This window comes from Polyodon spathula, chromosome 8 (genome assembly GCF_017654505.1).
Source record: "Polyodon spathula isolate WHYD16114869_AA chromosome 8, ASM1765450v1, whole genome shotgun sequence".
Classification (NCBI taxonomy): domain Eukaryota; kingdom Metazoa; phylum Chordata; class Actinopteri; order Acipenseriformes; family Polyodontidae; genus Polyodon; species Polyodon spathula.
In genome coordinates, this window is record NC_054541.1 from 43,682,501 (window position 1) to 43,804,396 (window position 121,896).

Consider the following 121,896-nt stretch of genomic DNA (forward strand, 5'->3'; position numbering starts at 1 on the left):
CAAGAGTAGTGTCCACTGTTGCGTATAAAACAAACATTTATTATGGCATTGCAATCACTCAGGTGAAACGATGTCTTGTCATTTACCTAAACATCAATATTTTTTCAGCAAACCTTTCAGGAAGTATTGTAAGATTTATACATGTATCTCGAAGCAGAATACATAATAATAATAAATAAATATTTTTTTGAAAAAAAAATGAAAAGCATGGTTTCTGAAGTACTTTGTAATGTGCCCCAGAATGTTCTGAAAAAGGACACCAATTCCAAGATGCTACTGTAAAAAATTGATTTTGAATTGATTTTGAATTGCCGAGAAGCACAGATTTGTTAGTCAGAGAACGACAATTGAATGGGGATGAGGGTCATTAAAATACAGGGTTATTCAGACTGGCATTCAGGGCAGGGTTAATTATGTAGATCATTAAGGAGCCATCCTATATTATCATCATTTTCTGAACGAGTACAAAGCATATGTTGGGAGGTTGGGGGTGGGAGTTTCATGGACAGCAAAACACTTGAAATATGCACCTGTCTTCCTGCAGTAGTAATGCAGCTACTAGAGATGTTGTTTTTGTCAGAGATATTCTGCAGTTGATTGAGAAAAAGTATCGACCCATAACAAGGTGGCCTTTACTAGAGAGATGGTGTAATACTGCAGTACCCTTTGGACATTCACCAAGTGCTTTTCTTATTGATATCGGTTTGGCTCTACTGCATAAATCATACTGCTGTTGCCATTAATTACTCTAGGGAATTCTGAAGAAAGATACCATTTTATTTAACAATTTAATTAATATTAACAGTGGTTTTAACAATGTCTTGTTATCCATAATAGTACAAAAGATCTTTGGCAATAGATATCTCCATTCTTTCCCAACAAAGTCGACAGCTTTTAAACTCTCTTGTCTTTTTTTATCCGCTCTTTTTCCCTCTGGACTGAATTCTTTTTTTCAAGTTTGAGGAACAACCGTTCACCTCATAAAAAGATCTCTTTTATTCTTTGGACCTTGGCAATTCATTCCAAACCAAAATACTGTATATAGGGCTGGTTTTACAGACCCCAATTAGAAAAGTTCTTGACCTACCTAATGCTATTTTTGGTAAGGTAGTCCAAGATTAGTGCTAATCAGGCTGTGAAGCCAGTCGATAGAGTATAAGTTTAGAGTTGAAGTTTCTCGAAATGACCCTGTTTTCCCCACTTGATCCACAGATAAGGTAATTGTATGTTTTTAGCCATGAAATGCTTATGTTTGAGTCACAAATATGTTTTCTGAAAGATGCCTGTAGCACGCGTAATTGACATTTTATTTATGATGATGGAATGAATTAAGTCATTTATTTATGTTTTACAGATTAAACAATGTTGTTGCTGTGTGGAGCTCTGAACTCAAAGATTGGCAAAGACTTGCATATGTACTATAAACTATGTGTAAAAATTGTCAGGCTGCTTACGTAGTTATGCTGTATAAGTGACCTCTGTTTTTCTCCCTAATTTAGGCTGTCCAGTTATTCTCTGTCACCGCAGCAATTCCCGTAACACCAGCTCAGGAAAACTAAAGGACGGAAATATATACCCTGCAACAAAATCTATAAAAATAACCTGCTCCCATACCATGTGCTTTAGCCCATAATCACTTTAAGGCCAAAGTTAAAGTTGAATCATATGATTATGATTCCTTGTCTATATATTTATTTATTTATTCCCCAAGAAGTAATTAAATTGTTTTGTTTTAAATTTAACTTTTTAGCTCTAGATATGTAAGTATTTAATGCAGCTTTAAGGCCAATATTATCATTTTGAAATTTGAATTAAAAATAGTATTTGGTGATCCAGTTTTTAAGGAGCCCGAGAATGTGTACTCACTGAAGCCAACACAGCCATTTAAGGTAAAATGAGTTAAATGGTTTGTATAACCACTGTAAAACACATACTGTACAAAAGAGCGCTCACAAGAATGACATGATGCTTCCTTAGTCTATCTCCACTCCACATCTTGTAATTCCAGCTGCAAAGAAATTAAGAAAACTAGCTAATTTAAGTAATTTTACTTTATTTTTTAACTTGTTTAGCATGCTTGTAACAGTAATTCAGTTAGGAGAATGAAACTGAAACTTGCATCCTTCCATGATCAATATAAATAAAGTTAGAACAAAATGAAGTTTTGTTCTATAAATGTTGTTGTTTTTCACGTTATTCTCTATGGAGGAGGGGACACTGCCAGCGTTGATAACACACCTTACTTTTGAAAAAAAGAAGTGTCATTCAAATTCTGTAAGCCAATGAAAGGACTGATTTCAGTCAGGCTTAGCTTCCTGTTTTACCTGGAAGTAGCTGAATCACCAAAGTTAACTCCTCTTTGGGCGCTATATTTACTTATTTATTATTATTATTATTATTATTATTATTATTATTATTATTATTTTGTATTATTTTCTCCAAATTTAGAATATCCAATGATTTTTTTTTTTTTTTTTTGGCTCAGCTCACTGCCTTAGAAAGGGTCTTTAAATCTATGTATTTGAACTTTGAATGTTAGCATATTGACTTAGTTATTTGACTGGATAACCTCTCTTGATATTGAAACTGAAAAGCATATTTTTATAACTAAGCCTCATATTTATTTTCTATCTTGTTCATAGTTATTTTGATACATTTGAAAACACTGAATAATGGAATTGGGAATATCATTTTATAAGTTAGTTTGTCTCTTCTGGAACCTTTCCACCACCCTGTCCCATACCAGTCAAGCTGTTCCTCAGCCAGCATCTCAGCAATGAAGAGGATAGCGATCCAGGGAAAGTGAATGAAACCCGATTCAAACAGATCACAGGATTAACGTAAGCACTATTAATTGTATATGTCTATAGTCTATGAAGTTGATAGGTAGGTGAACGCATCATTTGGGATTTTGTATGAACGTCATCATTTCATTGATGCTCAGTATAGAATATAAACTTCCTTTTAGGAGCAGTGTTCTCATACTCCTTGGCTATGGCTTTCAATTTAAAAAGCCTACGCAATCAAAAACAAACACTAAAAACAGAACAAATGCCTCCAAAGGTACACTTCAGCAGGTTATTGCCTACCATTTAATTTGAATCATTGCCGTGAAAACTAGTTGTGTAACAACTGATCTGAACTTTTCCAAGAACTCAATATTTGGTTGTATGACAGTTTGTTCCTTGTACACACAAGGAGGGGTTTGGTTGGATCAATACAGACATGTACTGCTTTCTTTCTACTCCCCATTTGCTTGTATGCCTCAACACATAACTTAAACAACATTTCAAGGAAAATATGTTGGTGTACAAATACACAATTATAGAGCAGGGAGAATATCCAATTGAACTGCAAAGTACTGGTATCTTTTATACTGAAAACAAATCTGCTATACCTATTTATTTAGTAAGAACATTTATGGGTTTTCTGTAGTGATAATTATTTATAATATAGTTTTAGAAATCTATTTTTGCAAGTGTCAATTTGATTTTCCATACTCTTTATATTAAATAGCCCATAGTTGCAAACAAACAAAAAAATAATCTACGGTAACTTGACAAGCGATATCTTGGCTTATTTTTTATTGTAGCTTGCATTGACATGTCAATGTGAAAGAAAGTAATATTGGATCAAGTGGGTCAGAGCATGGACTTATTTACTTGTCAGTCTTCCATACCATTAAACAATATTAACTGACATTGTTTATTGAACCAGATAGCATTTCAGATTCAGGCTGGTGTGGCGTCTATCAGAAATGTAGAGTTCTACAGTAATTGTTGTGTTCAGAGTGTATAACCTTCATTATTACACTTAGCTACTTTCCAGCCCTTGTTAGCCAGATTAAATTCTACAGCTTCAACAGTTAAAAATGTAATCGTCATTTACTGATCTATATAATCCAGTGGGAGTTGAATGACAACAAATAACCAGAGAACAAAATATGGTTGGCATACTTGCAATTTTACTTGATTTTACTGAATTGGTTTGTTTTCAAATAATCTACAGAAAGGGGACATTCAATTAAATATGTTTCTTCTGTTACTTCAGTATTCAAAAAAGACCAGAAATCCAAGCTTTGGTTTGAACAATAAATTGTAATTACGTTATTTATTCACAAAATACAACTAATGTTTTAAGGATTGCTTTTTTGATAATTGTTTGTAAACATTTGCTTAGATTAAAATAACATACACATCGAAACCTTTCAAAGAAAATGAAACATTCCATAATCTGTAATCTTGATTTAATTGTTTTTGTAATATCAAGTGTTAAAAAGCCCTACTGTACAAAAACAGGGGTTATTTTTTCAGTGGTCACGTGTGTTTGTTAGTTTTTACTTACATTTTTAACAATTTTCTGTTTTTTTTTTGAAGACCTAACAAAAATCTGTGTGTATTTATTGTTTTATGTTGATACAGTCAACTGGCTGCTATTGCACTCCAGTAGTTTTGATGTGTAAAAGCATGCTGAGACCTGCTCAAATCAAAACAGCATCACTGAATCACAAGGCAAAAGTGCACAGCCAAGAAAAATAAAATAAGTTTACACTTCTACAATTTTTGGTGCATTTTTTAAACCTTCCTTAAGATGCGCTTTGACTAAATGCAAATTAAATACTGAAATAAAGAAACAGCTTTAGTAAACAAACGTTACTCAATAAAGTAAATCATTAACAACAAATCTCACAAGCTTCAACAGTACTTTGCAATAAATAAGAAACCGTCTGATGTTACTGACTTTACCTTCCCAGTTTTGCCAGCCTGTTGCAGGAATTTTTAATGCCATCAAGTTGTTGAACCAGAACATTGTCGTCTTTTTTTATTGTCTTTTTTAATTATGCTTTTTCAGCTGACACTGTCTGAAGTCTACAAATCTCCCAGAGCTATCAAAAGTGTAAATGAACTGTCTTGCATGTAATTCAAGTTCAAACAGTGTGATTCATTGAACATATTCTCTTTTGAAAAGAAACGAGTCTGCAGCAGCGTATGAAGCATTCAAAACACTAAGTACTGTTTTCATTACGTTTATTGTAATGCTCTGAATTTTGATATGCATTTTTAATTCCATGTGCAGTTGTCACTGTTGCATTTACAGCCGCATGGTGTTCATGAAGAATCACTGTGGTGTGAAATGCGTAAGATTTTACCTGTCCTGTGCTAATTTAATTAATATGTACTTTACAGTGAATTATCTGCATTTATTTTACAGGTGCTTAGACAATACAGAGTGGGTAAACTCTTAATTACTCGCTTCTACACTGGCGACAAGGTGCAAAGTTTTTAGAGGGTCAACAACTGCCCAAATGCAAAGCTAAATCGTTATTATAACGTTTGCACCCACTTAGAATTCCAGATCCCCGCCTGATTCCATGCTCTTTTCTCATTTGAACACATTTTAATACCATTTAAATGGATTAATGATGGCAAAGTGCTAGTTTGACAGCGGGTGCAGAATGCTTAGTGAAAACCATTTTTACACTGTTAAAGTCCCAACAATCATTTGAGTGGTTTTTCTTCTTCTTCTTCTTCTTCTTCTTCTTCTTCTTGTTTTTACTTTTTGAATCTGGGAGCTGCTGTTACGTTCTAGTTTTCTACCGTTAGACATATGCAGCATTGACTATATAAGTAAATATGTCTTCATATTAAAAATCACAAGCGCCTTCTAGAACACAGCAATGTTATTGGCATCCGGGCGGAGGATGACTCAGCAGCTCCATCTTCCTAGCTGCTCCCAATAGCTGGCATTGTGCTTGTTTCGTCGGTTTCTGGGCGGGGTTTGTGCAACATCAGGGATCCCCTCTGGCTGTACCATCTGTCAATCTCTCTCTCTTCCCTATTTAATCTGTACACTATTTCCTGTTCTTGTCTTTCATTTTGTTTTGGTTCTTTTTGTTATCCAGCTTGCGATTATGTGTGTGGCATGCGATTTCTTTCCTGTCCCACGGGCGCAGTTCTGTGGGGAGCCGAGGGTCCATCCTTTGGGGGGGAGTGAGTCTCACTCTCCTGGCCGGGCCTGGCTATGCCGCCCAGGTTCGTCTTAGGTCAGAGGGGACTCCTGGCCACACCAGTTCTTTCGCAACTCGTGCACTTTAGCCTCAGCGAGGCTCTAATCTATATGCCTTTCTCTTATCCTAACCCTCTCCCCTTTTCCTCCAGGTCCCGCAGGCATCCAGCGGGTGCTCGGCCCTCACTTCGGCTCTCACGCCTGATGAAGGTCGGTTCTACGGACGGGACCTGTCTTGATCTTTTTCTTTTCCAAGTCCGGGTACCTTTCTGTCCCCCTGGAGTAGCTGGGTCTCCCTACCACCAGGCAAGCTGCTGGGACAGGTCCTCCAACAAGGGGGGGGGGGGGGGATTTCCTCTATCCATGTTTTTGTCTCCAACCATACCGGAGACCACTTGTCCCCTACTCTCCACAACCGCTCAAGCAGCTAGCAGACCTCCAAGCAGTAGGGGACCTGTCCTGTCTGTTCGACTTTGTCACTAACACTCTGTAGCCCAAGTCCAACAAGCACTACATTCCCCTTTCGCCTTTGCAGGCGCCCCGTGAAAAATGTTTTGACAACACACTTGACAAAAATATTATGAATAATGATGGATTATGTACATAGTTATATAGCATTATTTATGAAGGTGATGTGAATGCTATATTGTGTCCAATTCAAATAAAACATTTCCAGAAAGTCTAATACCAATTTTCTTACACTTATACTGTAGGCAAAAGTATTTGGTAAGAATTATTTTTAGACATACAGCTTTAATACTGTATGTTAATAACTAAGAGCAAGTTACCTCAAACATGTTTTTAGCACTGAATTAAAATCCCAGTAGAAAGCAGACTTAGTCCCTTAGGAATCCCTAACATCAATTATTAGTGTGGTATTTCTGCTGAATGAACAACAAATATAGAGATTACATGGAAAACTGAATACAGGGCACTCACATTTTTAATAGAGAGCCTCATCTATCAACAAGAGTATATGATATTAAGACATTTTGAAAGGAGACATAAGTGTATTGTTCACTCGGACATAACACTGGAATGAAAGGCACATTGTGGTGGCACATTCCAACAAGCAGGTTTTTACACTGAGTTCATCTAAAGTGTTACAGAACCCCCTTTAGTGTTCACAAGACATACATTACCTTACTGTATTCCGCCCATGTCGCAGCATTTCTTTTTAAACTACTGTACTCCCAATAGTGTTGATATTTTTTTATTCACTCATGTAGATAAACTAGGGATTACTTTTTTTTTAACTTTCACTCATGAACATTCTTCCTAACGTTGCCGTGTGTCCAGTTCGTCAGTTCATGCATGCCTCCATTGTCCAAAAGTGTCCAAACGTTCCTGTTTGGACACTTCTCCCGGACAACGGGGACAGATTTTGTATTTTTCTCAAAACTCTACTGCTAATCCCCCTTATGTCAGAAAACCTTTAATGTCTGCAAAAATCATGTGTATCTAGCAGGGTTTAGGACCCTTATCGTCCCAGAAGCCAGGTTTAGGACCCAGGGACACCCTGTACGTTAAGTCATGTCCGTTCATTGTGTGCAGGCAAGTTAACACGTGTTAGCCATTCCATATTGGGATTGCACCCCCCCCCCCCCCCCCCCCCCCCCATCCCCCCCCCCCCCCCCCCCCCCCCCCCCCCCACCACCACCACTCACTCCAGATTTTGTATTTTCAAAAGTTGACAGGTATGGGAGTTTGATCTAGATACATCTAGATAGATAGATTTTGTATTCTCCTGGCAAACGCTTCCAAGTAGATTCAGAGAAATGTATTGTCCAGTTAATTGTGATCAGGTCATTTAACATTTAAAAACCAACTCCCCTGATTCAGCACAGAATCACAGAACTGTCAAGTCATTATTTTAATAATAAGTTTTAAAATGGTTAAAATTAGAACGACGTACCCTCTGAAGGGAGTATTTGTAAATGTAAATGTCAAGAATTATGAAGAAATATATATATTTTCTGAGATTTACTTAAGTTTATTGGTAAAGGCACTTAGTTATTCTTGAGAGTTATTTGTCCGAAGTAAAGTACCATCATGTTTATTTCGGACATTTACTGCTTTACTTGGTAAATGTTAACATTTAACAGTGAATCTTAATCTTGCCAATATTCTGACTTTTACCGTAACATATAGATCACAAAAGTGGAGTTTTGGAAAGAACACGTTATATTATTATTTTATTATTTATTTGTTTTATCCAAGGCGACTTACAGAGAGTGGGTGTGTGAACAGAATCACTTACAACAACGTCTCACCCAAAAGACAGAGCACAAGAAGGTTAAGTGACTTGCTCAAGGTTACACAGTGAGTCAGTGAGCTAGCTGGTTTTTGAACTGGGGACCTCCTGGTTACAAGCCCTTTTCTTTAACTACTGGACCACACAGCCTCTATATTATAGCAAACATATATCTTAATTGTAGAAAAAGAAATACCTGGTACAGCTATTAGGTATAAGAAAAATTTGCAAACCTTGCTTTTCTAGCATTTGGTTTGTTTGATCTGCTATAATACCAGGGCCAGACGTTGACCTCAGGAGCAGAAGTTGTTACAAATAAAATAAATTAAATATGTTATTTCACTTGATTGGCTTTTGTTTTATGAAATAGAACAGACTAACTTATATTTTCATCCAGTAATGTCATTTTTAAATCAGATTTTTTGTATATGTTCTGGTATGGTGGTATCTGTGACTGTAACTTTTACCTATATTATTGGTCTGTAAAGTGATGCAATATTTTTTTCTCTAAAACAAATGGACTGAAGTCAATACTGCCTTCAGAAGTATAATCAAATCATTACACTTTAAACACACTTTGTTCTATAAATTGACAGGCATATTCTTAATGTGTAGCAAGCTGCACTGACCAGAATTTTTTTATAAATGGCTTATGCCAAAGTTTCCTTAAAACATATTTTGCATCTTAAATGCCATCCATAGTAAACTATACAATAAAACCATCAACTATCATACCGGTACTTTCTGTGTGTTACTTTTAATTTAAATGTTAAAATTATTTATTTTATTATTATTATTATTATTATTATTATTATTATTATTATTATTATCATATATATAATAATAATAATAATAATAGGTTCAGGTTTGTGGTATTTGTTTGAACAGGCAAGTGAGGTGAGGTAAATCACAATGCAATAAAATATGAAAAAACACGGTAAAAAAAATTATATTCATGATAAATCTTAGTAACTTCTGAAGTAATGATAATGCCAGTAAATCACAGTAAACTTTATAAAGATTACTAAAAGAAGCTGAAGTTAAGACTACAAGTCCTTCTCAAAATCTTATTTTAGTAAACTACATATCCTGCTGTGTTTTATGGTTACAGCTAAACTATTTTAATTGGATTGCATTATCTGTTTTTTGTTTCCCTTGTACTCTTCAGCTCACATTAAAACACAGCGCCCTCTATTTCTAACAGGCTCAAGCCACATGAGAGCCTTTTCTGTCTAGTTTGTAACTAAAATGTCTCACAAATTCCATCAGCCCGAGTAACATTTTTTGTGGATTGAGGTCTGAAAACTGAACGTCGAACAAGGAATAGTTTTAACCTTGCAAAAACAGAAACTGATGTAATATATGGTTCTCAATTCTAATACAAAACAGGTTAACACATAAGCACATCATTAGGATACCCAGGGAATGTGGTGTCAGAATGTTTACTGTGAAACCTGTATGATTACATTTTAACAAATAAAAAAGAATGTCAGTGACATACAGTACACCCCCACCATCACTGTAAATACTAAAATACTGACACGTTTACTAACTTGTGTTAGAAAATGTCCTTTTCAAGTGTTATAAGATATGTATACAAATGTGTGACATACAGACCAATGGTTGGACAGAGAAACAGACTAACCCTATGTACCTCAGATTCTGAATAATGCGTGTTGAAAAAAAGATCCCTAGCAAGTTTCATCAAAAACACACGCTCTCTCTCTCTCTCTCTCTCTCTCTCTCTCTCTCTCTCTCTCTCTCTCTCTCTCTCTCTCTCTCTCTCTCTCTCTCTCTCATATATATCATATATCTCTCATATATCAGTTGGGGGTTTTAAAAAGTTCACTTGTCTTTTTATTGCCTGTTATCAGAAAATACATCACCCAGAAAAATGTTAAATGAGCAGAATTTTCAAACTCACAAAACATAATTTACCAGTCATTATACAGTACAAAAATATCACAATGCTTCTTAAAAGATGCATGTAAGAGTCATTTATCCTCTTGTCGAATAATTACGCATGAGAGTCATTGCTTTATTCACTGGGATTTTTCTTCCGGCTGAGCAGTTCGGCAGGCAGAGCTGAGAATAGGAAATCATAAGAGCCCTAATTTTTAAATCCCACACTGGCCACGGACTCGTGCTTCAACGACTTCATCGCTCTCTCTTGGCTCTTTCCCGCCAGAAGTGCAACAGGTTACAGAAACCCATGAGGAATGAAACAGCTTTTCCTAGGGTTTGTAATTTCGTCATTATTTATATTAACCGGGCAGTGATTTATGGGAATTTAAGACAGTGAGTATGGATTGAGAAACAATATTTGAAGTTCTAAATAATAAAATTAAATTTTTTTTTTTTAAAAAACTGTGTGCTGTAATCCAATGATAGCTGTGCTTTAATAATATACTGTACCAACTTGAGCGTCAGTAGTCACATTGAGCACTTGTCTTTCTGACTCATTTTAACTTTTTATTATGTTTATTTTTTAACACAGAAATTAATTGGATTTTGTCAGTGAAAGTACCGATTGATTATTGGGCTATTGGTTACAGCACATTTTAAAGTAGCACAAAAATACAACAAATACTGTACATAAATACTTTTAAAACCCAACATTATTATTATTATTATTATTATTATTATTATAATCCCCTTATATGATCAAAGCATTGTAAAATGTATGACAATATAGCACCCAAAGTGAATCACAGGTATGATAATCGATTTGAATAGCTGACATAGGCTGCGTTAACATGCACGTGAAAATCAACTCTACAGTAATGACTGTGTGACTTTGACACGCAAATACATCGTGAAACAGCAAAGGATGTCCTTTTGGCAACGCAGCTGTGAGGGCAGGGTCAATCGCTTTCTCGCAATAAAAATAGCTGTAAAAGCCCATGTAAACCGGAGCAGGAATCGTGCTTGCGGCTCACGGAATTTCAGCAGTGCAGACTTAATCTCATGTAATCTCCAGCAGAAAGGCATTAGAAAACATACACACACACACACACACACACACACACACACACACACACACACATGTACATTTAAGGACTACTTTAACAATAGAACCGCCGCGTTTATGCTCAAACCTACAACCACTGACTGCAGTCATTATCACTGTACATTTTAAACATAATCAATATTAAAATGAAAGACAAACTATTGGATACAACTCAAAAGTTTTAGTCAAGCACACCATATCAAACATCTGCAAAGCAATTAAACATAAAAGAGTTTATTTTCTAGCATTCAGAAAACGAAAAACAATAATAAAATAAACATTTCAAAAGAAACTAGTGTGGAAACAGGTTTATATCATACAAAACTATAAAAACTAAAGTAGTTTTGAATCTAAAACAAAAGTAACATTTATCTTATCATTTGATTTATCGTGTGTGTGTGTGTGTGTGTGTGTGTGTGTGTGTGTGTGTGTGTGTGTGTGTGTGTGTGTGTGTGTGTGTGTGTGTGTGTGTGTGTCACTTTTAGAAAAGCAGGTAAAGACAAGGCCAGACACCACCAGGCGTGGTATATATCATAAAAACCAACACGGTCCGCCATGGTTTATACCTTGCGTATATTCAAATCGGTCCTTAAAAATTCTGGCATGTTAAAACTCATCACACGACCAAAAATAGATCCAACTATTGAGAGAGGGGTACTGTTGCAGAACGCAGACTTGCACAGCATAGCTCTCACAGGCAGCTCACACAGGGTAGTGCTGTGTGCGTAACTCGTAATAGTCATCATTATATGTTACAGCGAAATCACATGATAAGGTTGATATATTTAGGTACTAAAACTAAGTTTATTTCATAACAATAACCTAACCCTAAACCTATGGTTTCGTGGGGTATTGTCCGTGGATCACCAATTAATTCTCCCAGTGTGTGAACAGGATGGTTTTGTAGGGGTGACGTCAGACCAGAAGAAGGACGAAGAACAACAAAGGTAGGGAGGTGAATCTGTGACGCTACGGCGTCCAGGGTTTTATTGCAAATAATAAACAAAGGTTTAAACAAAACACACAAAACAGGACACAGCACTTGAGGCCAAAATAAAAAGGTAAACAAAACGGACAACACTAAACAAGACGCTGTAGCAACTGTTATCTCAAAACCCCCAAAACTCCTTCTCTCTCCCGTTCTCCACTCACGAACACACAACCCCGAGTGAGTGAAAACATGCAGCTTTTAAATAGCTGTACCGAGACTCGACTGCTAATCAATCATTCGATTGGAGTCTCAGTACAACTGCACGTGAATTAATAAAAGTGCTCACATATTATTTTACCTACACGTGAAGTGCTGTGCAATCCTCGTGCCTAAATACAAAACATACACTTTAAACACTTGTGCTCACAAACCATGTTTATATCCTGTGTATTTTATACATAAACACCAACATTAAACACACTACATACAACAGAAAACACTTATAAACATAAAGGAACAGGACACTGCATCACACAGGGTAATCACTATGTTCGGTGTTCTCCCCCTCCCACGCCTCGTTTATGGTCACGTGGTAGGGGCGTTGACGGTGAATGAAGCGCAACGTAAATTACAAGTTGCGCACGCAGCACTACCCTGTGTGCACTCTCTGTGAGAGTTACGCTGTTCAAGCCTTCGTTCTGCCCCTACTGACCCCGTGACGCTGCTTATTATCAATGTATTTTATTTTTTACAAACGCCTTCAAATTACGTCATCACGCTGTACGTCCTTCCTTTTCACACAACTAAGCAAAATGACGGACAAACCCGAATCTCGACCTACTGGATAATATACAACAAAACAAACTCTCTAAATCTAAAATCTCTAAAACTAAAATCATCATAATAACTTCACTTTCAGTGTTTTCTGGCTTCCTAAAATTCAAACAATGTATACAAATACGACGTTCACAAACTCAACTGATTCCTCCGAGGATTCTAATATGCCACAGTGAGAGTCAGTTCTATAAAAATGTTATATAAAAATGTTTAATGTACTATTTAAAACTAAAGTAATTTGCAATGTACTTCACATGTTTTTAAATGTAATATTTATCATTTCTCATGTTCACTGTATTGTAGTGTTCAGCAGGCAGTAGAAAGGAAGGAGACACACTTGATTCAACTTCAGTTGCTTAAATTACTCAGACACCATTGCTCCCTTTGCTTCGCAGCATCGCTGGAATAGTAACCAGCTTTGAGGACACACACGAGCAATTGGCGGGGCAGTGCCCGTTTATGACGTAGCCCCGCCCCTTTATTCTAATCAGGTACCGGAGCTTACACATATCCCATTGGTCCTCACCCACACACCAGGGCCAATGGGCACAGACAAACAACAGCTAATAATAGGGGCACACAGAAAGCACCACACACGCTGGCTACATTTACACATAGACATAGACTGTCAACCAGCAACTGCAGAGAATAAAGAGGGGTAAAGGAACACAGTACAACGGGAATTACAGATCACTACATTGTTTATTGATTTGTATGTATTTGTTCTATAACGGCTATATTTAAACAAAATATATATAATCATATTTAGTTCACAACCTTGCCTCAATTACTTTCTTGGCTGATTCATAAAACAAATATGGACTGCAGACCTTGGCTCAAAATGGGAAACTAAAGGCCCCTTAGGAAGAACCATAGTTACAGGAAACAATGCCTTCAGCTTGTGGTTGTATAGTCCCCTGTTGATTGATAATTAATATAATACAAAATTCTAATGAATTAAACTTTAAAGAACTGTTGTTTGTTGTTTTTCCATTAATAAATCATTGTGCAAGACTAGATACAATATTTGTTCTAAAGTTTCCATTGAGTCACAGTTTCATTTATATGCACATTCTAGCCAACTGCACATTTAACTGCTTACTTAACCCTTGAATGCAACACCGTCTTTAATAAAGTTGCCATGATTTACAACGTGGTTGCATCAGTGAACTATTTTATTATATAATGGTAAACTATACCATGTGTATTTCCAAGGGCAATACTGAATTGAAGTTACCGTTTTATTACAGTTGTTCATCTGACTTTTCAATTCAACTTCGTTATTTTTATGGTAGAGGGCTGTAATGTATACAGCAAGACCCTTATTTTATTACAGTCCTTTTTTGAAAGGCATCATTGGTTTTTCTGTGTTTAAAACAGTGGTGGCCACTGACTATGGGAGTTTCACCAAAGAACAATAAAAAGAGCAAACACCAGGGATATTCAATATAGTTTACCACACATTTGACTAAAATCACTGGACATTTTGAGAAGTTTCAAAAAGGAATTAGATGTATTTGTTATTTTATATTCAGGCTTAATAATATGCAATGGTACTAAAGATATTGAAGGGCAATTGGATTATAGGTCTATAATCTAATCTAATGTAATCTAATCCAGTCTCATTAAGGGATAATGGCATTGTTGTGATGTGTTACAAGGTAATAATGGAACTCCTGAGTCAATAATGCATTATTTTTCATGAGGGCATTCCGTTATTACCAATATGCCACAGCAATGCCATTATCACTATTAAACTACAACTTTTTAAAGTTATTTATTTATTTACCTTTGTTTGTCTGAAATAATAATTGTATTTCACTTACTGAGTTTTTTTTTTTTTTTAGTTATTGACTAATAACAGGATTACGTAGAACATAATAGCAGAGCAGTGTCCTGTTGTACACTATAATATAATGTTCTAGTTGCCTGCCATACATATATGTAATTTAGGACAGCTCAGTCCAATTATCTTTATTTTACCATCTTGTGCACAGCAGTGTACTACCAGCAAAACAAATAAAAATGCGCTCCAAATGGGCTGATCATGATGGCACTGGCACGTTGGCTGCTGTAGCCTATGTTACATATACCTGTGCCAGTCAAGTAAAAAAAAAAAAACATTTGAAGCTACTTAATCTTTAAATTTACACTAAGAAGTGTCTGTCATACTAATTTCACAATGCAATCCTCCCATGTGAAGTCTGGAAGTGAAAAGTTGCTTCTATGCTCTTTAAATCAACCAACACTTGTCCTCCTTTATCCAATCTGCTTGTATTTTTTTTGAAGGGTTGCTAATTTTTTGATTAAATAAAACGTTTAAAAAATATAAAACAAAGCCTAGACAATGCCCCGTCAATAAGGTACACGTGTGAGAATACATTTTCATAACGAAGTTATGAAATTTCAGTATTGTCCTATTCAATTTGTATTCTTATTAAACCATTTCTTCTTGCTTTCCCGTCAGGCAATTGTTAGACAGCTGTAACTGGTTATAGAATGCGCTCCTGCGAGGACCTTTTATACGTATGTACGTTTGTAGGAACGTAAACAGTGGCTGCAGGATGGTAGTAAGAAAGTATGAAATTCAGTTGCAGAAGAATCTGTTCTTTTATCGTTTTAGTGTATTTAGTCTTTTCTCTTTACGCTGCTTATAACGTCTTTTTCAAGAGAGCAACAGTTTCTCGAGTCCACAGGGTCACTGGTAAGAAAATAACCTCATACCGTACCAATTTTGTCACTAAATGTAATTGTAGTTTGATTCTATCCAAGTCGATGTGTGTGTTTTAATCAACTGACACAGAACAATATTTACACCTTTACAGACTGTCGGTGAATTAATACTCCATTACTAAATTGTACCAACTGTAAGTGTTTCGTAAATTCAAAATAAGCATTACATCAATTGTAAAATGTACAATGACACTGTACAACTGCAAACAGTATTGTTTTACTTTTATTTATGCGTTTGTTTTTAGAATCAGAATAAACAAATTCGAAATGGTCATTACTATTTTGCCGATATAGTCTGTGCATGGCATTTTGTTATGCAACTGGGCAGAACTACTAGTCGCAATTCTTAGTTCACCTTTCTCCCTGCTTTCCCGAATAAATGCGATTGAAGGTGTCCTGACATTATTGTACAGTGTATTATGCATTTCTCTGTATTATAGATTTTCTTGTTACTGCATCTAGTAAAGCGCATTGTGATGGTGGTCCAGTATGAAATGCGCTATATAAAATAGATTGATTGGTTATTGATTATTGAGTGCTACACATTCTGTACAGTTCTGCATTGTCAACGTTGTGCACTGAGATTCGTCCGCTCGAACTCAAGGGTGACATATTCCATAATATGAATGAAATTAAATTACTATATTATGTCATAAGCAGTGAGAAGAATGTGAATGTTGTGTATATTAGTAGTAATATTACATGTTATTTTATGTTTTGGTTCAGTGTTGAAGGATTAAAAAGAACACGTCATAAATCATTGGTTATAGAAAAATAAGTTAAGAAACACTTAATAAAGGTACTGTTTTATTGAATTGGGTATACTTTAAAAATCAAGATCACTTGTTGCACTGTTAAGTTTGCCCAAAGCATATAACCATACTTCTTGCACCCGCCTTTTATCCAGTCCTGGTTTTGTTTATTATTATTATTATTATTATTATTATTATTATTATTATTATTATTATTATTTTATTTTATTTATTTTTTTTTTTTTCAATCATCACGCAGGGGTTTTCACAGTGGGGGAGCACTGTGAAAACTATGTACAGTACAACGTCGCATATCCGACCCCCTGTGGACTGGGGTATAGGCGGATATGTGAAAAAGTCGGATTTGCAATTTGTGACCCTCTGGATCGTAAAAAAATATTGTATTTGACAGTTACGCAGAATTAAGTAAGATTAAAAAATGTGTTTTAAAATATCCTGGTATTTTAAATATAGCCTGATTTTCTGTTTGTTTTGTAGTGAGCACGCTTCAGCCTTTAAAGCTAGGTCATGGAAAAGACCTGGCTCAGTCAGACGAGAGGGGTGACTGGAATCCATGGGAAGAGGATGACAAGTTAGACACTATTGCTTTACAACAGAAGCACAAAGTCAGTGTTAAAGTACAAGAGCGAATTGCCCAAAATAGACCCAAAGTACACAAAGTACAGATCTGGGGAAAGGCTGCTATTGGTAGGTCTATTAAATGTTTTTCATTCTGGCCTTGTTAATTGTGTCTTTTCTTTTACTGTCTTTCTGTGATTTCTTTTGTCTTTTGATTTAAGTTACACACACTCATGGGGTCTATTTTATTAATCTAAAACTGTAGTGAATTAAAATACCACCCTTTAACTGTATATTGAACCTGTTTCTTAAGCCACTTATTAACATTACTAAGTATAACAAAAATACTGTGGAAATAGATTTAAAAATGAAAGGGTGCGTTTAAGATTAAACAGGCAGGTACATCCCAGCCAATCTGTTACTTGCATTAAGAATTAGGGATTTTTCAATCTGTAGTCAGAAAAATGGTCAAGTAAAGACTGCTTTTAAATTGTCATACAGTACGCCTTTACTACTTTAGACATGCAGAACAGATTGTTTTACTTATTGTTTGCCTCTTCTGTAACGCCACTAACTACACTTTTATTAATTCAGTAATCATTTAGCGGACGCTTTTATCCAAAGCCACTTAGAGACTAGGTGGTGAACTATGCATCACAACTGCTGCTGCAGAGTCACTTACAATAGGACCTTGGTTTTACATCTATCCCGAAACACTGGATTACATGCTGGGTGTAAACAGTAAAGACGAACTTAAACTTTTCTTCAAAGGCCTGATCTGTTTTGAACTGCACAGTGACTCTTGTGATGGGATTGAATCATGAGTAAAGTCAGGAACTGTACCTAGAAACTCTGATTGCATTCTCCTCCTCCGTCGTGGAATCAAAGTGTGTTGCTTTCTTATTTCAGTCTTCCTCCCGAGTGGGTGGTCAAAGTGTTGTGTGGGCAAAAAGGAACCTTAAAAAAAAAAAAAAAAAAGGTGCTTGACATGAGCTGCTGATATTCTTCAGTCTTTTTAAGGCCACTTCCTGTTAGGATTATTGGCATATTGATGGATACGAGTTTATTATAAACACAAATACAATAGCCTTTGCACTCGTCGTTTATGATTTTATTTTAACATATCACTGACCCATTTCCTCTGGCTGGTTCCTGGGATTATACAAATGGGTAGAGGGTAATAAGTGTTCTGTAGTTGTCATGATAAAGAACGGAGGGGTGTGGTAAAGGATATTAAAAAAATATGAGAAACCATGGTAAACTATGGTAAATGTAGAGTCGTAACTGTGGGAAAAGCATATGAACACTGTAAATGTACATGTATAAGGGCTGCAGATGGGTGTCATTATTTTGTTTTTATTTTCTGTTTTTTTGGCCTATTATAATCTGACTTAAAAATTCTGATTTTATTAATCTTTTCTAAACTTTATAGCATATTTAATACTTTAACATCTGGGTATCGTTTTTTTATTTTTGGGGTTTATTTGAAGTACTGAGTTTTTGAAATTAAGAACTTCCTTTGGTTGTAATTTTGTCTAAAATTGTGTCTGGTTGAAGTAGTTAGATTTTAAATATTATGGATACCAATTATGTGTTTGATATTCAAAGTGCTATACATGTTATGCTGTTACTGTCTTTTCTTGCGATGTGATTTTATAGGACTTTATCTCTGGGAACATATTCTAGAAGGACAGCTTGAGCCAGCTGATGCAGCAGCACAATGGAGAGAAGGGGAATTGCGTTCAGGGAAATTACATTTCAGGTATTGTTGGTAGTTGTACACTTCCTATTCTGTTTCAGCATTGTACTGTATGCATATTTGCTTATGAAGAGTTTCATAACTACTACACAAAGAGAAGAGCAAATTAAAATCAGCTGAAACGGGTTCCAGAAGTTTGGTTAAAATACATTTAGTTAAATGTATATTTTTCAAAGACGCTCTTTTCTCTGTTCCTCTTTTCTTTGCCTTGTTCAGCCTCATTTCTAATACATTTTGTTGAAGATGAACTCCCTCATCTAACGTGGTACAATTGAAGCCTGACATTGTTACATTGTGATTGGAAAAAATGACAAAAACAACTGTCTTCAGTGTTCCGTTTAGTGATCAGTGGGCTGCTAGCATGATAGCTGTTATCGAATGATGATCCCATGTTATTAACTTTAATATGTAATCAAATTCATTCTCACTGCTCTCCATGTCTTGCAAATAACATTTAAAGGCCTGCAGTATTTTAAAAATGAGTGTCATGTAAACAATACATTACTCAATAGTAAGTAGCAAGTTAGTCATTCTCTTATAAAACAACATGTTATAACCATGATGTTACTGTTCAAGGGCTATTTAGTGTCTCGGTTGAGTTTCACATCTTCAGTTATTAATTATTGTCCAAAGCAAAAGAAAGCTAAGCAATAATTTGCATAAATTTGTGGTCCTGTTAAATAGGGGCAATATGTTCTCCAGCCAGAACACTTTGTTTGTCAACGTCAACAAGAATGTATGATCAGTAAGTTTTGAAGTACTGTACTGAGACTGTCAGTAGTAAAGTACACTGTATGAGAGCTATAGAAGTCAGCAAATCCTGGAGAGCCATAGCATTTCAGCAAGTATTATCTCTGACATTGAAAAATGAAAGGCAATCTGGGTTGTTCAGTTTTCATTGTCTTCAGTTAATGTGCAGTATACAGTAAGTACACTTTTAAAAGTAAGGGCTGAAGCTCTGCACAAAACCAGATTTATTTCTTGGAGCAGCTTTCTTTTTAATTTGTTGTTTCTAAAAGGGGAAAAAAGGTTTCTTAACCTCCTACTGTGACACTCTTGTTAAGATTAATTAAGTGTTCTAATGTAGCCTTTGCTTTAAACTTTGCAAAAAAAGGACCACTAATATCACCACTTGTATACATATCATTACCAAAAGAACACACTGGGCACATAAATAAAATGCATTGGAAACGTTTTGTTCCTCAAAGCATTAGCATGCACTGTATGAGCAGACAAAGTTATTTCTGGGTTTAAGAGCCTCCTGTATGCACATGCGTCACACAAATGGTTATGTTTTTTCAGAGAGTCAGAATCTGTTGATTTAAGGAGTTGAATGTTCATTTGTTTTTGTACATATTTCAAAAATGTTTACTTGTATTTAGAGAACTGCTTATGTGATTTAACTGTGTTACAACAAAGTTCTGGAGAGTATCAGTCTGGGGATAGATGTGATGGATGATCTTCTTTTTTCGTGACACTGTAGTTTTGTCTGAACTCTAAACGTGGCAGGAGAAGCATGTTAATAACATAATTGTTTATTTGGCTTTATTTCTAAAAAAGGCTTATACAGTAGTTGGTGTTAAACATCATTTTGAGCAAAGTACCAGTAAAGCATGATGCAATGGAGACAAACAAAAATGTAGAAAATGATATAATAAGGTATTTGTCCCTGAAGAGAAGTTCATATTGCACTTTATTATTTACAGTACATAAATGTATTTACTGAATGCAAAATCATTGCCCTAATGTGACAAACCTTATTCATCTTGAAAGTCAAAATCTGCATTAATCTAAGCAGTTTTCTTTTTTAATATAATACAGCCTTAAAGTTACTCTAGATCTGTGTGCCTGTGATGCAGGTAGCTACACAGACTGCTGCAGTGGACACTGGACCCCCTATAGCTGTAGTTAGTTGTAATAAAAAGTTCAGCCTGACATGGTAAGTGATGAGAAATTATTACATTACCCTTATATAGTTTATGTGATTGGTGTACAGTTTTTACATACAATCGGTAGATGTTGTAATTTTCAGTAACGTATGGAATTCATTCATGTAATTTAGCCTGTCTTTATGTGTTCTCATTTTGTCCTGCCAATCTGACACTCACAAATCTTATGTGTTCAAAAAGGGTAGTAATTCTAAAAAAAATGTTTTTAAAAATGGAGTAACGACCAACAGTTTTGGGAATGTGGAGAGTGAACAAAATGACCGTTATCCAATCAGTTAACAATTTTATAAGACCTGACAGAAAACCATAGTAATAAAGCTTGGGTCTAGCAGAGGTTGATGAATGTCTGTATGCCAGTTTAGTATAATAATTGTGGCTTAGACTGTGGAAAGCTGTCCAGGTGCTCTTTTTTAAGCTCCAGGAACTGTAACTAATTTAAATTGCATTGTTTACATAGGCCTGTAACCAACATTAATCAGTGTCGAGTAACGATATCCTTAAGTACTGGTACAAGTAAACCATTGTTTTGACCTTGTGAATGTTTAGTGTAGTTAAAAAAATATATTTAGCCCATCCACCCCATTTTAATTGAAAACCGTTTTGATTAAATAAATGGCATTTGATTTTTTATATGACTTTTTTTTTGAAAAGTGAAATTGGTACTCTAAAAACATATAAAGACCATTTACAAACACTGTATATTGATATATTGTTCAAAGTTTAAGTTCAAATGTCCTGTAACCACTAAAGCTTTATTTAGTGAAAAATGTAACAAAAAGTACTAGTGTCAAAAGTTTATATATATTGATTTGATTAATCTATTGAAACAGGACACACTCAGCTTGGCTGGTTAGTTTTTTGTTACAAGATGTTCTTCTCATGCGCACCTCTTCAGTTTATTTAATAAACAGTTTCTCCCACATACACATAGTGTAGACAAAGGAAGGACTAATGTCATCAACTAGATACTATTTTACAGCTGGAAAAGCATTTAGAAAATTCATAGTTACCTTAACTTACCAAGCCCACTCTAAATCCTGATATGAACACCCCTGCCACTGTTCTCAAGCAGAGAGTGTGTTGAATCTTGTGAATGTTTTGTGATGTGGTCTACCGGACACTGGGCTGCTTCGCTTATAGATAAGTGTAATGAAGTATTACAGTGGAAAAAGGAAATTTACTGTTGTCCATTTCTTTAAGGGTTAACCCTCTATACAGTGATCGCCAACCTTTTTTTAGATAGGAACATTACACGCATGATGGGACATACCACATTGTTTTTATTTTTGTAAACAATGAAACTTGTTTAAAATTTTCCTGTTTGCAAATGACATTTCCACTGTGTAGTGCTAACACTAACATGTTTTATCTCACAGTTTTTACACAGGCCCTGCAGTTGTGCCAGGACACATACCTCTGGATACAGATAGTGTCCTTCTGGTGCTGAATGGAAGAGAGGAACAGAAGATCTCTTATGCCACCCAGTGGTTGCAGCACGTACAAACACTAGTGCAGGCACACCAAGTTCTTCACGTGGCAGTGGTGCTCTTGGGTAATGAGCAGTGCAATAACAACTGGATTGAACCATACCTCAGAAAGCATGGAGGATTTGTTGACTTACTTTTCTTGGTCTATGATAGCCCCTGGGTCAATGAAAAAGATGTGTACCAGTGGCCACTTGGAGTGGCAACGTAAGTTTAAAAACAAAGTGGTTTATTTCTCTGGCTTCTGAAGTTTAGCTTTTTTTTTCTTTTTTTGATGAACTGATTTTAAGCGGTACAATTAATTAAAATCGAACAAAACATTTCACATGTACAATGAAATTAATGTGGTCATGTTTGTGTACCTTCATTTTGATCACATAGCAGCAGGTGTTGTGTTAGGTTGAGCAACTAAGAGAATGCAATATTAGGTTACAATGTGTGGATGATTCTGTTAGGGTTTTTGTTTTTTTATGGGTTTTTTTTTTTTTAATTTAGTAATCGGCAATTATTTTTTATTATTTTCTCCTAATTTAGAATGTCCAATTATTATTTAAGCTCAGCTCACCGCTACCACCCCTGCGCTGACTTGGGAGCGGCGAAGATGAACACACGCTGTCCTCCGAAGCGTGTGCCGTCAGCCAACCGCTTCTTTTTACACTGCAGACTTACCTTGCAGCCACCTCGGAGCTACAGCGTTGGAGGACAAAGCAGCTCTAGGCAGCTTACAGGCAAGCCCGTAGGCCCCCCCGCCAGACTACAGGGGTCGCTGGTGCACGATGAGCCGAGGACCCCCTGGCCCCCCCCCCCCCCCCCCCCCCGGGTGGCGCTCGGCCAGTTGTGCGCCACCCTCTGGGAACTCCCATCCACGGTTGGCAATAGAATAGCCTGTGATGTCCAAGCTATATGGGGCATCCTTTACCGGATGCACCACTCGGGAGCCCAGGGTTTTAACCAGTTATTCTATTAGGAGTTGTACTAAAACACTTGTGTCAGACTAAAATGATCAGATGTATAAATATGGAGTCCCTACAAAAAGGGGCAAGTTACAAATAAGAATCTGCTCAAAAAAGTTGTAATCATTTAATCGTTTAAATAAGAAACAGTTGGGATCACGAGAGTTTAGTTTATATAATTATGAATACTGAGATTGTTTCATGTCTTTGTCACAGGTACAGACGGTTTCCAGTTGTAACCCCCAGAAGTGAGATGCTGAATTCAAGAAGACCGTATCTGTGCAATTTCTTGGGAACTGTCTACATGAACTCTTCCAGAGTGACACTAATGGAGGTTTTGAGACGCAAAGAGCTTGACAAGCATTGCATCACTACTGTCAGAGACAAGTATGTCCATTTCTGTTAGTAAAACTAAACTGAAAAGAAAATCAGTGCAAGAGGATTGTATTCATATTTTATTATCCAGACAATCCAATCCAGACTTTCACATAGAACCATAGCCACATAAACATTTTTTCCAACTCTCTTTGGGTGTCGGGGAACCTTAGTGATGATTTACTGTATCTGTAATTTAATGGATGCACAAAAAAGTGACAGTGATATAGATTATTCCATTCCAAGCTTCTGAGTGTGTAGGAAGTGTTAGAGGTTAATCCTTCTTCCCATTTTCAAGTTAACTCTGGTACTGTATATTTCAGGGTATCTGTAATTGTAAATGTGAAATGCAGCTTGCCTATTGAAAATTGAATTCTGGTACCCCACAGACGCTATCTAGCAGCTAATAATAAAAAGTAATGCATCTTCAAAAACTGTTTTAGCTACACGTTTCAGTTATTTAAAAACAGTCACAGACTAGAAACGTCCATTGTGTAGCTTATTTCCTGGGGTTTCACAATCATTTGTATTTTTTTTTTTTCTGCTGCTTGCACAATCAGAGTGATCAAGATGATGGTATACAATCGGTCATCAAAATATTTGCTTTCTCAGTTAAAATGCTTTATGAAAGATGCTACAAAAATACAAGTGGGTTACAAAAAAGTTAATAAAAAAAACATCAGAATCTCTCTTGGGAACATTTAGTGGTATTTTGCCTTTGATTTGATCAATTCTGGATCATCAGACATAACTGTGTCACTTGATTTGCATCACTTGCATCGGTTTATTGTGTTACCTGATCACTGGAAAATGCCTGTGCTGGACTTTGTGCAAAGAGTACTTTTGTGAAATGTTATCATTTAAAAATAATAATTTGTTAGTACAATGTTGCATATCTGACCCTCTGTGGACTGGGGTATAGGCAGATATGTGAAAGAGTCATATTTGCAAACATCTATAGAAAAAGCATTTACACATCCGTAAATAGGTTAGTGAACAAAAACAACAAGCAAACTGCTGTAAACATGGGGACATTTTTTGCTTTAAAAGTAAGCAAACGTAAACAAGATTAATTAGGCTACAACTACACAGTGTTGCTGTGCGGTTTGCTATAAGCCATCTCCACGCAAAGCTTTAAAAAAAAAAAAAAAAAGAATTACAAAACAAACGGTAAATCGTACAGTAACCTGCAACTGATGGCTTCTTTCATAACTGTAGAAGTCCCTGCCTCCCAGGTTCTGTTTTCTTAATATCTCTGTCACTGTACTTTGTGCTCTTTCTAGATATTACCAACAGCGGATAAGTAGCTCGGTTTGAGTATTGCTTCGGCTATTTTAAACAAACAGTCGGTAATCATTTTGTATATGAAGCTTGCTTTGTTTAATTCATATGCATTTAAAAGCTACAACACGCTGCCAACATCTGCAAGCGTGCGCTCCATCATATAAACACATTGCACAAAAAAAAGTTTTCTCGACTGGCGTATTGAAAGATCATTGCTACGTGCAGCTCACTGACCCACGCACACAGCTCGCCTCTCTTAAAGGAGAACGTACCAAAAGGCAGATTGCTATAACGCTTTCTTTCTGTTTCCATTGCGGAAGCTGCATTTGCTGCCAGCGCCGTGATATTTATTTATTTATTTATCAGGGCGGTTGTGTGAAGGTCAGATATGCCACGTTCCACTGTATTTTTTCTAACCCACTTGGATTTCTGTAGCATCTTTCAGAAAAGCCTTTTAATTGAGAAAGTAAATGTTTTGACGACCGATTGTATACCATCATTTTGATCAAATAAAACAGTTGATTCAATAAAGTGGTAGTTTTTTTTTTTTTTTTTTTTTTGGAAGAATAGTTAGTTGGTTAGTTTTTTTTCCCCCATTGTTAATAACATACAAATTTTCAAAGAAGCCCAAGTGATAAAGGCTACAATCAAGTTTGGAATTTTTTTTTTTTTTTTTTTTTGATTAATTAGAAAATCTAGAATTTCTGTTTTTGCAAGCTGAAAAAATGAGGAAAAAAACTGAAAATCTGAACATGTATCACGTGAATTTGTTTTCTTTTTCCAGGTGGCTTCCACGTGAGACAGGAGACAGTTTAAGAAAGTATCAAGAGGCTTTGCTGCAGAGTGATGTCACCCTGTGTCCTGTTGGAGTAAACACAGAATGCTACAGGATTTATGAAGCCTGCTCGTATGGCTCTGTCCCTGTTGTGGAAGATATCATGACCCCTGGGAATTGCGGAAATTCATCTGTAGCCCACAGTGCTCCTTTACAATTGCTAAAAGCAATGGGGGCACCATTTATATTTGTTAAAGACTGGGGAGAACTACCTGCTGTGCTAGAAAAGGAGATACAAATGACATTGCTAGAAAAACATGAAAGAAGAAAAAAACTGGTGGCGTGGTATAGTCGTTTCAAACTGGATCTAAAGGAACAATTAACAGATGCCATAGAAAATACTTTCTTTAAAAGTGGTTGATAGATATGTCTGGATATTAAAAAGCTACCTTTTACTGTAATAATTGGATTACTTGCACTCTATTACAAACGCTATTGAAAAGTTAATCGTTTTTTTCACAGTGCTAATTCTGTTTTTCACCATTCTGTCCTGTTGTACATTTGACAAGGAAGTCTAAAGTTAATGAAAAATGTGCCAATGAACAGAAAGTGCTGCAATTACATTTTCTCTCTCTCTCTCTCTCGCTCTCTCTCTCTCTCTCTCATTTATTATGTTTTGTTTTTGTTTCAGAGTTTTGAAAATCTTTAAAAGCAGGATAAATGCCAAGATATCCTTAAATGAAATAGTGAAATGTAGAGCGTCGTAAACAAAAAATGATTGGTACTGTATTATTCTGTGGATAATAAATGCCTCAAGCAAAAAAGTATATCTTAGCTTGAAGCTTAAGAAGCTAATTGCATTCACCTAGCAGTGCAAATAAACTACAAACACACAAACATATGTAATATAGAAAACATTACCAAGTCCAACCTGTGGTAGCAACACTCGTGAGAAACAACACAGAAGAGGTTTCATCTGCTATTGTATAGACAGCTTGTATACTGTCTATAAAATGGGGTCTAACTGAGAAACAGCACTTTGCATTAAAATGGTGTGTTCTAAATACTCATTGTCTGTTTAGTGCTTTGTGTTCTCAAGATTATCAATGTTTAATACAATATTTCGTCTCATGCTATTAAAACCTTGTGTTAAGATTAAAAATCATTAGACTTGGTTGAAATAAACTGAATTCAATTGTTCTTTGTCCTGCGGGTTATTGAAAAGAAGTTCAGTATTTAAACTGCAGATCAGAATAATTTACACAAAAGAAATGCCAAAAAATGAGGGATACACAAACAACTGTTTTAAAAGTTACAAATTAAAAGTGAATCAAATATGCATATTATATATATAATATATTATATATAGAGATAATATAATATATATATATATATAGTATATTATATTATTAGATTATTATATATTATATATATAACTGCCCATGACGGGCCATGCCTGGGTGATGATATGACGGGCCATGCCTGGGGTGATGATAAGGCCTGAGGTGTCATCGAACATACCAATGATACAGATCATTTTCACAGATCTATTTCACTTAAAATAATCGGATACTACACTTTGATGTAAATACAGTATAATCGTAAATCTCGAAAAACTACTCGCTTCTAAATCTTTTGTAGTCATTTTTGTATTACTTTAGTATAAATACATGTTAATTTGGATTCATATGTTGTTTTTTTCTGACTTTATGTGGACAAAATGACACACATTTGCCCGTTTTCCCATTGGAAATAGTGATATTGTGAAATATCACTGTCCTGGTCACAAAAGCAAAGTTTGTGGGGAATAATAGCCATTTTCTATACTTTTGAGGCATAAGCAATTAGGAAATAACACTTACTACCCAGGAACAAAAAAAAAAAAAAAAAAAAAAAAAAATGTTGTTGCACGGTGTAATGATTGCAGCCACTACAGTATACGATCTTTTCATAGATCTACTGGAGTTCTTGTTTTAGCTCAGCAGAGGGAGCTCTAACACTACTGGATGAATAGTGTGGAACATTTTTGTTTTTGTTTCACTCGTTATTGAATCAAGTTAAAACTTGAGTGTGTGAACAATAACAAAGCATCCTTGGGGGACAATCACAGGGGATTCTTGTATCAGATAGAATTATTTGTAAAAAAAATGAAGGAGTTATTTTTCAGTATCTCGAAACGATAGGTAGTTTTAAAGTCAGGTCAAAGCGAAAAGTGCCTTTAGTTTCTGCTGGAGGAGCTTGTACAACATAGTACGGGGAGACTTAAGAGTGGCTACAGGAGCTGCTCACCTTGTGTCTCCTATAATTCGCCAAGATAAGGAATGCTGAAAAGCAGACTGAATGCCAATTTCACATTTTCCAACCTTAACTGGGTAATATCACCTTTGCACGTATTTTGTTCTCTCTCTCTCTCTCTCTCTCTCTCTCTCTCTCTCTCATATATATATATATATATAATAATATGATATATAATATATATATATATATATATACTATAATATATATATATATAATATATAATCTCACAGGGCCTCTTCTAAAACATGTTCTTGCAGAATTATCAAAGAAGTATATCAGTGCTGTGTAAGATCTTTTTCTTAACTGAAATATACTCCTCTAGTTGACTCAGCACTTACCCCACCCCTCCCCCCCATGAGTAAGAGCATGTTGTTTCTCCTTCCGAAAACGAAAGCGATGTCATAGTGATGTACAGAGTTAACCTATAAATACGTGCATACCATTTGTGTCACAAACCGTGACCAACTACAGGCCAAACAGAATAGATGAATGTTGAGTTTGGTAAGTCGGGTTTTATTTACACCCACAGTTGTGTGATGTAGAAAACACACGCTTACCAGCGTATATGTCCTATTAAAATGCATCAGATCCCAGAAAATCGCGCAAAAACCTTTTGTTTGTTTGTTTGTTTGTTTTGTTTTGAATTCTGAATGCAGGTTGACACCGTCTGAATTAAATTTGAAAGCCTCCTTTTTCTAACGAAGCCAATATGAAAATAACCACTAGGGGTCATCAACGGCACATTAACTGGTTAATTTATCGTCTCATTTTAAACTCCCACCATTAATAATTTTAATCTAATTAAAACACAATTTGGAATTCTGCATTAATTTTGAATCCTTGGCTGACTTCAGTGTAACAGAAATATTGTATTCATTACCTCATAGTATTGCAAGAAACACAAAAGAAAAATACAGTTATATCAATTGGAATCTCATAGTTTATTGGTAGGTACAGTTATGTATGTATGTATGTATGTATGACTAGGAGGTCTTAAAATAAACAAATCCCCTGGGCCAGATGAGATCCTCCCAATAGTACTCAAAGAAATGAAAGAAGTTATTTACAAACCGCTAACCAAGGTCATGCAACAGTCTCTTAACACAGGGGTTGTACCGACAGACTGGAAAATTGCAAACGTAATACCGATCCACAAAAAGGGAAGCAAAACTGAACCAGGTAACTACAGACCAATAAGCCTGACTTCTATTATATGCAAACTATAATAAAATCCAAAATGGAAAATTACCTATATGGTAACAGGGTCCTGGGAGACAGTCAACATGGTTTTAGGAAAGGGAGATCGTGTCTAACTAACCTGCTTGATTTTTTTTTTTTTTTTGAGGATGCAACATCGATAATGGATAATTGCAAAGCATATGACATGGTTAATTTAGATTTCCAGAAAGCTTTTGACCAAGTCCTGCATAAAAGATTAGTTCTCAAACTGAACACAGTTGGGATTCAAGGAAACACATATAGATGGAATAGGGAGTGGTTAACATGTAGAAAACAGAAAGTACTGATTAGAGGAGAAACTTCAGAATGGAGTGTGGTAACCAGTGGAGTACCACAGGGATCAGTATTAGGTCTTCTGCTATTCCTAATCTACATTAATGATTTAGATTCTGGTATAGTAAGCAAACTTGTTAAATTTGCAGATGACACAAAAATAGGAGGAGTGGCAAACACTGTTGTAGCAGCAAAAGCCATTCAAAATGATCTAGCCAAGATTCAGAACTGGGTAGACACATGGCAAATGACATTTAATAGAGAAAAGTGTAAGGTGCTGCACGCAGGAAATAAAAATGTGCATTATAAATATCATATGGGAGATACTGAAATTGAAGAAGGAATCTATGAAAAAGACAGGAGTTTTTGTTGACTCAGAAATGTCTTCATCTAGACAATGTGGGGAAGCTATAAAAAAGGCCAACAAGATGATCAGATATATTGTGAAAAGTGTTGAATTTAAATCAAGGGAAGTAATGTTAAAACTGTACAATGCACTAGTAAGACCGCATCTTGAATATTGTGTTCAGTTCTGGTCACCTCGCTACAAAAAGGATATTGCTGCTCTAGAAAGAGTGCAAAGAAGAGCGACCAGAATTATTCCAGGTTTAAAAGGCATGTCATATGCAGACAGGCTAAAAGAATTGAATCTATTCAGTCTTGAACAAAGAAGACTACGCGGTGACCTAATTCAAGCATTCAAAATTCTAAAAGGTATTGACAGTGTTGACCCAGGGGGCTTTTTTGACCTGAACAAAGAAACAAGGACCAGGTGTCACAGATGAAGATTAAACAAAGAGGCATTCAGAACAGAAAATAGGAGGCACTTTATTACACAGAGAAAAAAGTCTGGAATCAACTCCCCAGTAATGTTGTTGAAGCTGACACCCTGGGATCCTTCAAGAAGCTGCTTGATGAAATTCTGTGATCAATAAGCTACTAACAACCAAATGAGCAAAATGGGCCGAATGGCCTCCTCTCGTTTGTAAACTTTCTTATGTTCCTCTGTATGTGTGTATGCATATGTAATACACTACCACTAGGTGGCAGGCTATACCTTTATGTCTCACGCGACCTGGCTGTATGTTTTTTTTTTTTTTTTTTTAACACATATTTCATATTTACAACAAGAGAAATTAACCTAATACAGACACATATTTTCAATTATGGAAACTAGAAACACACAAAAATATGGCGTCTTACTATAACCCAAACAGTTTTCATTGTGTTGTAAGTTCTGTCACGGCTACAGCACGAACACGTTTAAAATAGCTGTCCATCCAAAACGCATACTGCTAAATTTCGATGGCCCATGCATTCCTCGGCCACTAACACTGAAACCTGTAAACATCATCCGTGTGCCCCCCTGCAGTCTAGATCAGAGCCCGGCTATCCTGCTTCTCAAGATACCAGTGCAGCAGCAGCTTTCAACAGGCACAACAAATCAGGTACTCGTTACCCACTCCACTTTCTCTCCCATCGCACTTTGCGTTAAAAGGGTATAGCTGTTTGTGTTTGGTATACTTTTGTGGGACACCCCCCTGGCTAACGTGAAACACACCCTTACACACCTAGGGATTTCACCATTGGAAATCATTCATAACTGTCTGTCTTGCAAAGAGCTTCTTCATTCCCACTGGTTGGAATTGTCGTCAATCGTCTGAATTTCCGCTCTGTGATTCAGAGAACCCACCCATTTCTAGGACCCTCCAGCTCCAGGCAGCTGTGGTCTGAATCACCGAGACAACGCGACTGTGAAGTGGGGAAACTGAAATAGCACATAGAGGAGCTATACTAAAGCACATTTCCTGGCATTTTGCAAATGGTCAGCGAGTTGTGTGGTTCAATTGGAGTGAACGCGGTTGTTGTCATATTTGTCCGAATCCCTTTAAAGAAGGTCAAAACAATAATTTAAACAAAAGCTTGGATGCTGTTGGTCCGGGGTGCTCTCAGTTCTCAGGCATTGCCTTATATTGGGGTCTGTTGAAAACGGTGCTTTCAGTTCTGTGGCGCTTGCTGTTACTTATTCCGACTCCAGTTTCAGAAAAGAAAAAAAACGATGTGCTGAAACGCTTTGCTTCATAGCATAAAGTTTCCAACGATCAGAATTATTTCTTAAAGGTGATACACTGTGTCATTCCCTTTCTTGTTTTTTTTTTTTTTTGTTTTAGTTTTTGATTTGTCCTACTCATGTAGAATGCAGCGAGCTGTATACTGAACCAACCGAACATTGTCTTCGTTAAACACTGCGAACTTTTTAACTCAAACAAAGATTTTAAAAAAGGATTCCAAAATGTCAACCCCGAGCAGGTTCAAAAAGGATAAAGAAATAATTGCTGAGTACGAAAGTCAAGTAAAAGGTAAGATTGCAAGTTTAATTTTTATCCGGTCGCCTATATACCTTATTTGCTTCGGTCTAAGAAATATTGTACCTGCCTATATATGAACCGGAGACTTGAGTTAACAGCATACAGTGCGATTGCTGATTCAAACCGCTGATTAAATGTACATTTTGATTTAAAAAAAAAGTTATGTATAATTTATTAGGAAAACCATTAGAATTTCTGGCGACAGCGTGAATTGATTTACTCTCTATATGGAATTAAAGCGACACAGACCTGCATACAGGTACTGTAGTTACATTACAATTGTATGCCACGTATTTTTGTCTTCATAAAGTTGGCTTGCATATTGTACTTTCCAAAATAAATTAGGATTTAGCATCTGGAGTGAAGTCTGTTGCTTTGGCTCCATGAATGGCATTTAGTTCAGTCTTATTTCCGTCGGTTGGAGTCAAATGTCAATTGAATCATTTATTAAATATAGCGTCCGTTAGTTTGTTAGTGTGATTCGTTTACGCCTACAACTGTAATTATATTTCATTTCTTGCACAGTCTACAGCCGCGCGTTTAACTTTTTTTTTTTTTTTAATCGATGAGCTCATATTAATACATTAATGGTTTTAGTTTCTTGTTTAAAATTTATGTTTAGAAATTATTCTTGCTATTTACAGAATAACAACAAACCCTACAGACGTTTAATCGCCCGTTAATCTGAATTTGGCCGGAATAATACACATTGAATGCACATTTTAAACTTTTATTATTATTATTATTATTTATTTATATACTCCCCCCTCCTTTTTTATTCTTTTAAGGCGCCCTCTTATATCTGTGGATAGGCATGGTCGTCCGATTTTACCCATCTGGGAACGTTTTTGAAATGTACAAACGAACGCGACTTACTAATAAATAAAAATAAATAAATAAATACGATCAGCCAGTAATGCACGCTGGATATTGATAGTGACCCAATGAGTTTCACCGATTAGTCAGTGTAAATTCTAGTCTGAAAGGCTGCTGTCCTGATTTTAGGATTAAAGGAAAGCTGGTGGATTATGAGCAGACACGGATGTCTGTCCATGTATGGTGTAAAATAAAGCTGTACACAGAAGAAAAGAACAGTCTGGCATAAACTGCTAAACCAACTAGTGTCATATTTTAAAATGGTGGTATGCATCAGGTGATCGTTACACGTTCAGGCATACCAGTATTGTGCATCCATTGTGATTTGAGTGCTGTCAGTGATCATGGCCTGGAAAACCATTACATTGACACAATTTACACAGCATGAAAAAAATCTAGAATAATACTAAAAAAATATGTATTTTTTGTATTCAAAATAAATTGTAAATGGGAATTGATTTATTCTAAAGAACCAAATCTGCAACTGACTTTCAAGAAATGAGTGAATCTTTTTTTTTTTTTTTCTTATTCCAGAACAATAGAGCATTAATTATATTGCTTTGTTTTATACTTAGGATATGGTTTTACATTAGGTCACATCATCCATCAAAGCAATTAGGTTGATTTTTGCTGTCTCAGCTTTCTAACTGAGTGACACATTCCTGGTTCAGCCTGTTTTGGTCTCTTGTAATGCACATGAGAATGAATGGGACAGATTTAAAATTTCTTTCCACTACAGAAGGTTGAGCTTTGTTTATTTATTGTTCTCCTGTATAACCCAGTAAATATCACTGATATTATCTGTTAATATCACCAGTACACTTTACAGAAATGGGATAGGAATGACCACACCACAAAAGGACAACTCCAATAAAGGATTCAACAAATGCTAGCAGTGGCACTGGAACAATTGTTAAAGTGGGGGTGCTGAAAGCCATTGAACAAAACTGTAACCCCTGTATATGATGGAAGCCATGCAAAGCCATGGGGTGCTATCGCACCCCCAGCAGCCCTAGTTCCAGTGCCCGTGAGTGCTAGTACAGTATAACATAGAATTGTTTGCAAACACTTCCTTGGGGTAAAGGGAAGTGTGTCATTTACTGTCTTTACGCTGGGCTCTCAACAGTTGTCCGCTTGCTTTCAAAGTCCCAAACAAACGGAACAGATTTTTAAGTGAGCTACAGAAAGAGCCAGTTGCTGCGCTGTAGTAACCATGGGGATCTGGCTGTTGCCCAATGAGATTCGACTTGCAGTTAGCAGCCTAAGATATCTTCAAGTCATCTCTCTCACTGTGGTACAGTTACAACCCCCACCCACCAACAATGGACTGTTGATTGGAGATAGGAATACATGAACAATCCTCCCTGTGATGACTGAGAATAGTTTTGCAATGACTTTATAATGCACAGTCATTTGTGAGTCATCATCAGAGATATAAGAAGTACACAGGGATGTAGGTTATTAACCTTCACTTGTCTTGCCAAAAAAGGAAAGCAGTGCATGTTCATTTTGTGTCATCAATTAAACTGCATGCCCTAATGTGCTGTACTGCTTAAAACACTTTTTTTTTTGCCTGAAGCCGCCTTGAAAAGAAAAAGTGTCATTCCTCGTGGGTCATTTCAGCTCGGTGGACTGAATTCTGGAGAGGGGTTTCCTCCATCTGTGGTTGATGATACATAAACGCACGTGACTCAGAAAGTTGCGCCAGGGCAGGTGTCGTGAGCATGCTAAAGAAGAGCTGTCTGACGGTGGGGAAAATGCCCATTTTGAAGACCTTTGACTTCATCGTTCCCATGTGTGGGATAACCCAGACAAAAACTTCATTATTTTAAAGCTTTGCAACATAATAATTAGTGGATCTAATGACCCCTATTGGTCCACTTGATATTTTTAATCTAGTTTGTATTTTCTGATTTGACAGCTGTTTTATGTCTTTGCTGGATTTTTTGATATTCAGACTTTATAATGTGACGATCCGTTACTGGAGTAGGATGAACAGGGTGAACTGTGTAAGTGATTTGTTTTTACTGTACTGTAAAGAACAAACAGACCACCTATTGTTTTAGGGGCATTGCTCTGGTTAGCCTTTGTGATGTGCAGAACCAGATTTTTTAAATCAGTGTTCATTTCTCAAACTTTGCCACTTAGGTGGAGTGTCCCATAAATATTTAAGTGTATTTTTTACGTTTATTCTGATGATCAGTTATTAATATGAGCTCTGATGGAGCTACTGGTAGAAAAAAAACCATAAACAATTGTAAAATCCCTTTTTTTGTATAACAGAGCTTAAAGATATTGCCTATAACCACGTCCTCCTGCATGTAGTAGCAGCTTGTTTTGCTCACAGGGGCAAACCGCTTACAAGATGGAGAGGAAGCTTGTAATCCTGCAGCGAAAACGTTCTTTGGGAAATGTAAACAAAGTCAGCCACCAACAAATAATAAAGTTCACAGAAGGCTACGCTATGGATAAATGTATTAAACAGACACCAAGGAAATCTTAGTGTAAAATGTAATGGATTTGTCAGACAGTGTAGCGTGACTACTTTTTATTTTTTCAGGCTATTGTATATTAAGTTAGAATTGCCTTTGCTCAAAGGGTTGTGAACAATGATGTCGTGTTTGATCTGTGCATCAGCTGCAGAGTCACTTACAACAACATCTCATCCAAAAGATAGAACACAAGAAAGTTAAGTGACTTGCTCAGGGTCATACAGTGAGTCATTGAGTGAGCTGGGATTTGAACTGGGGACCTCCTGGTTATAAGCCCTTTTTCTTTGGCCACTGGACCACACACCCTCCTTTAAGTATTTATTTATTTATTACAGGCAGTATTACTTATCACCCTCTTAATCATAAAACATTTACAAATTACTACTGCTGACGTAGGATTATTGTTCCAGTGAGCTGTAAGGCAACTCTGAACACCCAGTTGATAAATTGATTAAGAAAGTAACTCTGAGCTTAATATCTTGGCAGGCTGTGTGACCCAGTGGTTAAAACGGGGTACTTTATTGGAGCCAGTAGTTTTTGGATTGAATCCCAGCTATTCTGCTAATTTTAAAGAGTGTCACAAGAGTGAGTTTGCCTGTTTGCGTTTCAGGAGGACATGTTTGTAAAGCCAAATGCATGCAGGATTTAGTGCTCCAGAAATATGTTGTATCTCTTTTGGAATTTACTGGATGATAGAAGCACTTTTAAAGCATTGCACAATTCCAATGTGGATGTCTGTAAAAAGGACATGGGCACTTTCTATCCATTTTTTAACTTTAAACAATGCCGTCTTGTAATGTTTCACATCTTCTAATGCTACACAACACTGAAGATTAAAGTTGTTCGGAGATGGTCTGCAACTAGACACAAAGTAGGAACATTAACAAGCCTACTTAGGAAAAATAAGAATGTGGCAATAGACACGTTAGTCTCTGCAAAATTCACATTTTATAAACCCTTGTCTTTTAATAACTAAATTGAATTTTAATCCAACACGAAACACACAGCATTGTTTTCTGGAAGGACTTTTGAAATGCTTGGAATAACTTCAAGGTTTTCTTTATTTTTATTATTTTTTAGCTCCTATTCCAGTCGGCTATGTGGATAGTGCTTGATACACTTTTGTTGCATTATTTAGCACAACATTTTGTCATGTTGGGGGGGATAAGCTACAGTATTTAAATGTTTTATTTATAGTTTTACATATGGATGAACATGTTGAGAGGATAGAAGGAGAGACAAATATACTAAAATACAACATTAAAGCTTTTATGCTATAAAATCAAGACCCTACCCATTCCTTGCTAAGTGTCTCAGTATCCCTGAATATATGCATTTCCTCTCAAATACAATATAGGCTACAATATTTACAGTGAGACATCCAACAAGTGTAGTGCAACCCCAAAAAATATCGATTTATCAATTGTAAAAATGAATCATTTCTTATTTTTATCGCACAAAACTGATTTTTGCTATGGTGACCAAGACAAGGTATCACATTGAAGAGGTGTGATTTTATATACTGGCAACAAATGCAGTTCAAACCAGCAGGGGTTGTTGAATATGTAGAAGTGTTAAAAAATGGTAAATACAGTGTTACAAGCCGGTACTTGTAACGTGGCCAATCCTGCTCTGAACACTTATCTGAAATAGGGTGTATATTTAATCGGAGCCAACTCATTAAACTATGCCTTTGATCTGTCGCGTATTCTCATGTAAATAAATGTATGCCATGTGACCCATCTTCACCAGTCTCTCATAAGACTTTGTGCTTGGGTTGACTGGTTCTGAGACCTTTAGCTCAAATGTATCAGTGTAGGGCAAGGGTGTGTATAAAGTGCAATACATTCCATGAAAGCTAAAAGAAAGGGGTGGGCTTTATCAGCATGTAACACTGTCTCAGCTGCTTTCAGCCCCCAGGATTGCAGCTGGGAGTTTCACTAGGCTTTATTTCAGAATTGCTTTGACAGGGACTGCTAATAAAACTTACAATAGCCTTTTTATTGCTGCCCACTGTCAGTGTTTGGAGCAAGTTGGCATATTATATCTAAATTTCCAATTTTTACAAATATAATGAGCAATTCAAATATATATATATATATTTTTTGTTATTATTCTCTGCATGATGTCTTTTCTTCTGTAGTCTAGCTTAGTGAAATCTTGCTCTCCAGGTTTTTATGGAAATTAATCTGCTGTAGGGCTATAATGAAAAACCCTTAGAAGTCTACACAGTAATTCAAAGCATAAAGCAGGAAGTTGCTTATTCGGTGTACCATTTTCAAGCAGCTGACCATGAACACAGGCTTCAGTGCATTTTACTAGTACAAGAAGTGATATTGGGGTAAGGCCCTTATGTCTGCTGTGGTAATAAAGATAAAGACAAAGTGCAAAATGCTATAAGCCTATGATGACATTTCTTGTACAAGCTTGAAGACATTTGCTTTGTTCAATCACTTTCTTTTCAACTTTAAATGTGTGTGTATATATATATATATATATATGTATAATATATATATATATATATATTATATTATATATAATATATATATATATAGATATAGATATATATATATATATATATATATATACACACAATAATTTTGTCTTTAATGCAAGTTTTGTGCTGTTGGGTCACACAATATGTACCTAACAACATTTCATTGTTAAAAAATAAAAGTAAATCAAAACAGAATTACAACTGTTTGAAGCACAACAAATGTAATATTACAAAACAGACTGCAGCTGTGCAGTTCAAAATGTATTTAGGCTTGTTTGCAGAATCCTTAATTAATGATCCAGAATCAGCAGAGCCCAGAATCAACTGACTCATAACACTGAAAAGCCGGTTTAGTGAAACACCTCGTTTTACAACAGAAAATGAGATTAAATGCAATCTTTGCTTGGCCTGTACAGTGATGTACAAAAAAATAAAGCTTTCGCCAAAAGTAAAACAAGAAAGAATAATCCCATCCCAGACAGATGCTCCACACAAAGAGTTAGACATCCAAGTGTAGCAACATGTGTGGCTCTTGTGTGTGATATCCAACCTTGAGTTCTGAAGACATGTTCGAATCTGCTGCTCTTTTGATCAAAATGGAAATTGCAGGCTGATTCACTGATAAAGCATATTGATAATTCACGTGTTTGTCTGCTTGAATAGTGGGCAAATACATTTATTGGTTTGTTATTGTTTTTCTACGACTTAATATACCATTGGTTGTTGAAAGCATTCCTTTTCGGTTATCAGTTATGAACTGAGGGGCAACAAAAGTACTGCGCTTTTTAAATTAATTTCAAGTCCTACTCCATCTGAAAATTTATTAACAAGCCTGAGGCAAAGTTGTCGAATAAAGGCCGGTCATGAGGATCTATTTTTCACGATGAAAGTCATCTCAAGAGTACCTCATCACTTTAGGACCTGTCTCTAAACTGTAATCTGTGTTGATTCATTGAAAAAATAGTATTTCACTCAGCTTTTCTGTTGTCAAAGGTATCCATTAATACCCCATTGTTGAAAAGAGAATAAAACAAACCTGATAAGAAATCATCTGGAGATTAAAATCATGAAATAATAATAAAAAACAACTGTACTAAACAAGCATACAGCATTTCAGATTTCAAATTCTAATGTTCTGCTTTGAATCACTGTGAGATGTAGTGTTAGAGGAATTTTACAAGTCAAGAATGTACAGTCTGCAAACAAATACACACACACACTGTCTGGTGACGCCATCATTTTCGTCTGCTTGTGTGTCAAAAAAAAAAAAAAAATTCCCGTTATACAGTATTTTTGTATTAAAGGCTTATGAGAAAACAGCTGTGTATCACTGAAAATTCCTGTCTGGGGCGAAGACAACTAATTGCCGTGGTTTATCTCTGAGGTATCGTAACATGCTAATAGCTTTATGAGAAGCCCTCGTTACATAATGATTATATGATGTGTGCAATTTCATGGTGGTTGCATGGGATGCAGGGCTTGAAATATTGAGATGTGTGGAGGTGCAAAGCAATCGTAAACTAAGCAATCTGACTGGATTTATTACAGTGGAGCTGAGCAGCAAGACCCCAACTGCCTCTTATTCAGCAGTGTTGCACCAAAGCAAGAAGAAAAGCACTTTGTCTTAATAATGGCCATTATCCACCTTATTTAAGTACACTTTTTGTATTTAGAATCTGTTTATGGTTTTGGTTGCCATTGTTTTCTCCAACTACACAGACTTCACAAATCTAATATTCTGTTTTTCCCGGCTTGTAACTTAATTTTAATTGGGACCACGTAGTATTTGTCAGCATTAACTGTAGGTACCTGCTGTTGCCAGACTGAAGCTAGTAGCCCAAAATCTGCTGCATGAATTAGGCTATAGAATTCCCAATGGCTACAGCTGTGATTTATGAGAAAGTTTGACAGGATGGAAATATCCAAAGCCAATAGACTGGTTCCTTCAGGAAAAATAATATTAAACAGTTTCAAAGACTTGAAATGTGAACTCATGCCAAAGCAGTGCAAGGTGGGACCAGGAATAATATAAAGGTATCCTTGAGAGGTGTCCATCAGTAACATAAAATACAATGCAGTTTCATTGAAACCAAGCAAGTGGCTACCAAAATTTACCCTGCAATAACTTGTACTGATACCCTCAAGAACTCGATAGCCATGTCATTGGAGATCTCCTGCAGGAGATAATAAAGAATGAAATAATAATACAAGTGGAAATATTTTTCTATAAATGCAAAGAGATACAACTGTAGCCCACAGTGGAGAATTTGCTGTGAACAGCAAATTAAACATCTGGTTGGACTTTATGTTCATATGCGAAAGATAATTTTATGTTTTCGTTTTGTGGTCTGCAGTCATGTTGTCATATTGGATGCGGATTTGGTATAGGTCTGTTGATTTACAAGGTCGCTGGTAAAATGTGCAAACTGTCATGCAGGCATCATTAAGTTTTCCTGTCCTGGCTGTTTCCTATTGTTATGGAGATTGAAGGGATCCATTTAAAGTGAATGGCACAACAATTTGCAGTGTTGGATTTAAAACCTCCTATGAAATGAATAAATGCATATCTCCTGCCACTTCTAAAATGTTTTTATGAAAATGTATGACAGCTGGATTTGACATGTTTCCCCCTACATTTCAAGTCCCTTTTCTTTTTTCAGGGATGATACAGTGAAACGAAAAGTTAGAAACACAATATTTATGCATTCCCTTAACATATAAGAATAGACTTTGTTATTGTGCTGGGTTGGTTATTTTCTCAGTTTTGAAAACTGCAAGGAATTGGCAAATTATGACAATTCTTTGGGCATTTATAAGGATATTGGTGCCATAATTGGTGTAATTCTAGGGTTAATATCATGAAGTCCCTTCACACATTTTGAAAGATTGAAGAATAAGTACATGTGTGGTGTTTGAAAAGGAATTATTCAATGTATTTAACAGTAGTGCCCATTTTTAAAGAAGGATTTGGGGGGTAGAAAGTAGGCCTAGTTAATTTTGAAGGTATAGTAAATCTAATTAAGCAGACAAGATCAGAAACTGATGTAATCATTTTAAGATCAGGTTAGGACTCTGCTTCCAAACAGTGTGACATGAAGACTTCCAATGAGGTCGAGGCACTATGCAGGTTTTAGTCTTAAAGAATGATGAAACCTGGCAGGTCTTCTCAATAGAAATAAAAAAAAAAGAAATTGACAGGATTCGAAAGTCGACTGCAACCATTCTCCAGCCCTAGTCACTAAATAGCCATGTATTTCTCAGTTTAATTTATTAACCTTACAAACCAAGGGCTCGCATTACAGGCATTTCTTTGTATTCATATAGATTTTTCTTCTCAAAATGTACTTTGGGCTTCCTGACAAACTCTAAATATCATATTCCATTGCTGCATACGTCATTATCCCTTTAGGAAGAAGGAGGATGAAAAGGAGAGTCCCTTCCTTTCTCCCAGCATCACAAATCTGACTCTCACCTGCACTTAGCTGCGAGTGTCTTGTCTCCACATCAGTAAACACACCTACCTTCTGTTGCAGTGGCTGTGATACCTTTCTAATAAGATGCTCTCTGCTTCGTATGTAATAGAAGCCTCAGTGGTATATTGGTGAGGACCATTGCAGGAACATCTGTGATTGTTTAATAGTTTTGCAGTTTTGTTAAACTGAGCCACGTTTGAGCACTGCACATTTCCTGCTGTGCCTTTCAAACAGTCTCTGAAAGCCCCCTGAAAAGGGAGGCACTTGGGCCATGGAGAACTAAGGACTTGCCTGGCCTGATCCTGATGCTGAACAATGAGGCTGTAACTTGAACAATGAGGCTGCAAGCATCATTGTCGTGACAGTGCAGATGTAGGAACCCAAACTACCTTTTGTTTGAGGCTTTGACTTATTATAGTCCGTCTTTATCTTTGTTGATTTAAAAAGTTTCACCTCAGTTTCAGCCTCTCATTTAATAAAGAGGCCAATTTTATATAGCCACCGATCCTATTACAAGCTATCATAAAAATAAAATGTTTGAAAGAAAGAGGTTCATACCACAGTTCAGTGTTATCAGATTCTCTCCCCTTGTTTTGGTTTGTGACAAACCCTTTTTATTATTATAATAAGCTGGGTAATGATTTGGCTGAATAGACACTGCTACCAGTTCTGTAGTGTTAATGGCATTAGTGAGAAGTGCTGAACCTGCAATAATGACAATGATGAATTATCATGCACACGATGAGAGGATGAAGCCCCATTTTGTTAAGTTTCTGTCACAAACCATCTTTGTCTGCCAAGATTAATGAGGGAGACTTGCACCTTGCTCTTTTAATATGCCTGTTTTGGGAGACTAGCCCTTGATATTTTAGTTCCGAAAATAATCTACAGTTAAGAAATTCACTAAGCTTGAAGCCCTTTTGTTCTTTCCATTTTTGGTGGGATTCTAGTTAAATTAGATTTTGTAAGTGGTGTAAACAACTTAAAATGTAGAAACGTGTTGCTGTACTCCAGTTCTCTTGTGTGTGGCAGAACTCAAAGAAGATTATTTCACTGACTTGTGTTTTTTTATTGGGTTTTTGTTATAGCATTTCTGTTCAGATACTGTATTGTCGAGGGTTTTAGTAAAGTTTATTCACACCTGCTTTGTTGACTTTTCTGAATGATGTGTTTGGATCATAAAAAAAATACCTAAATATTTTGCATCCACTTGGACCATTTATTTGCTTTATTTTCTAAAACAAATGAGTTACTTGCACCTTTACTTTATTTTGAAAGGTTGTATCTTAGAACAACTTGCAGATTTGTAAATATTATTTATCTGTTTTCTGTATTTTATACAAACTAAAGTTCAATTAACACCATGTCTGTTTTTAAACATGATTTATTTTTATTATTTCTTTACAAGGACATATTTAAGGACTACTCTAAAAAAAACTTGCATCCTGGTGTGTAATGTGTTTTTTTGTTTTTTTTAAACAATACTAAATTAGTTATTTTTTGGTATACCACTCTACTGAGCAGTACAATATTTTAAATCTATAAATAAGAAATGTAAAAGGGGTTTGTGTATTCTTAGCTTTCTTACTTTGTGAGGGATGTCTTATTTTCCCATGTGGTACACACCTAATGCATGCGGAATACTAAGTGATTTAGTGTGTCGTTAATGGGATTAATCTTTATAAAAGGAACTGTATGGTAGCATTTTGGATGTTGGGTTTATCTTGGATAATTGACCTCATAATGATGTGTAATATACCCAACAATAGAATGTTATCTGTTGCATATTAAAAACAATGGTTAAACACGCAAATCAGTAAAGGATTTTAGCTTTCATCTACCCCCTAAATCCACATTACATCATGGTTTTAAAACAACCTGTATATCCCATCTTATATTAAGCTTAAGCAGGGGTTCCTAAAGCCTTTTAGGATTTTTTGGGGGGTGGGTGGGGGGATATGCGCAGCCAGGTGTAAACATTAAAAACCTCTTTAAAAATGTAGAAAAGGGGCATTGTACAAAGAAAAAAGACTTCACCGTTTTCATTTATTAGTTAAGGTTGACAACTGGCCCCATAATTCCGGGACCCTAAGTCCGGATTTAAACTGCAGATTAATTAATTTAAATCAACAAGTTAACTGTGTGAGTGGTTTCAATAAATGTGTTTAATTGTTTAATTGCGGTAGTGATTCTATCCAGTGATCATGTATTAAAATTGTATCACTTATATGGTAAACAGTATCAAAATGGTGCAATTCCATAGTTCCATAGAGAATTTTGCATTCACCGCACTCTTTCTCGTGTAACCTTGTGGTTAAGATTAATACCTCTTCCTGCTTCACATAATCCTGCTTCAACCAGACAAATATTGCAAATCAGCAAGCTGTATCAGTCGGACTGATGGAAACGATCCTTACAGGAAGTCATTCCTGACCCCAGATAGGCGTGTGCTTTTGGGAACTAGTTAGCAAAACAATGACATTCCTTTAGCGACAGTTCACGCAATTCACACTCACTTTACATTTTCATTAAAATCTATTAATTTGTCTTTTAGGGTGGTGAGTTGAAAAACCTGGCTTTTTTTAGTGGCCCAGAATTATGGAGTCAGTTGACAACCTTAGTTACAGTCCTCATAACAGAAAACACTAGGATTACTAACAAAACAATTACTAAGAAAACAAAACTTTGATCTCTATACTTAACATTTCCCTTGCGAGTTGGGTCAGTGTTTGTAAACCGTGAAGCACACCTACATCTGTATCCCCGACTCACCAAATCTGAAGCAACACAGTTTTTTATTTTGCTTTTTTTATGTTAATCCCTACTGTCCCACACATCACTTGCAATTTAGAGACTTTCACGTAGATTCTTGCAAGGAAATCTGTGCAAGGCAAAATGCTCTTTGATATTTATTTCTATTATGTATCAACTACGTAATTTTTGGCGGACACTGACGTGGATTTTCGCCTTCAAATTCACGTGCAGCAATGTTCGTTCGAATATTCAGATAATTTTTCCACACTTAAGAAAATAATAATTACTCCATGCTAGTGCTCCAGATAAGGGTTTGGGTCTGGGAGTAACTTATCCTCCAATTTTAACAGAATAAAATGTTTCTTCAGGGGGTAAAGTGCAACATTACTTGAAGTCACGAGTAATCTCGATAAATACTGTATAATCTTTTATGGTATTGTTGTAGGCATTAAACTGCATTTTAACTGCAATGTTGCTTTGAACTCTTGTACAGTCATGCCTGTGTTCTACAAGGTTCTTTATCGGCTCAGCGCATTTTTATCGAGGTATCACACTGATTGCAAATTAATTATGTTACTTATATTTTAACATTAAGCTATTAAACTCGGTGAACATGTTAACTTCAATATGAAGCCGTAGAGATAAATAAAATAAGGAAATGCATTAAGTTATAAAACAGTCTGTTTAATATTATAGTCCCCTTTTTAGTGATTGCCTCTAATGATGGTTCCAGTTGGATTTGTAGCTAGACTGGGGTGTTTACGCTTAAACCTGTGTAGCTTCGAATTTGTCTTATTCTTACTGTGATTGGCTGCAAAGACAACAGGGCTAATGAGAGATTGGATAATGTTTGTTGGGTTGGTTTTTCTTGTGTACAGTTTCCTAGTAATTGAAGACAATGTATTCAGTGGGATGTAGTTGTTAGTGGAAGTTTGGGGGGGGGGGCAGACAAGCTATGCAGCAAAATTGATATGTGTGTTTTACACATTAAATTTAGATTAAGTGTGAATTTCAGATTTGTGAATCAGGTATGCAGCTTATCTGGGCCGCTGCTCCATGCTGTTTTCACATCGCACTGCTAAAGTCTTCTCTCGTTGAGCAACCAATGAGCACTGACATAAAGCGAAATGGGTGGAGATTTGTGACACATACCAAAATGAAATCTGATCTGAATGAAAGCTAATCCAATCAACATGCAGTGATTATACTGACGTTAATGGTGGCCAATAGCAGCTAACAAACACAGAAGCAGTATGAGGAAACAGAATGCAAACAGCACGAACTGTGCTGAATGAAAGCGTATTTGAGAAATGTTGCGCTAGTGGACTGCTTGAGTCGATGGAATGCGTCCACGTTGGATGAACATCAGATGAAATAAGTCCAGGTACAGAGTACCTGCAGAATTTCACCCCTGGGTTTAGGGGTAGAAATATCCAGTACATGGTGAAAAAGTATTACTATATATCTGCTGTACAAGCATGTTAGCAAAGTCATGGAAATTCAGATTATGTTACGCAGAAGAAGTTTGGGAGCATCTTAAACTGCAGTTAAAGGTGTAGAGCCTCAGTATTTTTTTAAAATCTTGTAATAGGATTGTAAAATCCCAGTGGAAAAGAATGCTTTTAATGTCTTTCCTGTAAAATATTATAGTTTATAAATCAACAATGTAAAAAAGAAAAACAAAATGGAGAACTCCTCTATTTTCTACAATTCATTACAGTTTTGCTTCCAGGAATTACAAAGAGCTGTCTTATGACATTCATATCCTCTGCTGGGAATGGCTGTTCACAGTCACGGTGGTATGTGCCTCCAGCTAGGTAATATAATCTAACCCAACCATATGGTTTCTGACGAAGCAGAGAGTAGAGTAAGTTAAGCAGTGATTTAAACAGCTTTAATATTTTAGTGTGAAACTGAACATGACTGTGGATCTCTGCTGCTTGAAGTAGTTTACAGTATTAACACCGTGCTCGCAGAATGTTTTTCTACATAAAATGGAAGCAAGGTCATGCTGTTCCCAACCACCTTGAGCTTGCTGAGTACTTTATTATCCCTTATGCTATAGTGACAGGAATATGTGGTATGATGAAAACGGCACATCCTATTTATGGGAGGGAAAAGGGGTCCTTTGGGGAATTAGCCATGTTATTAAAGTTTGAGGAGAAGAAAGTGGATATGAGTACATCCAGTATTCAGCCAGAGCTTTGGTACTTCTGAGTAATTCATGGAAAGCAGGCATAGGTATTACAGCCCTAGATGCGGCATTGCTGATAAGTTCTTCTCAAGAGCTGTGTGGGTTGTGCTACTGCACTTTACAGTGTCTAATTCTAGGTCACACACCTCATGACATGTGTTCCTGATAGAAGATTTATTGAGACCAGGGTGGCTGTAGTGGTTGTACAATAAGTCCAGCTGAGAGTACTAGCAAAGCACTAAAACACAGGCAGGGTGCGAGTCCTGAAAGTGTAATAGCAGTTGAATGTCATTTTAATGTAGAGACTCATTTTTGGTGGTCACAGACAAGTTATTTAGTATCACAAAACTGTTGGAACTGATATGCATTATTGGAAGTCTCCCAAAACCTAAGAATTACATGGGCACACATAGATTGAACTGTATGCCAAATAAGGGTGAGATTAGCATGTGTTTGTTTGCCTGTTTCATGCATGCTTTGTGGATTATGATTTATGTTTTGCTGCTACAGTGGCTTGCGAAAGTATTGACCCCCCTTGGCATTTTTCCTATTTTGTTGCCTTACAACCTGGAATTAAAATTGATTTTTTGGGGGTTTGTATCATTTGATTTACACAACATGCCTACCACTTTGAAGATGCAAAATATTTTTTATTGTGAAACAAACAAGAAATAAGACAAAAAAACAGAAATGTATCATTTGATTTACACAACATGCCTACCACTTTGAAGATGCAAAATATTTTTTATTGTGAAACAAACAAGAAATAAGACAAAAAAACAGAAAACTTGAGCGTGCATAAGTATTCACCCCCCCCCCAAAGTCAATACTTTGTAGAGCCACCTTTTGCAGCAATTACAGCTGCAAGTCTCTTGGGGTATGTATCTATAAGCTTGGCACATCTAGCCACTGGGATTTTTGCCCATTCTTCAAGGCAAAACTGCTCCAGCTCCTTCAAGTTGGATGGGTTCCGCTGGTGTACAGCATTCTTTAAGTCATACCACAGATTCTCAATTGGATTGAGGTCTGGGCTTTGACTAGGCCATTCCAAGACATTTAAATGTTTCCCCTTAAACCACTCGAGTGTTGCTTTAGCAGTATGCTTAGGGTCACTGTCCTGCTGGAAGGTGAACCTCCGCCCCAGTCTCAAATCTCTGGAAGACTGAAACAGGTTTCCCTCAAGAATTTCCCTGTATTTAGCGCCATCCATCATTCCTTCAATTCTGACCAGTTTCCCAGTCCCTGCCAATGAAAAACATCCCCACAGCATGATGCTGCCACGACCATGCTTCACTGTGGGGATGTTTCTTCTCGGGGTGATGAGAGGTGTTGGGTTTGCGCCAGACATAGCGTTTTCCTTGATGGCCAAAAAGCTCAATTTTAGTCTCATCTGACCAGAGTACCTTCTTCCATATGTTTGGGGAGTCTCCCACATGCCTTTTGGCGAACACCAAACGTGTTTGCTTATTTTTTTCTTTAAGCAATGGCTTTTTTCTGGCCACTCTTCCGTAAGCCCAGCTCTGTGGAGTGTACAGCGTAAAGTGGTCCTATGGACAGATACTCCAATCTACGCTGTGGAGCTTTGCAGCTCCTTCAGGGTTATCTTTGGTCTCTTTGTTGCCTCTCTGATTAATGCCCTCCTTGCCTGGTCCGTGAGTTTTGGTGGGCGGCCCTCTCTTGTCAGGTTTGTTGTGGTGCCATATTCTTTCCATTTTTTAATAATGGCTTTAATGGTGCTCCGTGGGATGTTCAAAGTTTCGGATATTTTTTTATAACCCAACCCTGATCTGTACTTCTCCACAACTTTGTCCCTGACCTGTTTGGAGAGCTCCTTGGTCTTCATGGTGTCGCTTGCTTGGTGGTGCCCCTTGCTTTGTGGTGTTGCAGACTCTAGGGCCTTTCAGAACAGGTGTATATATACTGAGATCATGTGACAGATCATCTGACACTTAGATTGCACACAGGTGGACTTTATTTAACTAATTATGTGACTTCTGAAGGTAATTGGTTGCACCAGATCTTATTTAGAGGCTTAATAGCAAAGGGGGTGAATACATATGCACGTACCACTTTTCTGTTATTTATTTTTTAGAATTTCTTTAAACAAGTTATTTTTTTCATTTCACTTCACCAATTTGGACTATTTTGTGTATGTCCATTACATGAAATCCAAATAAAAATCAATTTTAATTCCAGGTTGTAAGGCAACAAAATAGGAAAAATGCCAAGGGGGTCTTTCGCAAGCCACTGTATTCAGCTGTTAACTTTCAGCTGTTTTAAGTCTTTATGCCATAATGTTAAAGAAATTGCACTTTGGTCTACATTCATTGTAATTGTGCCAACCTTTTTCATTGGAAGGAGACAGATGTAGAGGTGGGTGTTAAAAGCTGACTTTTCACTTCAGGGAGATTTTAAAGAAATTGCTGTAAATTATTACTTTATAGTATAAATAAATAAATAAATAAACATAGACCGGATAAACTGCCTTTCCATATGTATGTAAACCGTACAATACTGGAGTTATATATATAAAAAACACAGTATCTCAACTTTAATGTTCATAGCTTAAGGGCTCTGAATTGATCTTGTGCTTAATTCCAGCAATACCATGCAAGCATTAGATACTGCACACAGTTCGAAAAATTAACCATATGGTAGCCTTTTTTATTGGGCAATATTGAAACTGAATAAATGTTACATTAAAATATTTTCATAGAAATATTTTTCTTTGTTTACTTTCATTTTATTGTAACTTGTTTTTGTTCACTGTAAAACGTTTTGAGATACTGATGTATGGAGGTCTTGTCTCCTCATGTTCGTACACACCCACTGAGCAAAGTCCAGACCAAACTAGCTGGCTCCATTTAGACCTGACAATGTAAAAAACAACTGGACAAAAAAAATCTGAAATCTATCTGCATTTAGACAAGCAAACTGAGCCTTGTGTCACGAAGTGAGAAAAAAAATAACACATTTTTGCAAACGTGTAAGCTAAGTGAAATATAACACCCTGCCTGAACAAAGTTCAAATGTTATGCATGACCATTTAGGGGTGACTCGCAATTCTTTGGATATAGTTTTGGATATCTACCCAAAGTATTGTTGCAGCATTTAGCTCCTTTCTATTTTTTTGGAGGTGTTTCCAAACTCATCTCCACTATTAGATTAATAAAATCCAGTGGCGTTTTTTTTTTTTTTTTTTTTTTTTTTTTATAATAACTAGGTTATGTGTGAACCAATAAGCACTGCCTATAGTGATACTTGTAGAGTGGAAACATGTTTTCTTTAATATTTAAAGTGCAGGTTTATTAAGACGGGGGGGTATACTATGTTAATCAGAAGCCTGGTTGCTAGACAGCCATTCTGCTTTTTTGACTCTTTTGACCTCTTTCTCTGCCTCAGCAAATAACAAAGGGCCTTTCTTTCGATGTGGTTTTGTGTAGCCTTGCTGCCACTCCACTGAGGTCTCACGCTAGTCTTTAAAGGGACTGGTCAATGAGGTGGCAGCTGCAGTGCCTTTTCCCCTTTGTCTTGATCTAGCTCGATTTTACTAATTCCTCAGCCGGGGAACCAGTTTGAACTGAAGGAGGACTGGAGGAAAAATACATAGGAAACACCTTCGAGCTACAGTATGTTGCACGTTTGTGTGCATGATAATATATAACCTGGTGGGTAAGACCAGGTTATATGGTTATATGGTGAATAAGGGCTATACGGAAAGGGTCTGGGTTGGGCAGTGCTCCGTGAGGAACGGTCTTGAAATTGCTTCTGGAAAATAGTCTCCAGTCTGAAGGCGGGGGTGATCCTTGATGTAGTGCCCCCCTTCCCACCAAAATTAAATAATACATAACTGATGTGGTTACCAATGCTTGTATGTATATATCATTTACCAGAGCACAATAAACACTGTTATTAAGAACTGAAGATAATATTAGGTAGCGCAGGGCGCTGTGGGGTTTTCTTATGATGCAATTCAGCCAGTCCCCCCTGGGCAAAATCTAAGAGACAATCAGCTTTACAGGTACATTCATTCATGTATGAGGTGTGAAGAGAGAGGATGCTAGCCATGGATCTGTGTCATACCCTTCCTTATTAATTATTTCCAGTAGCACATGGCAGGCATTTACAGCTGCTTTCATTTCAGTTCATTTTTCATTCAGTGTCTTTTTATTTATTTACCCCTTTTATTTTAGGAACTGCTACTAAAGTGCACTGACATTTTTTTATATTTCAGAAATGACAGCTTATCAGAGCTGTGTGTGGGTTTGTTCACCATTTTAATGACCATACAAATTGTATACATACATTTTTCACAATATACAAAAACGGTGAGAATAAAGTAAGGCTGGTAAAGAGAAAAAATGTAATCACAAAAATGAAGATGGGACTCAAGAATTAGTATAAAAAATTAATTGTGCTGCAGTGTTCTGTGTATGGAATACACAGGATAAGAATTGGGACAATTATTGTTTACTTGGCACCAGTTGTGCAGTTTTGCTTAACCCCTAATGCAAAGGAGTATTTTCAGTGGGCTTTGTTGCACCTTAAGTAGCTCAGTTTTGAGTTCAGGTTTCATTATGGTCATTTCCTAGCAACAACCAAATCCACCCATGGGACTTCAAGGGTTAAAAGAGGAAATGGAAAAGCCAGGAATTGCTTCCTACGGTAAATTGGCAACAGTGAAAAAAGAACTGCAAGAGAAAAAGGTTTTGTTCCTAAGGGGGCGTATAGTATGTGAATAAATAGGAGTATAAAATATATTCTTTTATTATTTCTTAGAATCAGTCCAATAGAGAAAAAACAGAACTTTTTTTTTCTTCTTAATATAGTATGTTTGTCGGTCTACTTAAGTTCCTGTGTAGGTGATTTTTCAGTTTGTACTTCTACTTTCAGCGACTTGTCTTTGGTGGTCTTTACAGAGCAAGCACTTATCCCGTTGTTGCAATGAATGACCCACACGCTTCCGTTATGATGATTAAGAAGCTCTCCCACATCTGCTGAACAATGGCAGTTCTCAGACCTGCAAGCTTGGAATTTGAATTTGTTCTCCGTCCCAATGTCAAGGGTCCTCGGCACACCAGTTTATTTCTGTGTGAGCACCCGTAGATCCCAGTATGTCGAAACATGGGCAATTATACATTATTTCAGCAGCTTGAGGCAGTTGGGCTACTGCTAATTTGAGCCCCTGTAATTTGGTTATTACTTGTCCATGTACTGTGCCGGTGGGAACCCTAAGTAGGTTTTTTGAAAAGAAAGAAAAAAACATACCTTGGAGCTTTGCCACTGGAAATAACAGGACATTGCTTTCTTCAGCTGCCCAGCGCTAACCAAACTATTGACTTCCACCATAATTATGTGTCGTACTTGGGTTTCTTTAATTTCTCATCTTCTGACAAGCCCATGTGCCCTGAAGGGGCAAGCCTGCAGTGTGTCTCTCCCAGCATCACTTATTTGGTTTCATGACAGATGCCTTTTTGAGAAATCAATACCGGTTGGCCAGGACGAGGGGGTAGCATTTGGTAGGAATGTGTGAAATTGGAGAACAAAAACCCCAAGGATGTTGTTTATGGGAAGGGAATACAATACGACAAAAGGCATGAACATAAAATATAAAGGTCAAAAGTGCCCATGTGCAAAGCACCTTGCATGTTCTGTAAATGATGATTTTGCTGTTGCAGAGGCTTTAATATTGTGTCATCCTTCCTGTGTCAGTCATGGTTACTGATACAGTAGTGTATGATTAGGTGCACATGTTACTGGGTCAATAATATACTCATGATAAATATAATAGTGAATGAAAACACTTATATGGTACTCATTAGGTAGCATAAGATCAAAAATCTGTACCTTTTAATTATTATTTTTTTTTGCAAAATTATACCAGATAGCATACAAATAATATTCATATTGCTTCTATATAATCAGAAGTGAATCTGTTTTAATATTTTGTTTTGCAATTACCTGTTGACCTTCTGTTGGCATCTTAACAAGGAACCTGGTTTTAATGCAGTTTAAGGGCTGCTTTTTAGTTTTTTATGTTATATTTTATGTTTTTATTTGCAGTATTCTGTGAGTAGACACTTGGGTGGTTATAGTTTTCATAGGGTGGTGGGCAGGTTGTGGCCTTACTCCTCAGAAGATAACCATTAGGACTGGGGAACTTACTTGACTTTAGTTGATGAGAGAAGCAGGTTTGAGCAGGCTGCTTTGAGCTGTTGATGAGAAGCTACACATTTCAGGGATTGGTTCACACAGGCCAGGAGTTCCTCTTCCCGGGAGGCCAGGCAGATAATTCAGTATATTCAGCGGAAGCAGGTGCAAGCATTGATAAGCTAAGTGAACTCCACTTATGTCACACCCTGTAGAAAGCATTGTTTTTCTAGTTAACATTAATTTGATAAAAGACAACCAGTATATTAACAAAAGTGTGAAAACAGTGGGCCCCATTTTGAAGCAAATACAAAGGCACATTTTCAAGCAAGTAAAAACTACTTAGACCAATACTTGAACTTCTGAAACCTGCAAGTAGACTTTATAAAATGGTTTAATTACACATGTAGCTGTATACAGATAAATAGCACAATTTATATTTAAAAAAAAAAGTGTCATACTGTTCATCTGTTGTGTTTCTGATTGTTTACAAACCTTGACAAGGTTTTATGGGAATTTATAGTACATGTATCAGATCTACACAATTAACAAAGTCTATGGGCCACACAGCTATGTCAGACCAGAACAAACCAGTTTTTTCTCACAACCCGTCTCTTAGGGTTGTTGACTTCAAAGTCTTTTCTGGACTTTGAAATATAGCTACTCGTCTAATCACTGGCCACCCAGCCTTTAGAGTTATTGCACATTGGCAGCTTGTCAGACAGCAGCACTTAATGCGTAGGATTAATCCCATTTTGTCCTGAAACCCTTTTTCATTACTGAAGTTGACCTGTATCCATATTAGTTAATGGGCTATCATGAGGGCAGCTCTTTCAAAGGAATGGAAACCTACAGCTTGACCGTCTGTAAATGATGTGCAGTTTACAGTAGCTGAGGTAGTTGAATCTTCAGAATCCTCAATGTTTATGGCGGAGCAGCCCTCCCACACCTATTGTTAACTTAACTCCTAAGCAGCTCACTATAAAGAGCAGCTGTCTAATAAGGCCACTCTTTGTCAGTCCCTCTGAATTTGGATCAGCTTTCTCGTAACTCCATGTGACTTGGTCCCATATCGATGTTTTTGCTTGCTGGCTGATTCCCTTGGCTTTTATTACTGTATATGGACATCTGCTCCGTAAGGGATAAGAAGGACTATCATCTTTCTATCATCTCAGGCTTGGGGTGGAGTCAAACTAGACACCAAGACTAAGATTCGCAGCATCAATGTTCTAAGCCACTCAGATTTACAAAAGGACAACAGTGTATATGTGGCTACCAAATGGTTCAGGTAATTGTGATTTATCTGACGTGCTACATGCTTCCTGTTCTATTTAAGTTTGGCATTTTAACAAAAAAATAGATAGTTAATGATCAATTAATCTTATTACAACATCAGACAAAGCAGCCCATCATGCAATGATATGCACCATAGAGTATTGTAGTACATACTCTAAAGTAACCGCAATGTATAGTGACTTTAAGCTGCTTTAATAGTTTTAAATACCAAATAAAGAAACTGGATGCTTTTTATTTGGATAAGACTCCTGCTGTTATAAACTCTTGACATACCATTAAACTCATGTAGCCATTAAAGCACACAATACTGTAGTTAACTTTAACAACTTACTCTGAAACTGTTTTGAAAAATGCTCCATTGGAGTATAAAGTAAAATCACAATTTAAACTGACCTAGCTTGACCTCTTCCAAACCAGGGTTTCTACTACGATAAAACGATGAATGAATGCATTGTATACTAATCTCAGTATATAGAAAGAATATTCTTTAGCTTATTAATCTGGGGTGTAGTATATAGAAACTGTCTTTACAGTATGTCATCATATGTTTTAAATCTGTCTGGAGAAGCGCTCATTCAAATGTAATGCAATGTGGCCCGGATATTTTTAATTTACTGCCGTGGTGGGGGATGGGTGTCACAGACTTGCATTTTCCTATAGTGGCATTACCTAATGTAGATACTCACAAAATTGTGAAATATTTGTTTTCTCCCCAATCTAAAGTTACAGAAGGCATTGTAAAACAGCGCTGTGAGTAACGCCTTGCAGAAGTCCAGCTGTGTTGTGTCTTACGTCCTCAGCACAGCTGCCTCACAGCGATAAGGAAGCTGGGAAGCTGGACTTTATTCACTCTGACCTCGCCTTCAAAGAAGCTCTATCCTGCAAACTTCTTTTTTTGTGTGTATCAGGAAGAATTTCCTGTTGAATGCATTGACTGTGGGCTGTGGAAGATTGAAATGACATTGTGTAGTTCACACTGCAGTGCTTGTTTTTGAAGGATGTCCTTTGTTTTTAGAGAGTGGGGGTGGTGGTGGTCACCAGTGTATGGACTGTTTATTTAAAACTTAAAATTTACAGACTGTGGGCCTGGAATAAAATGGAAAAACTAAAATAATAACCACGTGCACATTCGGTAACACGCTCATACTATTTTAGCTTGACAGATAGTTTTTGCATTACTGTATGTCTACTTCCACATTGAGCTACTAATAGCTGATAGCTGTCAAATAAAATACTGCGGGCCTTGTTTTACATTTAGGCAAATTGCCCTTGTAATATTAAGTACATTTGCTAGTACTTTGCTCCACAGAGGAAAATAGGTTACAGACCATTATGTTTTATATTGATTGAGCTGACAATGTTAACTGCCATTTTAGAGTTTGTAAGTCATTCATGTTTGACAGTAGTGTTTAGCCGGAGTCCTGTCCAGACACTTATTAATCACAGTGAGGGGTTTTAAAAACAAAATAATTCATGTATGGATTTGTCCTGATTCTTGTCCCTGAAGAAGTAAACTGAAGCAGAGATCTAAGTCACATAGATTGCAGGACACACACAAGGGTGTGTTTTAATTCTTGAAACAGAAGTGGATCTAAATATCCGCATTCTGTATTAATCGTGCTGGTGTTAACTGAAAACAATATCAAATGCGGTGGACAGACTCAAATCCTGCACACAAACAATTGTACATCCAATAAGTCCACTTAATCAGTATTGTTTGATATAAATCATTTGTAAATAAAATTAATTTTGCATACTGCTAAAGGGTTAATAGTCTGTCTAAGCTGATTGCAGTGCTGGTCACATGTGGACAATGGCAGTCTTATTAGTGTTTCTAATAAATTATTCATTTCATTGTTTTGCAATATATCACATGTGTCTGCTTTAGCTATTGGAATACAGTGAAAACAGTGGGGTCACTGTGTGGTATCAAGTAACAGAATCCTTTTAACATGTCTTATACTTATTTAATACATTTAAAAGGATGTTTTGTACTTGAATGAACTGTAACTGAGAGCTCGACCATCAATGCACAGGATAATAAGTACAGGATATATTGAATATGGTAAATGTAGAAAGAGCTGGCTATCACATACACTTTTATACAGTGCACATCTGAAGAAGTAACCCTTGTCTTTGTCATAGATTTTGCTAATATGATACACTATTCCCTGTTGGCTGGATTGTATGTCGTTTGTTCTGTTACTGCAGCTTAGGTTTATGAATGAATGTGCTGTTCTGATTGTATTGACTTCCTCTGCGGTCAGCGAATATCAAAGAGGCACAAACCACATTTCCTGTTGGTTTCTCCTTGCAGTGACTAAAAAAATTCACGATTTACAGTAAAATAATAGCATATGTTTCATCTACTGTTGTTCTCTATGGTTACAATTAATGGAACAGATTTTAGGATTGGGTTTCTGTAGAACATGTGCTTGGCTGTGGATGCTGTAAAAGTATGCAGATTTTCTACAGGTAGGTCTTATAATGTACTTGGTCCAGGTTTTTTTTGAATGTGGTTTAGTACCAGATTACACTCATCTTTTTAACTAGATCCTGGCTTTTGGTTGTCAGTTTAACACAATTGCAAGACCCCATTTAAAAGTCAGTTATTTTCCAATCACTGGGTGTATGTGGTAGTGATAAATGGTAGGACCTTGGTATTGCTAAATTAATACTGTACAATAAATTTGTCACAAATGTAAAAAAAAAAAATTAAAAAAAAAAAAAAAGCTAGCGATATTATCCACAGTCTACTAATATTTGAAATCGCATTTCTCAAAGATCATTTTTTTACCCTTTTTATTTTATTTTATTTTTTTTAGCTCTAGTTCTCAGCTCAGAATCAAACTAGAGAATGTTCTTAAACAACGGGTCTGTTTGCATTGTGTAAGTGTGTGTAAGATACAGCCCTTGTGTGTGCCCCTAGCCAATGAATATTAAACATTGTTGTATGGTGCTGCACACTTGGCTTGTCACCGTTGTCATGGTGATCTGCTGCCATCGTCTACCTCATTACAATATTGGTGTATGTTACTTGTGTTTATTATGTGGTGTATAGGAACCTTTTTTTTTTTACTTGAGGGGCATTAAAACAATAATGAAACTAAAATTAAATTCAACTTAAGAGAAAAGTTGAGTAACTGCCATTCCAATACTAGTGTATTACCTTGGAGAAACCCAGCAGAACCTTTAGCACACTAAATAATTACAAGCAACGAAAACTGAAAGGTTTCAGAACAAAAGTTTGCACTGTGGTGCTGATACAGTATCACCACAGATGTGGTAAGAGCAATACATTTATCCCAGGGCTTTGAATCTTGAAATGTTCCTGCTTTACAGTATCTATATTGCATACAGTGCCCTCTTCCTGTGTGAAGTATGAAATATATACCCTGTTGAACAGCTGAAGGGTGGCACAGCCTGAACTCATGATTAGATGTGCTTCTCCTCATAAAGACACATTTCTTTGCATTACATTTCCAGGCTTTCGAAATTCAGTTTTTCAATAAGTAGACCAAGGCAAAAATTATCCCTTGGGTGCTGTACAGTATATTAAAGTAAATGAAAAATATAGACATGGACAGCTGGTTCCATATAGATATATATATATATATATATATATATATATATATATATATATATATATATATATATTATATATAAAAAAAATAGTTGGAGAGCTTACAATACTTGCATGCCCTTTAGCCTGTAGCTAATACAGTTAAGCGTGTATCTGTTAGCATGCAATTTCAAGTCTTTTCATAGGATTTGTTTGAGTTGGAGAGCTTACAATTTCAAAGACTTGACCTGAGGTAATAATTGGAAAGGCAGACCATCTGCTCTTCCATATGTGGTCCGTACCAGGCTCACTGAAACCACACCTTGCGGACGCATAAGGAGGACAGTTCAGTTTCATTTTGAATAATAGCATTGTATATCCATATTATTCATACAAGCCTATATCATTTCACACTCATTAAACTACCCACCCAGAGAAGGGTTCTGCTGCAAGTGTCCTCAGCTCTCCATGCCTCTGTAATCACACCCATGGCATAGTTGTGTTAATGCTATTCGACAGTTGTTTTTTGTTGTTGTTGTTTTAAATCAGCAGTAACAGTGACATGTGTGCTGGTTATAGCATTTGATGAGCAAAAGGCAAACAGCGTGTGGGCAGTTTTCTAGGTCATTTCTTCATTCATCAAAGTTAGTGAAAGGTAAGCCGAAGAGTGTCTGTCTGTGCTAGGAAGGGAAACCGACAATGTGTAAAGAACTCTGACGCCGAATGGAAAAAGAAAGGGTGTGTGTTTGAGGTAAGATCCCCTGCTTAGGGGAAGGCTGGCTGTCAGAATGGCCATTTTCACTGTTGCTACGTGTAGATTATGCTATTTTAATGTTACTTCAATATCAAAGGTGCCTCAACCTGCACATTTCTCTGTGGTTAAGTACACTTTTTTTTTTTTTTTAAATTCCACTCAGCAGTGTTGTAAGGTAGCTTTGGCTCAACCACCCACTATTCAGAAAATGCAAATTTATAATTCCACTACCAGTCCATATTTTATATAATGTTGTAATAAAGGTCAGGGCATGTTCAATTAAGATCAGCAAAACATATGTTTCGGTTGGGACCGGTTCACTGTATAGATACTGTGGGAGTGATTGTTCAGTATTTGGTATTGATTTCAGCTACAATAGACCAAGTCATTTTTAAATTCTTAATTTAAAAGGCCCTTACTGCCAGCAAGCTTTAAATTCAATCTCTTCCTTCTCTTAAGATTTCATTTGTATAACACATTAATCAGTCATGTAAAAGTGTCCCCTACAGTAATTCTTCCTTTGTTGTATCCAACCCCTGTACAGCTTTCATAAAGGTGTTTTAGCTTTTTATATTAAGCTTATCCTAATAAGCTGGGGCCGCTCCCTGTTTCTGTTAGTGATTTGTTTGGAGTACTGACTGCATTTCATCAAGAATAAGCTAGAAATATTTTCTCACCAACCACAGAATTATGACATGGAAGTTTTTACACTTGCTATCAGCATGCATTTCATTGTGACAGCATGGTTCCGAGAATAGATCGCTTTAGACAAGCTGGGTTCGAATTTGCAAAAGTCTACTGCAATAAGAAACCATTGAAGACTACTTACAAGCCCCTGAGTTGTTAATTTTGTCAGTAGCTTTGTTGTATTTTTCCTTTAGAAAAGAAAACTGCAAATATCGATTTGGGGAACCAGCCCTTCCCCATGGTCACTTGAGTGACAGTTATAAACACGGTTGACTGTACCATAAATACATAATTAAAATGACAATACTACTGAAGCAAAGATTTTAAATTTTTTTTTTTTTTTTTTTTTTTTTTCTGTGAGAAAGACATCCTCGAACCAAGGGCTAAACTAAGGTCTCTGATTCTCAGCCAAGCTCACTTCCAGACAGAGCCCTATGCCAGTTGGCTGGGACACCAGGTGCTTCATTTTCATCTCTAATGCTGCTGAACATGCTGTTTTTAAACTGTCATCTGATGAAAAATCTCAATTGCGATGCCTATTGATGGGCTAGCCTAGCGTATCCGTTTCAGCAAAAAAAAAAAAAAAAAAAAACAGAGCTGTGTGTTAAGCAGGATTCAATAGAGACCAGGCCTAGTTCAGGTTAGAAATATGGTTTCGACTAGTCGACTAGTCATTTTTATCCCTAGTTGCTATAGTAAACATGTGTGATACTATGCAAATGTACAGTTAATCAGTGGTGAATATTGGAGTTGGATGATTTCGTCATCATTCAAGAGCCTCTGGTTTCTAAACTGCCTAACATCCCACAGAGGGCATGTGCTTGAACTCATTTGTTACGAAATGTATGTTACTTTTTTGTTCTTCTAAGAGTACTTGCGTTGTTCTGCTATTCCATAAAATTCTCCTTGTCTTCTGTGGATACAGCTTTAAATCTGCAGGCCATGGTTGTTTGTTGGTATTTACAGTATTTTGTTGTGTTCATGTACTGGTGGTAGTTTGTTTTAAAAAATTGAGCTTAACAGTTTTATCATCAACCTTTCTTATACACCAGTCTCGCGCCACCACCTAATGTTATTATACAGTGCCCCCCCCCTTCAAAAGGCAGCTCATTATACTGTGGAACGGGTTATAGGAGGTACGGTCATGGATCCCATTTGCCCCGTAATGCAATTACACTAACACTAGTATTCTCATTATAAAGTGGAACACAAACAGCACGGTCTCTTAACTATGGTTCTTGACTACAGGGTGGGGGAGCAATGTACATGGGTCTTGCGCCACCACTGTGTATAATAACAACGTAAAACACCAACGTTTATAGGAAAATTATCATTCATCAATTATACTACTAATAATAATTAATATACTATACGCATTATCTTAGGGTTAAACAGTGATTTGGAGTTGAACCAGATTCAAGTAATAAAAGTGGTTTAAGATTTTAAAGCTGCTTTATACTGATAACTGATATCTCCTTATGCCCCTTAGAAGTAATATTTCTTACAAGCCATTTAAGAAGCAATAAAAAGGTATTTTGTGGACTTTGTCTGTGAATTTGTAACCATTTTTGGTGCTCCTTTGTTGTTGTATCATTGTCATGTTTACTTGTTTTTCTTCTAACCTTGGTTCTGCTGCCAAGTGGCGCTTCAGTGAAGAAGGTGCATGTCGAATCTCTTGAGGGTTACACAGTACAAACACTTCAGCCGAATAATTATTACACAACAAAGCCACAGATGAATATGTAGTGGCTTCATCACATATATTCATGTTGTTTATATTTCCCAGACTGTCTTGAGAAATTGTTCCACTGTCATTGCAATTAGCTGCTGTGATTGATCTTGTTCATAACACGGCAGCCTCTTTGAGTTGTTGTGTGTCAGAAGTCCATCTCCTTGGAGTGATGCCACAGCAACAAGGTCAGGAAGTTAAACTAAAAAGATTTTGAAAAGCTTATTGGGTTCATTAAACTTTAATTATTAGACCACATGGAACTAGCTAAGGAAATGGCAAAATAATGTAGCTTGAAAGAAGACACGATAGGACTGCCAACTCTGTTGCAAGGCTTAATGCGTTACATTTTTAGCAGTCAGGCTTTTTTTCCTATAAAACGTTCTGTAGAGGTACTGTGTTATTGTGTTTTGTTGTTAAACTACTTAAGAGAATAGATGTTCTGACAATTGAGATTTGCAGTCGTTCCTGTGAAAAGGAGGTATTGTTTCAGCACATAATATAGGTTGTGTGTATTAGAAAAGTAAATACAAACAATATATAAATTGTAATGCTCTAGACATGCGTTAACAAGATTTCTCACCCTTTACCTGCCAAACAGTGCTTAAGCCACATAATGTAAACCAATTCAGCAAATGAGATCAAACACTTATGTAGCCTGTAGTTTGTGGATTGATCCCCATCAATGTGATTAAAGGATGGGTGATGTCACAGTTAAGAGCTTCCCAGAAATAAGGGAGAGCAGACTACCAAGTTATTGCCCTGTAACAATTCCAGGTGATGTACTCTACCGCAAAGGGTTTATGTTTTCATTTCTGTTAAATGAAACCATTAGACTTCAACAGGAAGGAAGCTTAGCAATATAATACCTCACTCCAAAACTGTAGTTGAAGCTCCTGTTATTTGTTTTCTTCCCCAGTAGTGCAGCTGGACTACGGTTTCCTGTTGTTTGTGAAGCAGTAGCTATGTGAAAAGAGGAAAAGCTAGTGGCGTTCCACTGTCCAGTGTTAACCATTACCATGTATTGATGTTACTGTAGTAACAGACAATCTCTAGTAAACAGCCTGGTCTCTCTCAAACACACGCACAACAATGCCAAGTAATACGTCCAGAGCCTCAAAGTTCGGTGACTCATTTGTTATGTGAAAGGAAGGACCAGCATATCGTTACTCACTGTATAAAAAAAATACACCCTTGAAGAATTGTATTACTGTTTCAACTAAATGTCACTGGCAGGAACCCTTTCAGTTTAACGAGATGGTGGCAGTTAAACGTATCATGTTATTGTCTTCTTTGAGTTATAGGCACAGAATGATAATTACAATCCAGTCAACCCTATTTTCTAACAACCTTTTAATGTTCATATCCCCTCCATGAAAGCAACCTGTAAACACAATCTCATCTCATTTACCTGATAGTAAGATGAATTCACAGCCCTCTGACCTTTCTTAATGTTTTGTGTAAGCTGTGGTTTAAAACCCTGTCTCTAGCTTAAGGTTACAATATTTCTGATCCTCAAAAAGAGGACACTAAAGGGGGGTTGCTGACTGGCAGTACCAAGATTAATCTTTCATTGTGCAACACGGAAAAACTAAATTTATACTAAAGTGTAAAGTTTATTTCTACTTTAAACATTTTCATTTTTTTTTTTTTTTTTTTTAAAAGAATTATAATGGCCTGCATCAAAAATACATGTAACTTTTTACAGTTAGTACTCTTTTGCTTAGCAATCAAAAAAGTCTTTGCAAGATAACTGTCAAACCTGTGCATTAAACATCTCTGTCCTACCGTGCTTCTTCTTTTCATGCCCATACGTATTTCTGTGCAGAGCGTATCTTTCTCAGCAGTGGTTGAAGTAGCTCAGGATGCTTGCCTGAAGTTGTGCTGTACAAGCTGGATCCCTATCAGTGACTCGCCAGTCAAGCTGTCCCTTTCCTTTGTCCACTGGCTTTGCATCAGTGAAAAAACTCGATCTACATTTGCATTGAGAGAGGGAACAGAAAAGAACTGTGCAATCTTTGACAGTACTGAGTGACATCCAATGTTTTTGGACCTGTTGAAACATTTGCCCATTTTTGGAGTGCTAGCAAGTTCTTGAACTCTTCATCACTTCCACGAATTTCTTGAGCTGGCTGAACTGATCAAAGCACTTACCTAAACAATAAGAAAACATTTTAAGCCTGGAGCTCACTGCAGCTCAGTGTTGATTACATTATCGTCTGTGCCCTGCTGCAGTTTGACATTCAAGCAACATCTACATATTTTAAGTGATGGAAACTGAAACTTTCAAAGACATTTTTTTAAAATACAGTTCTCTTAAATACCAATACAGTACCAGTAGCATTTTAATAGCAAACTGTATTTATCATACGTACTTATATCTCAATTTAAATCTCAGCGGTATTTAAATCTCAGCATTTCCAGAAATATATTTTAAGGGGAATTCTCATATCTCCCATTAAAATCTACATTATGCCACACTCACTCTAGCTTTCAGGGATAAGAAAGAGCACATTTTAACATAGTGATTTTGTTATGGCGACTGAATGAAATAATTCCTGTTTATTTATTTCTTTGACAGATGCCTTTATCCACGGCGAAGTAAAAGTTACAATATGTGTATAATATATAGGCCCATATCATTTGTAGTTATTTATTTATTTTTTTAGTGATGGCCAAAAAACAGAAATATAAAAAAAAAAGTCAGATATGTTTTTAATTGACTACATGCTTTGACAAATACATATTTGCATATGTATTCATGATGCGTGATGCAAATATTTTCAGTACATACAAAAAAGAAGGGTTATCCTGTTTTATCCTGTTTTATCCTGTTTCATTTTACTGTATTTTATAGTATACAGTGCATTTTTTTGAAGTAAAAGTAAAGGATTGAAGAGCACGCTATAACACAATAACCCAAAGAGGTTTTTGCTGATCACGAAATACGCAGTCTCGTCTTTCAGTCTATCAGCTGCTGTAGTTTAAGTTCCTCCATTTAAAAACGTTTGATCAAGCTCCAAGATCCAAGATCCAATTGTGATCCTGCTCTGAAGAAAGATCCAGTTAGTAACAGATTTTGGGCTCAAATTGAGCTCAGGATCAACCCTGACGCTTTTAGTACAACCCAGTACGTCACAGGAGCAAAATCAAATCCAGGATCCAGTACAACCGGCTCCAGTGAACAATGCAGTTGCACACCACCAGTGCAGGTGCGGCGCTATTACATGCCAGGAATTGCAGCTGTGCAAGCATCAGCAGCAGCAAAGGGGCGAGCGGGCGCAATCATGGACATTCGTTCATTTTTCGAAAATCCACCCGGACAAAGATCGGAAGCCCAAAAAAGAGGACATGTCTGGGAAAAACCGAACGTATGGTAACCCTACTCTAGCATCCTCCACATTGGATGCTCTGTAGGTAACTTTCTCCATTGAAATGACTGGGCATGAGCGAATTCTCTCAGTATATATTTTGATGTGCTGTGAGTACCCTAGTTTAGATTGCATTAATATTGCTCTGCTGCCAATGAAATTTTCAGTTAAATAAATTTTCAACTCGATCACAGCAGAAGAAAAGACATAAAGGTACTGTATCGAAGTGGACTTTATATAGAGGGGACCTAGTGTAGGAGATATACAATAGATTAATCAGAGTGGTTACTATAGACAGGTAGTCTATTAAAGTGGCATTTCATATAAATGTAATTGTATACAGTATAAAGAAACATTAGTGTTTCTTATGTTCTTATGAACTTATGTTCTGTTTTCACAGAGTTGAAAAATAGGGAGTGCTGTCTCCAGATCAAGAATATCTAGGAACATGCAAGCAGGCTAGGAATTGCTCTTTCCAGAGCGGCTTTTCAGTGAAGCACCTTAAAACAAGTCAATATGGTTATGTAATGTTAAGCAAAAAAAATTGGAAAACGCTATATTTACTAGAATATTGTGAAGCACACAACTCCTATTTGAAAAAAAAATAAAAAATAATTTATTTATTGAAGACTTTAAATCAAATTGCTGTCCTGTTAATGAGGTGAAGCTTCTTAATGCATATACACTTGGTGCCTGGGTAGCAGATGCAATCATTTCAAAGTGATATTCACTCAATTGGAAAACAGCTGGAAATTGTATTGATTCATCATGTGAAGGTATTTTCCATTTAAGGTAGATGTGGGGAAACTGTTACGGTTTAATGAAATCGTATTGCTGTATGCAATGAGACCTGACAGTGTGTGAAATATAACACCATGCTGGTGTTTCTATGACAACGACTAATATCCTTTTTGAAATTTTCACGCTACCACACCTTTGTATATTTGTAGGTTTGAGATTTGGCTGATAACATTTGATATTTATTTTAAGTTTACGTTAAAATGCAGAATATTTAAATAAAATTTAGTTTGAGAAAGAGGTGATAGACATAATTTATTAAAAGTTCAAAAGTGTATTGTGATGCTGGGTTATTAAAAGAAGATTATTCCTAAAATCTTTGGTTTGGGTTCTTATGATAAATACATGTTGAAATGCTCAACTACCTAGTGGAAATTCTTTAGTAAAATAAACTGTTGAATGAATAATCAAATTGCAGGCACGTTTTGATTGAGAAGGTTGAGGTAATGGAAAGGTTAATGGCATTTTCAACCAGCACTGTTTTGTCATTCTATGGAAGAAAAATGTTCAAAAACACACTGAATTACAACGCCTGTTTCCTTGGCAACCCCAGTAAAACTACATACACACAAGTTGAGCTGCACCGACAGGAAGAAATTCCATTTTTATAGGATTTTATTGGGGGTTGGGGGTACCAAGCCACCCAAAACATTTCACGTAGTGCTTCGCAACCTCATTTGAATTATCTTAAAGCCTGGGTAGTTTCTTGCCTTATTTTTAGGCTTATTTTCTGGTCTTCCTTTAGTGCTGAGCATCTTTTTGTTCTTCACATTTTTTTTAAATTTCTTATTATGGAATATTTCAAATACAGCCACATGGTCTGATTGCGGCTGAACTATTGGAGTGGGTTTGCAGGAACTGCAGTGGGTACCAGGCAGCAGTGCACGGCAGTACAGTTCTGTACATTCAGTAGTACTGTTATTTTTAGGCTGGTCAAGTATGCACAGCCTCTGTAATCTTTAGAATCTCTTTCTATCTGGCACCCAGATAAGAATCAATACTTCTGTTTCTGTTAAAATTGGCATCAATCATACGTGACCCAACAGGTCACACTGAATGTAAAGCAATCGACAAAATCTCCTACAGGTAGCCGCAGAAAAATAAAATGAAACAAATATTTTTGATAGTCTTCTCCAAGTCCTTCTAACCTCTCTTTTTTTTTTTTTTTTTTTTTTTGCTTCAATCAGATTCTATACAGTGTACATGGAACAGCATGAATACAGGGCGTGTGAGGGTCACTGCAGCTCAAGTGAACCAAGGGGGATTGCTTGACCCCTCACATTAATGGCTTAAACGTCAATTCATGATTTTTTGTTGGAATGCCCTGGAAATAAGTCTATGTGGAGAAAAAATGACAATTTATACCATCTATACCCATTAAGTACCATTGTCCTCATTTCGGGACAGGCTACTTTGTCATTTTTTGGAGCATTTTTAACTGGAACCTACCTGTTTTAATTTTCTCTTTAACTGTATTGGTATGACAACTTATTCTAATCTTGTTAACTGCAAACGTTAAATCTAAATGTAATGTATCAAATACAGAAATACAACTAGTGTTATTTGATACAATGTTGGGCATGAGTTACACAGCTCTTATTTAGAACACCTACCCTCCATTGCATGAAGGAGGAAGCACTTCACAAGAATGTGGAATGACTGCTTTAGAATTTTCACACCTGCACATTTAGTTTTTCTTGTTTGACGATTTCCCAAATAATCCCAGACAAACTACCTTGAAAGAAGGTCAATCATATAACTTGTCAAACTTTAACAAATATTTGACCTTACCTGCTTTCAGTTTCAAAAACATCGACACCCTGACCGTTACATAAACATTTGAAACAGTGTGATTTATAACTATCAGTTTTAATGGTGTTGTCATGTGAGCATTGTCAAGGTTATTGTACAGCGCTGTTAGTGTCTCTGTGCTATTTACTAGTTTTTTAGCATTATTAGAAACATGTATTTACAAGGAAGCATTTGAGCCTGCATCGTCGTCTCCAAAAAGACAGAGAAAGCTAATTTTAGAGGAATTATGCCAATACCAAAGTAATGTATAAGATATTGCCTTCGTGGACAGCTCAAAATTGATGTAACAGTTAATGGAGATTGTTTTGATTTTAAATATGCTTTAATTATATCAACATCCCTGGCATAAAACAATCAATTTCCACCCTAATAGCAGTTGAGCTTTGCTGTATTGATACTATATGGCTGCCTCAAAGTTTCCTTGCAGTTTTGATCCCAGTATTCACTCACTGTATTACCAAGGGCATGCTTTAAACCACCTTCAGTGATATTTAATAAAAATGCATCAGTGTGGAATCAGGTTATTATTTCTGTAAACAACTGACAGGTATCAAAAAGCAGATTGCAGCAGGTCTATTACCGTCTGTGAAGACAGTTCTTAAAGCAAGCATTGACTGGCTGTATTCTAAACAAGAACAAGGATGTGCTGGCTGAATTAAGAGAATGTCTATGAAGCATGAATGATCTAACTGAACAATTAATTCCTATCATTATCAGCTTTGTCTTATTATTCTGCTTATCAGCAGATCTTGCTGATGTCCACACAAACCTGAACAAAATGCATAGGGAGGAGCCGTGTAAGGTCTGCTCTGGACCACAGAACATGACAGACTGCAATCATTTAAGAGAATGTTTTCAGGGATAGGTCATTTCAAATCAATATTTGCTGTGAAGAGAATTACTTTAGGTCCTTTGTCAGCCAGATTGCTGTGAAGTGCAGGTGTGACCTTTTAGAGTTACAGTTTTGATGTGAATCATGGCATGTGTTCATTCTCAAGTTACCTGAGGCTACACATTTAATTAGAGATGGATGCAACACAGGTGACATCACAGGTTATGGAATGTATCGCTGTAGTGGGCACGTGCTGCTGCTAGAATGCTAGAAGAACTGTGGTCTATCATTTAATAACTTATAGAACATATCATTTAAATTCTCAACTTAAACAGATTTAGACAAATAACTGAAAATAGCAATACATGTTGCAACTCTCCTTTTGTGTTGTTTATTACCTGGTGTTGGGGCATGTGTGGAATCCATTACTGATATGCAAGTCCAACTGTGAGCTTAAGCAGTTTGTATATATCTCTATATAGTAGAGGTGACAACATACCATCCTTCAAAGCATTCTTCCATTGTAAAAAAAAACAAAAACAAAATCAAAACATCAGGTTTAAAATCAGCACCTGTTAGTTCTGGCATGTATTAAATTCAGCGCTCATTATTTTGCTGTTTGACATGCAAATCAACAAATTATAAAACATTAAAACCACTACATAGTGAAGGGCTCTTTTACACTGAAGTATAGTACAGTACATGGCAATTTACTATCAACATGACCTAACCAAATTTATGAATTATCATATCCACATTTTTACCATGGCTTATCTCTCTTAAGTAGCAATTTGCACCACAATTAATATAAAAAACAGAATCCACCTTAAATGCATTATACATCTCCACATGTCGCTACAACTGTTTAAATAGTATACCTGTCATTTTAATTTTCATTGTTAACTCTGACAGCTTTTTACACTTCTAACTTTGTTTCAAAGCTCTTTTGCAAAAGGCTGCTTCAGTGCACTGATGATGCACTGAAGCAAACAGATGACGGTAATGATTCATGATGTGGTCCGGGGGAAACAAAGCCAGAGCATTTGTTTCTATTTTTTATTTAAATTTTTTATTGCTCTTCTTGCAGTGATTTAGAGGACAGATCTCAAACCCCAGTGCACTAGAGTGGCCAATTTGAAAAGAGCATTGAAACAGATTTTAAAGTTATAAGTGTAAAAAGCTGTAAGATGTTAACAATGAAAAGAAAAATCTCAGGTGTTATTTAAACAGTTGTATTAAGACATGGAGATGTATAATGCTCTATAAACCCCGCTTCTTACTTTTTAATGGAGCCCATCCCCCCCTTTTTTTTTTTTTTTTTTTGAATGACTGGGCTTGAATTTCCAGTATATCATCTTAAAGAAATGACTCAATTGTGGGATTGAAACACTCCCTGTTATTCAAATGGACCTCTACCAGATGGGTAAATTGAAAAGAAATCAATGTGAATTAGTAATTGGAGCCCATTTTAATGTCTTTTAAGAGTAAAGCACTAAAAGATAGACGTCTATAGTGAAGTAGCTTGTGGTGGGGAAGGGGGGGGGGGGCAGCCATTTTATACAAATGTGATCCTTTTGCACTCAGTAACCTGTCCACTAATCATTAAAATAGTGTAATACTGGAAAACTATACGGTATCTGTGAAGATTAAGAAGGTGTTTTCAGTAGGTGTAATTATTAGTAAACCACCACTGACAGTGTTTCCTGGCTGGAGAGACTGTTTGCTGGTGTTTTAACACTGAGCTTCACTAGATGTTAAGAGTATTAATGTTGTTCTTGCTGAAATATCCAAGAGCTTCGTCCTCTTTTTAAATGAAGGACTGGGAGCTCTGCTGTGCCAGTCAGCAGCCTGGGGCCATTCATTGGTTTCTCAGGAGTGTTTTGGCTTCTTGTCAGGCTTGTCTGTATATCAGCAAATTGGAGCATTTTGAATCTCTGTGGAAATACTTCCTGCTGAATGTATTTTTCTGTTTGGTGTCTGAAATTCAGGCAGTACAGTAAGTAAACAAACATACCATGCTGAAAGGCATAAAGCTCCTTGAAGTTTTTTTTTTTTTTTTACGTAAGGCTGTTACCTTACGAACCATGAAAATATATGCGAATATGACGGTTTACTTTAAAATGTTATCAGTATAACAAAAGCACCATTTATAAAAAAAAGCAGGCCTTCCCCCTATTATAATTTTGCGTTGCTTTCTGAGATATAGTGTGAATAAATACCCTGTACTCCTTTAGAAGATTTTATGATTTGGAGGAACTTTGAGGTAAGAAGGTTTCGAAGGGAGATGTCCCTTTGCAACTAAAACTACCTTTATGGAATGGAAACCAATTATAAACTGCAAGGTATGCTTTCTGTTATTTATTATTATTATTTTACAAGTAGCCTCCATGGTCTGTAGTAGTAGGCATCAATGTACTATTTAAGAGTATAAAAAGACATGACTGTGGCACACGGCCACTTGAGTGGAAACTGAACTGAGTTCACTACCTTTAATTGCTCTGTGCTATACTGAGTCAGTACCAGTTCATGTTTAGATATTATTCCCATGACACCATGCATGCCCTGGCTCCATGGCTCACAGATTGACTACTTGAGGGAATTTCGGCAGACCTCTGGGGGTCCCATGTTTTTAAATTGGATTAATCTACACAACAGCATCTTTGTTCTCCGTCGAATCCAGACCACAGCACCTCCACAGACCATGCTGGGCTGTAGGTGGATGTCTGGATAATGTAGAGTTCCTTCTCATAGACTTTTAACATGTCCACTTTTCTCTGGGAATAATGCAATCATCAAAAAAGAGAATTTTGGTTTTGTTTTTGTCGTGTAAATCAATGTATTTGATTTCCTAAAAGCCAGTGTTTATCTTCCATGTTCTTTTGTGTTAACTGATTTGAAGAGTCGATAGTGTTAATAATATATATATATATATATATATATATATATATATATATATATATATATATATATACACACACACAATCTTCAGGTGTCAATTTACACTTACACCTGAAGAAGCCTTTTCACATTTCACATCACATTTCACAATTCATCTAATAAACAGTTATTACAAAATTAAGTTCTAACAGCAATACTGTCTTGGTTTTCTGCAGTATGTGAGAATTATCATGGCCTTTATTACCCAAACTAATTGGAATCAGAGGGTGCTGTAAAATATTTGTTCATATTATTATTGTAAAATGAATATTATCTTCTCAATCAAGAAACCACCAGGGCGAATGACAATACCACCCACAACCCTTCAAATACAGTGTAAGAATAAGAGATGGAATGCTGGATGTGGTTCAATTTTTTAGCATGGGGCTGATAACTGAGGCGTTTTCAAAATACTGTACTTCCTACATTGATTTAAACCATGTGTGAAAGATACTGAACTTTGCCAAAAGAAGGAATGCTGTTTTACATACTTACAGTAAATACCAAAGGCACCTATTTGCTTATTTGTAATCCGTTTACAGTGGGAAGACTGTCTGAATAGTTCATTGCTCAGAGCATTAGCTTTCTTAATAATTCAGTGTCAGAATTGGTTTCCCTTGGATGGAAAGCTTTTTTATTCTCTTTTTATTCAAAAGGGCCTATCGGCCAGGGCATCAGCCTGAACTTTCCACAGATTCATTAAACCTCCCAGCGGGTTTTGTCCCCAGTTGCCATTCTTGTATAAAAGTTGCAGACCACCATCAGAGCGCTGCGAATTCTCATTGTATACAAGCTCATTATGCAAATTGAAACAGCTTTGTTATGAAACGATTGAACGATTTTAAAATTATCTTATAATTGGAAAAGTAGTCTTTAAATCACCCATAGCTTTTGAAAATAAAAACACAGGTATTAACAGTAACAATAGGTGTGGCTAACCGCACTGTTTGTTTCAAATTAATACATTCAAATTCAATTTAAATCATGTTAAAATACACCAACAGACCCTTCAGCATTTAGGTTTCACTAAAGTCAAAGCAGAGTGTCCCCTTCTGCTATACAGTACAGTAGCTCTGTCACTTGGTTCTCTCTCAAGTAGTGGCTGGTAATTGTTCGGAATTATGTGCTGATGATGTGGACTAATGGCCACTGTGGCTAAGGGTGAGGCCACCAAACCAAACTGATAACCAGTTATTGTTTTGTGTACTGTGGAGTGATTTTGAATAAACCAGACTTTTCTTCTCCAGGGGAAAGGAGGAAGGGGAGTGAAATATGTTAAATGCGAATTATATCAAACATATTTCTGTTCTAAATGATGATAAACAGTACTAGTGCTGTTGATTTGTATCTCCCTGGGGACCAGGTGTTACAGGCCTGTCATTTATACATTTGCACAGCTGGGGTTTACATGACTGAATCCATGACATTAACACTACTAACTGCACGCAGATCTCCTTTTTTTTCTTTTTTATGTATCTGTTCTTTTGAAATTGGTTTTCCCTGGAGAGAGCCTGTTCAGACTTGCATCTCATTTCTAAAGAGAGTGTTGGAAGACAGCAAGAGCTGCAAAACATACACTGTAGCAGCCAAATATATAATAATTGGAAATACATTATGCACAGTGTGGGCTCCCCAAGGACAGAACTGTGTAACAGTTGCAATGAACTGACATAATGTTCACACCATAAATTGATAATGAATGAGATTTAAGTAATGTGACTGCATTGAGCACTTATTGAAATCTATTCTACAAAAAAGGATCCAAATAGGAAAAATAACTACTGCCCGGCAACACATTTTATATGTAAGCCTTGTGTATGACACAGCAGATAATAATTAACATGCTTCTGGGCGGAGACCCAGCTAGCGTACTATACAGAATGAAAGAGCAGCGGTGGAAGTGATGCAGTTCAGATCACTGAAATAGCCCCCCATGTCTTATCTGAAGAGAGAATCTTCTGGTCTCCAATCTTCAAAATCTTGAGGCTTTTAAAGAGGGATGGGCTGCTGTTACAGGTGGCTAATTGCAAAATACTTGAAGAATTCTGGTAGAATAACTGTCAAACCAAAGCATTATCAGCTGTGTATTTGGAATATTGCATTGTGGTCCTAACATGCCAGCACATTGCTACTGATAAGGTACCGTACTATGGGATACCAGGGTCTATTGGTTCCTACTATCGTGATTCTTTAGGATGTCAAAAAGTAAAAATGATAGGGCTCCTGAGTTGTGCATCCGGTAAAGGCGCTCCGTGTGGAGTGCAGGTGTGCCCTATAGCCTGGATGTCGCAGGTTTAAGTCCAGGCTATTCCAGTGCCTGCCATGGACAGGCCCTCCCAGGGGGCAGTGCATAATTGGCTGAGCTCCGCCCGGTTAGGGGAGGGCTTAGGATGGCCAGAGTGCCCTCGGCTCACTGTGAACCAGTGACCCCTGCCCTGCGGGCTTGCCTGTAAGCTGCCCAAAGCTGCATTGTCCTCCAACGCTGTAGCTCTGAGGTGGCTGCATGGTGGGTCTGCAGTGTGAAAAGAAGGACAGCGTGTGTTCGTCTTCACCGCTCCCGAGTAAGCGCAGGGGTGGTAGCGGTGAGCTGAGCCTAAAAATAATTGGCTATTCTGAATTGGGAGAAAATGATAAAAAAAACTATTGCCGATTTACTAAATTTTAAAAAAAGTGGAAATGATGCAGCTGTGCACCATTCTTGCTTTGGGTATCTTCTCTTGTGTTGCCATTGCCTCTTAGCACAGACCATTGCATTGCCATTTTTGTGATACAACAATAAGGATCCATAACTGTGCTTTGTGTATGTGTTTCTTGGTAAAACATAAATTTAAAAAAACATACTCCTTATTAACTTGATTTCTATCATCAAAATAAATGCCTCGAAATGGTTCCTCCTTATTTCTTGTGGTTCAGTTCTAAGTTAGCTGATCTCTCCTTTCAGAGATCCGTGCTCAGCTGGTGGAGCAGCAGAAATGCCTGGAGCAGCAGACAGAGATGAGGGTCCAGCTCCTGCAGGATCTCCAAGACTTCTTCCGAAAGAAGTCTGAGATCGAGATGGAGTATTCTCGTAATCTGGAGAAGCTGGCTGAACGGTTCATGGCCAAGACAAGAAGCACCAAGGACCATCAGCAATATAAGTGAGACTGTACTTTTTTTATTTAGTTAGTATTGTTTTGTTTTGCAGAACTAGTTTTTAAATGTTTATAGTAATATGTGATTGCATACTTTTTCATTCTAATCACTATTATGTTTCTTCTCAAAATGATTTATTTGGGGTTTGAAGAATGTTGCTGGTTTGGTTTTTAAGTATGCACATGGGGTTAATCATTCAGTGGTTTGTGAATTACTCAAGCCAAGGAAGGTAAAAAAACATATTAAAATCAAGTAACTAGTAAATAAGTAGACAATCAAAACCGCATAATATTAGTTCGATGTCTGCCCACTGTTCCTTGTACCTGTTTTCATTCAACAGGATCAGAATTGCTGTTCATTCTAAATGGAATTTGGACTTTCTGCCAGATGTGCTCTAAATTAATAAAGAAACATTCATTTGAAGAATTATCCTATGCTCTCTCAGTGGATATTAAAATAGTTTTAATATGTTATTGTGAAAAATAAATACTTTATACTGCCTGGGTTTACAGAACTAACATTACTAGTATTTGCAAACTAATGTGCTTTTTTTTTTGTGAAAAAGCTTTTTTTCCTTCTCTAATTCTCTAATCAGATTATTCAAAATTTGCATTAGAGGTGTGAGCAATAATTAATCTAGAATACCAAAACTAATTCTGTCTTACTGTGGAGGAAGGCACTTTTGGCAGGCAAGCCTATGTGTGCCCTTTCATATAAAACAAACAGATTTATGATGAAAGGCAAGCTAAATAAGTTATGGTTACACAGACATTCCTGGTTGTTGAACTGTGTGCATTAAATATAAAATGTTCCTCGGATGGGCCCCAGTTAAGCATAAAGCTGTTCTCATTTCTCAAAACCAGATCCCCACAAGGCCCCCTGTTATTTGAACAATATGAGGCCTTACTGGCTGCTAAAATCATATAATATGTTGATTTGTTACCCTGTGAAAACTGGAAATATTTTTTTTACAGAAAAAAAAGAATTGCCAATTTCCAAAAACAAATACACTGTGTGAAGCATCCATGTAACTGGGATGCAGAGCTTAGAGTTCCACTGTAAAGCAGCCAATTCATTCCATCTGAGGGCAGCTTGGAGATTTACAGCACCTTTACAGTCTTTGCTGGACTAGAGCATCCTATAGAAACTAGAGCAGCTCATCTGCATAGGGGATTTCAAAAGAAACTGTACATTAATGATGCATATACACAGGAGCCACAGTATTCAACATAGAAGTAACCTAGTTCAGAAATGTCATGTTGTGCCAAAGAAGATGCAACAAATGTGGTCCCCATATTTGTTTTAAATAAACTGAGTTTTCATGACTGCAAATTGCTTGACGTACTACGATGAGTTTAAGTCTTTTTGTGTGATGGGTATAGCCTATTTGGCAACAAAAACAGCCATGTGCAATAACACTGATGTCCACTAGACATTCAGGCAATCATATTTTTTCACACACACCCCCCCCAGGCTTTGCACCCTGAGTGGCTTCTCCGCCCACTCCTAGTTCCAGCTCTGCTGAGAGCTACTACAGTTTGTGTATCATAGAAACACCAAAGTAAAGCTGGCGTTTCTGTCCCCATCCCTGTCCTCCCGTGGAGTGTGGTTTGAATCATCTAGAACTTTCTGGTTAAAAACCTGGTCTTGCTGAGTTATCGAGGGGGTGCTGGTTCAGGGAGGGAACATTGCCTGGGGTTGGTTTACTTCACCACTCTCCAGTGACACCTACTGGTCAGACTGAATTTTGTCCTCCAATGTTTTCAGTTGGAAACATCCACTGCTTTGGCGATTAGCTAGACAGCAGGAATGGAAGGCGTGTGTTATTCTTCTGTCCCCCTGGGCCAGTATGTAGCTTACAACAGTGAGGTGAAATTCTCAATGGAATTTCCCAATTGAGGAGACCATACCTAAGTGAGCACTATAAAGTATTTGTACTTGTTGACCTTATAAATCTCGGATCAGAAGTTTTGATATTTATTTTTTTGAACTCCAGGATCTGAAGTCAGACTAATAAAGCAGGAAGGGGGTTGGACATCAATAGCAATTGCAAGCAGTAGTTCCAGCTCTTGGTATGACTTTACTAGCTGTGAGGTAATGTTTCCTGGGATATATATAGTATTTAACAGAAGGCATTCTATTTCCTAGCCTAGTTTACTGGAACTGTGACCTTTACTCTGCATAAGACTGCAAAACAAAGTGCATCTTCCTGTCACGTGTAGAAGTATAGCACACACAGCACAACAGGAGTACATAGATGTGGGCTGGCTGCTTTTTAATGGAACTCAAAGCTGTGAACCCAGTTATATAGATGTCTTGCATATTAGAGTGTATTTGCCAGTATTACTTATTTTATTAGGGTAAAAAACAGCTTTTTTTTATACCAGTGCTCCCACTTAAAACACACCACAAATGATTACTGTAGTGCTTGACATGCTGGTGAATGTTTGTTTTAATGGGCTATGTGAATCTTTACTTGAATTCACAGCAATGAGACCATGAGATCAGAGTGCATTAACCTCAGAAAACCAGGTTTTGAGAGCCCCTTCAACCTCTAAATAAGAAATGATATATAAATAGTTCACAAGTCTAACTGTCCTAATTTGCATGCTAGATACAAGTAGTGACAGAGTATGCAACTAGGGCAAAAGTTTCATTTTTAGACCTGCTTGCCTCATTGCACTTATGATACCTTTTCATCCGAGGAAGCAGGTTACCATGCAGCTGCATCATTCAACTGCATAAAGAAATGTTTTTTTTTTTTTTTTTCGCTCCACAGGGTGACTAATCTGCTAAGTCGCTACTGACCATTCCAAAGCTCAGCCAAGTCTTGTGTACGCTGAGGTGGTTTATTTTAATTACAGTACATTTCTAATACCCAGAGAGACTTGGCAGAAGAAGTTTAAAAATGGTGTGATCTGGCCCTCAGTCCCAAAAACAATTCATTTTTGCTTCATCGCTGATCAGCTGTAGCTTTAATACAAATGTGCCTGCACTGCCTACGGCTTTTTTTTTTATCAGTGTTGAACATATTACACTCTCCTCCAAACACTTAAACCAATTTTAATGTGTTAGCCTCACTTCTGTTTAATGAAGTTTCATTGGCATATTCATTATTCTAAGTGCCAGTTGTAGTTTTCCATTTATGGGGTAGGTACTGTATATCTTTTGCTTTGTAAAGATGAATATGTTCCACAATACTGTGCTGTAGATGTCTGCTATTGTTTCTGTTTTGAATTATTGCTGTCATAATTGTATGCTTTTGCCTTATTTTATGTTATATATAGCTTCATAGCTTTTAACAAAGTTGAATTTCTACTGCAGTATAATATAGAAGGTTCACGTCACTCTGTCTCAATTACCTGGCCATTTGTACAGGCAGCGATTTATAATTAGCCTTATGTTTTGTACATAGAACATTACATTGGGTGTGCCTACTGTCCATGACCTTGACTGCTTTGAGAATCAGCTTACATAGCCCTTACACTATATATGTTTATAATACACATAAAATATCATTTAAGTTGCTTTAGAACACAAGCTGTTAGCCACACCATGGGAGCTGAACATGAATAACAAAACATTAAATAAGAATAAATAGTATAACTAATACTAAAGCAAAGACATTTCCATCATATTCATACTATCTGGCTGTATCACAAGAGTATAATTGTTAACTATATACCATATATTACGATCATTTTTGCAGCTTCTCCTTCATACCTGCTTGTCATCGTTGTTGTGTGAATGGACAACAATGAAGACACATGGATCATCTGTCTTCTTTCTATATCTGGATCCCTGTTTTGCATTCTTTCACACATTGCATCACCATAGACACTGAATCAATACACACTGTGCAGTAAGCACTGTGTTCTGATTGTTTACTATGGTACCAGTTGTTTCCAGTTGTAGTCTCCATGGCCTTGGTACAAAACCAATTCAGGAGTCAGATAAACAGATTGTGGCACAACCTGAATTCTTTTTTTCTTTTTTTCAAAAAGGAATATGATTAAATCTGGTTCAGTTTAATCCCAGCTGCTTCAGTTCAATAGCTTTAATCTAAATGAGACATCTCTGACCTACCATTATGTGGTTGCTGTGGTGATGGATGGTGGTTGCTTTGTTGTCCTTCATCATCCTTATCTCTTTTATGTGTCTGAAAAACAAGTGGGAACTATTTACAATCTGAATGTTCATTTGAACTCAGATAATATTTCCTTTTGGTTTTTTAATTGAGTAAATATGTACGTTTTTATTTTTTTTTTATAGAAGAGACCAAAACCTATTGTCTCCTGTGAACTGCTGGTACTTATTATTGAACCAGGTGAGGCGGGAAAGCAAAGACCACGCCACGCTCAGCGACATCTACCTGAACAACGTCATCATGCGCTTCATGCAGATCAGTGAGGACTCCACAAGACTCTTCAAAAAGGTAGGATGAGAGGGAGCGTATTCTTCAGTTATAGCGCAACTGAAGATGGATTGCGCGACCGCAATACCAAAATGAAAGGACCCTTTACATAAAACATTATTGCACGTTATTAAAGATTTAATTGGTAGAAAAACTTGCATTTAACTACTCTATTGTAACTGCTCCTTGCTGCAACAGAATGGTTTCTTGCTAGTTTACATTTATATCATACCTTTCCCCTACTATTTAATGGTTATGGGTTTTGTTGTTCCAGTGTTGATTTATCTTTTTTGTCTATATCTCTCTCTAGTTGGCTTTGGTCTGCTTTGAGAAACCTAAACTGATCCCTACCTGATATTCCACAATCATACAACTTGCATCAGAGTTGTCTTGTTATCATGTACTTCACAAAAAAATGCACAGATGCATAAGGAAGCTTAATATAATTCTTTATTCTGAAACAAAAAAAAAAAAAACATTCCTTGCTTGCACAAGCTGTTGCAAGCAAATCTAGCTTTCTTCAATCTGCATTCATAATGTCACCTTAGCTTTTCACCTTGGTGCTATTCTCCAATGAAGCTACGACCATGCGTGAGAGTTTTCTTCAATCCTTCAGACAACATCTGCACAGCACAACTAGATCTGCTTTCAATTACAGCTTTCCAAAGTTGATTTTTACTAAAGACACTTTGGATTAAAGACACATTCCCAGATGTAAGGTCCTTACATAGTCAAAGTTAAGGCAGCTCTTGTGTTTCAAGTGTCAAGCTGCTCAGCTCATGGGTACAAGTTCAAGTCTCAGCAAGGGGAATTACACTCATGATGGGAATGTATTGCTTTTCCAGATGTCAGGTGTGCTGGCTTCATCTGCATTGGGAAGGACAAAATCCCCCCACTGGGTATGCAGTATCCGTTTCTGGATGTAGACACCAGCAGACACACATATCTGAACCACACACTTGCAACAAGAGCACTGGGGTGACCTTGCAGCTGTTCCTGTTGCAGAGCTGTTTGAAAAAAACTTTGACGGAGTTGGAGATGTATTTTTTTGCATTACTACAAAAAAATTTGTACCTACCAAAGCCGTAGCCAGCTATGAGGCACCTAAGGCATGGGCCTCGTTAAAATCATATTAATAATTATTTGCGCGGGGCATGGGCAAGTGCCTCTATGATTTCTCATGGATGGCTATGGCCCTGCCTACACTGGACCTACAAACCGCAGGGTTTGATTAACTGTAGTCTAGTTTATTTAGACAGGCTGGCCCAGAAGAAAGTTCAAAAATGCACTTTGTTAAAACTGAGTTCAAAAATGCACTTTGGCTGTAACTGTGTTAAACTGTATTTGTAAAGGTGTTTTGATTGCTCAGATGGGCAGGTTGCAGTAAGAATGCAATCAATTTTCAGACCATAAAACTGTGCAGATACTTTACTTCCTCTGCATTTTATCTGAAACTAACTTTAACTTACCAAGCTGCCTTCACAACCCCAGTAAAATATTTAGATAACTCCCTTGTAGACATTTCTTTATTATTTAAAAATACAGGCTCCATGCAAGCTGCAGGTGGTTTGCAATTCAAATGCAGGCCACAATTCGTAATTTTTCAAAATCTTCAGTGCCGTGTTCCCAAAGAGTAGGCTTCTGACAAAAAGCGGAGCTGCAAATTAACTTGAAAATTAATCTTCATTAATCTATAATTAATCTTGTTTTTTTTTTTTTTGACCCAATTTTGATAATTTACTACAATTTCCATTATAATACCTAAAAGGTGGGGTGTCCAGTCACAGTCGTGGGCCATTTCACTCCAGGTTTAACAGATAAAATGAGCAAATTAACTACTTCAGGGTCCGGATGGAGGTTTAATTGCTTCAATTAAACAATTTAGAATAGGGCTGGAACAAAGAGTGGAAGGGCCAACTTTGGCCACCCCTGCCCTTAAATGCACACATTGCCTGACTGGCATGGTAGCAGTGATCCAGACTTGTCATGAGAGAGCTGAGTCGATCTTGGCTGAACCAAGTGAGCACACAGAGAGCCATTGCTGCTGCTAGCTGCAGAGCTGCCAGTTACAAATAGACCTGGTCAATAGAAAACATGGGGATTGATACATGATATATTATCCCTTGTTGGTGAAGGGAGGGGAGGGGGTGGGATAACAAGCTCCCTACTGTAAAACAAGACAAAACAACACCCAAATCGTACTTTTAATGACAGTAAAATTATAGTATATTTAGATATGTGAGACGGTCTTATATCAACTTCTCACAGTTCTTGTAAATCTTTCTTTGGTCTATATTAGAAGGTATATATCTACAAGGTCTTAGAGGATTTAAATAATTAAAATAATTAGGCCAATTAAATCAGCCTTCACAGACCTCAAGCATAGAATGTATTCCTCAGTCATCTTGATTTAGGAATAAATTAGGTCACTTCATGCAAGTTAAAATATGTGGAAGAAAGTTTGGAAAAAAAACATATTTTAAAGATTTTCAGGCTTTCAGTATATTTCTGTGTGCTCCTATCATTAAATACAAAGATACTTTATTATAGCTGACTTAAAAGACATCTATAGAGTGTTGAAAGAGCTAAAACACAACAAGTAATTTCCATGACTATATTTCTTTATATAGGGAATGAGCCACATAAACTACCACTACTGAAGCAGAGACACCATGTCATCTGTATTAACTAAGATGGTATTGAATTTTCATCAAGTTATTTAGTTATTGGTTTAACATGGATTTTTTTGTTTGTTTAAAATACAGCTATAAATAATGATCTGTTGGTAACTGCTACTAATAGTAATTGGAAATAACAAAAGGACACAAAGACCAAGAAGACCTGAAATTCACATCAAGCATGGACATGAATCAAGGTTATTTTACCCTGTTCTTGGTTTTACACATTACTCATGAGACCATCTACCTTTTCTTACCAGTTTACTATAGTATGTAGGTTTTGTATTCTACAATTTAATAATTGTAGTTTTTAGAATTATTTGCCCCATAGGGTGTGCAACAGTAATTTCTGTGACCTATGCAACTGTGAACTTTAAATGTTCCGAAAATGTGTGTAGTATAGTATAGTATCCTTCTAAAGTTAAGTAGGACACAAACAGCACCACCTGCATCCTTACTGTCAACTGATGGAGGATTTCGAACAGCACTGAGAAATACAGCATTTGAGGTGTAGAAAGAACTTCATCAATAACATACTGGCAGATCCAGGCCATGCAACCCTGCATTACACTTAGCAGTGCTTTTGCAAGCAACACTTCCACCCTCTGTTCAGTAACGTGCACAATAAGTGTATTGACTTCTTTTATATACGAAGCATATGAAATATCATACACATATGCAGCATAGCTCTTTTAACTTAATCGTTTATCAAGTGCGATCAGCATAGAGGTATACTCCTTTGTGCATTTCATATTGAGTACAGAACATAACAGAAACACATGAATTATGTTAAATGCAGCTTTTTGTTTGCATTCTGCTTTACTGTTGGTGGTTTGTCATGCATTCTTTTGTACTGTTGATGGTTTATCATGGTGATTAGAGGAGTCTTTAGACATGACTAGGAACAGGCTGTTATTGAATGCCTTGATCATTATATAAATCACAGATATTGAACAAAATGTTCTTGAGGATGGGTGTGTTCTTTTTTAGTGGGGTGTGTAAATGATTCTGTTTAGTACCCATGTTTAGATTTGGTGTTTTACATGGCAAGACAGTTGGTGACATGTGACTGGAACATAACACATGACTGAATAGGAGAATCATAAGTGTGTTATCCATGTTGTGCCTCATGAATGAAAACCTGCAATTTTGAAAAACTGACACTTCTTTTACATTTTAATTCTGAAACTTTGCTGGAACTGCTTTTGAATATATTTGATAATAATTTGCATTGAGAAATGTGGATTTTGTGTAAAGCTTTGACACCATACTACTTACAAAAATAGGGTATAGAACACAGCTGCAGATTTTGGAGACAACCATTCCTGAAGTGGAGCAGAAAACATGACATTCCAGACTGTGGTGTCTGAACCAGTCAACGCAAGCTTGCTTGAGTCTGTTTGTGAGAGGAAGTGCAGCAAGGGTCATCCGTATTTCAGTTGGGATTTCAAGGTATTTGTCATCAGGACGTAGAAATGGCATTGTGTCATGGACATCAAATTCGGGACTTGTCTCAAACACCTAATGTCTGCTGGTATCGTATCTGTAAATTGGTGAATACAGAACCCAGTTGTACTGCAGCAAATCATATGACTCCCTTCTGGAGCATTCCAGCAGCTTTCTCCGTGAGCAGCTGCATGGAGTGTGGCAACCGCAATGTGTGGCCTTCCTGAAAAGGCCTCTCCCTTTATCTCACAAAGGACCAATTACACTGTTATATGTCCCTTATGTGCATATTCTACAGCTAGCAAATATTAACTGAAGTTCTGGGTTGAATGGAGAAATATTATTGATGTTCTTTGCAGCCATTGCCTTGACTTCCTCAGGTGAAGTGACCTAGAATGCACGAGTATAACGGTGTACTTGAACGTAAGGCATGCAAACCTAGAGCTTTCTTCAACCCAGCACGACACCAGATATTTTTCCAAAAAAAATTCTATAACACTTTGCTTCTTTCAAGACTGCACATGTGAGACTCACAAAGCAAATAGAAGTAAGATTTATGGAATTGTTTCATCAATCATAACCCTTTAGTGCATGGACAACACAGCTGCATGTGTTTTTTTTTTTTGTTTGTTGTTTGGGTTTTTTTGCCAACATGGTGCGTTATGTTAAAAAGGATTATGTTTGATGTGGTAAATTCCTGCTCAGCTTTACAACCTAACTTATTGGCTCAAATTGATTTTATGAGATTTTCTAACTGCATACAGTATGTTGCGCTTAAATACTTTGAAATTCGATTAGTACTTAAATAAGTGAGTTAGCAAAATACTTTGAGTGCAATGACAAGACCAGACAATCACCAGGGTAATCAAGTTTAATTGGAATAGGTCCATCCTTGAGTTACACCTCAACAAAGTTTTTGAACTTTGACCTTGGGGTGAAGGCCACATCATTAGTGAGGAAAAAGTCAGCACCTTTTATTCCAGGTGAACAATTACTTTTAGTTACAAGGAGGTGTTACTAGCATTGTTATCATGGTAATGAAGTGAAGTATGGAAAGTGTTAGTCAAGGTTTTGCACTCAGTTCAGAATTTGAGAACTTCCCATTCATGTGGAGTAGAGTAGGTGCCAGGAATTCTTTCAATCCAAACTCCAAAATTCATTATTTTAGTGATGGTTGTGCTGCCCAATACAAAAACTGGTTTAATTTCATATTGTAACTTCACATCACAAAGGTATTGTGGGAAACAATCAAGTGAAAAACTGCAAAAAAGAGCTTGCAGCGTCCCACTGATGGCCAGATTGTAACCCCTGAAGGCATGTATTCATTCGGCAAGACAGCCTTCGACAGCGTAACCTTCATCTTTGTATCTGGCAAATACATCCTGGCCAGTGCTGAACGCTTAAAACGTAGGTTAAAGGGCTCTAAACACCTGCATGGGGCATTTCACCCCCAAGGGGAACTTCGTTGAGGTGTAACTTCCTTTTGTTTTCTCTCAAATGCATTTTGAATTTGCCGTACAAGTCTGTAGCACAAACTGTTTTTGAGTAAAAGGTTGGGTTAATGTTAACCCTCTCTAGAACTTTTGACCTCTTGACCTGATCAGTCTAAAAATGTAAATTTAAGTTTGCCTGAAATACCCCAAGAACCAAGTTTAAATTGGACGGTTGGATGTAACTGTTTGGGTGATTTGTCACAAAATAACTCGTGTGCCCCTCAGTGTTCAAAAAAATTGTCGTGTTTACTCCAAGTTAGTTTTTGGTTTAATTGTACTAATGTCTTTTTTTCTTCTTTTTTTTATATAGAGTAAAGAGATTACGTTCCAGCTGCAAGAAGATTTAATGAAAGTTCTCAATGAGCTATATACAGTAAGGGCCATTTTATATTGCAGTACATTGTGTCACTAATTGTAAGGAAAAAAATAAAATCCAAATTTTGAGCCTTAATCCACCTATTGATTCACATACTGTAATACCCTTTTACATTTGGTAATGTAAATGCTGAGGTGTTACTTAGAAACTGGCTAATGCCTGTTCATCAGCATAATTGTAATTGCATTGAAGATGATTTAATCACAGCCACACTTTCAGGTTTAAACTTTGCTTGACTTGCATGCCTTTCCCAATTTCTGGTAAAGTGTTTGCGGTTGTGCTGCTCCCACAGCTTTATAGTGCTGCAGGGATCACATGTCACATCACATGATCAATTTGAATTTCTTCTCTAATTTAAGGCGATGACAAGTCTGCTAGACTGGTCCTACTAAAGTGGCCATAGATGTATATGTTGCATATTCCCTATATGCAGTTACATTTATATGATATAAGGCAAATAAATAACATGAATGCATCATACAGAGGGTTGAAAGGCATCAAATATATTTCCTTATGTAAACGTAAAGCATTACGGTTGTGCTTGTATAATAAAGTAATAACTGAAAACTTTGACTTACTGTTCATTGTTCTCCTGTTTGGTATACTAATATTGAGATACATTACACCTAACATTGATTGCATAGTAAATCTTTGAGAGTGACACAGAGACAGTCCCAACTCTATGACCTTGCTCGTGCAATGCTGCTGCTATAAGACTAATCAATAGTTCATTCTGGCACCATAATTACAGGCAGGGCAATAAGTGTCAGGCAGCTCTGTAGTGTGTGGCAGATTCATACTTAACACATACAATGAAAAAAATGCAAATGCATGAATAATTGGTAGTTAAATTGAATTATTGGTCACAGTTTGCACTTTTGAAGGTAATAAGTCTTGTTTGATATATATAATTTCAGTGGAGAGAGTAATTTGTTAAATATTTTATTGAGAAATTATCAGTTCATACACACACACACACACACACACATATATATATATATATATATATATATATATATATATATATATATATATATATATATTCAGACTGTGGCATTTTGAATGTCAGACACTATATATTTACATAGTGATATACAGTACTGTGACATTTCAAGTTTATTTGTCATTGTTAAAATGAATGACGCGAGAAGCCCTTTAATATTTTCCCCAATTGTGTCCATTTGAACTAGATATTCATTCCAGGTGCATTCTAGGAGGCATCCTGATCCAATTTACAGAACTGACATATTTGTAGGAAAAAAAAAAAATTGAGGCGAGTTCCCAAGAAACACCTCCTGAGGCTATCGATCTCTTGTAGCTCTTCTTGCAGTTTATCTCCAAGGACTTGACTTGCATGCATTTGGATTGCAAGGTTTTATTAAAATCAAATGAAAATAAACTTGGATCAATCTATATCTGTATTTATGTAGTCAAGAACTTATACATATTATTACCTATACTGTAATAATAATAATTATAATAATACAGTGACTCCCCTTCATAAGGCATCCCTTTCTACTGAGGTACCAGTTATAAGGTGACAAACACTATATTTTATTCTATAAGTGCCCTTCAGTAATTCACATTGTATTACTGCGTAAGTCATATAGCGGAATAAAGAGGGCGCATTCTACCATGATTTACTACTTTCGTTATATACCTCTGAATTGGAGTATTTGAAGTTAAGGATGAACTACACTACTGCAGATCTTCTCAACACAAGAGGAAACAGATGCCATGGTTTCACTGAGTTTTAGTTTATAATTTGTAACTGGGTGTTTGAAGCTGTGCCCCACCACTTCTTAACTGTCCACAGGTCATGAAGACTTATCACATGTATCACACGGAGAGCATCAGTGCTGAGTGCAAGCTGAAGGAGGCTGAGAAGCAGATTGGGAGGTCAGGAGATCCTGTCTTCAGCATCCGCCTGGAGGACAAGCACCAGAGACGCAGCTCGGTGAAGAAGATTGAGAAGATGAAGGAAAAGGTAAAGGTAGAGGTCTACATGAGTGGCTGTTCTAACAATGTGTCGTCTTCTCACGGCATTCAGACCGGGTTCTGGAGTTCACAGATTCAAAGAGATACTTGTATGGGTATGGCCCTTGTAAAAGCACAGCAAGGTGTAATAGGGCATAGTGAAAGCATGGTAAAACAGAAGTAAGAATTGTAAAGCCCATAGAGGTATGGTAAAGCAATAATAAAAAATAAAAAATACATGGCAAACCATGGTAAATTATGGCAAATGCATTGCATAACCACAGAAAAGCATGTGCAAAATTAACATGGTAATCTTTTATTAGCTACGTTAACTAATGTCTCTTGTTGTCTATATTCACTAGGTGTAATTTTCTGGTACGGTAATAACATTCTGTGGATGTTTTTAAAAGTTTTAAGCACCCCTACCGTATGTCCTGAACAAAGGTTCCAGAATCATTTCTACACTCTCAGTACATCAGGTACATTAGAGGCAGAGTGTAATCTTAACAAGAAGTATAATACATTACTTAAGATCATTTGGATAATTCATACCATTACTAAATTTCTCTTTAAGATCAAGGTTTCTGATTTTGAGTTGGCCAATTTAACTTTCATTAAGTAGCCAACTTATAATAGCCTACCACTAACAGAGTTAATTATTGAATCATTATAATTATTTTATTTTCACTGGTCAGATGATTGTACTCTAGAAAAATGGGTATAATAGAATATAATAGAGCCTTATAGCTTACTGCTGTAAAGGATTAATTATTAACGGCAGTTAAAACGTACCATATACAAGATGCAGGAACACATATTGTTCATTTGTCCTGGCACAGTAGCACAAACATTTCACTCCACACAGAGCCATTGTGTGGCATGCATGGTAGATCGCTTTGAGGTTTAGATATCGATTCTCTGCTAAATACCTTTAAGTGATTAACTGCTAGGCAAAAGCCTGTCCTGTTGCAACAATGATAACAACAGTGGAAACACAAAACAGAATGATTCTTTTAAAACACTAAATATTGCACTCGTCAAAAGGAAGCGTAAGTGTGTCACTTCATCTTGTATACCCTCAGAATTCATCTTATTGAAACACGCAAAAACTCAGCTGAGGTGTTGTTTGAATGACTGTGCTGGTTAAACTACAATTTCTGTATCTTTTTTTTATCAGCGGCAAGCCAAATACTCTGAAAACAAGCTGAAGTCTATCAAAGCACGGAACGAATACCTTCTAACTTTGGAAGCGACAAACTCTTCTGTTTTCAAGTACTATGTTCATGACCTCTCTGATTTAATTGATGTAAGTACCTGAAACAGACAACTATGCAGCAATGCGTGTAGCAATGACTAGTTCTTATTATATTTCAAAGACGAATCCACTGAATAACAATCTGTTTACTAAAGCACTGTTTTAAAATCATAGAAAGCACTCTCCAATTCCTGAATGTTAGCTTCACTTCTTTTGATCCCCCTCTATAATTTACACATGTGTAATGTGTAAATGCCAAGACAATAACAGAGAAATATCTTTGTATCCCTGAATTGATAATTGTCTCCTCTTTAAACGCTTGCTGTAAATCATTTGTTGTTTCAATAATTTGTGTTGGTGCTGTAGTCAAGGCATTTATTGGCTTCTCACAAAAAAAGCAGGTGAATTTGAGGTTTGAAGTGTCAACATTATTTTAAAAGCAAATGGCCAACAGTTTATGTAAATCAAACCTCACAGACACTGACAAAGGTCATTACATTCACTTGTTAATCAACATCTGCTTAGTTACAAGTATGCAAATAAGCAGCCACACTGCATTAAAGCAGCATTAATTAGTTCTGCATCAAGTAATTATCAATTTATTTCAAAGCAGTGCAGTGAATTCACTGACACTAATTTTAAATGCTTTTGGATTTGATTTTTATTGTAGGCACCTTGTAACAGAGGTCTTGTGCACTATCCTGTTTACATTCCAACTGCAACATTTTCAGATCAGTCTGGAGAGAAATTGGAAGCCTTTGTTCACATTCTTTTTTCGTTAAGTCTTCAGTAACAGCCCTTCTTGATTTGCTGTTTTATATCATAGCCGGATTCAGTTGTGTATACCATTATTTATTTTCTTATTTTTTAATCATGTTTTCAATCATTCTGATAGTTCTTACTACAATAAAAACTCAATATTTGAGTAATTTATCAAAAAAATAAAGACAATATTTGAGTACTTGCAATAAGAACCTTTCGGAGTGATTAAAAACATTATAAGAAATGAAAAAATTATTTGGTCGTTTTTCTGTGTTGACACATGAATTTCCTGAAGACGCAGTGAGATTTAATGCAGAAACTTGTGATGGGAACTTTATTACACAATTGAATCTAGGTATAATATTCAAAACTGTATATTGAAGCTGTCTGCATAATTCTTAGCATCACTGTATGTAACTAATTTTATTGTTTCAGGATGTTATTAAAAATCTTCAGCTGTGTGCTCTAAAAGCAGCTCCATTCTTATTATAGGCCTACACTGAAGACTTCATCACACTGACCAAATGATTGGTTACAGGTTGCAATTGTTTCAGAATTGCCAGAACCGGTTTGCCCCAGCCCCTAATTTCAAAGAGACGACCAAGATCTTTTCTACTAAACAGGTTGATGAGAGACAGCTTTCTCTTCTGCTGAATTGAGCTGATTCATATAATGCGCTTTAATGGCCAGCACACCATTAGCGACGACCTCAAAGAGCCCCTAGAACCTGACTATGATTTCAGTGCACGGGGCAGTCACAGCCGGCCTGTAATTAGAGCAGAACAATAAGGATCCTGTCCTGCACATCAGTGGATAACATGCATTACTGCAGGTGGGCACCCTGGCTGCACACAGAACACTGCAAGGGAAGAAGATATTTAGATTACACCACTTGTCACCTTGCACTGAGAAATGGCTTTAGAGGAAATAACCTAATAGTATATAGTTATAGTAGCATTTGAAATGGACCATCCCCTTGAATTCATTTGGGATTCTAAAGTATTGGGACATTCTATTATGTCTAAAGGGCAAAGGACTCACTTGGAAATATTTACAGTACATCATTATAATTTCTTACAGGCTGAATAAATAAACCTCTTTTACTGGGGCTGTAACCTGTGAGAAGTGGTTTACAACCCTCATTAAATTTTATAGGACCACTATTTGGTGATGAGGATGTGATACAGCAGAGGTGCCAGTACATGCATTTGTATAGTTTTACGAAAAGAAGGAGATATGAAACCTTTTTTATTGGACTAACTAAACAATAATGAATCACAAGCTTTCAAGACCTCATGGGTCCCTTTGTCTATCATACAGCTACCATTTAATCTATCAACAACGATAGTTTTACAGAATTTTACATACACAGTATAGAGAGAACTGCTTATCAAATTGAGATGAAACTTGGTAAGGTCACTATTTAGCATTAGTTATTGTGAGTTTCAGAATGTGGCGATGTGTGGAGGTGTCTGCATGTCTGTCCATCTGTTCATAGGTCATGCTTACATTTGACATATATCTTAAGAAATGCTTATCTTTATTTGTACACACAAAACAAATCAAACAAAAACAAAAGCCAAACTCCTTCCAGGAGTACAAACTGAACCTTATCATTTTAAATATATATGGCGACTGAGCCGTTTACTGGTAGCCAAAACAAATACACTTCAAGTGTCGCAATGCCTTTTCACATCTGACCACACAGCTATATAAGTAGGGCAGCCATTCTGACCTGCTTATATACCTGCCTGCCTAATTACAGGCAGATCTACATACTTAAACCAGTGCCCGGTGATCTGGCTCAATAAAACAGTTAAACAATGACCTTGTGGATGTGCAAAGCAGCCACTGAACACACATTGCCCATTACTCTGCCCTGTCACAAGACCTTAGAATGAAAAACGTCACTGATTACTGAATCAACTGCATTGTGTCATTCCCTCTGGGAATTGTCCAAAACAAAATCTGTTTTGCTGCATCAACAGTGATCAAAATGAAGATGTACAAACTGACTCATTTTTCACTTTATTCATTTAAGCAGATTGACTCTGGTATTACACAACAGAAACGTATGTTCTGTTTTGTGTTACTAAGGAAAACATATGACACCCCAGCGTGGCCGCTAATGGTTTACGTACAGTATTTGTAAGACTTAACTAAAGGTTTGAATTGTATTTGACCTAGCTGTGGTAGCTTTTGATGTTTGAAATTACAGCTGCATGTTTGTACCAGCTGAAATGCCTCCTTTAAGTCTTGCTTTGTTGTTGGTTCATTTTTATTTAACATATCACCAAAGATTTCAGCTCAGGTTTCAGGATCAAAACCTTACTTTTTGTAAAGTATTTATGTTTTTAAGATCATGTTTCCTTTTGCATTGCTGGCAATGCAGTAGATGATTCTTAAGTCTGTGTGTACTTTTATATCTATGGACTCAGCTAGCTTTGGAGGTATGTGTAACCAAACTTGACAGCACCAAGAAGTCTGTGCTATGGAAAAATGCAATAAACAGATGCCAAGGCATTATATTTTAGTGTAAATGCTATTTTTGGATGGGATGCTGCCTTTTTCCAACAAACATGAAGGGTTTCATTGCTAAAAAGAACCTATTTTTTCACTTTTCTGATGTCTAGTGCTGCGATCTAGGGTACCACGCCAGTCTGAACAGAGCTCTCCGCACCTTTCTGTCTGCTGAATACAACCTGGAGACCTCCCGGCACGAGGGGCTGGATATCATTGAGAATGCAGTGGAGAACCTGGACCCCCGCAGTGACAGGCAGAGGTTCATGGAGATGTTCCCCTCTGCTTTCTGCCCACCCATTAAGTTTGAGTTCCAATCTCATATGGGGGATGAGGTCAGTTGCACAACCAATGGCACTAACAAAAGTCAATGTCTTGTATTTGAAGAAGTGGTAGCTTATAATATTATCTTGTTAGTTTTATTGAGATTTATTGAAAATAATGACCTAAACAACTCAGGAGGAAAAAATAAAGTTTCTTAGTATTTTAAATAAACAAATATAATATTCGTATATAAGCGTATATATATATATATATATATATATATATATATATATATATATCTATTATATATCTATATATATATATATATATATCTATATATATATTATATATATATACGCTATAGATAACTGGTACCTTTATGGTCTGATTGCATTTCAATGGGCTGGAACTACTACACATAAACTAACTAGGTACCAGGAAGCAGCATTATTTAACATTGTCTTTTGAAATAACTGCATATTCCAAATTGATTTTTAAGTTTCTTCTTTGTTAAAGAAGTCAACAGTGTCAAAGAGTTTAGCGACTATCACACTTTATTTTAGTCATAGGGACCAGTGTTGCCATGGCAGCAGCACAAAGAATCCTAGGTACAGCACAAGACCAACTAGTTCCTAACACTGTTTCACCTGATATACCTCAGAGTCTATATAATGCAATACTTACCATGACTGTTCTTAAACCACGTGCCATTCGCAAGGAAGAGCTTATATATTTTTTTGATTTTGTTAATGCAACCACCTCTGGGCATAAATCTGAGTTTTACTCAATTATGTTATTCGATTAGAGACTAATGGGGCCTGTTGTTTTCCTGTCAGGTTTGTCAGCTCAGTGCCCAGCAACCCATACAGGCAGAGCTAATGCTGAGATTCCAGCAGTTACAATCCCGGCTGACTACTCTCAAAATCGAGAATGAGGAGGTGAGTTCATGTTAATTCCACCCTCTTGCAAGGGAAATTGGTTCAGTAATGATTCCTGAGCCTACATTGAATCATGAGGATTCCATTCGCTCTGAGGATAAGGAGTAGTCACAGTTAGCTTATTTGGAATTTGTGGCAAAGTGGCTGGTAAGGGGAACAGGTGTAGCAGTGATGCGGTGCAGGAGTGATGAACAGACAATGGTGATTCAGTGAATAAGTGCTTTATTGTTCTTTTTCCAGGTCTGGTGACCATCAAATAATAAATCCCCGGCAATACACAACAATGTGTAAGGCACGGGGATGACGAAAACAGGGGGTCCCGAACAAAAACAACGGCCCGGTCACCAGTCCTGGGTGATTGAAAACGTGCAGGTGCTCAGAGCAGTGATGCTCCGGATAGTGCTCTCCTTTCGACAGCTCCGGAGATGTGCGTTAACTGTCTATTAGTGCGACAAAGAGAGACAATTACAGACAGACAGAAAATAACACACAACACGTATAGCACTCTTCACAAATACTCTCTGAGAGCTCCTCTCTCAGTCCTTCTCTCCTAGCGTTAACCCAAACGAAGGAAAAGATCAGCGTTACCCTGGCCCCTATATGTAATCCCGCATGACATCTAGGTAAACGGTTGCAGCTGCCTTATTACTTGCAGCTGCCCCTCGTTTACCTTTCAGGTCAATACGGTCTTACAACAGAGTCTCGCTTCTTTCCAGGCTGACCCACTTCCCAGTCCCGGAAACGAACTGCCAGCCCTTCCAGATATTTCTCCTCTCGTTCTTTAGTGCCCTCACAGGTCAGGAGGAAGATTTATCACCAGAACTCATTATCTTTCTGTCACAGAATTCAATAGGAAATACTTCGGTTATACTGTATATGAAAACACATTTATATTCACAAAACTTGAAAAGACTTACCACGTCAGCTATAACATAACGGTCTTGTCTAACCCAGTTATCCTCAGTGGTAATGCAGTGGCAGAACAATGGCATTACAGTGGTCCTGTAAGGCTCAATGGTAGCTCAAAGACATAATATTAACCAACACACAATAGCAGTAAGGGTGGGCTTACAATATGAAGAAAGTTTTGCAGTGGTGTTTCTAATGGTTAAGAGTTTCTTTGGGGTAAAAACACTGTTATTTTAACAGTTCTATCTAAGTGCAACTGGGTGCAACTTGTCTGACAGTACTGTGTGAGAGGGAGACTTCACAGACAAGTTTATCCAGCTGTTTAAACCGTCTTCTTTGGGATCATCACAAAGGCATGAGGAACCTTATTGTATCTCATACCCAGATAGTGAGGTGGCTGAAATGAAATGTAAACTAACAAGGCCCTTCCCACTCAGTAAACAGTATTTGTTTTTTCGTTTTGTAATTGTTTCAGGATTCCCTTTGCTGAGTCCCTTCCATTTTGATTCTCTCATTACTAAACCGCTCAATAGCAAGACCAACAGTCCAAAGCATTGTTCTTCTTCGTGGAAAAAATACCTCACATTTATAAAGATAACATTTAAATACTTTTTAGGACAAAAAAAGAAGAGAGTTCGTCTCGTGTTGTTTTTATTATTTATACTGTCTTCCTTTGTTAGAGATTAGGGTTTAGAAAGGGTTTCTCTCAGCAGTGTTTGAGGCTGTGCTTTATTTGAACAGGTTTTGTGTTTTAGCCAGATAACTGCTGCTAAATAAAAAATAACTAAAAATAAAAGTTAAAATCATGTTATCAGACTTTGAAGGCACTCTGAAGTCACTGCCTGAATTCCATTTAAAAAAAAAAGTGAACCAGGCCATAATAAGACAACAAACAAATAGATATACTATACAAACTGCCAACATTTTATACTCTGAAAAATGGTCAACATTTTTATGTCTCACACTGGAGCAATAACATAAGGTATCAATAACATTCTTTTTTTCTTTGTACTTTGGAAGCATAATAAACTCATGTAATAGGGTTATTTTCTGTGTGTTTGTTCACATACCAGAACTGTCTCGAGTCTTGCCTTGGGCTTTATTACAACCTCAGTGTGCAGAGCAGCCGTTCTGGGGCTTCAGTAGAACACACAAATTATCTCCAAAAACAAGCAACACCAGACAAGGCAAAGAGGCACTAAACTTCAAAGATTAAAGTCAAGTCATCTGTTGAGCGTTTTCATAATAAAATAAAAGATAAATAAACAGGTGTATCATGGGTAATTTAGTAAAATAATTAGTAATAAAAGTATAGAATAATTGCAGTTAAAAGTAAAACAAACAAAAAAAGTGAGAACTTATTATTACTGGGATTCTTTTGCTGTGACTATTTGGTTCATCTATCTGTATTTCCCAGTGGAAAGTACCTGAATGATTCTATTTAATAGTGGTTTCTTCATTATCCAGTGAATTATATTGAATAACCTGTTTCAAAGTATGACTGTGCTTTGCTAAAGTGCTTTCATCAGAGCATGTAACTATTTTCTTCCTTAGACCAAGCTGTTGTTTAAAAAGTGATTTCAAGCGCTTGCATTTTCCTAATGCAGGCCCCTAAAGATTTCTTCATAGTTGTATGTCATGCTGGAAAACTAATGTACAGACTCATTTGTAGGGATGGTGCCAGTGGGGCCTTGATCAGCCTTCAGTGGAGGGTTTCAAAGTCTGTGATTAATTTTTCAGCTTCCCACTTGCTTAGTTCTTAGTAGGCTTATGATGACATTTATCCTCTTTCAGTGTTCCTAGTTTAGTCACACACATACACCCTTATTTATGAATTCTGTTCATCTTAGCTTCATCTTCTATGTAGCGGGGTATCATTTTAAGTGGCTTTAATCCTCTTTGTAGTTTCTTCACTTTTAATTTGAGGTGCATTTAGTAATCATGCTAAGTAGATTGACTGCACTGTAGAATACAGTTCTTTGTTTATCCAGAATTGAAGGAGAACTAGTACTCAGAACTAGTATAATAGTACCTACTATTGGTTTCCATATTGAACCTGCATAACAGAACTGTATCTGTATGGTACCTACTATCATACAACTATCATGATACACCAGAAAAAGAAACTCATTGTTATGTATGCAGGTATTGAAGTTCATCTGGTTTATACAGAATACTATTAATACAATTATGAAGTAAGATGCAACCATTGTACTATTTCCCAAATTTGAAGAATGAAGGAGTTGTTTGTCTGTCTGTTTGTATGAATGTGCTGCACTGTACTGTGTGTCACACTTAAATTATTATTATTGTTATATATTTTTTGGATTTTGAATCAGTTATTGTATCCCTGATTTCTCCCAATTTGTATAACTGTTCAACAATGCAAAAAACTAAACAAAAAATAAACATAGAACACAATCAGTCTATAGTCTGGAAGCACTTCTTTATAGGGTGATTATATGACTCTATGTTCTCTGGGCCAGTTTCTTTTATGCTGTCAGTTAAAGCTGCAAACAACCTGCTTCTTTGTGTTAAAAAGAGAATTCAGGCAATAACATCACAGTGACGTTTTAATACTCTGCATTCTTTCCCCACATGCTTTGGACGTTACCTGTATTTTTTTTTTATATATATATGTATCTATAACACAGGATGTTTTACTTAAATTGCCTTTCTCCATTTTGTGAAGGTTAAGAAAACCACTGAAGCCACACTTCAGACAATACAAGATATGGTGACCATTGAGGACTACGACGTGTCTGAGTGTTTCCAGCACAGCCGCTCCACTGAGTCTGTGAAATCGACCGTGTCAGATACGTACCTCAGCAAGCCCAGCATCGCCAAGAGAAGGGCGAACCAGCAAGAGACGGAACAGTTCTATTTCATGGTACGTGTCCCCCTGCAAAGGAGCCCTACTCCTCTTCTCATGTGTTTCTTAATAAAGGACAGAGTGCTTTGGGTTGTGCTTTTTTAATTATGTGATATAATTGTTCCAATTCTCCATAGAAATTTAAAGAATTTCTGGAGGGAAGCAATCTCATCACGAAGCTGCAGGCAAAGCACGACTTACTGAAAAGGACACTCGGAGAAGGTAATCCGTTTTCTACTAGAGATACTATGCCCTGCTTTTTATGTTTAAATGCTACCTTTCCTCTTTAAATTTATAGAAACCCGTAGATTGAAATGGTTTTACTTCACATGACTTGCATAACAGCTCTCATACAGATTGCATCCCAATAACAATTGTGTGGTGCTAATTTAGATTGAAAGAAAATACACCTGCATGACCTTGAGGAACCTCAAACCCATTCAAGCAGTAGGTCAATATCATTCAAGCAGTTAAAGGTCAATAAACAACCACAAATTACTTCCAGATGTTCACAATAAGTTACTGTTTGAAGCTGGGATTTAATTAAGTATAAACAAAACAACTGTATACTTGTGATTACTAATGTTATGGCACTTGGTAGTCACTTTTTAAAAGTACCTGAAAAACCAAAACTGTAATTATAAGTACCTTTTTGAAAGCTGCTACAATGATAATAAATGTTTAGGTCGTCAGCAGTTCCTTCCTTTGTTGGCCTGACAAGTAGTTCCAGACAGATGCTATAGATTACCCTTGTCATTTGTAATATTTTTAGAAGGTATCATTCCTGTTTAGCCTGGTTACAAAGCGATTGCAATACAGGCAGATGGTAAGCAGCATGCCTTGCTGAATGTGTGAATGGTACTGCAGGGGTCTAGAAGCAGGCTAGCTCCACATTAGACTCCCAGGCACTCAACCATCCCTCTTTTCTCATTTCTTCTCTTAGGTTACAGAGCAGAGTACATGACTACCAGGTAGGAGGTTGATGCATGTAATAGTACATTTACTGTTGAAATGCCTATTTGAAACATCACTGGCATCAGGGTGTTCCAAGGCCTTGGATCAATGCATCTGTCAGCGGGCCACCGATTTTTCATTATTACAGCCTTTGAATAGATACACGGTGCGGTAGCAGTCTTAAATGCTTGCAATGATGCTTTCCATGTGAAACCCATATATAGTGTAGCCTCAGAGACCTCTATCTGCCTGTACAATGGTGCCATTAAATTGCATTATCTTACATTTTTCAGCTATATAACATAAATATTATTGAGTTCTTAAGTATAATGATAAACTCTGGAAGGCTCATATGACTTCATGAACTTGGACAATAACAATAAGCCAAGCCCTTATTGCCCCCTTGCACATAATTTAGGCCATATACAGTTGGTGAAACAGAATGGAATGGCTGGCAAGTCTAAGGTAACACAGTATTCATGGTCCCAACAGTAACTTGTAACTTATCTCTATGTGTTGAGACATTGGTATATTTATAAAAGCTAGGCAAATTGATTGTTTTTTTTTTTTTTTTTTTCCTGGGGGAAACTTCCAACATACTGTAATTATACTGAAGTATATAGACCCTAAAACTGTTATAATTCAGTTATATTGTAATTTGATTTGTCTGATTTGATTGTCTAAAGGTAACATTTGCATAATTCCCTTTGACAATGTTTTCATCTGATTTTGCTGGATATTATTTTGCCAGATATAATTCAGCACTTAGTAACAATTTAGTTTTAAGGGTATGTCAAATAAAATATAAATATTTTGTAAAGCATGTTTAATAGCAATATCAGACACTCTGCAGTAAAAGAAAGCATTATTAAACATGCAGGCAGGGCATAACAAGAATTTTATTATGTGTCATTTTAAAATAATTTAAAAGATAATATAGTTAACTCCCATTCCATTTCCTAGGCCTCCAAATCTTCCCCCCAAACCCCAGAAACAGAGGAAGCCTAGGCCTCGCTCACTGTTTAATGCTATGTTGTTTAATGGGAACTTGGAATCCTTTGTCAAGGTACTGGTGGAGGCCATCTTGGAGGTCGAATCCACTCACCTCTTCATGATAATGATCAAACAACCCTCAGACGTGTTGAGGCTGATCATTATGTTTCCCCCTCAGACATAGGGCTGTATACAATATAATGCTGGAACCTCAAGCAGAGTAAAAGAGGAGCAAAGAGAAAATCCTATTATAGTATTTGTGAATAAAATAGGAAATAAAATTATCTAAAGAAAAACAACAGCAGTGTTTATTGACATGACTGCCTGATCAACCACCAGTTTATACAGCTATTACTTCACTTTATTAAGATTTTATAGATGTCCTCATAAGACTTGTTTTGGTATCATTTATCCAAATTTGCTGTGGGGTTCATAATTAGGCGGGCTTTAAACGTGACAACCCCACAATAAATCCCGGCTGGTTTGTAATCAAAGGAAAAATAACAAATTCATGTGACTTTCATTGAGGTCCTGAGTTCCTTCTTTTCCTGTGCTTGAACAGTGCATTATATTTACTATTAATCTGATAAATTAAACGGTGTGGGCTCTGGCCTGTGGCTTTCTGGTTTTTATTTTTGCTGTCTATCTCACCTCTCTAATTTCATCTTCCACTTTAACTGTGCAACTAGCCGGGGACGGAGGAACTCGCATGCAAGACACCAGGTACAGTGTTTCTGGAAAGCGAGCGGTCCACACTTCAATCTTTACTTGCAGACTTGCCTGGCTTCACCATTGTATTCAACTCTTTAACACTAATTCCTAATAAGTACTAATCCTATAGTACTACTATGCTATTGAATTGAAAATTTGACAAAAGGAAAATGTTTGTATTGATAATACAGATTCAGCTCTTCATTTGTTTAGGCCATGTTGCTGTGTTGCCTGATGTTTGGAAGCATCATTAAAAAAAACAGTAAGCTACAATTTCTAGAATAGATAGACACGGAATGCTGGAAACACCAGACCAATAGTCATTTTCTTTGCTGAATAGAGCTTAAAGCTGCAGAATCCCACAATTTTATTGTAAAATACTAACCTTCTATATAGAAAACAGTCACTGTTAACCAGGCTGTTTGATTATCTTCCACTAAAAGTAAACTTTTTTATAGGAAACATTTACTAGAGCTGATGTGTAGCATGGACTTTAAAACAACAGTGACTTAAATATGAAAAAAACATGTATTTTCAACTGCAAGAGACTATACACTTTGAAGTAAAGGGAGTTTATGCCAGCAATGGGATTATATCCAGGTTGTTTTTTGCACTTTCCTTCTGACCAGAACTCCTGTTTTGCATTGAGTATTTCCTGTCGACCACCCTCATAGGGAAAAAACAATACAAGAATTTCCACTCCAGGAAAAATGTCTAGACCTGGGGCATGGGGTGCAGGCATCCTAGACACGCACATAGGAGGACACCCCTGAACACACCACTGTGTTAGCAAAAGTATGAAAAACTTTTATATAGTGCAATTCATACAATGATCTCAAAGTGCTTTCCTTTACAGTCATTTTTGTTAAAGTTAAAAATAAAAAAACAATAAGTTTTACACATTAAAGAAATGCTTAAATAAAACAAGTGGATTTAAGTCTGAATTAAAAACAGCGAAGGATACAGAATCCCAGATATTATAGGAAGCATTTGAAACCGCTGAATTCTCAACCAATTTGGCTAGATAGCAGGGAGTGATTCCGTGCAGGCTTGTTTTAGTTAAACACCGGAAAATATTCAGAACCAGTGCCGAAAATTCAAAATGGTACTAATATATACACAAAATATTTTAAAAAGTGGTACTGTATTATTTGGTTGAATTCTGACCTTAGTCCAAGGTTGTGTCTTAATGTTCATCGTACCCTATGAGAATTCTTCTTGTAAAGGCTTCTTAATACCTAGGGACCACACAACATTGTTTTATTATGTGTGTGTGTGTGTATATATATATATATATATATATATATATATATATATATATATATATATATATATATATATATATATATATATATATAGAGAGAGAGAGAGAGAGAGAGAGAGAGAGAGAGAGAGAGAGAGAGAGAGAGAGAGAGAGAGAGAGAGAGAGAGAGAGAGAGACTCAAACATGACTCTTAAAGTGATCAGAGCATTATCTACTACAGCTAAAGAGGGAAATATGTGGTGAATATGGAATAGGGGGTGCAATTCAAATTAAGACGCAGTTCAAAAGTCCAGTGTTCACTGAATATGACTAGAGTGTGTTCTCCTTAATTTATGTCAGAGAGAAGACCCTTCATAGTGACATAACATGTCTCCAGAAGATTACAGCACACGTCAAACTGACATGGGTGGCCAGCAAGAATGCCTGAAATATTCTGGTCTATTATTAAGTAGCTGTCATGGCTGCTCTGTAGAGTCAGGGAGTGTAGTAGATCACAAAAGCAACGGGGGAAGAGTTTCGCTATATGCAAGAGAGAATTACTAAGTTGGAGCTAGACATTGTTAAATTTAAAGAGCTTACAGTTTACCAGTTTAACCTTGACATATTTGCTGGCCTCTGCTTCAGTTTGTCTCCACCCTAAATTTGGCATTAGTAGTTCCACTTGTAACATTATCACAGCCCATGATACAGTAAATAAACAAACGATTTTCCCAGTAAAAAGGCCCAAGCATCCACAGGAAGTTAATTAGCTATTTCAATCAGCTGAGGGAGCTGCTTCTGATATTAAAAAAAAAAGATTAGTAACGAAGGCAGAACATTAATTCGGAGATGATGTGATGTACTAAATATTCCAAAATGATAATTGTTGTCTGCTACGCCTCTGTGGAGAATTATACACAAGGGATATGAAAGACAAGAAAAAATACAGGATAAAATCACTGAAATGCTTCATACAAACTTCCATCCTCACATTACTAATCTATGGATCTTGCAAACATTCCTTTTAAAGCATGCTGTGCTAACAAACATAAATAATGATGACACTATTATAATGGATTTTTGTGTTTATGTGTTTTAAAGTGTTTTCTGTTTTGAAGAACAGTCATTCATTCTAATTATTTTTTCTGGTTTTCAAGGAGTCGGGACAGGTTATTCCTCGAGTGGTTGAAAGCTGTATCAGATTTATCAACCTTTATGGTAAGCTTGGCAATGTTAAAATAGACCTTCACCAGGGGTTCTCAGCCTTCTTTGAATCACACCTTTGCAATTTTTTTTATTACTTGGACTAGACCTCACTTCTGGTATTCCCATTCCAGGTCTGCAGCACCAAGGGATTTTCCGAGTGTCAGGGTCACAAGTGGAAGTCAATGATATTAAAAATTCATTTGAGAGAGGTGAGTAATTACATTTCCTCATAGACATCCAGCTAGTAAAATCCTGTCACAGCTGATTTAGTTTTGGATTTTATAATCTACAAAACTTTTTTTTTTTCAAAGATAACAAATACTGTAGCACAAAAGGTTTAAAACTTAATTACTTCTATAAGGACTTCAAATACTGTAGCTGTTAATGCAGTCCCTGGTCTTTTTTAATAATTTGTTTTGTTCACTTTTTTCTAGCGCCCACAAAGAACAACTTTAAAGTAAAATTAGAGTTGAAATTTGGTAATTCCTGCTGTTCACTGCATAAAATCAATGTCCTTGCTTTGCTGTTCTTTAGGTAACGATCCATTGACAGATGATGAAAATAACCATGATATTAACTCAGTAGCTGGAGTCCTGAAGCTCTATTTCAGATGTCTGGAAAACCCACTCTTTCCCAAGGAAAGATTTCATGATCTAATTTCCTGTATCAGTAAGTCTGTCTTAACAATATAATGTTATTTATTTATGTATTTTTCTGTAGTGACACTGTCGAGTTTCCTGACAGAGGAACTCAAATAATTCATTTTGGCTGGTATGAGAAGTCAGGATGCTACTATTCAGCAACTCCATTTAAAGGGGTGAAGATTTCCTTTGTCTTTCTGGCTGGTTAATTCGTTTACTGTACAAGGAGTAGCACTTATGACAGCTTGCAAATCTACCACTAAAATATTGATCCAATAAGATGCCTAACATGATTCACAACATCACCAGTAGTGTTAGATTATTGGTAGCTTAGGTTTAATGAGCAGTTTTATGCTGTGTGAAGCACTTCTGCTATGGATCCTGCAAAGTAATGGGATCTGGATTTGAAAAAATAACACTGATGAATACACTTGCTTGACAACAGGAAGGTCGCTGGCTCTTGCCTAGCCTCTGTTTGTCACATAGAGTTTTACATTCCCATGTTTTTCTACTCTTCAGTAGTTGTATGGTGAATTCTAACAGAAAAGCAATGGTTGTCATACAGTTGAACATTATATACTTTTAAAGTACCGATTTTTCATTCACCAGACAGTTGTGAAGCACAGCAAGGCTCCATTTTTTGGCCTGAAAATCCAACAAACAATTGCTTCACAGCGTTAAGATTTCTTGTGTCATTAATATTTTCCTATCATATATAAATACCATTTTAAGAAGAGTGCTTGAAAAGTAAATAGGTCTCATGTGCACTGAGTAAGCCTTGAGGCGATGAAATGGATACCAGTAAGTACAATTTTACATTGAAGCTGTCTAATGAGCAGCGCCAGGGACTCTCTGGTTTTCAATATCAGCCCAGCCCCTTTCTTACTGTGCTGTTCTTGATGAGTAACCTGACCTCACTGTACTTCATTCCCACCCAACTGGAAAACTGTTACAAGCTTATCCCTTCCGGAAACTAAGATGTTGCTCGATTTTGGTCACTGGCAGGCTTCATAGATGTTATCATCTCAGGACATTTACGTTTCTACTGTCCGTGAGGTCAGTTTCATTTTGAACTGTTTCAACAGGAAATGGTGCACTAAATATCCCAAAGGGGAGAAAAAGGGAAACCCAGTAAGTGATGTTGAAATGTCTGTTACCATAACTTCCTTTCAGTATCACTGTGCCAAATATTTGTGCCGATATAACCTCTTCTTCAAATATTTATTTTTTTCTGATTATTTTTTAATTTTATTTTTGGCAGTATTTCATCTCTTCAGTGTCCTTTCCTGTTGATTACTGTCCCTGGAGTAGATTAGATTTTTTTTTTTTTTATGGAGAATTCCCGGGAAGTCTTGGAAATAGGAAAATTCATTCAGGTCCAGTGCACTAATACCAATCTGATGCAGTCACTACAAATGAAAATTGAAACATTTTCCATTCAAAATCTTGGGTGAGTGGCAGCAGCTGCTTGTCTAAATTAACTGTTTTTGAACTGCCTGATGGGTGTTACAGCACACGGCACTCCAGAAAAAGGCAAATTTCCACCAGCTATGATTCAGCATGACATACATTCAAAACAGTTGCTCTAGCACACATTTTGATTTATTGTCAAGGGGAAACCTTTGAATGGATTTGTCATGTTGTTTATGGGAAGGCACATGTTAATGATAAGGCCCCAGTGATGCTGACCTTCTGTTCAGTTCTGGATCTAATTATGTAAGGCTGACTTCCCAACAAAAAGAGGGGAAAACACGGATGGATTAGTACGGTGGATATTTCACATGTTTAACTCAAAACTTGAATCACTAAGGTTAACAGTGCTTGAAAAAAGAGAATCAACTCAAAACCCTACTTTAGAAACAGTTGACAAAAGATGCACACAGTGAAAAAAGCAGTCTTTTAAACATAAAAATACTCTTGTTATAACAGAAACCTGTTTTAATATACAGTGTAAAAAACATTCGCAACCCTGTAAAATGTTGAAAATCCCCAAAACTGCTCTTGAATTTGTGACCAGCTTAGATATGGGAATTGGAACAAGTGACAACAAACAAAGTGTAGCAGCTGACTTTAAAACTTTAAAGTAAAGGGATTTTTAAATGTTTTTTTCATGGGCCAGTTTAACCAGCTGCTTAACCAGGACCAAGTCTCCTAAGCTAGTAAAATGATAGTGTATAAACAAGTACAACCTTTGGATATCAATGAAAAGGCGTATTCAGTTAGAATGGCAAAGTGGAATGTCAGCCAGATTTTATCTGAAAAAATATTATGTTGCTGCTAAATTTACCTTGAAAGTCATGTGATACATCAGAAATATTTGAGGCAGAATTCTATAAAAAGAGCCTTTTAATTTCTGGACCTGGGAGGGAATACCTACAAAAATAAGAGAAGAAAAATAGTTGTTTTTAGTAGCATGTACCCTGGATGTGTGGAGCTGTAAAAACACACCTAATACTTCATTGATATTTTACATACTAATACTGTGGCACAGTGCTAAGTCTTTGGTTTTTACTAATATTAATTACAAATTATCAAGGGCTCTGTACATTTAAGAGTGGCTTGGTTATAGTTGCGACAGGTATATATATAAAACATGTTTTAATGAATACTTACATAACTTAAAGTGCAACATTGGTATACTGTGTAGCATATGTGCTATATCATTTATGTTTTTATTTATTTAGCAGTGCCTTTATCCAAGGTGACTTACAGAGACTATGTGTGAACTATGCATCAGCTGCAGAGTCACTTACAACAGCGTTCAGCCATTGCTCAGTGATCCTCTCCTCCTTCTCTTGTCTTGTCTGCAAGTGGACTTTCTTCCCCCGAATTCACTGAACGAATCCCCCCGAAGTCCCCACTCCACCCTAAACTTGGTCCCTGGAGACCCAATGTCCGGGAAAAAGAAATTGGTGACCCGTGGTGTGTCGGCCAGAATATTATACCATATATCTCTCTCTCTCTCTCTCTCTCTCTCTCTCTCTCTCTCTCTCTCTCTCTCTCTCTCTCTCTCTCTCTCTCTCTCTCTCTCTCTCTCTCTCTCTCTCTCTCTCTCTCTCTCTCTCTCTCTCTCTCTCTCTCTCTCTCTCTCTCTCTCTCTCTCTCTCTCTCTCTCTCTCTCTCTCTCTCTCTCTCTCTCTCTCTCTCCTCTCTCGAAAATATCTTTCCACCTTGTATTTAATGTTATGTAAAATAAGGCTGAAAATTTGAATGTGAAGTTTAGTTTATTCCTTAAAATACATATTGTATTCCTTACACAGACGTTAGCAGCAACTCAGAATTGAAATTGTTACATGTGTTGTAATGCATATTTCAGTACTTATTATTAAGTATTATATCTTTTTTTGTTACAGGAATAGAAAATCTCTATGAGAGGGCTCTCTACATCCGCAAACTTCTTATTACACTGCCGAGGTCTGTCCTCATAGTGATGAGATACCTCTTTTCCTTCCTTAATCAGTAAGTATTGTCATTAGTCCAGGATCAAACCTGGGTTAAACCTGGATAATGAGTAATACTGGAGAGCCGCGGGTCTGAATCAAATGCAAATAAGTGCAAAAGCAATACATAAATATATATACAGGGTTATTATAAAATCAGTTAACTGTGTTGTGTCACGTGATGTGCTGCTGGCACTGCTGGTGAGAATAAATAAACAAAAACACTCATCCAATAGCATGCTGCCAGTTCACACCTAGTGTGCATCTGTTAATCCTATTGATATTCCCAAGTGGATCTGAGGAAACACGTCTGTTAAATCAGACAGCCTTTATAAGGTACGTTAAGAAACCTTTTTCTGTACCCCGTTTGTCCCCCACTGTTAATGTTCCCAAACGGTTCTTTTGTAAAGCTTGCTGGCATGTTCTTCTGTGTCTTCCATAGCTTGTCTCAGTACAGTGATGAAAACATGATGGACCCCTATAATCTGGCAATTTGTTTTGGTCCTACTTTGATGCCCGTGCCAGACATTCAAGATCAGGTCTCTTGCCAGGCGCATGTGAATGAAATTGTCAAAACCATCATCATTCACCATGAGACAATTTACCCCGATTCCAAGGAGCTGGACGGCCCTGTGTATGAGAAGTGTATGGCTGGGGATGACTACTGGTAAGACATACTTGTGTTTATGGTAGGTTTTTCTTCTACACCACTCGGTTTAGTCACACTTTTCTAAGCTGATCCTGATTCAGTTGTTCTGAACAAGCAGCAGTTGTAGGTGACATAGAAAATGAAGTATGATGGAAGCTGTTGCTAGGTAACTCTCATGGCCTTGTGTCCAGTGAGATCTCCAAACAACCTTTTTGATAAATAACTATTATTCTTCAGCTTCTCTTCAGGGGCTATCATTCAACTATTTGAGACCTTTGCTCAAGTCCTTTGGCTTTTCTTAAACTTGCAGCCCTGGGATTTCAGCAGCTTAGATCAAGCCTGCCACAGATAATGTGTAGTCCAGCCCTGCTTCAGCAACTATCTCCATGTTTTTACGTTTTATGCCTGATAAAATCATTCAACACCCAACACATGCAATTTCTATCTCAGTAAAAGTTAATGTAAGATGTGGTAATCACTGTAGAAGCAGCAGATTTATCTCATCTATTCACAAGCTATTTAACAACAAATGTAATGCTTATCAGTAGTGGAAAAGTCATGGCATTGTAGAATACACAAAATCCAAAGAGTTTCTTAATCTGATAGTTTTATCTTCTGCTGTGATAGGAAACCTTTTTCAAATATTAACTGAGCCACTTATACTAGCAAACACTAATGGTAATGAAGCTTCAGCTTTGGCTCAACCAGTAGGTACAAGGACTTTGTCCTTGAAAGGTTTCTTGTACAGTAGGAGTGGGTCACAACACTTTTCCCTAGGGAGAATTAATTATATAATAAATTCAAATAATATTAGGTGTCCTCTAAGGACGTATGCAAAATAGCATTTATTTAAAGTGAAAAAAGATAGTGACCTTTTAATTGAAGGCTAATCTAGATGTGCTTTTTTATACAACTCAAAAGAGAGTTAATGAGATAATTTGGTAGACTTCTTTTTCGAGACAAAAAAAGCTTCTGATTGCAGCCACCTTAAGAGTTGGATAACAGAGTGGCAGCCTTGCATGTTTCCTGCTGCAGTGAAAGAACACTGTAATGCAATGAGGATCTTTCAGAGGACAATGACCTTTCTCAGAGGAGTAATTCCATATTTGTCCTTGACAGCGATAGTCCCTACAGCGAACATGGCACCTTAGAGGAGGTCGATCAGGATACCTGTACAGAGCCCCACACCAGTGAAGATGGTGAGTCCCCGTATTAACCTCTTCTGCCAAACCAAATGGCTTGTTGTAGAAGGGACACTTGCACACATTTTACATAGCTACTTCTGTAATTGGCACAACACTGCACCAAACTAAAGTGTAAAAGACAACATTAACCAAAAATTATTTTGCTTTCAACTCTAAAAAAAAGTTGAATTGAGGGGTGCCCTGGAAATATCTGATTGTCATAATAACATTTTCTTAAAACTGAAATATTTGAGGGTTATGTAGTCATTTTTTTTTTTATTTCCCAGAAAACACGATATTATTAAGCAAAATTAACTGAATCTGAAATTGTAGTACACAGTATCAAGTTTTTCCAGAGCATCCCTCAATTTCCTGTTGCTATTATAAGCCTCATAGAAGAGGGTAATGCAAAAATACATATTCAGAGGCGTTTCCTCATGAATTGATACTGTCTGGTGTTCTGTAATATTTGGGGTATTTCTGTATTGAGTGTAGCCAGGACTCCATTTCTTCAAAACGTGGTGTACTATTGGTCTTTTAGAATAGCCCATTAGGTATAATGTATCACTTAAAAGATGACATCTTTCGCTTATACCACTCAATGGCATTGATTGAGTTCTAATGCGACAGAAGCACCTGTTGTTCTTGGAGGTCTTCTGTTCTTGACGACTAGCCCTTAGTGTTATTTACAGTAGCCTAAAATCCACAAAGAAAATGGAACCCAAAGTCTTAATTGACCAATGCTCCAAACCAAGAGCTTAAATCTTTTTTTTAAATATTTATTTTTTTAATCCAACCAGCCATCAATCAACATGGATGGCTTTTACTTTGCCGTTCCTTAACTTCGAGCAGCTGCTGTTTCTTCAGTTGCAGCTGATTTCTAAGATGCTACTTTTCTGTATAATCCTCCTTTTCAGACTGCTGAGTTTAATGACCTTGACTAGGTCTTGGAATGTAGATGCATTCATATGCAAACGCAGCTGCATTTCTGACTGAATCTATCCTCACATAACAGCCAGTGGTACTTTTTAGGCACCAAATAATTTTACACAGTAGGGTCTATTTTAATGATCTAAACAGCAACTGATCTAAATACCATCACTTTTAACTTTATATTATATAAAAAGTGGAATCTCTCAGCCATTTCCTTTCATTGGGATGAAATGCTGTTACCCTGCAATAAAACAGCACAGTACAGTCTAGAAAAATAAATGACCACAGAGACAGCCACAGCCAGACACAGAGCAGAAATGGCACTAGAGAATGCATCTAGACAACTAGAGGAATCATCTAGGTTAATTGGGAGAGACCTTCTTTCTCATATCTTCTTGACGAATACTAGTGGTATCTTGACTAATACTAGTGGTGTACTGACCTTATTACCAAACCAAAAGACAACAAAGTGCATGAAAGGCCAAGTCTACACAAGTTTAAATTGATCCCAGTGTCTCTCAGAATCATTGCTACTGGTAACAGGGTCACTTTTATAGAGTAAGTTATGGGACGCAAAAATAAGATCAAGGAAAGGCAAATCTAATGAGGGGTGAAGTTCAAACTCACAATTGCTTTGTGTTTCTGTTCTCCAATTAGGACTTCAAAGTTTCTGTCTATCCTACTGCTGTACTTGTAATTGTAAAAATGGAGCGAGTTTACAAACTGCAGCAGTTACTCTGCAGACACTAGACAGTGTGCTGTAATATTTTGATTTGATTTGTGAATAGGTTTATTTTATTTAATAACTTGAACACGCAAAGTACTGTATAGGCTAAATCAATTTCCCTGAAATCATCTGCCTCCCTGAAACAACTCTGATGAGAGGCCTGTGATACTTGATACTTGAGTGTTGATGTTCATGGACAACTTGAGTGAAAATTGCTCATCAGCTCTGATATAATACAATTGCTAAAGTGATTGTAGCTAACACAACAACTCCATGAATTCTCCCTGTCATGCACTTCTCCTTGCTATGTAGCCCCAGGTCTCACATTATTGCAAGCATAATAACAAAAAAATAAAAAGTAATTTGAAGCTACTCACTCTTTAATAGAGAAAGTTAAACTGCTTTGTGAAAGTATTTGTTGTCCTTAGCAACACACACACACATATATATATAAAACAATTTAAGAAGTAAAAGTTTTATTGAATGTCATTAACGACCTTGCCTCACTTGTTTACCCCCACACTGGGTGGAACCTATTGCAAGTCAAACAGGATGAGTCACTGCATCACCCAACTCTGTAAAGGTCACGTGAAATATATTCAGGCAGTCTCTACCCATTATTCTTAAAATGAACCGGTATAATGGAAATGTTGAAGTTCAGCATTCTCGCTTGTGAAAGGCCACAAGGTTGACAGGCTGGACAATGGAACCGTCTGCTCGGTGTTCCCATCACTGTGAGTGGAGTTTTGTTTCCATGGCGATAGGATCCAAAGGAATTTCATCACCCCAGCACATTCATTCTTCAGCTTAACAGGATTGACTCCATACATTTTCTCTGAGCTCACTGTTTTAATTGTAATTCGTCAGCAACAAATTAAATGAAAAAATAATGGATCTGCATTTTTTACTCTTTAAGGTTAAATATAAATTGGGTTAAAAAATAATTTCAAATAAAATAAATAATAATACACTAACAGGTTTGGCTTTATTTTCTAAAAAGGGGAAATCAGGTTAAAATCCTTACATATTTGTGTTGCTTCCAGGGTAAAGGTACACTTCGCACAGTACTGTATATGGTGTTGAGTTGCAGTATTTGCCTTATTTCTCTTCCACTATCTAATGCATTTTCTTTGCAATGCCTTTGTTATGTTTTAGTACACAGTACTGATTAAAAATAAATAAAAAATACAAGGACAATTGAACCATGCTGGTTTGCTTAAACTAAATTCACAAAACCTTGTGATGTCAGTAAAGTGCTTTGGCTGTTTCACCCCTATTTACCTTCATTATGGGCCTTGGGATAGATTTAAACTTTAAAGAATAATAATAAAAACAGCACACTTACAGCAGGGTCTCAGGCACAGAATACAGCTCGGGTGATGTGTGATGAGAGCGCAATTATAGACTAGCAATACAACTCCAGTCTTTGTTAAAAACCATAAAGCGGAATACTCACTGTATGTTCCAATATTGATCTTCCTTACCAGAGCTGTATAAAAAACAAAGAAAAACTAGGAAGCTGTATTGATTCACCTGTAAAATGCCGCAGCAGTTGCTTATAACCGGGGTTAACTATAAAGTGATCGTGCCACAGTAGGCTTCCAAACACTGAAAGTCTTGTATAACAGGATATGCTGCTGGTTTACATTTGCACTGTGCTCTCCAAAAAACGCTTTTGAATCTTAGAATGTGTATCAGTTTTTCTCAAGCTCTGTGAAACCAGTGACTGGCTCTGTTTTTTCCTAAAACCACTGGCATGTCTTTGAGCTAAGACCACTGGCATGTTTGTTTTATCCCAGAGAAAACAGCAAAAAAATAAAGTGTCAGTTTTCAATGAAATTCCAAAAAATCTAAAACATTGTCTGCTTAAATGCTCCTATTAAAATTACCCATTTGGGATGTGGAATCTAAACTCTCTGGAGACACAAGCTGATTTTAAACATCCCAGATCTGAAAGAGTCAAGACAGCTCTATAGAGTCAATTATCTTACCTTTATTAGAAGCCAGATTTGCTGATGCATGACTTATTCATTTAGACAGCATACATTTAATAAACCTGTCAGGTCTAATTAACTTGGTGTACTCCTGTCATTCTGATTGAAGAGGCAAGCTTGGAGTGATTTGGAGACCTTGGACAAGGTATTTAAAATATCTATATATTTTTTTTCTTGTGTACATTCACAACAGCATTGGCACATTAATGAGGCAAAAATATTTATACCAATATCAACTGCCTATATTTGTTGGTTTGTTTTTATACACAGGAATACCGGCGTGCAGAGAGTTGATTTATTTATACAGAAAGATAAATTAAGTGATGTGTAAAATAAAGTTTCTCCACTTATGGGGGCTGGGGATGAACAAATTAGCTAGCTTTCTATTCTTATTTCTTTTAAGGCCTGAACATCTGTGTTACATTTAATCCTTTAAAGACCAGGGCCTATAATTATCATTTTTGCGTGAATAAATGACTTGATATGTTTGCAGTTTATAATTGTCGCACGCACATTTCTAAGTAATAGGCGTTAATAAATCTCAATGTCACTAAAGTTGTTTGCACGTGGAACTCTGCATTTAAAACTCCCTATATAGCTGTGAAAGGCAAATGTAGCTGCCTGTCACTGCTCTAGGCAAGTACCCACACTGTTTTTTTTAAAGAATAAATTAGATATAACCTGTACATGACTCGAATGGTACTGTTTTATGCTCTCAAAATTAAATTCCATCTCTCGTGGTGCTTTAATTGTTACATGAGAACAGTCTGTAGAACAAATCGTACTGGAGAACTGTGAATAGGCTGGCTGCAGGGGTGACGTCGGGGTGAAGCTGAGACGCTGTGGCGCTCAGTGATTTATTGTAAAATAAAAGGTTTAAACAAAACCAAAACACTCAAAATAAACGTTGGAATGGCCAATTGAACAGGCAAACAAGTACCGTGCTGGTGCTTCCAGCAGTCATAGCAGTCGTTATTTCTTTCTCTTTTTATTTCTCCTCTCCACACCCGTTCTGCACTCACCGAATACACAACCCCGAGTGAGTGAAACGTCTATCTATATATACAGTTGTGCCGGGATTGAATTACTAATTAATTATTCACTTGAATCCCAGCACGTGAACCAATTTGTGCAGCCCCGTGCTCACATACTATTACATACTTTATCTGCACATGAAGTGATTATGCAATCCCTGTGCCTAAATACAACTATATATTATAAATCACTCGTGCGACACAGAACCATTTACATCCCGTGCACCAATACCTATACACCAACATTAACACACCACATGGAACACATAACATATAACACACAAATGGGCGGGGCACACTGCCACAGGAACTCAGCAGTTGAATGCAAATCCCTTTTTACGCCAATCTGCTGTTCTACCCTGCACAGAAATTGAATGTGCTGAGGACAGAGTGAAATGGTTGTGTCCAAAACCCCAGGCATCAATGCGCTGAAAGAGGCTCGTAAAATTCCAATGATGTCTCCAATCTGCCTTTGAAAGCTATCAGTGCCCCAAAAGCCAATGGTAATAGACAGACCTTGAATATGTGTAGCAATGTGATGTGTGTGCTTGGTTAGTCTGTGCAACCTAGGATCCAACATCTCGTACAATTCCATTAGGACTGCCTTTGGAAAGTTGTCTTCCAGGTGTGCAAGATCAACCATTTTCTAATGATGTTTTGACTAATTACCATATGTGAATTTATAGGAAAAAAAACCTTAATAGCCTACACACCTGCTACAACTTACAGTATCATATTAATGTCATCTGTAATTACCCACAGCACAGCTGAAAACAAGGAGTCACAAAACCATACCTGCTGCTTATTAAGTAATAATCATAGAGGTGGTATAATATTGATATTATACTACCAATAACAATATTAATAATAGCATATTTGGTAATATAACGGCAATAATTAATGAAAGAATTATATGTGACAAACATCGCAATTTCAGCAGTACTTGCATCAATAACATGAGAACGTTATTATTTTACATATTGCACGGATTGATGATCTTTAACCTATTGATTATGAGTTTGATTTCATCTTGCAGTACAATCGTAAACATGGTCATGCAAACGCCTGTGCTGATACATCACATACTTTCTATTTTAATGTGCGTATGGATGGTTTAGAAGGGAATACTTGCGCACACACAAATGATTTTGGCCTGTCATCAGCATTTTATTTGAAAACAAAATCCTGGTAGACTAGGTTCATGACCCCTTCATTCCAAATCTCCCAGATGCTTATATTGGCACTTTGCAACAGTAGTTAAATTAATGTGCAAGTATGCAAGAACTCAAACAGCACAATCCCCCATCACAGTATAGGGGCATTGGTCCAGTTGTAAAGGGGAGAGTGTTTCATTATAAGACACCGATACTCTTTCTTAAAGAACCCTGTGTTCTTGGAGATCTCCCACCAGGAGTTCCTAACAGGACCAATCTTGCTTAGCATATATTCTTAAGGTCTGATAAAATTATGAATTACACATGGTAAATATATTCAGTTTTTAAGTGTTCTTTTTTAATAGCAATTAATGAACACAGAATTGTCCAGTGCTCTGACATTGTATTGGCCCTTGGAGTTATTCTGCATTGTTCTTCTTATACTGTATCTTAAGCTAGATCTGACAAAGTGTCTTTATAGAAATAAGAGCCAGCGCCATCCAGTGGTCTGTTTGGATTGAGTTTGGTTTTGTTTTGCTAGCAGTACACTGCTGTGCACTAATGTAAAGGCATTTTGGTTGATCTAGCCTGCATTTTACCTCTAGGAGTGATCGACAACATGATAAAAAAAAAGAAAAGGGACAGCAACAAAGATCATGTAATTTAAAAGCTACTTACTCTTAAATCAAGTAATTAAATCGAACCATAATTATACCCAAGGGTTAGAGAAAATGGATTTTGCTGACAGTGGTTCTGTAAGCGTCTGTCAAGCCATTTCTTCCTTTTGTTTTTCTGTTTCAGAATGTGAGCCCATTGAAGCCATAGCCAAGTTCGATTATATTGGCCGGTCTGCTCGAGAGCTGTCCTTCAAAAAGGGAGCCTCCCTGCTCCTCTATCACCGTGCTTCTGATGACTGGTGGGAAGGCAGGCATAATGGGATTGATGGATTGGTGCCACATCAGTACATAGTGGTTCAGGATACGTAAGTATTTGAAATGTATGCAAATTTCAAATCACCTTAACTTGACTGTTTTGTTTTAAAGGCTTGTGTGACTACTTACTCAATATATACAGCAGGGGTGTCAAACTCCAGTCCTTGAAGGCCGCAGGGTCTTCTGGTTTTCAATTAACTGACTTGATGTAGTTATTTGTTCAAATTAATAAAATAATGAGACCAATTAAGAAATTGAGAGCGCAGGTGGAAAGCAAGCCAGAAGACACGGTGGCCTTCCAGGATATGAGTTTGACACCCTTGATAGAGCAAAGCCAGTTTCTCCAGAATGGAAGGTATTTTAAATTTAAATGTATTTGTCCTTTAGTTTCATTCGCTGTTGGGCATTATGCCAGGGGCAATACTTGGATGAGATGGAACAATCCCCAGGAATTATTACTTAAATAATACAGATGCAAAGCATTCAGGTGAACTTTCTTGCTTGCCTCAGAGTCAGGGAGAGAAAAGCAGCACAACACAATCCAGCTGATTTACATTACATTCCTGTACCAGCGCAGGTTAATTACATTAACATAGACAATTACAGTAAGCTTTCCGCTAGCAAAAGACAAAGAGGAAAGTACCTGAGGCTGCTGGCTGACTTCATGTATCAGCTGATGCATTGCAATTTGAAGAAGCCCTGGAGCCAAACAGTGTTCTACCAATATTAAGAGTTGTCTAGCTGACCACAGTATTTCATCCACATTAATTTAATATAAACTATTTTTTTTCTACCAGTTAGCCAACTGCGTGAGCCTCCCAGTAGGGCACCATTAAGGTTAATCAATCAATGAATGTTTAATGAGGCTTGTAAAATCAAAGCAGTGACGAGCAGTAACAGATTAGGCAAATCATTGTTCCATCTGTAATAGCTAAGGAAGCATAGAATACTACCCAATTATTGGGATGAAAACAAAATCATGGGCTTCTTTTTAAGGTATCTTTATTTTCGTAGTTAATCATTAAACTTCTTAATTTTTTTTATTTTTTTAGACTACATATATTTTAACCACATCCAGATCTGTCATATACATTACTTCATAGCAAAGGGGGAAAGATAAACTGTGCATGTCTCTTTGTGTTGCCTAACAACTAGTGCCCCCCCCTTCCTGAATTCTGCGCAAGTGAAACTGTAACCATGAAAGCTCACCAAGGCAGCTCCAGGTACAGCTTTTCAGAAGCGCTTTCCATTACTGTCAGTAGTGGCTGGCCATTTATAAACCTTTCTGCGGGGAAGAGTTAGAAATCCTTTTCATTTAATAAAAACCAGTTGTTTCTTTGACTGGAGTTATGGGTGGGTCCAGTAGTCCATTAATTTCTACTTTTATCGTCTTGTGGGTATCAATAATTCAGTTTAAAGCTTCTAATGTGTTTAAAATTCAGTGGGGAAAAAAGTCACACTGTGAGCAGATTCTCCAGGGTGTTGAAGGGGAATGTTACCTTCCACTATTTGGTACCTTATTTCCTTTAAACTGTTTTGCTCACGCATAGAGGTGGATGTCAACCTGCTTTATTTATGATCATAGTACGAGATTTGAAGGAAGATCAGTGTGATATTTGTGGAATGTGCCAGCAGCTCAGCAACTCACTGGCTGAGTGGGTTCAATCTGAAATCGAAACAGTATTCAAGCTGTCGTGATAGCTCAGCCATATGTCCTGGCAGGGGGAATTGAGCTCATAATGATTAAAAAAGAATACCCTTTAGAAATGCTATTTATTTTTACATAGAGGTCAAACTTCTGAAATTATATAATATACAGCTAAGCAAACCTTGTTTATTTCGGCAGGATTGTTATTTTTAGAAACATTAACTTTGTTTAATTCAGTGTTGAGCTATAAAGTGTACTGATGAACTTAACAATTGTATCTCTCCCTTGTCTGTTTGGTTTCAGCGATGATACATTTTCAGATACACTGAGCCTGAAAGCTGACAGTGAAGCCAGCAGTGGAACAATGAGCGAAGACAAGTGTTTGTCAAAGGAAATCAGCTCCCCGCCTGACAGGCATCCTGACACCTATGTTAGCAGGTGACAGAGCCTTAAGTAGCAACCGGCTGTTCTGCAAGGTGTAATTTTATAGGACAATAAGGATCATCAGTCCTGGATGCATTGCTGTGTATATAAGCACCAGTTGGATTAGAAATGCTGGTGCCACAATTATTGATTTCTGCTCAAAATACTGGGTTCAGGGACAATTATAGGAACTTGATATATTCACCATAATGAATGCAGTCGTTAATGCAGTGTTTTTATTAACATTTCTTCTGTTGCGATTCAATATGGAATCTGTTCAAAGACCCATTGGAACAGCATGGGTTTTTATTTTAGAATTAAGATTTTTTCAGTTCTTATTATTCCCTTTACATCTTCTATTTACTATGTTCCACTTAAAAAGCAACTTGGTACATTTATGAAATATCACATTTATCTTAACTAACGTAAAGTTTAGTTTAACTTTACCCGTCATTTCTGTGTCAGTTATCCTGCTGACGTGTTAAAACTCATTAAAGCACCCCAGTGGCCTCAGAGGGGCTCTCCACCATGTACAGCTGGTACACCGGGGTGTAACCATTAGCCTGTCCCCCTGCAACACTGTCCCTGGTGGATGTAAGTAACATCAGTAAGAGATACTGCATTGAGCAAGTGTGGTATTTCTTAAATCCATTATAGGTAGAGGGTTGCAGGGGGACAGGTTAATGGTTACCGTTTGTTAGAAAAGTCGTGAGGATGTAAAAACTAGAAAGTGAATATAAACAACAATCCATTAGTTAAAACAACTGTGATACCCACACCTGCAAAATTAATCAGTGAAGGACCTGGTTTTGAAACAAGGTACTGATTTGGAAGGCACTGAAAGAGTCACAATTGAGTACCTGTGTTCTATCTGCTAGTTTTTTGTTTTGTTTTGTTTTAATTTAGCTCCTCTAGACACAGAACGAGGATGGAGCCTCTCCCATCACGTCGCTCCACCGGCCGCTCCAGCGAGGGTCACTGCATGATGCACCCGCCTCACCCCATGCTGAACACCTCTTTGGAGATGGGCTCCCCCAACATGGGTAACCATGGCAGCCACAAAAGCCATCACAGCTCGCGCTCCCTGCTGCATAACCGCAACCTGCCTGTAGACAGCCCTGAGATGAGGCGCCGTGCCGGACCAGGCAGCCTCACCAACATCAGCCGCCACGACTCCCTCAAGAAGATGGAGAGCCCTCCCATCCGCAGGTCCACCTCTTCAGGGCAGTACCCCGGATTCAGCGAGCAGCACAAACCCCTAGACCCAGAGAGCATTGCTCAGGTGAGTGTTAACAAGCTTTGTGGAAGTGGGTTAGCAGGATAGTATTTTTAGCTAACCAAAATAATTCCATACATCTTAACCATTATATTATTTCACTACTTCCAGTTTATATTATTAAAATAAACTTCTGTATTGTGACAAGGTACGTAGACCTCTGCAGTCACCAGCCTTTCCTTCTTTTATCGTCACTGCAGACTGTTGCAGTGTATTTGTGTGTATATTCTATAGGAAAGGGGTTAATTCCCTGCCCTACGTCCAAGCCTTCCTAAGCTGTGTGCTGATGGATGCACCAATATGCACATGTTAAATAGAAAAACCTGTGCATATGTCAGTCAATGATGATTGAAGCCAGTCGTCTACTTGACCATCGTTGACCTGCACTTGTATAAAAGAAGGAGGATTGGGAACATGAGAGAAGAGGTGATTGAGTGAAGCGGTTGTATGGGAAAAGGAGCTCTGTGACAAAGATCATTACTTTTTAGAAGTACTGAACGTAAGCGCTTTTTGTTTCATGTTCTGTCTCATTTAAACACTAAGGTTCCTAACAAAAGTGCGCACAACAGGATAAGGTCATCTGTTTGGTTCAGGCCCTCTGTTTAGTCCTGTTTCAGGCATCGTGCTCATTGGCAGCGATGCAGGTGACCCACAGTTGACCCGCCCAACGGTCACACATTTCACAGGCTGCCGCGTGAGATACCCCATCTCGTCCTCAAAGGGGCTGTATCTACATCAGCATCAGGATTGCAGTAATGCAAGCAGACATGCCTGTGTAATAATAGCCCTACAGGCTTTCTATAAATATTATCTATTTCAACACCTTTATAAAAGCTTTAAATGAATCGATATCCCTTGCTTTCAGGAGGTGAGGGCATTCCAAGACTAGGATGACTAGGATCAAAAATAAGATTAGGATAAATCAGACACAATTAAAATATACATTTTGCATAAGCCTCTACCATTAAGTATACAAATTACTGCATTTCAGTAACAGGTTATATAAGTATGGAGCTATAAAGCCCTTTAGTGGTTTAAAATACTATTTAAATCCGATTCCCTTCCCTAAAGGAAGAACGAAGGCCGCTTTCAAGGCATCAGTATTGCACACTGAGTCAGCATGATGTCTTAAAAGAAGGTTACAGACAGATTTAAAAGAGGGAGCTAAATTGAGAGAAACACGATTATTTTAATGCTGTGTTTTTAATATAATTATTTCTGAACCTGACATGTCCTTTATATAACAGACTTCTGAATGACTCCTTTTGTAAGACACCTTAGGGTGTAAAATAGGCTCTCCCTGTACATGTGCTCAAAGCCTGACAAGTTATTTTCACTGTAGACATTTTTTGGAATAGCATTTTTCAAATAGGTTTTTAACAATTCAATTTGCGATATCTTTGTCTGCAGTGCATTCAGCAGAGATCTACATTAATCTTTCAAAAAAATATAGAAAATAATGGAGCACACAATGCACTGTAATTAGGTGAACATTATGTAACTCCCAGAATGTATTTCCTATGGCAGGATATCGAGGAGACGATGAACACAGCCCTGAATGAGCTGCGGGAGCTGGAACGCCAGAGCACAGCCAAGCACGCCCCTGATGTAGTGCTGGACACCCTGGAGCAGATGAAGAACGCACCCACCCCGGCCACCTCCACCGAGTCCCTGAGCCCGCTCCACAACATCATGCTGAAGAGCAGTGAGCCGCCAATGCGTCGCAGCACCAGCTCCTCCAGCGACACCATGAGCACCTTCAAACCCATGGTGGCCCCGCGCATGGGAGTCCAGCTGAAACCCCCAGCCTTGAGGCCAAAACCAATGGTTCTTCCCAAGACTAACCCCAGCCATGGACCTCCCCCCGCTGGCCAAGGTCCTACAGACAAGTCGTGCACAATGTGAATCTGAATGTTACACCTGCACAATAAAATGCAGGGATGATTAAATACAATTAACTAAAAAATGTAATAAATAAATAAAAAGCTTAAGGAGCCACAGCGTGGTCAAAACTAAAGGGATATTAAGATAAATATTGGTAGTTATGTATTTGTAAGCTGGCTATGTATTCTTTGAGTGTTAGAAAGTAAATGTCTCCAATTAGCTGCATTTAATATCAAAGGGCATTTTTACATGCCTCTGTAAAAACTGGATTATCATACAGTGTTATTTCAGGACAATAACAAACACCACATAGACTTACTTGAAATAAAATTTAGAAATCTGCTGGATTTTAAAGGAAAAAAAAAAAAAAGGCAAACAAAAGCAACACAAATCACAAAGGCTTCCCATATTGTAAAATAATTTTAAACCGTTAGTTTACATAAAGGGACTCTGTGCAAAAATAAAACATCCAAAAGCTTGCATTTCAAATCAGTGTTAGTTTACAACCTACTGTGAGGGATTATGGAAGTCTTTGTTGATTTTGAAGGCGGACATTCTCTCTCTCTTCAACACGATTGTTTTTGTGTTCTGTTCCTCAGGCCTTACTGCCAGGTAGAAACTATAGCTCCATCCTTACTGATAACCACTGCTTAAAGCTGCTGTATTCATGTCGGTTGTTTACATAGGCCAAGAAACAAAGGTGCGACCGTCAGGAGAGGAAGTGCTCATTTAAAACCCTCCCTTTTATTTCAGCAGCAAACAGACCCACTGGTTTGGGTCCTACTGCCAATAGAAAAAGCAGTTAAGTAGTATGTCTACTTTTTATTTAGGCAAAGCAAGCCATCCAACACAGTCTCTGGGGGTGGTGACACAAAATTGAGGTCCTTATAAGGGGACCCCCCCCCCAATAAAAGACAGATTCAGCTCTTTGAGGGCACCCCTGGCACATGCTTTTTTCTTCTGTATTTGCCATGTTCTGATCATTTCTAGAATGGTCTTTGGTTGTCATTATAAACCAGCTGCCCATCCCATCCGCATCCCAAGCCCAAAGTATGTTTAAAATAAGTAATATATTAAACTAGTAGTCAATGACTGCTGGTTTTATACCAGGTCATTTTGTCCAGGGGCATTTCAGAGGGCAACAATTCAAGTGCTAGGCACTGTTCTGATTAATTCTTAAATCTCCCTTAAACATGCTCTGTGCCAATGAATGTACAAATCTACTTTACATTGTGTTGTCTTGTTTGTATTAATTAAATACCTGTTAACTGAACTGAATGATAATACTTTTCTCTAGCAGGTGGAAAACTGCACAGAGCTGTTTGATTTTAGTTGTTTTTTAATTTTTTGTTTGTTTGTTTTACAGTGAATCCTGGTGGATTTTAAAGTGATAAAGCCTATTTAATCATTTATACGTGTCACTTTCCACTCAAGTACAGCCTCAAAAATAAAAAAAAAGACAGATTGAAACTAAAAAACACGTGCCAGGAGAATCTGGCCCACACTCTTTCTGAAGGTGACGTAATGAGCCTGTGTCACTTAATCTAAACAGGTACCACACCTTTAAAATTGCACAATTTTGTGTGTGTTTAAATAGCGATAAATACAGTACTGGACCGCATAATGCTTATAAAATGCTGTTTACAGAGATTATAATAATCATTAGAAATTATATGTTTTAGTGGATAGCCATTAGATGCATTTGTGTAAGTAAATAATAGTTTGATGGTTCTATGTATATTTAAAAAAAAAAGTACAGTGAAAAAAGTGGACACGTAACAGGGAAGACTGATACAACTGCAGACTAAATGGTAGCTCTCGCACACACCTAATTCAATCTGTCCTTACTGTAATTTGGCTAAACCGCAGTACTGGTAGTTTCCTGCGTTTTAACTGTTACCTTATTGTGTCAATGTACATCTGTAGTATGTACATGTGAAAGTGCCTTTAAAATTTTAGAGGAACTTCAGACTTTGTTCTGTACTGTTGCATTTCCATTTCAATCCATACATTTAATGAACAAGTAGAAAATAAATATATACATAAATAAATAAAACAAAATGTAATACTGTACAGTTCTGGAAAATGTACTGTTAATCCATTGTGACACTGCACTTTTATGTATAGTACTGTACATTTTGGCGTGTAGCAAAAAATGAAGTTTTAGTACACTCTGAGGTTTGTTCCTCTTAGTGTATCTTTCTAATAAAGGAAATAGTTCTGTCAGCCTGTGTTTGTATTTGTTTTTGTAGTGCATTCGTAGCTATGTCAGGTCAAGGTTATATTTGCTGTATGAAGGTACTGTGTTATGTTTTCTGGCTTTCGTGTCTACAGTTGCAATGCCATCCAGCGACAATAGATGCCATCCAGAATGAGTCCCCTGGGCTGCAAAATGCTCCATTAAAATCCAGCTGTGGCTTAAACCAGCGGGGCACATGTTGATCAACTCCACCATTGCATTGATAGTTTGAAGACACAAAAATTAATTCATCCTAAAATGACCTCGAAGGGGACCTTGTTATGGTGGGATATGGTATGTAACCCTCAGACATCCTCCTACCTTGCTTAAATATTCTACCCACCTCAATCTTCTCCTTGCTTTCATAATGGTTCTTTTTTCAGGTTAAAGCTAGGTCAACACTGAAACAATTTAGTTGGCTAACACTGTAGAACAATTACATCGTACAACGAAATGCGATAATGGGGATGTGTTTGGCAACAATGTCTGTCAACACTTTACTGTCGCCCAACCAAGTAAAGACTTATTTTGATATGCTGGCATTTCTTTACCAGCTACAATGTATTGGGGATGTTCTAAAACACATTTTTATTGTATCAACATTTTTCATTGTGTTTCATGTTTATAACGTAATGTCCTTATAGCGGCATTTGAAAACACCTCCTACAAAAAAAAAAAATGTGTTTAACATATAAATACTACTGTTTTGTAAAGCCTACTATCATTTGACTACTATGAAACTTTATAAGAAATATGGTACTGATGCATTTGATACTATTAAAATGAGCTTTACATGTGTGCTAAATAGAGCGATTCTAACTTCCCTTAACAAACGCGATGCTACAGAATGTCTTTTCATGACCCAAGTCTTTTTTTTTTTTTTTTATGGCAAATTAATTTCCTCAATTAAAACATCTATTTATACAAAATATCCCTGAGCTCCAGCACTCAAATTACAGGAGACATTCTTGACAGCAACCAAGGTTACAGCAAAAGATAAAAATGTAATTTCCTTTGCTGTACGGCTAACGTGTATGGTTGGTTTGTTAGGTACAAAAAAAAAAAAAAAAAAACAGAAACCTATTTAAGCTTTTATTTCTTCCAGATAAGTTGAAGTGAAACTAGACTTCAGAAAATAAGAAAATTATTCATGTTCCGGTTTACACAAAGATTTTTTTTTCAAGCCCATATAAATTGGCAATCCACATCTTACTATGTGGATAAATAACAGATTTCAATCCATATGACACATCAAGTATTAAAATAAATAAATAATTTACACTAATCTTATGCCCAGTATTTCACTATTCTAGTTTAAAAAGATGCAGTTGGAAAGACTTGCTATTTTCTGAAAATGTTTTTTGAGGCAAAGATAGGTTATCTAAAAAACATTATGTTGTCAAACGTCAAGTTCTTCCACAACGCACAAACGATTAGTAGAAATTGTTTCCATTTTAGTTTTAAAATGTATTCAGTATGGGAAGTTACTAATTACTGTATTATAAGTGAAAGCAGCTAGTC

General features: G+C 36.9%; 2 protein-coding genes across 5 annotated transcripts; both read left to right on the top strand.

Annotated features, from left to right (window-relative positions):
• The first annotated feature begins 15,578 nt into the window (after nt 1–15,578).
• Nucleotides 15,579–26,841, top strand: rxylt1 (ribitol xylosyltransferase 1). Of its 3 annotated transcripts, none has more exons than XM_041258057.1 (6): nt 15,579–15,742; nt 17,022–17,231; nt 18,762–18,864; nt 22,187–22,501; nt 23,464–23,634; nt 25,691–26,840. In XM_041258057.1, the coding sequence occupies exons 1-6, from the start codon at nt 15,619–15,621 to the stop codon at nt 26,100–26,102; spliced, it is 1,335 nt and encodes a 444-aa protein (XP_041113991.1). In that variant the 5' UTR covers nt 15,579–15,618; the 3' UTR covers nt 26,103–26,840. The 3 variants fall into 3 exon arrangements, with proteins under 3 accessions (XP_041113991.1, XP_041113992.1, XP_041113993.1); XM_041258058.1 differs by lacking the exon at nt 15,579–15,742 and adding an exon at nt 20,721–20,800 and having other exon boundaries at nt 17,144–17,231; nt 25,691–26,841; XM_041258059.1 differs by lacking the exons at nt 15,579–15,742; nt 17,022–17,231 and adding an exon at nt 20,683–20,800 and having other exon boundaries at nt 18,786–18,864; nt 25,691–26,841.
• A 4,374-nt stretch (nt 26,842–31,215) lies between these two features.
• On the top strand, nt 31,216–119,171 carry LOC121319999 (SLIT-ROBO Rho GTPase-activating protein 1-like). 2 transcript variants are annotated; one of them, XM_041258060.1, is made up of 22 exons: nt 31,216–31,851; nt 73,016–73,211; nt 77,479–77,641; nt 83,548–83,610; nt 85,430–85,600; nt 86,768–86,896; nt 90,241–90,462; nt 91,228–91,329; nt 94,931–95,128; nt 95,248–95,332; nt 96,054–96,081; nt 97,028–97,130; nt 100,169–100,229; nt 100,349–100,426; nt 100,752–100,886; nt 104,212–104,317; nt 104,741–104,965; nt 106,067–106,146; nt 112,775–112,955; nt 114,857–114,991; nt 115,883–116,258; nt 117,780–119,171. In XM_041258060.1, the coding sequence occupies exons 1-22, from the start codon at nt 31,785–31,787 to the stop codon at nt 118,155–118,157; spliced, it is 3,282 nt and encodes a 1,093-aa protein (XP_041113994.1). In that variant the 5' UTR covers nt 31,216–31,784; the 3' UTR covers nt 118,158–119,171. The 2 variants fall into 2 exon arrangements, with proteins under 2 accessions (XP_041113994.1, XP_041113995.1); XM_041258061.1 differs by lacking the exon at nt 97,028–97,130 and adding an exon at nt 97,747–97,780.
• Nucleotides 119,172–121,896: the final 2,725 nt, after the last annotated feature.

Bases quoted from the DNA above. Each gene is read 5' to 3' on its own strand.
- LOC121319999 (XM_041258060.1), top strand. From the start codon at position 31,785: ATGTCAACCCCGAGCAGGTTCAAAAAGGATAAAGAAATAATTGCTGAG. The intron at 77,642-83,547 runs GTAGGATGAGAG...TTTTTTATATAG, and splicing joins CCACAAGACTCTTCAAAAAG to AGTAAAGAGATTACGTTCCA. The intron at 83,611-85,429 runs GTAAGGGCCATT...AACTGTCCACAG, and splicing joins TTCTCAATGAGCTATATACA to GTCATGAAGACTTATCACAT.
- rxylt1 (XM_041258057.1), top strand. From the start codon at position 15,619: ATGAAATTCAGTTGCAGAAGAATCTGTTCTTTTATCGTTTTAGTGTAT. The intron at 15,743-17,021 runs GTAAGAAAATAA...TTTGTTTTGTAG, and splicing joins TCGAGTCCACAGGGTCACTG to TGAGCACGCTTCAGCCTTTA. The intron at 23,635-25,690 runs GTATGTCCATTT...TTCTTTTTCCAG, and splicing joins ATCACTACTGTCAGAGACAA to GTGGCTTCCACGTGAGACAG.